The sequence below is a fragment of the Gopherus flavomarginatus genome, chromosome 1 (assembly GCF_025201925.1).
Source record: "Gopherus flavomarginatus isolate rGopFla2 chromosome 1, rGopFla2.mat.asm, whole genome shotgun sequence".
Classification (NCBI taxonomy): domain Eukaryota; kingdom Metazoa; phylum Chordata; order Testudines; family Testudinidae; genus Gopherus; species Gopherus flavomarginatus.
The window spans coordinates 335,991,741-336,128,156 of record NC_066617.1 but is presented as its reverse complement, the minus strand read 5'-3'; the positions used below and the strand labels follow the sequence as shown (position 1 = coordinate 336,128,156).

Genomic DNA, 136,416 nt, shown 5'->3' with positions numbered 1-136,416 from the left:
TTACAAAACTGGTTTATGTAAAATCGGAATAATCCCGTAATGTAGACATACCCTGAGTCATGGTTCCAGCCACCTGCTTTGCATCTCTGAATTCTGGTTCAGAAAGAATTAACAGGAGCACATTTCTCCTGCTTTGCTGTGTTATGCACACTCTTATTCATGATCTGATAATTCAGATGCATGATCAGTAGGTACTGCTGGGAGAAACAGGATAATTGGGATTTGTGCAGTATATAAACAGCTAGATTCTTGCAGAGGAGCAGCTGGTTGCTCTGGGTGTTTCTCTGTCATCTTTTGGATGAAGATGCCTTTTCATCCTCCTGTGGATAATTTGCCAACAGGATGACAGAGGTATTGTATAGTTTGTCCTAGGAGTGTCTATTTAAGATTGGCATTGGTCAGAAAATTTTGCATATTTGGCATAAAGTGTCTCAGTGTCTTCTTTGCAAACATATCAAGAACCTATTGGTAAAAAAGGACAGAAATTTTTCCACATGAATGAAAGCTATATAAAAAACTACTTAGGGTTACTAATGCCATATCGTACTCAACTCAGAACCACATATCCCAGGAGAAAGAGTTAAACCCTGAGGTACACATAGCCCCTTCTTGTGGAGTAACACCCACACCCATGAACACAGACGCCTCCTTCAGACACCAGATTCCTAATGATCACCCACAAACAGGCAAGTGCATATGTCCACCTACATTATTATTGACTAACACACAAAATCTCTCAAAATACTGGGGATTACAGCTGGCATCTAAAGATATTTTCCACAAAAAATGGCTTTTCAACCAAAACAATGTGTGTGTGTAAGTGTGTGTCTCTGTGTGTGTGTGTGTGTGTGAGAGAGAGAGAGAGAGAGAGAACTTCAATTTTGTCAAAATTTTCCAGTTTTACAAAAGCTGAACATGTTCTGGTTAAAAAACAGTTTTCAGTAAATATTTTTGGGTTTTGGTTCATTTTTCAGTAATTTTTTTTTTACCAAAATGGTATTCCACCCAAAAACATTCTGTTTTTCATTCTAGAAGTTAATTGAAAAACTGCAAACATTTCCTCCTTGTTTCCTGCTTGCTCTAGGGGTGGGAAGTAAATTGCTGTTGATGTGTCAGCAGAAAATTATGACACTTCTCACCCTGGCTCTGTTGCATTAGCAGGGGCCTTGGCAGGGGGCCTTGTCCATTCCCTGTCACACCCTGCCCACTTCAGAAGGGAATAAAGAAGCATGCAATGCCACTGATATCTGTGCTCTTGGCCCAATGGGTAGTCCCCGCCAGGGTGGAAAGGGATTCTATCTTCCCTGCCTGAGTGGGCACTCCAAGACATAATTCAGCCCAATGTGACCCCACTTTGCCTGCTGTCATTTTCAGACCCAAAGAGAAACACACAAGAAAGTAGCATATGTGCCAACCATTTTTGCCATCCGAAGTGAAATCCATTAACAGAAACAAGAAGAGACCTGAGACTTGCTTAGAACAACCCAAGAAGAACAGTGCTGAAGAGTATTATTATAAATGATGAAAAAGAGGCAAGTATCAGAGGGTAGCCGTGTTAATCTGGATCTGTAAAAGCAGCAAAGAATCCTGTGGCACCTTATAGACTAACAGACGTTCTGGAGCATGAGCATGAAAAAGAGGCAGATTGTTTCAGGAAAATGTTCGTACAGTAGTTAGGAGCTTTGACAAATGTTTGTTGACCTAATTTCAAAATGTGTTACAGCTGCCAGTCAGGATAGTAAAATTCTCCATAACAAATCGCTATAACATCAAAGGCTCTTATTCTTCAGGAAGATATCAAGGGAGCTCTGTGCTGCATGTCAAGTTGATTACGCTTTTGTGCTCTTCAATACTAGACTTTCATACTGAAGGTTTTTTTTTTTTAAATGATTTATTTAGGAAGTTTTAACAAGTTTACAAATCCTTGCTATATAAACACAAAACAATAATCATTACAACAGTGAACTTTTGTTTATAGAACCATTGTACAGGAATGTAGTCATCAGAGCTCTTTGTTTAATCAGGTGTTACCATATTGCAGTGTGAACATCCTTACACTATCCATGACACGCTATTTCTGATGATTTTATTAAATTGAGTATTTTACAAACCAGGCATATCTATCAAATGTTCATATTAAAAGAAGTGGGGGGGAAGTGTGCCAGTTTTTGTGCAGGTGAATGTACTTTGCCTGAGTATTGAATAAATGGTAACCAAATATCTAAGTATCTATTTCTCCTTGGTCTACTTTGCTGGGTATGTGACTAGTGCATTAATTTTTTTATAACAATCTCCCACATTTTTGAATAATTCCTCTGGAGTTGAAACTGTTTATTTTTTTTCCAGTGAGAGACTGTCAGTAGCCTATCAGCTATTAGCAGATGAGAGATTAAGTCTTGATTTCCTTTTGCGTGACCACTTCTGCTAGAAAGCCCTGGGAGAATTACCGAAGAATAATTTGGTAGTAAATATCCAATAATTTGTGATATTTGGTATGAATTGCATCCCAATACTCTCTAATGACTGGGAAAGTCCATCATATATGTATAAAATCCCCTCTTTCACCACATTTTCTCCAACACTTATCCGCATTCAATATATTTAAGCTGACTGGTGTGAGGTACATTGAAACACTGTTTTAAAGAAATATTCTTTTATTGTGCTACAGACTGAGGTTGCTGGTCCTCTTTTCCGGATCAAATCCCATTCCTCTGAATTCATTTGTCTATCCAGTTCCTTTTCCCAGCATGTCATACAGAGACATTTTTTGTTAGGGAAGTTGTCTGCAAAGATTGATACAAATTATTTATTTATTTTTTTCTTTCTGAATTGACACTATCACTTCTATTAAAGTTAGCTTTGTGTACAAAACAACTTTCCTAGAAAGTTGAGAAACATAATGCCTAACTTGAAAGTACTGGTGCCATGGAAGAGTGGGCCAGCTGAAGTTAGTTTTGATCTCTAAATAAATTAAAAAGTTTCTTTACTGAATAGCTGGACAACCATATGTATTCCCTGGTTCTCCCAGTTTGAAAGTTTTTCTAAAAAACAACTTAATTTTAAAACAAACAAACAAACAAACAAACAAACAAACAAACAAACAAAACACATTTAACTATTGCCTAAAACTAAGATTAGATGCGGAGAGAAACCCTAGCACTGCTTGATGGCTGGCCATACAGGGTGTTGGGCCCATTCCCAGCCCCTCCAACTTTTCTATCTGCCCACCTGCTGCAATGGGGGAGTAATAGGTGTGTAGCATTCACTTACCACTGTCCACCCAGATCTGGGGTCTAGGTGGCCCACACGGGGACTTACAGGAGGGTCTGACTCCCCATTACACCCCTCACAAGTGCACAAAAACCAACCCACAATCTAGCCCAACATACAAAATCAACCCCACTGCAGGGGGCACTGTGCGTGTTGTGGTATAATGGTCCCCTCTAGATGCTTGGTGGCACGCTCTGTGTGCCACAAGTTTGGCCACAAGTATTGGCAGTGCTCCAGAACACAAGGATCTTGCCCTCGGTGGGTTCCTCTAAACACATACACACTCTGAGTCTAGAGGATTCCTTGCCTAAGACTGCTAGAAACTAAAAGGGGCAAATTCCCTAGGCACAATTACTTCAAATTACTGTGACAATGAGGTTCAACCCAATGGTTTCAAACCCAACCCCTAGCCCAGTGGTTCTCAAACTTTTGTATTGGTGACCCCTTTCACATAGCAAACCTCTGAGTGTGACACCCCCCCCCAATAAATTAAAAACACTTGTGTATATATTTAACACATTACAAATGCTGGAGGCAAAGCAGGGTCTGGGGTGGAGGTGACAGCTTGTGATCCCCCTGTAAGAACCTCGTGACCTCTTGAGGAGTCCTGATCCCCCAGTTGAGAACCTCTGCCCTAGCCACACTCCTAGGCAGTTGCCTCCAGGCAGCTGCTTCTGTTCACACACAACCTCTAGCTTTCTCGCAAGCCTAGTCCTCAATGGTCTCAGGATAGTACTTCCTTTTCTTCTAATCTAGGGGTTATGGAATCCTCTACCGATTGGGAGCTGAACTGGGCACCACAGGACTTTCCGCTATCTGAAAGATCCTTTCTCTCCAACTCATCCGAGCTGGAGGAAGACATCCAGTAATCAGCTAGCAGGTTTATTACTTTATATTAATTCACTTCTTAGTAAGGTCAGTAGATGTTTACAGGATTAGTAAGGGAAAAGCAGTGGACGTGTTATTCCGTAACTTTAGCAAAGCTTTTGGTGGATAGAAAGCTTGCTAGATCATTGGGCTCAACGGGTAGTGATCAATGGCTCCATGTCTAGTTGGCAGCCGGTATCAAGTGGAGTGCGCCAAGGGTCGGTCCTGGGGCCGGTTTTGTTCAATATCTTCATTAATGATCTGGAGGATGGTGTGGATTGTGCCCTCAGCAAGTTTGCAGATGACACTAAACTGGGAGGAGAAGTAGATACGCTGGAGGGTAGGGACAGGATACAGAGGGACGTAGACAAATTAGAGGATTGGGCCAAGAGAAGTCTGATGAGGTTCAACAAGGACAAGTGCAGAGTCCTGCACTTAGGATGGAAGAATCACATGCACTGTTACAGACTAGGGACTGAGTGGCTAGGCAGCAATTCTGCAGAAAAGGACCTAGTGGTTACAGCGGACGAGAAGCTGGATATGAGTCAACAGTGTGCTCTTGTTGCCAAGAAGGCTAATGGTATTTTGGGCTGTATAAGTAGGAGCATTGCCAGCAGATCAAGAGATGTGATCGTTCCCCTCTATTTGGCATTGGTGAGGCCTCATTTGGAATACTGTGTCCAGTTTTGGGCCCCACACTACAAGAAGGATGTGGAAAAATTGGAAAGAGTCCAGCCGAGGGCAACAAAAATGATTAGGGGGCTGGAGCACACGACTTATGAGAGGCTGAGGGAACTGGGATTATTTAGTCTGCAGAAGAGAAGAATGAGGGGAGATTTGATAGCTGCTTTCAACTACCTGAAAGGGGGTTCCAAAGAGGATGGATCTAGACTGTTCTCAGTGGTAACAGATGACAGAATAAGGAGTAATGGTCTCAAGTTGCAGTGTGGGAGGTTTAGGTTGCATATTAGGAAAAACTTATTCACTAGGAGGGTGGTGAAACACTGGAATGAGTTACCTAGGGAGGTTGTGGAATCTCCTTCCTTAGAGGTTTTAAGGTCAGGCTTGACAAAGCCCTGGCTGGGATGATGTAGTTGGGTATTGGTCCTGCTTTGAGCAGGGGGTAGTACTAGATCACCTCCTGAGGTCTCTTCCAGTCCTGATATTCCATAATACTATGATTCTAATGATTTCCCTTCAAATCACTATTCTCAACATGAAAAGCTTGTCCAAGCAACTTATTTGGAAAACACTAGTGTTTTCTTAGGCAGACCAAAGACTGAAAATGATTCTCTCACCTTCAAAGGCCTGCTTGCACAGCACAGCTACTTTACATTCTCCTTTTGCTCATTATTCTACATGGAAGGTGAGACATGAAGTATTATTTTCAAAATAGCTGATTTTCAATAATATTATTCTCTTCTATCCCTGAAGTCAAATTCTTGCACTAACCTGACAAAACCCAGTTCTGTCACATACAATTAGGATTTGGTAGGCAGTCGGAAAGCTATGCAACCTTACCCAAAGATCCTCATTACTCTATTTGCTATGCAGGCATTCTGTTTTCCTCCATCTCTTTGCAAACCATAGCTTCCCAGAGTAATCCTTGAGGGTATTCACATATCATAAAAACAGTGATGGAACACCATGAATTTGTCCACTCCATCAACTGAAATAATACATTTTTTTAAAGATACAGCACTTGCAGTCCAGACCCTATCTGCAATCTCAATTTACGCAGAGGACAATATTGTTTACATGCACTGGAGAACTATATGATTTACATGTTAGTTTTTAGAGTCTTTTGGACTTCCTCCACCAGGCAAATTTCTCACTGAGTAGAATAAGGAGGTAGGAGAAATTTAGGCAAAGTCTTATAAAGATTGGGATCCAGTGGGGCCTATCCTTTCAATCCGCACTCACCAGCACTATATGAGTATCTCCATTGATTTGTTACTCATGAGATTTACTTATATTCTGTGGAGGAAGAACCAGGCCCCTGTATTATTATCCTGGCTCTTCAATTGGCCCACTTTTTAAGCTTGGCACATCAGTTAAGACAACATTTTCAGAAATGGACACTAATTTGAGATGCCCACCTTGAGATACCTAATTTAAGGTGCTGTGACCCTGCAGCCCCTTTTGACTTCAGCTGGAGTTGTGGGTGCTCAGCACCTCTAAAAATCAGAATGCAGGTGTTTCAAGTTGGATACCCAAAAACTGAGGCATCCAAAATTAGTAGGCTATTTTGAAATTGTGGTTCTTAGCTTCTCTATGATTCAGTTTACCAATGTGTATAATGAGTATAATAATATTTACAAAATTCATCAATGCTTGTGCAGTGCTTTGGGATCGTTGGATTAAATATAGTATATAAATACAAAGTGTGCATATTATTAATTATGGAAGAACAGTGAAAACAAGGATTCATACATATTTTAATTTCCTCTTCCTTCTTCCCATCATTCAGAATCTGACTCAAGGACCATTCTTTATTGTAAATACCTTTTTTTCATATGTAAATAAATATCGTAGACATATTTCTTCACAGATACACAAAGGTGGAGGATACAGGTATATTTTGATGGTAACTAGCATGTTGAAGTTGGTTCTATTTATAATCACCTTTGCTAAAAAAAAAACATTCATTCTTAGCAGAAGGAGTTCTGAATTCATATTCACATCCCTGGTCTTATCTATGGAGCTTTTTCTACTTGGAAAGAATGAATGGAACAATTCATTCCATTAAATAAATTAAACTTTTTACTTCATATGAAGAAATTATCCTTTCCAGCAGAATTACTGACATTAAGAGTCGAGTAAACTAAATCAGCATACTAGCCACTTCACTGAGCTGTCATCTGTCTGAAAGCTATGTGAGTAAGCTGGACACACGTTGTCTCTGATGTTGTCATCATTTACATGTTGTTGTTATTGACTCCACTGTTAAACTGTACAGCATCTTCAGTCAAACAAATATGAATGAAATAAAATGGGATGCCATAAATGAACCAAATGATAAGGAAAGAGGCTTAAGATCTGATAGTGAAAGGCCTTCTTCAGATAACTTTCGTTACCACAATATCAGTATCGTCAAGTCCCTTAGAATGCAGTCTTTTGCAGATACCTATGTGTGATTCTTGTTGTAAACTAGAAACCACAGCTGTTCCAATGTAGGGCAGTAAGGCACATCCATAGTCAAGAAATGATCACTTTTGTATCAATATGTTTTTAATTAGAGTAATCAGATATTTTAGTCAAACACAATCATAAAATTAGATAGAGAAAAGACGTATTATGTCATCTAGTTGATCTTTCTGCCTAAGCAAAATTGTTCCCTATAATACATTTTTCTAGTGTGTTCCCCAGTGTACCTTTATTTATCTGCTTGTGTTTTAAGCACATACAAACCAGTATAAGTTACATACACAACTGGCACATTATTATATACAGTGAAGAATACAGGATCTCCAGAATGTAGTGCTGTGTTAGACATAAAATGGAGGTGTAACCCAACCAAAAGTGAATGAAGATCCTTAGATGAAAGTCTCAATAGAAATGCAAACTATAATATACACAGCAATTTGTTGCAATAAAATTAGACTTTCATAGATCCATAAAAGAGCCTGATTCCACATCCTTTACTGATGTTTCTATTCGTAGGCACTGACTCATTGGGGTGCTGGAGCACCCATAGAAAAAAAATAGTGGATGCCCGTGCCCAGCAACCACTGGCAGCCCTACAGATCAGCTTCTTCCCCTTCCCCCTGCCTGATGGCAGGCCTCTCCAATCAGCTCCTCCCCCGTCCTTCCAGTGCCTCCCGCCTGCCACCATCAGCTGTTCAGCAGCATGAAGGAGGCGCTGAGGCGGGAGGGAGAAGGAGCAGGGGCAGGAAGAGGTGGGGGAGGGGCAGAACAGGGTGGGGCAAGGGCAGGAAGAGGCAGGGCAGGGGTGGAGGCTTGGGGCAAGGGGTGGAGTGAGAGAAGGGCCTAGGGCAGAATGGGGGTTGAGCACCCCTCCCCCTCCCCAGGAACTCAGGAATTCAGCGCCTCTGTTTCTATTTATTTATTTATTTAAATAGATAAACCAGGATGAATAAAATCAATTATTTAATAACCACAACAACAAACAGATTTAAAAATTGAAATAGGGTTTTTTTCATTTAAATTAAATTGGAAACTGACAACATATGTTGTCATAAGGCCTAAAGTTCTTATAAACTAAAAAATCATTTAAATTAAATAAAGAAGAACATGTTTGCTGTCAAGTTTTAAAAAAAGTCAGACCACTGAACTGCTGCAAGTCACTGGCTAAGCAGAGCTTGCTGAAGTGCTAAACGAGCCTGCAGGTGTAAAGAGAATATTTTCTTCAGTTCAATTCATCCTACTAGTTCATTTCAATGACTAGGTCATTCAAAGTTAAGAAATCAGTTTGGAGTTGAAAAAGCAAGAAAGCTTGATTTCCTTTTCCAATCTATGAATAAAAAGTAGATGTGAGAGGATGAGATCTACTGGTTGTAAAATCTTGAAGGACATGGTGACCAGAAACAATCCGTTCAATTAATTAATGACAGATAATGATTCTTTTGTTTAGCAAATCAGTTAGTTTTAATGTAAAACATCTTTTAATAAACTTTCTCTTATGTAATCAGCACTTTCAAGGTAGTTTTATTTAATAAAAAATGAAAATGTTGTTTTTGTGCATTTTAATTTAATATGAATTTCCATCTAAAGAAGATTTGATACAAATCACAAGGAAAAGATAAATCATACTCTAGTAAATAAGAAATGAAGCATTCACCATTTTCTAACATAATAAAATATGTAAAAGTAAGAATCTGAATAAATGTAAGTAAAGATATATATATATGCATAAATAAATGAGCACAGATATAATGTGTCCTCCTGGTTAGCAAAAAAAGAGCACCAAATGTAGTGGAAAAGTTATAGTTAGTTGCAAATAATGTTTTAATGGTTACTGATGAATGAGAATCCATCTTTTTCGTTAGGAAAATAACTAAAAAGTACAAATGCACAAGAAGATTAAAATTGATGATCAAATCAAGGTTTCCTGATTGCTGATATAAATTATTATTAAAATCAGAGATTTTAAATTGTTTTGATTTAAATCAATCTACCCTGGTATAAACTAAAGCTCTAGCTGCCTATGCAAATAGTAAAGAGCTTAATATAAAGGACTTGTTATGGGAGGATGTAGAAGTCTTTCACTGGTGGAGTGGGGTGAAGGGGCTGGTTATATTACAAGTACTAGTCACTAGCGTATATGGCCAAGCTTGGCAGCTGGGAGTTGAGTTGGCTGTGAACACGTTTCACTATAGAGCTTTGGATGGTTAGTGTCCTTAGTATGGGGTCCTGTTCATCCTGCCAGCCTCCTGGAGACCATACATTCTCCTGTGCAGTGACCCCTGTGTTCTTTCTTCCTCTTCAAACAATGAATTTATGGCCCAGTTGTGTCTGTGCAGAGGACTAGTGTCAAGTGAACTATTGTGCACACGCTGGTGTGAGATTCACTAAACCATGGTCTTTTACAATCTGGTGGGCACCTGGATTTGGGGTGCCTTAATTTCATCACACATCAGAGTTCCACTGTTGAGTAGAAGGTCCCATCATGCCAGGACCCAGCACAGTTGCACCTAGTTTATCCTGATGTGGGGTTTGGGTTGGGTGGCTGCAGGGAAAGAGGAGCTGTGCATTGGCAGATGGGCCGAGGTCATATGTCTGTTTAGATTGAAACTGGGACAAAACATGTTTCAATAGGCTGGGATACCAGGACAGCCTTGCTAAAGCAGCATATTCCCTGAATCTGGGAAGTCTGATCATCACCTTAATTTAATCTGTCTTTCACAGTTAGGGAACTGCTGCAATAATAAAGACACAAGCTGTTAGTTCAGCTGTATTTATTCCACGGCGGCTTCTCCACTATCAGCAGTTTTATTGTATGTGGCAGCACACTTCTATCAAATGTATGATAAAACTGGGCCCAGTTGCCTGTTGCATTAAAATCCATTAAGTCACTTATGACATAAAGCCAGTGGATCTGGTCAGTAGGGAATAAGGACTTCTGGACGGCAAACAGCTCTTGGCACAGGGAATGTGTCAGTGGAATGACTGAGGAAGTGGGTATGACCAGCTGTGTGCTGACTATTCTCATCTGACAAAATGCCCCCTTCAAGCCATAGACAGCTGAGAGTAAATTAAAGAAGCCCTGAAGCTGCTCAAATGTATACCAGTTGATGGGCAATTCCCTACCAGCCCCCAGAATAAGGGCAGGTGCAAAGGTGGTAGGGTTTGAATCAGGGCTATTGACTGCATTTAAAAAAAAACTAAAATAAGAAAATGTATCTCCAGAGGGACGTATGCTCCCTCCAGGAGGGAAAGCATTTACACTCATCTAGCATCACTCTTGTTTCCTTTTCCTTTTCTTCTATTGCAGTTCTTATGAGTACTTAAGTGTTGGGCAAAATATTTTCTTCTTATAGTATATCTGAAATAACAGATTATACAACTAAAATATTTCAAATACAAGCTGTATTTGTTACAAAATGTAAAATGCTACTTTATACTTGATAAAGAGGAAACAAAAGCTATATAAGCGTTGGCTTCCCATGAAAACTAATTGAATAGCAACTTCAAACAATGCTTTAATAGTGGCTGAGTGGCACTGGCAATGAGGAAGGAACATTGCTGGTAGGTGTTAAAATCATGATAAGTTCTTCTTAGGGGCATATTACACACAGTTTGCATCAACCTTGTCTCCATCAGTAAAATGTGCAACAACAAAAATTTCCCATCCAAAATAACAAGTAGCTTTGGCTTTTGATTTACATTAAGATCTGAATTAGTTGTGCTGGTATATGCTTTTGTTGCTGCTCCTGTCACCTTCTTTCCAATAATCAATTAAACTTGTGGGTGACCTTGCTGTTTCCTTATGACTCCCAGCAGGTTCCATGAGCCATTTCTGGGAGAGTGTGACATTACTCAACTACTAGGAGCTTGTACTTTTCTCCTGAATGTAGCAAAGAATCCTGTGGCACCTTATAGACTAACAGACGTTTTGGAGCAAGAGCTTTCGTGGGTGAATACCCACTTCTTCAGATGCACCCACGAAAGCTCCTGCTCCAAAACGTCTGTTAGTCTATAAGGTGCCACAGGATTCTTTGCTGCTTTTACAGATCCAGACTAACACGGCTACCCCTCTGATACTTGTCTCCTGAATGTGTTTATTTTTACAATTTTTACCATTTCTGAATGCCTGGGTGTAGGCAGACATGCCACAAATTTCCTGGGCACAAGATTTTATACAGGTGGCTGGGGTGTTCTGTTTCTTATTGGGAGTTTTATGAACATCCTAGTAGCCCTGTTTACCTATCAACATCTGCTATGTTAGGGACCAGATTTTTTAGGATGGCAAGTCTGCCTTGGGAGATTTTGGCTGTTCTTTGGGTTGGAAGGTGGTCGATGTGACAGACTGGACTTGATTCTCAGTTATTTTGGTCCATTAGTTGGAAGGGGGGCGTGTTGGGTTGTGCCTCAGGCTAAGGTTTTTCGTTTTAATTTCAGTTAAAACAAGGGAATGTTTATGAAATATTGTTAGGGGGAAATACTGTTAAATTGATTGGGTTAAACCTCTTCTAAACTATATTGACCTCCACCCCTCATTTATGATAGCTGAGCAATAGCTAGAAAGCCCCACCCAAAACAAGAGGGAGTGCAAGCCCATCCAATAATTTGGACTTTGAGGAGAGAGCTCCACAATCTTTGCATATGTGAGTGTGTCTGGGGGGGACAGAGAGAGACTATACAAGCAGAGGCAAACAGAAGCAAAACAGCAGAGAGAAAAAGCCAAGCAGATACAGCATGGAAACACAATGATGTAGCCTCGAGATAAAGCTCATAGAAAATGCTTTTTGGGCACAGATTGTTGACTGGAAAGGCAGGCTTGGAACCACAAACAAGGGAACTGTTTGTATCCTGCTACTTGATTCCTTATGAAGTCACAGAAAAAGGACTGTATGTTGCTTATAAAATACAAGATTGCATCAAAGAAAACACCAGACTTCATTGTAAATTTCTATTCCCAACTGGAACACTTACAACTGCCCAAATTTTTGGTTAGTCACTCAGATCAAAGAGGTAACACTACACTGTTTTGTCCATGTCAAAAAAAAAAAAAAAAACAGCCCAAAAACCTTACAACCATTTTCATGAGAAGCTCTAGCACATCCATGCTTTGGAACAAAGGCTTGACATTTCAGGAAGGGAATGGGAATGTTGCTCTGGTGTCAGGGATGTGCTTTTTGCTCTCTCTCTCTGTGAAGACACGTTCAAATTTGGCCAAGTTATAGGCCTCTGAAATATCCCAGTTTGTACATGGTCAGTAAAGAGTTGTTAGAGTTTGGCAGCTAAATTCCTCCAAGTGTTCATCTGTAATGATTATGCTCCAGAGTCCAGCCTAGGCCTGCACAAGGCAGAACAGGACTTTCCCTGCAATTGCTGCTGGGGATGAGGTATCAGAACTGAGAGCAGGACTCCTGTGGAAAAAACACAATATGTGATCAATTAATTAAAGATTGTGTCATAATGCATACGCACAAGGGAGCCGAATTAAAGTTGAACATGCAGCCTTAATTCTGGCATTTCCTAACTACTAAGTGCCTGATTTTGCAACCTCAACATTTTTTAGCAAAGATTTGTGGATGTAATATTTGATATAGAGAAAAAATAACTGGTAAAAAAGGAATTAAAAGAAATATAAGCCTTGTCTCTTTAACAGGCAGGCAGTGAGCTATTTTCAAGTTCACATCTTTGGTCAGGGATGGGAAACATTTGAAAAGAGGTTAATTAGCATCCCTAGGGATTTCCTCCAACACCAGACAACCAATTGGATAGTGGATGGATGCCAATGTGGTTTGAAAGTTTGCATACAGCTTCAGAGAAACATCTGGAGAAATCTATGTAACTGGAGGAAAAGCTGGAACCTAATCTGTTTACCCAATGGCAATTATCTTTAAAGCATTCTGTGGACATTTCATGACTGAAACAATTGTCATCTTCCCTTGAAGGGGATACCTATTCAAATATCTTTGATTGAATGCCTGGGATGATGTTGACATTTTGAAGATCAAAAGGATCACAGGCTACCATAGAGGTGGGATGAAGGGGAGGGATCCAGGACACTTGATATGTGCGATGTTGGGAGACAGGGGAAAGCAGAAGATGACAGTTTAGCTAGAGGGCAGGGGCATCTCACTGGCAGGTTAGCCAAGAAAGGGAACATAGAAGAAAGGGACAAGCTGGCTAGAATGTATTTGGTCTTTATAAATGCTTCTCTACTGTAATGACATGAATTGTACCCAGAGCAGTTTATTTTTTTGCCAGCTGTAGGACTAAATATGCTATGCAGCCTATTTCTTTTGCTTTAATCCTATTTTCCTCTATCCTCATTTCTACTTAGAGCAAATCGATCCTAACCAAGCAAACTGCTGCACCCACTTGAAGCCCATTTAAATCAATAGGGCTCTGCCTGGGAGCAGCAGAATGCTTTCATAGATCAGAATACAGAACTGTGACCTTAGATTGTTTTTAAGGTTCAGTCTCTGTGTTATGTCCTTAAAGAGCAGAGAACTTTCTGCCCCTTCCTGATAAGGGCACTTGGGCATACCTAGTACACTCTGCCAAGGAAACCCTCTAAGTGTATTCAGTAGGAGCACAGGGAAAAGGGAACCAAAAGGTTATATACAATACAAAGTACAGCAGCACATTTCTAGTGCCTGCATGCAGTAAGTATGACTAATGCAATTAAGACTGCTGTAAAAAGAACAGAAAGCTTATGCTGAAACAAACTTGTTAGGCTCTAAAGTGCCACAAGTACTCCTGTTCTTTTTGCGGATACAGACTAACATGGCTGCTATGCTAAGACTACTGTAGTCCACTATGCAAAGAATTTTGTATGTAGCATTTTTATCTCATCTTTGCTGAGCTTGCAGTTCAATGCCTACAATAAACTGTGCATGCAACACATTGCCAGTGAAAAAAGCATCAAGTGACAGCGGGCACAGAACAGTGAATGTAGTTTATCCCTGGTGCAAAGCCACACCCACAAAATCAGACCCTCACTCAGGCCTCAATCTTTCAAGGGGCTGAGCATCCTGCCCTCCATCTAGTAAAGCATCTGAGCACATGATTAACTTCAAGTAGGCCCATTAATTTCAGGGTTAAGCAGGTGCTTAAGTGATTTGCTGGATGAGGGCCAGCCCTGATCCCTTAATGCCTGTAGAGCGCTGGGGACATGTCAAGTGCTAATGTCAGCATGGCAAAAACTCTCCCTCAGGGATGTCAGTTTTACCTTTTCTCTTGCGGGGGGGGGGGGGTGCTATGGCAGCCATTCCCCATCACATGCAGGGACCCCGGGCAATGTCCCGCCTGCCCCAGGGCCCGCAGCCGCGCAGGCGCTTAACCCCCTTTCTCAGCCCTCGCCAGTAGGTGGCAGCCGCACCCTGTTCCCCGCCCGCGGCTCCTCGGCCCTCCCCGCCAGCGCGCGTGCGGCCCCGGCCCCTCCCCCGAGCCGGCAGCTCCTGACCCACATTCCAGCGGCGCCGCAGCGCAGCCTGTTCCCGGTGCAGCCGAACCAGCGGCTCATTGCGGCAGCTGCCGAGGGGGGAGAGGCTGGTGAGCGGCGGCTCTGCGGCGCTATGGGACCGTAGCACCCGCCGCGGGCAGGAGAGAGGTGAGGGAGCCGCACGGGCGCCTTGTAAACCCCCCTCCTTCTCCCTGCACGCGGCCGCGCTGCCCTAGACGGAGCCCGGCAGCAGGGTGCCCTGCCAGACAGACCGAGCAACAGTGTGTATCTCCCCCCCCGCGCGCATTTTGCATTTCTCCCCGGCTCTGGTTGTGCAGCCTCCCGGGCGTGGTGCATTGTGTAGCCTGGCAGCAGCCGCCTCCCGCTCTTCGCTCTCAGTGGCTGGACCTGGGCTCCGTGCAGGTCGCCTAGCGACGGAGTATCTGGTCCTGGAGAGGCGCGAGCTCCTGGGGCGCAGAGGGTGCGGGGTCTCGCCTGGCAGCACCCCGGTGCCATCCGCATCGCAGCCAGAAGGGCAGCGGCTTCCCTGCCCGCTCCGTGAGCCGGGAATGGGGGGATGCTGCGGTGATCGCTGTAGGCTTGTGGCAGGGCTGTAAACACTAGTGTGTGGAGCAGTTTCTTTGAGCTGATTATCTGATGACTCTGGTGACTGTGGTTGCAGCCTGCCTTCGTGCTCGGGCAGCCCATATCGCCTTTCCCAGGTCACTGTCAGGACAGGGAGTAGCCAGCGAAGGTAAGTGCTGGAGAAAAGAGGCTTTTATTTTTATCCTTGGCAGAATGCGTTACGTTTTTATAGTGACTGTGTGTAGCCCAGTGACACACATTTGTAATCCCCCAGAGCTGGCATGAAACGTCTCCTTTTCTTTTGGAATTTAGCTGAGTAACTGTCATTAAAATCATTGGAGTTAAAGTTTATCCCTTTACGTTTTGGATTTTTGGATTTCAGTGGGATTTTATGTGTTAGAGAAATTAGGTTGACTCTTGCACTTAAGCACACAAACAAAACATCCTAAAGCACTGAGAGGGAGGATAGGAAATTCTGGGCAGATATCCAGGTGTCTTGCTCTGCAGCGTTTGTGTCATGCAGATGGTTTGACAACCATCCTAATACAAGTGGAGTTGCCAATATGGTGGAAAGCAGAGAGAAACACCTGAGGCCAGATTTGATCTCAATTGCACCATTGTGAATAACTCCACTGAAGTCAATGGAAGCTGTGAGATCAGAATCAGGCCCCTTGGGGTGCTTATCTCATGCAAACCCCCATTCATTTTAAAGTTTGCTCTGAAATCACCATAACTGTAATCTTCAAGTTTATATCCCCCACCAACCTCTACCCTTTTCCTTGCCCCTTCCTGCCTTTTTAAAAAAAAGTATTAGAGGAAAGAGGCCACTGTGTATTCAATAATTGATGAGAAGTACTGTTACTGTGGAGTCCCAGCAGCTCAACGTTCAGATAACAAACAGTTCTGGTGACAAAGGCATTTGAAACAAAGGAGCCATTTTAGAAAATGCTTGAGATAAATTATTTATCTCCATGCTTTTGTGGTTGTAAACCAAGAGATCACTTTTAAACTGGGGGTACCTTTTTGGAGAATAGAAAACTGAAGTAACAGAGAAATAAAATAGAGGAAATAGTTAAATTTCCTTTCTGTACTACAGCATATATTTCCCAGATGCACTGCTACTGGCTTATTGTCATCTCCTGTTTCAAACATCTGGTTACACAGTGAAAGAACTATTTTGTGTACTTGTCCAGCCATGAATAGTTGAAATGGTTCAATGTACATGTGCTGCTCATCTTGCTTAATTGAGCACTGATGCCTACTTGTAGTAATTTCTGTGAGGATATATTGCATGCTTTTCATCCTGTTACATGGTGATAAATAAATTAGATTTTAGGAGCAGTGATGACAGTAGACAATAGCATCTTTCTGTGGTTACCTTTAAAATATATTTGGGATAGTCACATTTCTAAGCCAAGCATGGAGAATCCAGATGCAGTGCCACATATTTGAATTTAATGTCTTAGTTTTTAGAGTTGGTGAAAGCTGTTGCTAGAAATGTTAAGTGTGGTTGTCAGTTTCACTTTTGGAATAGATTATTTATTGCCTACCTAGATTCTTGCCTGAAACTGATAGGCATTGTTTTTCAGAGATGATGTATTTCACATTAAGACAAATAGCCATTTGTAGAAAAAACTTCAGGAAACCATTGAATATCAATGAATGCTACAGATTTCCCACAAAACACTGCTAATTTTCCTGCTAGCTTTGGTGCATTTCAGGGAATAGGCCTGTATATGAAGTTTATATAAAGGGGGAGGGATAGCTCAGTGGTTTCAGCATTGGCCTGCTAAACCCAGGATTGTGAGTTCAGTCCTTGAAGGGGCCACCTAAGGATCTAGGGCAAAATGAGTAGTTGGTCCTGCTAGTGAATGCAGGGGGCTGGACTCAGTGACCTTTCAGGGTCCCTTCCAGTTCTATGAGATAGGTATATCTCCATATATTATTATTTATTCGTTATCATGTCAGCAGTGTAAAAAGTGCCTCTTAACCCTTTGGGAGTTAGAGCCCACAGGACAGGTGTTGCACAAAGTTTTAGTAGGTAGATACTGTCCTTAGTTCTATGTAGCAAAGCATTTTGTTAAGTGACAAAAGATCTTTTTCTACTGACCTTGCCACAGAATCGTAAGCCAATGAGACTAGTACTGCTAACACAGCCAGAATGCTAAACCATACTTAAGCTATGGCACTTCAAGGCTGTGCTGCACTAGCTTTTCTTTTCTTTTAAAATTCCCATTGTTGCTAGCAGGTGTAGCTCAGTAGTGGGAGCACTAAGGTACACAAGGTTTCAGGTGGCTGCTGGCAAATTAAGTACCTTGTATTCTAATCCTGCTCAGAGTAGGTTTGTATTCAGAGCTGAACTGTGATCAGCACTGGCCCAGCTGCAATCATTATTAGCACTGATCCTGCTTTATTATATAGAGGAGGTATAAGATGCACAAAACCAGACCAAGGGGAGCTTTATTTGCTCCATGGGCCACTTGCAGCACTAGCAGAAAATTGCAAAGAGAAAAATCTGGGCTGGCTGGAGAACAAGGCCTACTGGTTCTAAATGCTGCTGGGTCTTTGGGAGAGTTAGTCTCTGTACCATTCATGAATGTCTGCTAAGCCTCATTGAGAAGAAGGTTTGTCTGATACTCCTCAGTAGTCTTTGTTGCTTGATGGTGTAGATCATCATAAGACCGCAAGCCCAGGGAGAGCAGAACATTTCTCAGGAGTTTATGGAAGGAAGGAGAGTCCTAATCTGGATGAGCTTGCTCGAGTGCTGGGAAAGAAACCAGGTGATTTGGGGAGATTCAAAATGAGGAGTGAATAAAATGAAGGTGGATGATTGGACTTAGTTGAAATAAGATGGAGAGTGGGGATCACTGATGCTGGTGAGGGTAACACTGAGAGTTGTAGGTTGATGAGGGTCTGAGAAGAAAGTTTGTGGTGTCAGGAGGTGAAGAGAAGGAGCTGAGAGGTTCAGAAGATGGTTTGCAGACTTGATGTATGACAAGAGGGAAATTGTGACTTGTTAGAGGTGGTTGGAGGATTGGGCCTGTCTTGGAGGGGGCCTAACAGGTACAGGGGTGCTGGAATCATGATTCTGCACCCAAAATGAATTGTACGTATAGTCTTATAGCTATGATCTCCCCCCTATGCCCCCAAGTGCTACAATACTTACGAAGTGCTTTATTGTTATTGGTTGATCCTCACAACAGCCCTGTGAGGTAGGTAATTGTAATTATTATCTGTCAGCTATATCTGGTGAGACTGTGGTGCAGAGATTAAATGACTTGCCCAAGGCTGCAGAACAAATCCGTGCAAGAGGCAGGATTAGAACTCTGGAACTCCTGGCTCATAACCCAGACCAAAATCCCTTGGATGATGCTGGCTCTTCATTAATTCGTTGTTCATTCACAATTAATGCTTTTATGGAGGCGATTGGGGAAGGAAAACATCAACTGGGGAAAACATAGCATGCCTGTGAAATTTAAAACCTAAAATAAATAGTGATACCATTTACCTCTTACATAATACATGTAAACAAGTCTCTAATTACAGCCAGTAGTATGTGTCTGTGTCTGAAGTCATTCAGTTTAGAGAAAAAAAAAGAACACATATAGGATCCAGGTCATTCTATGTTCATGATGCTGCTCTACTGTTGTATGAACCAGGAACAGGTTGCTTTATGGGCCATTTCCAAAATACAAAGACATTAATGGAAGTCTTTGCATTGACTTCAGTGGGCTTGGTATTGGTTACCATGCAAATATGATGGAAAAAGAAAAATTATGGGATCTGTGCTTCTTGCCCTCCTCTACAGTGTTTCAGGTCATGAGAGTACATCCATCTGTAGTGTGGCAACTTCTACGTCAACTATCCTTTATGATCAGTGTGCCAACAAGGAGGACTGGCACATGCTAAGAATGGAAACACTTTGGGTACAAACCAGTGCCTGTAGTTCTTGGAAGTTCTCCTCAGTTTCCATGACTCTGACGTGGCGATCATCATACTAAACAGGTCAGCTTTTCCCCCAAACGTACCTTGACAAAACTACAGCCCTATTGATAACTGACATTGTTCAGTTACCCTGTTTCCTGCAGGTATCGATAACATTGGTGAGCTGGATGTGTGCAATGAAACAGGTTCTGGTTCTTTGGAAGATAACTGAGAGCATTATTTCTTTGGGTAGATTTTTCCCCATTGTTAATTTCTTGGGATTTGATAGTCCCTGGCACAGGCAACAGTGAGAAAACATGAGGAGAGCTGGTGTGGGGGAGGCAATGAGGAGAACTCTCATCGCACCAGCCAAAGAGGAGAGGGGAGCACAGCTTGCCTAAGCCAGGGAGGAGAAGGGGAGCTCTCCCTTTGCTTCTAGCAGCAGATATGGAGTTATGCTCACCCTCATATCCTTTAAACCCTGGGCTTGAGCTAAAAAGGAAACAGTGACTTCACAACAAGCCTCCCACGCATCTACTGTGTATGGAAGCCATTCCGCAAGGGCACCCTGGTCAAAACTGCAGGGGGCCTTTGTGAGGTGGCCATGTTTCTTCTTCCACCTGTTGCCTGTCTTATCTGTGTAGATTCCGGGTTCTTGGGGGCAAGAACTATCACTGTTTTTGTACCGTGCCCGGCACTGGATAAAGATAAAATGAAAAACCTTATTCAGCTTTGTATTGTGCAGAAGGGGAAATGTAGCACTGAAACATTCATTGTGTTACATACAGATTGCATGGGCACAGCTATTGCTGCTTCCTATGAAAAAGAGAAGGAAAAAAAATCAAAGTAAGCAGAATGAAACTGAAACTTACAAACTAAGAGCGATCTGATCATTTCTGTGTGGGAAATCCAAATGAAAGAGAGGGGATTCCTGAGTTTCATCTTGCAGAGTTTCCTCACCACAAGAGCAACTGATGGAACATAGCTCATGTCACGTACATTATCACATACGCTATTGTAAAAGTATTGTAAAAGCCTCTTTCACAAGTGATGTTGGTGCTCATAAGAAATTCTCTACCCTCCTATTCTTGTGATGTCTGGAACTTCTACATTGGTGTTACTATGTTCTATGGAGAAATTATTTGGTTTGTATACACAGTCCAAGAGGACTCATTCCGTAGTATGACAAAGGTGCAGGATCACTGCATCGTTCGCTGCAATGCAACCGTAAGATCTTTCTCCTGCCAAGGTTATTGCTATCAGCTTCATCATGTAGATCACAATCTCTAAGATGGCATGGACTGTACATCCTTACTGAATTCTCATCATATTTCCTGTCATAAATTTTCGGGAAACTTGGGCTTCTGTGACTGCTCCCTTTTTTTCCTTTTCAATAAAAAAAAAAAAAGACAATGAAACTAATGTTGAAAATACAACTATGTAAAGTGATAAAAAGATGGAGCTAGAAAATTTTGCCCAGAACCTATCTACCTCATGGGCTGAAAATATCTTCACCTACGTATCCTTTGCAGTGTAATGGTTGTGTTTGTGTACAACTGGATTTTGAGTAATATAATGGTAATGCTTTCAATCAACTTTCTATTTAATGAACTTTTTTAAAAAAAAGTCATTTACTGCTTATTGTCTCTTGCTTTAATTATAGCTTCTTACTCTTCCTGACTTTACTCCACTTCTTCATTTCTTCAGTAGATCATGTTGTGTATCTTGTATTCCTTTTATCTTCCTTTAATCACTTACAGCATTCTCTTCCCCCTGCCATATTGTGTTCTTTGCCTCCTTCCTGACTCTATTTACACCAAAAATCTATTTGTCAACACTATACTTCCCCCCCCCACACACACACACACACACACACCAAGTCTTACAAGTAGCTTGGAAATTTTACCAGACACTTAACAGCATAAGAGGGGTGTGGGAGTGGGAATAGTCACTGCCCAGAGATAACACCCTGATGAGAAACAGCCCTTTCTTTCCACACACCCCTTTCCCGGTTGTTGGGAAAAAGGTCTGGTGTGTGATTTCCTATCAGGGTGCTGTTCCTGGACCCTGCTTGATTTTGTATTTCATATCAGTCTCTGCCTGTTAGTTGAGTGATAGATTGGAATCTCTTTCCTGGTTTCCAAAACCTTGTTTCTTTTGCAGTGGAGACCAAGCATTCTGTCTCTGCCCTTAGCCCCCTCAAGCCTCACTGAGGCCTCAGTTGCCTAGCTGCTGTTAGGATGGGCTGTTTCTGCTACTCTCTGTAAATGTTCCCAGTACCCATCTCAGGTCATAGCTTCCTTGTTCAGGTTTTCTTCTTCCATGACTAGCTTCAGTGCCTGCCCCTGGTGCTGCTCAGAGCGATCTCAAGCAGCAGAAGAGTGAAATTGACCTAATTCGCATCAGTTCTTGGTTAGTCAGAGAGTTGTGAATAGGGACATTGAAAACTGACAAGACTATGGTGATTGCTGTAGGTTGGGAGAAATGATCAGGAGCAGCAGAAGCACTGAGCCTGTTTGCAGCCTTGGGAAGTTGCCCCTGAATCAGTTTATAACAGGTTCACATTTGCCATGTTTGCTTTACAATCTACAAACTTCTCAAATAAAATTAAAGCTTACTGGCTGCAGAAGTTGAAAGCACTTGGTTGGGAAAACTTCCTACTCTCCATAGGCATCTAGAACTCTTTCAGACCCTGTTAAAACAGACAGAGCTTGCTCTACAATGTAATCCATAAAATGTGCTTTGCTGTGCATTGTGCACACAGTCAGGGCTCCCAGCAAGGTCACATACATACACACAGAATTGTTCTGGTTTCCTCAGCATGCAGAACAGTTCACTGAGCACCAAGCAGGAGCCAAATCAATAGGCCATAGAATTTCCGAAATAACTGTTTCTCATTTCTGAGTCAGCTCAACTGCAGACTCATCAGAAGTTCATTGGATTGCTCTTTAGCTGTGTCTGGGGTCCTGCAATCCTCAGAGGGACCGTGATAAATAGTTAACACTTACATAACACTTTCCATCAGAGGCTCTCGGTGCTTCACAAAAATAATGTTCCTCTGTGCCATCCTTCTGCTGAACTGTTGTATACTGGCTCACTTTCCTGGAGTAAGGTATATCCTGGGTCCTGTTGCAGTCATTTGGCTCCATGAAATGTTAACACAAGGATAGTTTTCTCTCACATACCCCTTTTCAGCTTGTCTGCCACTTGTAGCATCAGGGTAAAGTTGTCACTACCACAAAAGCTGTCTGGATGCAATGGTAGGAGAGCTTTTTACCATAGGAAGGATTTCTGCTCAATCAATATGGGTCATGTTGGAGTTTCCCTGAATTTCTAGATTGATGCTGCTGCATTATCTTCCTCTTGCCTCAAAGGGCCGTCCTGCGTTGTCCGGTTGCATCTCTTTTTGGTAAGACTTAGATGTTCATGTCAATTGTTACCCAAAATCAGTGTGAAGGCAATTAAAGTGCTTATTGACTGGCAACTTGTTCAGCATTGTGCTAATCGAATGGTTAATTTAATCCTGTTTGCTCCAAGCAAACCTCACAGAAGATACTAGTAAAAACTTGTCCTTTATATAATTCCACTGAATTCAACTAAGTTACACCAGGGGTGCATTTGGCCCTTTGACTCATTGTTAGCAGAAGGATGCCAATGTTTCGTTCCCATAAACTGTTGTGTAGTAGGAATTGTCAAAGCTCTCAGGCAGTCTTAGAATTCAGTTGCTTTTAGGAGTCAGTAATGGGAACAAAACTGGAGCAAAGGTACCATGACTTCAACTCTTGTAGACAGTAAGCAGAGGACCAAGAAAGCAAAATAAATTACTAAAAATTGGGCAGCAGCGTTTTGCAGTTTGAAACAGTTGTCCAAGTGGCTGTTTGGTGCTTGTGATGGTATTCCCGTTCTGCTGTGCTACATTTTTGCCAGGGCAATCTTTAACAGAGGACACAGTGAAGTTAGAATAAAAGAGGCAAAATTCATGGGGGAGTGTGTATGTGTGTATAATATAAAATATTTTTAAACAAGTCAAATCTCAGACATTGTATGCAAAATACAATTTAACATTCCCTTTGTAAAAGTACAAATGACAGGAATATTGCACATTGGATGATAATGGTTAATTTTTAAAAAACCTACTGTAGTGAACAAGCCATGAAAACCATGAACTTCTTTGAGTGCACCTTTGTGACTTTCATAAATGCAACCAGATATTTATAAAATGTCTTTATAAATTACTTGGCATGAGAAACAAGTTATGAAAGAAGAGTGTTGAAACTGTCGGGTTCTGAAATTTTTGCTGCTTTCCGAAGAATAAACTTTCATGTAGGCAAGTTTTGTCCTTTGCCATGAAAGAGTTTGACCTCACAATGTAAAACCTGGTCATTGTTACTCAGCTAACCAGTGTTGTCAGAAACAGTTCCAGCCAAATCATGCATCATCTGTTCTTCTGCCATGGAAAAATCTGCACAGGGCTAGGAAAGCTTGAGTTTAAATCTGGCATCATCTGTGACGTTGTATATACCACCCGACCAGGGGGTGCTCTGGAAATGCAGTGTTTGAACTTAAGCTGTGATGCTGCTGGATAAATTTGAAAAGCTCAGTATTCTACGGATTTGGGAAATAGAAGATTGAATGAGTCTAAATTTAAGCTTCGATTTCCTGTTTAACTGCCTGGCATTGCTACCCAAGATACTTAGATTATTTTCTTTGTTGCCTTGGTGGTAATATTGTATCCATTTTGGAGCAACTAATACAGTTTGTTTGCTCAGGGGCCAAGTTGAGGGAGGGAGAAATTGTGTAGTTTTAGCTCCAGCCGCAAACCATGTTGCTGCCAGCCACTTGAGATGCCAAAACACCATTGCCTGCAAATGATCTTCCTGATAAATCAGTTCCCTGTTATATCTTGCATGCAGTGATGTCAGCTGACCTCTTTTTTGCTATTTGTGAAATAGTGTATACGTCAACAACATTAACTAACACAGAGGTTCTCAAACTTCATTGCACTGTGACCCCTTTCTGACAACACAAATTACTACATGACCCCAGGAGGGAAGACTGAAGCCTGAGCCTGCCCGAGCCCCACTGCCCTGTGTGTGTGTGTGTGTTGTGGGGGGGGGGGCAAAGCCCAAGCCTCCGCCCCATTGCCCTGGATGTGGAGGACCAAAGCCCAAGACCTAAAGCTTCAGCCCCAGGCAGGGGGCCTGTAACCTGAGCCCCCTCACCCAGGGCTGAAGCCCTCAGGCTGTGACTGTGAGTAATTGGGCTTGGGCTTTGGCTCTGGCGACCCCATTAAGAACAGTTTAAAAACTGCTGCACTAACATCATTAGGTTTCAGTGATGTGCCTGTCTAAGGTGCTTGCATTGCCCAATTGCCATTGTATTTGAACACCTCACAATCTCTAACATACTTATCTTGCAACGCCATTTTACAGATGGGGAATGGAGGCTCAGAGAGATGGAAGTGACTTGCCCAGGGTGTCAAAGGATGTTTGTGGCAGAGCAGAAATTGAACACAGTCTCCCACAACCTAGGCTAGCGCTATAACCAATGGACAACCTTCCTCACAAACACTCTTGAGGTGAATGAGGAGCATCACACCTTTTACAGATATTGCTCCAGACTGTCTGCAGCCAGAGAGCTTGCCTGCACTTAAAATGCTACAACAGCAGAGCAGCATTTCAGTGCAGACACTACCTACACTAATGGGAGGAGGGGGAGTTCTCCCCTTGGCATAAGTAATTCACTTCCCCGAGAAGCAGTAGCTAGGTCCATGGAAGAATTTTTCCATTGACCTAGCACTGTCTGCGTGGGGACTTAGGTCAGTTTAACTATGCCATTCAGGGAGGTGTGGATTTTTCACACCCCTGACTGATGTCATTAAACTGACTAATTTGCTGATGTAGATCATGTCAGAGGCAGAGATCACTATGTTGGTTAAACGTAGTTCACGATGTGTCGGTTACTTTGCAACCATAAGGACTAGACTTAATACTTTTTTAATTGAAAAAGTTTAGGTTCTGGAGATTCTAAAATGGCTGACTCTCAAAACCAACACAAACAAAAACCTTGTACAATTCCCGTATTTTCTTTAGTGAGGCAGTTTCAACAACAAATGACATGATTTGTGCTGATTATCTACATCCCATTAAAAAAAGGGACCAGCAACAATTGCAAGTTTTCTAATGATGTGGAGTCATCTCTGTCTTCAATGTGGGTCACCTGTGTATTGTCAGGACACTGCATTTTCAGCACTGATGCTTTCTTATGACTCAAACATAAATCTTTGAAACTCTACAATAAGCATTAGTGAGTCAGATGAGTTTGCTAGTCAAATGCATGCTTAGGCCTCCGTGAAACAAACAAAACTGCCTTGCTTTTCAATCTTTTTCTTTGTGAAATTAAATTTTATTTGAATAGGGTGATTTTTCTTTCTTCAGTTGTGCCCAGGGGACCTCTTTTTTTTTCCTTAAACAAAACCACAACTTTAGAGTCAAGATGTGAAATCTAGCAGTTTACCTTTGATTTATCTCTGCCTCTAGCAAATCTTAACCTTTCAGATTGCTGTTGGTTTCCATCTAGCATGGCAAGATATAATCAACCATAAGAATCATTTAAGAGCTAAAAGTCAATATTTCCTCTAAACTATATTTTTTTCTTTAAAAAGTGTCTCATTGCTGCTAATCCAAGATGTGCTGTAAACCTTTATTTATAGCATTTTCTTCTCTCTGAATCTTCCAACAAATCTGGTAGTATGTGCTGCCCTTGTACCATACCACCCATGGAGGTGTTTTGTTCTTGTTTTTTGCACAGAAAGACAGAAATGTAAGCATTCCTGACTTACAGGCAACCAATTTAAAGAGAAATTATCAATTTCCTTCTGATATCTCTTTGATCAGAAAACGAGACCACAAGCTGAGTCTCTTTCACTATCGCAGGACAGTTTTCCAAACATAGAATTAGGTTTAGATGAAATGTTTCAAGCTAATTGAATCACATTGTTCATAAGTAGCATACTTTAGTTAAAATTATGGTGTGTGACTTTTTAAAAAATCATTGACAAGTTAGTTTTGCTGGAAGCAGCTGATATACTGTTGAGTTGTTACATTTTTGTGGAAATGCATTATAAAGATTCTAGGCGAAGATAAATTGTAAAGGAATAGTTCTGGCTATTCTAATTTGTTGTAATTTCATAAATAGTCTAGTATGTATCCAGTCCAGACCAGGTACATCTTCCTGCAGTGTAAGAAACCACTCTCTAGAAGTGAATACTGCTGGGCTCCTCAATAAGAACAGCATTTAAGGTGGTGATACAGATAAGAGGAAAACTACTTTGTAATTCTACTTCTCTGAAGATGCCATTTTACAGAAGTCTCGGCCCCAGACCTAGTTTCCCAGCATGTCTTAGTGTCCTGGGGGTCAGTTAACTTGCTTGAGGGCAGCAAAAGCAAAGTCTGGGTCCCTGACTGGCCACCCATGCTGAGCATGGATACTACCCACCAATCACAGTAAGTTTCTACACCTACATGGGAGTTGGGACTCAGGACCAAGAGACCCCTGTACCAGCTCTGCTCTCTTTGGCCATTTGGGTGAAGTCTGGCTGCCTGCCTGTAGCCAAGAGGAGCAATAGATGTGCATTCTTGAGGCAGTAATCTTTGCTGTCATCTCATTCACACCAAAGGCTTCCCATACTTGGTGTTGGGCCAGATCTATGCATTTGGGGACTAGCTTTTTAAAGTTCCTAGGGTGAAATCTTGAACGCAGTGAAGTCAGTGAGAGTTTGCCATTGATGTCAATGGGGGTAGAATTTCAGTCCTAACCTTTGTCCTCTTTTTTTCTAGAACTTGTTTAAAAAGAAAAAAGCTAGTTTTGTGAGTAATTTCAAAGCCATTTAAGTTTCAAATTATTTGAAATGGACCGATTTTTAAAAAATTTTTAAAATTTTTTTTAGACATTTTTATCTAAAGTAACAGTTCTGAAACTTTAGCAACCCAAGGACCCCCATTTTGATTTAAAAAAAAATTGGGGCTCCCCAAGCCCCCCTGCTCAGTTCTGGCCCCGCCTCTTCTCTGAGGCCCCACCTCCGCTTGCTCACTCTCTCTCACTTTCACCAGGCTTCAGCAGGGGGTTGGGTGGTGAGGCCAGGTGGTATCTGCTCACTGCCCCTAGCCACAGGCACCATCCCTGCAGCTCCCATTGGCCATAGTTCCTGGCCAGTGGGATCTGCAGAGTTGGTGCTTGGGGTGGGGGCAGCACACAGAGACCCCCTGCCCACCCCACCCCCAGGGACCACAGGGATGTGCCAGCCACTTCCGGGAATGGTGCAGAGCCAGGGTAGGTAGGAAGCCTGCCTTAGCCCCACTGCACTGCCAGACTTTTAGTGTGCAGAAGGCTCTGTGAGGGAGGGAGAGAAGTTGATCAGTGGGACCCATGGACCCCCAGGAACCCACAAGGGTCTGCAGACCCCAGTTTGAGAAACACTGATCTAAAGCATTATCAATAGTGCCCTACCAAATTTACAGTCATGAAAAATGTGTCATGGATTGTAAAATCTGGTGGTCTTGTGTGCTTTTTGTACTATACTACACAGATTTCATAGGGGAGACCAACGTTTCTCAAATTGGGCATCCTGTCCAAAAGGAAGTTGCAGGGAGGTCACAAGGTTATTTTAGGGTGGTCGCGGTATTGCCACCCTTACTTCTGCTTTGCCTTCAAAGCTCAGCGGCCAGAGAGTGGCGATGTTGGCTAGGCGCCCAGCTCTGAAGGCAGTGCCCTGCCAGCAGCAGTGTAGAAGTAAGGGTGGCGATACCTTACCATGCCATGGTTGCCACCCTTACTTCTGCTGCTGGCAGTGGCTCTATCGTCAGAACAAGGCTCTCGGCCAGCAGCCACTGCTCTCCAGCTGCCCAGGTCTGAAGGCAGCACCGCTGCCAACAGTAGCACAGAAGTAAGAGTAGCAATACTGTGACACCCCCCTTCCCATACACAGTAACCTTGTGACCCTCCCCAACTCCTTTTTGGGTCAGGACCCCTACAGTTACAACACCATGACATTTCATATTTAAATAATTTCATGATTTCATCTAACTATTTTTAAAATCCTATAAACATGAATTTTGACCAAAATGTACCCTGAATTTGGTAATGCCCTAATTATCAACATTTTTTTCATTTGCCAAAACAGTTTTTTTTCATAAACACATGTTGTTGAGGTATTTGCTTTTAAAATAGTAACTTTGATATGAAAAAAGGAAGAAAAACACCAAACTAGTATTGACCTTTTTAAAACCACTTTTTGAAACAGGCCAATTTTTAATTATAAACTTTTCAAAAACTTCAGACCAGCTCTACTTTTTCCACAGAATCTGACCTTGACGCCCATGAAGACAGAAGGTTTCACAAACCCGTAATACTAAGGATTCCTAGCACTGCAGCTCTGAATTTTTGGGTGCAGAACCATAAGTGCATTTGGTCTCCCTTCTGGAGCTCTGGTAACAGAGAAGCAGTCTCCAACAGGAAGCTCCTTCACTGACCAAGTTCAAGAAGGAACTGACTGGGGATGCTCAGAGAGCAATGTATATGCTTAGCATGGGGTGATGTATGACAGCCGATAGAGGGCCTAGATTATGTCCTGTTCCTGCTCCTACTGTCATTATGAGTCGGAATATTTTAAGACTAAAGGCTGTTTCATTTATCTCATGCTAAGACCCAGCAATGAGAGTGCTGTACAGATTATATCTTTAGACGTAAAACTGTGGGGGGAGGGCAGTTTACGTCTCCTCCAGTCTTGGCCCTTCTTTCCCATTTCACCTGCACTTGATATTGTCTAAGGAACATGAAAAGCTTCCCTAGGGAGCTTTAGAAGCCTGCCTGAACCAGAGTTTGTTGTTAGCCTCTGTCCACCCTTTCAAGCAGGTGTCACAGCAGGCAGTAGCAATTACAGCTGTATTCGGGGGACAGCAGCATGATTCAGCCAGTCAAAAACAATCTAAATGGACTGAAGCTTTCACAGTTTAGGGATCATATATTTTTAGCGAACAGCATGATGTGATCCAACCGGATAGCTATGTTTTTATAAATGGAGCACTTGATCTTTTCTTAGCAGCAGGTGACAGTATAATATTCAGAGATGTCAGAAAGAGGAAAGGAAAATGCTCACTAGGTGGAAGAAGGCGAGTGGGGGAGAAGTTTGCATCAGATTAGCAGTATCATTTGGTCCTGCAAAAGTACATGGAGTCAGACTTTCCAGGGGTCAGCTTCCCTTTGAGCCCCCCCAAAAAGCTGCAAGATTTTCAAAAGGATGCTGAACTCTTCAAAATATTGGGTGCCCAATTGTGTGAAAATCTGGCCTTTAATCAGAAGCCTAAATTTGAACTGAGTTCTTTTGAAAATCTGGCATGTAGATAATTAGATTTTTTTAGACATTTTTGCTTCCTCTGCCTTTTAAAAACTGTGGTGTAGTTTATTACTGGCACAGAATGTGCCACCCTGTTGGCGGTTCCCTTTCCGTAATGGACGAATGGTCCCATATTTGAAGTCTGTAAAGTGCTTTTGGATCCTTCTGGATGAAAGGTGGCAAATAAAAGATGTGTTGTTGATCCTTTTGAGTATTTTGCTGTGTAAAATTAATAGTTGAATTCTACATCTTACTGCAAGTATTATTTCAGGGTGAAAACAATGCTACATTTTAGAAGCTTATGGAGAAAAGAGGTTGCTGGGGAGAGTCCCAGAAATCTGTAGTGTACAGGCTTGCTTCCCAGAAACAGACTTCTTATCTGAATTCCACCCACTGCTTTCAGCTAACTGGTAATCACAATGGAACTTAACTAGGCTTGCCTGTCTTAGAAGAGTCTAGTGGAGATGCTGAGTAAAATGTGAGGAAGTAAATTGCAAGACAGCAAACATATCACCTCAAGGATCTTGGTGCCTGGAAGGGTAGTTACTGTCTTGTCTCCCATGTATGTCTCAGATCAGGATCCAGTCATAATACTTTGCACTTATTTAGTGCTTTTCATCCGAGGATCTTCAAATACTGCTACAGATGCTCAAGAAGGGAGGCTTACAATGCCCTTGTGAGGTTAGGTGCATGTTTTTTTGCAGTTACAAATGGGGACGATGTTGCAACTTCACAAGTTCCAAGGAAGTCTATGGAAGAGTTTTTGTTGGGAGGCATTCTTGCTCTTAGTCCTGGGCTTTATCTAAGAAAATCTGTAATCTGAAAAAGAAAGGCATAGAGCAAAGTAGTATAGGTAAGATTTCAGGCTGAGGACTTGAACATAAACTTACTATTTTTGTTGGAATTAGAATTCTTAAAATAATTGCAGGAAGTATGTAGAAAAAATACATTAACAACTGAGAGTGTTGAAACACTGTTAGACCTATTTAGTAACAGAGATATAATTTTTTTCTACAGCATCAGTTATTTCTTCAAGAACAACTTTATCTGTGATTGGTTGAGGAGGATTGTATGTCTGGAACATCAAAGCCACCACAATGAAGCACTTCCTGAGGTAACCCTTCTCCAAAACTATGTCTAATGATAACTCATTTCCTTGTAGAACAATTTTGCCCTATTTTGGCCCTTATCTTCTATGTTACTTGTGGAACATAGCTTATTATTGGTTGCTTTTCAGCCACTTTGCCACTACCATTTAATTAAAACTGTCAAAATGCTAGATTGTATTAGAACTTCATTTTCAGTTGTACAGAATATAGGGACTGGCCTATTGAATCGGATCAGTGATCCATCTAATCCAGTGGCATGTCACCAGTACCTGATGTTTCAGAGGAAAGTTGAAGAAACTCACAAATGGACAACTAAAGAATGATCCGTTAATGGCAGAGAATCCCTTTGGTACTGCAGATTTCAGTATTGTTACTTAAGGTTGAGCATCCGTAATGGTCTGGTACCTAAGCCAATTTCACTGCCCTCACTCTTTTGTTTAAATGAGTTTCTGTCACTATTTCTCTCAGCAGTGATGTAGTGTTAAATTTTATAGTGTAGGAGCCTTGAGAAGTGATCTCAAGTTAGTAATTCTGTCACGTGCGATAGGGTTTGAATATGGGTGCTTTGTCTTACAGTGACACAAGGTAGTTTAGATTTTGGAGGCTAATGTTTTACCAAGAAATTTTATCTAATTGAAAATCTGCACAACAGCAATTGCGAGCCTTCATGCATTTGTAATAAATACACGCACATCTCAACATGAAACACACATAACTCAGATTTTATTTTCCAAACTTTAAGCTAGGTAGCAAAGCATGGTCAAAGCACACACATCCTTAGTCAAAGAGTCCATTGGCAGCACATGTAAAATACTGTCTTTACAACATTCATATTCTCTGCAAATTTCATATGAGGGCAAGATTCACTGGTTTGCTCCAGCTACTTTTGAGCTGCTCCATATAAACCTGATTTGACTGGCTAATCAGACTAGGGTGACAATAGTTTTCCACCAGCCCACTTACCCTGACAGCCTGCTGACACATCCCAGCAGCCATAACATACATCTTATTCACTGCAGCCCCCCTGCCCTCCAGTCCCTCATACCACAGGCCCTCAGCACTCCTCATTCACTCCTTAGCCCATCAACAACTCTCCCCTCTGCTGCTTACCCACTACCCCTGGGACTTTCCTGGCCATTCACCAGCACATCCCTGGCTCAGCACTCTGCTTCTGTCCCAGGTTAGGGGGATTCCTCTCAACTGCAACCACCCGGAAGCTTCGTTAGCTTCTATCACCAAGCTAACACACACAGCATAGGCCAAATTTGAGTGGTGAGTGGCATTGCAGTCTTGCACATGGGGTCACAGTGCCAGTCCAGTTTGGTGGAGGCAGAGGGGTGGCCAGGGGTGATGAAAGAACAGCTAGGCCAAACCTGAGTGAAACTGCAACCCTGCATGCCAGGTCGCAATGACACTTGCTCAAATTTGACCAGGCTGTTCCCTGTCCTGACGGAAGGGTGGCCGGGTCAAAAGGGAATGGCGTTACAACCCCATGCACCAGGTGGAATCCCAGTGGGCTGCTCTGTCCTGGATTTCAGGTGCCGGAGGAACACTGTGGACTACTCCAGCAGCACTACACCCTGTCTGTCACTGACTGTATATAAGCCCCCTAGGGAACGAGGCTGATGATTTAGAATTGTACGCACGCAGCTAGCTCTCTGTTTTTAATGTGCTATTAATAAAGCTCCTGTTTTAGTCCAGTCCAAATCAGATAGACAATGCCTTCATTTTGACTCATATAACCACTTCCCCATTGTTCCTTATTCTCTTCCTGTTAGTGACTAATTAGGGAGGGTTAGCATTGCCCATTGTGAGCATGGTGATGGACACACTTGAAATTAAAATAAATTCCTGTGGATGGCCAGAAGGAAACTGCCATCTCTCTACTTCATTTTATGATACTCCTAAAGGCAGTGAATGGAGAGAGTGAGTCTTGGGAGGCACTCAGATGCTGTACCAGTCAGAGCCAAATAAGTATCTGTTTGGGAAACAGTTTTTCCCTTTCATGGGGAAGTCTAACATTTTGAAATTACTTTCCATTCTGATTTGGATTGAAAAGTCAAAATAGCTAAAAGTTTCTGCAAAATGAAAAATTCTGAAAAGTTTCAGTTTGGAAATGTTGAAGTGGAAAAAGTGGACAGTTTTGAAGTATGTTTCAAAATGAAATATTTCATTTTTGAATTGATATTTCAAAATGAAACATCTCATTTTGAAGCTCCCCCATCATAAAATCAAAAACATTAATCTAAATTGACATTTTTCTTGGAATTTTTTTATCAAAATAATTTTCCAGTATTAGCATGTTTTTTAGTTGAAAAATTTCAATTAGCTTCGTTAAAGAGACTTAGGGTGATAGCGAGCAGCAAACTAGATACCAGCATGTAGTGTGATATCATTGCAAAACTGCAATGAAATTTGGAGCTGCAGATGCATCCTCCTCCAGGCCAGGGAGGTGATAATATCTCGGTTTAAATAACACTAGTGAGACAACACCTAGAAACTGTGCACAATGCTAGACATCTGTGATAGAATTAAGCGTGGCAGAACAGGAGCTTTCTAAAGTTGATATCTGCTGTTTGCCAAGGTGAAAGAACTGCCTCCTAGTGCAATCATTTTTCCAGTTAGGCTCTAGGGTAGTGCTTCTCAGACTATTTACCATTGTGGGCCACACATGCAGCTCTCTCTGTTATGGGGGCTGCATCCACACAATATATATATTACCTGTATGGCCCTAAGGATGTCACATGGGCCGCAGCTGTGTGCTGATTGGGCCACAGATTGAGAACCACTGCTTTAGTGTAAGGAGACTGGGTAGAAATTAAGGGTGATAAAGGTATTTTGAAGCTGCCTCTTACTGAGGGAGTTCATTTGAAGCAAAATGGAAACTACTCCATCCCTATGGACTTCCCAGAGTGGCAGCCATTGTAAAGAAGACTTGGGGAGAGAGCTGGAGAACAAGAATAGGCTCTAGAAAGAGCAGATGGTATGTGTGGCAGAGCTCTGACCTTGCTCCCATGGGTCCTGCGCTTCTGGGCGGTTTATGCTAGTCTCAGTGGTTCACTGTGACCCTCCACGTAGCCCTTCTCTCTCTAGGGCCAGGGTTACAGTCTACTGAGCCCTTTTCATCATAGGCTTGCAAGGAGGTTGGTGAGAGAACTCCCACAGTCTCTGTTCAGCCTCCTGTCCTGATGGGGGCCTGACTTCTCCTCCCAGGAGATGTTCCTGTAGTGGTGGGTTGGGGGGAACCCAGGCCCACTCTCTACTCTGGGTTCCGGCCCAGGGACCCTAATGGTAGCAGCTGTTGGCGGCCAACCTTTCACTGCCAGAGTTGCTACATTTCCCTGGGCCACTTCCCCACAGCTCTCCTGCTTCTCCCTTCCCTTAGGGCTCCCTTAATGATGGTTTGAGGGTGTCTTCATTAACCAACCCTTCAGCCATACTTCCTCTCCTCTGGCTTTCTGGCTCTCTCCTGTCTGACTGGAGTGAGCCCTTTTTATAGTATCAGCAGGGCCTTAATTAGAATCAGGTGGTCACATTAACTGAGTGGCCTCACCTGACTCTTTGCAGGTTAATTAGAGTCAGGTGTTCTCATTAGCCTGGAGTAGCCCCTGCTCTGCTCAGTCAGGGAACAGAAAACTGTTAATCCAGTGGCCAGATATCTGCCTTCTGCTATTCTGCTGTACCCAACTGGCCTGGGTCTCTCACATATGATAAAACATGTCTGTGTAAGTGCAGAGTCTGTGGCATGAGAGATTCTCTCCATTAATTACTGAGGTAGGTTCAGAGTGTGTATTAGAAGTATAGCATTAGAGTGGGCTTGTGGAAAGGAAGGATGGCCTTGTGGTTAACACACTGGACTGGGACTCAGGAGCTCTAGTCCATTCTGGCTCTGCCCCAGACTTCTTTGTGACACCATGGACAAATCACATAATTGCTCGATGTCTCTTCTCAGTCTGTAAAATGAGAAGTACGATACTTGCTTTCTCCACCTTTGTCTGTCTTGTCTCCTCAGACTGTGAGGCCCTCAGGATAGGGGCTGTCTCTGATTGTGCTAGATGCTGTACATATATAGGACAGAACCTCTAGGTGCTACAGGAGCTCAAGACACTAATTCATGTCCTGATGAGGCTAAACAAGACAAATATTAAGGGTTGTTATAGGACAAGTTTTCAGATAAGGATGAAGTTGTTGTAATTTGCATATTGGATTCTATGTGGTTTTTAATCTGTTCCTTTTCTGCTGATGTATTTTTGGGGGTTATTTTTATAATCTGTTTAAAATCCTGACCCATTCCTTTGATGATGTGGTTTTTGTATATATGGTTTGTTTTAATTAAATATCAAAATTTTCAGGGCATGCTATTTAAAGCGTATTCTATCAAAATAGGTTTTACAAAATTGATCACTTTAAAAAAGCTCAAGTAGAAAATATCCTTTAAAAGCGCTTCTTACACACAACTCAGAAATGGCTGAACTCAAAAATTACCTTTCCTCACTGTGAAGCAATCTGTCTTCCACCTGGAGGAGGAATGGTGGGTTAGCCTTGGAAAAGTTTTCAAAAACTTGGCATTGCATGTGAATGATAGTAACTCTGGCTGACATTGAGACTAAGTTATTATATGTAGGGCTAAGCTAGAAAGATTCCTATGAAGAAATTAGTTATGATGCTGCGCAGTGACACTTCATTTAATAAACTGAAGTCTTGCAGTGCTTGAGAGATTAAAAAGCACAATCAATCTTTCTCTGTATATATATTTGATTTTAAACCCTTCCTTCAGATATTCCTTGTCCACTTAATCAACTCATCTGTTCAGTCCCTTCCCATGATTCTGCCAATGAGAGAAAATGGACTTTGTGGCGTGTTTGGAAAGGCAATTTGCCTCTGGCGACCCAAAGGGGTAGCAAATGCCAGAGCCAAAGGTTTCTCATGGAGAATGCCCTGCCAGCAGTCCATCCTACTTAAAGCAAGGGGACTCCATCTTAAATGTCTCTGCTGATCACAGTTTTTGTAGGTCTGCACCTTGGGTTCTAAGGTAAGAGGCTCCAACCCATTTAATGACCATTTAGCAATGCTGAAACTCTGGCAGATTTTGGGGGGTGAGGGGTAGAAAGTACCCTCTGCTTGTGAAAGTGTGAGACTATTCCACATTCCAACCGTGGTCCAGCCAGCTAAAGACAATATATATTCATTGTATATAAGGGATCTGCTTGGATCTGCAACTTTCCACATTCTGCCTTTTAACTGCCCTTTTGCTTTGGGAAGGCTTCTCTGAGGATTTAAAAACTGGACAGACGCTGTTACTGAATTGAGACTGTCCATATGGTCAGATTTATGTGTGCACCTGACCCTTCACTCTTATTGTGCAGCACCAACAGAGGACTTATAAATATTGCAAAGAGCATTCTCATGGAGGGATTAATATAACCTTTCCAGAGCTTTCTTTGTTTTCATTAGTTCCTCCCCTTCTTTTGCTGGACAAACTCATGTGAAAAGCTCATTTGATCTGGGCACTCAGTTATCAGATAATTTAGTGGTAAGTGTGAATTTGATAAGCCAGCCAGAAGGAAGAGTTGTTTCTTGCTCTCGCTTTCTGATTCTTATTACACATGCATACTCTTGGGTTCTGTTTGCTTCAGTTTCATTTCCTGGTTCAACACGAGCAAGAACATTTTGAAGAATTTCCTAAAATTTGACATTTTTGGCAAAAATGGGAAAAGGATTTTCATAGAAAACATCTCCACTTTTCAACCAGCTCTGCTCACAACTTGGTCTTGGTGAGGCTGCCAAGATGTCACTCCCTTTTATTGTTGTTATTTCAGATACTAAAATATAATTACATACTTACTCTACTTAACACCTGCTGGAGTTGGCTGGAGTGCAGTTTTTCTCAGTAAATCTCTTTGTCACCCTCCCTTGGTCTACTGGTAAACAGCCTCCAAGCACTAGCAGATTTTTACAATATGTTATATGTCTTGCCCTGATCCCATCAAGTAAATTAAAAATCACAGAGGCAGTTGAAAGTAAGGAATGCGAAGGTGCAGCTCCCAGTATAGAATGCTTTTGAATGACTCTGTCTTGATGTGTTCCTTGGTTGCTATAGTGATTTTCCTCCACGTATAAGCGGTTGGGCAAATTGGAGTTCAGTCTTCCTTATGTCTGAAAAACTGTCTGATATGTCATACAATTGTTTAAAAAAAAAAAAAAAAGGAGCGATCAGGTTTGTGTGGGGCAGACAGATAATTCTCCTTGTAACTATGGCCAACAGAGAACCTTAACTGGTGATCCTTGTTTACAGCTGCAAGTTACACAAATAAAACGAGGACCAGTCAAATTGTACTTTTATGAACAATTCAGTGTAATATTTTTAAAGGGTTTTTCTTACTTGGAAAAGCTGCTGTTCTGTGGATGGAATATAGAAGTCTTTTGTTTCCAAGCTAAAATCGGAGTGCAGCTACTCAGTAACGGTACAGTGAGCAACTCTTAGCATATTGCACCAGCATCCAGCAGACAAAATGAATAAACATCATCCATTTTCTGATGTGACAGAAATAACAACTTTTCCACTGATTTGTGCCTCTCTGCAGGGAACAAAATAGTTGCATAGGTGTCTCGTGTATCTGCAGTAGGTAAAACTAGGCATGAAGGGAAGACAGTAAGGGTGGCAAACTGTGGATCTGTGGGATGGATTTTTAAACTAGAAAGTTTTTTTTAATTTACACCAAACTTAGTCATCAGCACTGGGCATCTAATTAAAAAGCATTCAGTTTACCAAGGACTCAGGCAATTGAATTTGTTTAATACTGATCTGTTCTTGGCTTTGAAAATACTAATCTTCCTGTGGCTCTGAAAAAATCATTTGAGACAAGAAGAACTGGGCTTGTTCCATTCATTAATTTAAGGTGGGATTTTCAAAAGCTCTCCTCACTGACCTGACTCACTGCTATTGAAATCAATGAAATGCTGAGCACTTTTGAAAATCCCACCTTTAAACTCTTGGGGGGATTACTTCATGCAGGATAGGATTTTTCTCAGATGTATTAGGGAATTTGGAAATCTTTGACTGAAAAGAGGGTTTGATCATGGATAAAACAAGTACTGTTGTCTGCAGTAAAAGAACTCAGTCATGATTAACTTGCATTTTTCATGCCTTTCGTAGTATCTGAAAGTGCTGAACAGGCCGTTAAGTCACCAGTCATTGACATGCAGCCATGTTTTGGATGGGACATAATATTTGTTTAACAGGGCATGGGAATACAGTAGAACCTCAGAGTTACAAACACCAGAATTACGAACTGACCAATCAACCACACACCTCTTTTGAAACTAGAAATACACAGTCAGGCAGCAGCAAAGATGAAGGAGGAGGAAAAAAAAAAGCAAATAATGTACTGTTAAACATAAGCTACTAAAAAATAAAGGAAAAGCAGCATTTTTCTTCTCCATAGTAGAATTTCAAAACTGTATTAAGTCAATGTTCAGTTGTGAACTTTGAAAGAACCACCATAATGTTTTGTTTACAACTGCGAACATTTTAGAGTTATGAACAACCTCCATTCCTGAGGTGTTCGTAAATCTGAAGTTCTGCTGTATTGCACAATGGTTTAGGACCAGACGGGAAGACCAAAGAAACTTTGGATAGATTATTAATCAAGTTGACCACACAGTGTTGAGATATGGCTTCAGTATTAACTTTGGTTGAGTCTTTTCTCAGGCTTTCAGTCTGTGTTTGACAATGGATGACAAACATGGGTCCCCATGTTTTGCTATGATGGAGAAGATCAGCTGAGTTCCACTACCCTTTATGTAAAAGTCTGACTGAGCTGATCAGAAACCACCACATCAAATATGCTTTTCTATGACTATTTTGAACTAAGAGGACACTATCCAGTCCATTAGGATAATGATGTTTAACACCAGTTGAAAGGACCCTGGGGCTAACTGAGAGCAAATATGTGACACCTTTTACAAGATCAGCTGGAAATGCTCATGTGGACAGCTTTAGAGTGAAGAACATAATCTACCAAGTTATCACCACGCTCTGCTGCATGTAGGCTTCCTGAGAGCGTTCCTGTTCCACTACTCTCCAAGACCAACTCAGCTTAGTTTGAGATCATAGTAGTGTAAGGGGTTAGCTATGTGGGTAATGCACACAAGTTAAAGCACATTAAACCCCCATTTGGAAGCTCTAATTCAGAAGTTGTGTCCTTAGTTTGCTGTAACCCAATCTAAGGAAGAACAAGTTACAGTGTACTAAGGCCACTTTACTTCTGAATGAGAACATCCACATGAGGGTTTAATGTGCTTTCACTTGCCTACATTAGCCACGTGCAGGTTACAGTTTATCAAACTAGTTTTTGACACAGAATGGGAGGCTTGATACTGGTGCCTCCCTTTGAACACTGGCTGATCTTGAAGAATTCTAACCCTTCAAGCTATAAAGTGTTTGCGGGAGGCATGTTGGAACTGCTGTGCCAGGAGGAAGGAGTGGGTGTAGCAGGAAGACAATGGACCAGGGCAACATTCATGAGTAAAGGGGGAGGTGGTGTGAGAGGCAGCAGCGGGGGATGAAGAGAGGGAGAGAGTTCTGAGCCATTCACTCTGCCCCACCAAAGCTCCTCTTGGAGCCCGAAATAGAGAGAAACGCTTCCTTAGGGTCAGAGTAACTTTTTCTAAGCCATGTTATCCCAGTTACGTTGAGCTTCATTAGTATATTACTCTGCATGTAACAAATCACTTTGAATACTCAAAATGTTTGGGCTAAGGGATGGAGTTCGTGTGTGTCTGTGCACGCGCATTCCACGAGAGAGAGAGATTTATGCCAGGTAATGTGTGCTTGTGTGTGTGCATGTGCACATGTGTACTAGTATTAAATGCATCATTAATTTTCAGTGCTTAATGCCTGAACCTTAAGATATTTACAGTTACTAGTTTACTTCTGTTAACAGGTCCACGTGCATGTTGTACAGTATTTTCTTTTTGCGTTTTTCCTGATTAAATGGTACCCCACTAACTTATGGGCGAGGCCCTTCATTTTAGCTTTTTAGTTTGTTTACAGTTTCCTAGGAATTTATCAGTTCTTACTACAGAATTTTTAAAAAGGTTTAAAATCAGAGCAAAATCAGAGCAACTTAATAGTTTTCTGAGCAAATAGGGTAAATATTGGGGACAGAAGGACTGAAAAAAGCAATAAATAGAGATGGTGTCTTGGTACTGAGTGGCCCAGATTGCCAAGCCACCATCTCCCCATCCAGACTCAATCACCAATGTATGCATATGACATGCATGAATGTGTTTGTCTTCCATTACATTGCCTTAGTTTAACAGACTGCCTCGCATTTACACTTAGACTAATTTATTATTAACATAAAATTTTCTACCTAATGGAACATATTGGATTTTCATAATAAAATCAGTATTTTCATGGACTTTGGTAGTCCAAAATAAGAGTGAAAATTGGTTTAAAAAAAAAGGGCAAATAGCTTTTGTAAAACTAGGAATTTTTGGTTAAAAAGACGGAAGGCTTTCCTTCTGTGTAAAGTATGCATAATGCAGACTGTACGTATGTGTGCTATATATAATGTGCATGTCTGCAGTGTTGGGGAGCTCATGCTGTGGAGGAACAAACCCTACCTTTTAGAAATGTCCTGACTTTTGCATACTTGGTTTTCTGAACCTTAATGTTGAATTAATACTCACTTGAGTGAAGAAGTTTGATTTAGTATCATTTTGGACCCACTTTGAGCAGGTGTAAATGACTACACAAGCCAGTGGTGAATCAGGCTCTACATTTTCTGTGCAAAGAAAACATGTGCCAGACCCAGAGCAAGCTTGGGAGATGGGAGGAAGGAGAATCTATTTCCATGAGAATTCGGAAGGTATGGCATATGTTGCCAGAGGCAGTCACTTGTGTATCATCCAACCTAATTCAGTGATCATGCTGGAATGCCGCACTAGATTTTTATTTTTTTTTTAAGTGCTCAATCTTTGTTTCACATGGGTGTTAGGAATTTGTCAGTTCACTTTAAAATAAAAATCTAGCCCATTTCATCAGCAGTGTGCTTTCATTACAGGATTTCTGCAAGCAAGAATTCATTTTTATTAAAAAAATAATTGAAAACAAATTTCAGTAACTGTTCATACCATTCTCGTTGTAAAGAAGACTTCCACTATCAAAAGGTTAAGATGGACGAGTAGTGTAACGTTACAGGTATCTACCAAACAAAGATTTTCTTTTTTAATTTTAGGTTCATAATTATAATTAATGCTGTCTGCTTTATTAAAAACAGCCTCTGTCAAATGTGTTATGGTAAGTCACATATGCAGTATATTTGTCATTCTGTAGCAGTGTGATCCATTTTTAATAGCTGTACTTCGGTTGTTAATAATAAAAATAACCTAGGATTTATGTAGCTCTTTTCATCCGTAGATCTCAAAATGCTGTACAAAGGAGGTCAGTATCATTATCCACATTTTATAGACGGGAATAGCCATGTGCAGTACAAGCCATACACAAAGTTATAATGATGAACATAAATTGGAACAGGGGAAAAACAGCTCTGAGTCCAAACTCCTTGTTAATGATAAGCACGTTTCATCATTGAACCTAAAGGCAGTGACCAAATAACATGTCACGAATAGCAAGTTTTTGACACTTTATCCATTTCCAAGAATATTTGTTTTCCATGAAACCAGATTTTTACCAGTAATGAAAGATGGATTGTAATGTTTAAGCTCCAAGGGAATGAGTTAACTACAATCATACAGTTATTATAAAGGAGCTATGCTCTTTGTATGAGTGATTCTATACGTTGGAAATAAACATTTTGATTGAGCAGCTTGCTTGAAGTTAAATGGATCTTCTTTATGCAAAGAAGAGACGACCACTGTGGCCTACAGACATTACTGAAATAGGAGTATATTATAATCACGGAATTCACTGCACACCAATAGTAAGTGATTTTAATTTACAGCACAGATCACTGATCAAAAAGCACATTTTTTGTCTTACTCCATTTGGGTCCCATCCATCAGTGCTCTCGGATAAAACTTCAATTTACTCTGTAGGGAGTTCTGCCTTAGTAGGAATGAAGCAGAGCACTTTAGTGTTACTTCAGCTTCATCATGTATCTGTTGCTAAGTTATGCTTGTTTTCTTGTTTGAAGATAGTAACCTAATCCAGGATAGCAACAACCACAATGACTCATGGGGCATATGTGACTGCAGGAATACTGAAATGTCCAGCTTTAGAGGCTATTTTTGCAGGAGCAGAATTGAAGATTATGGATGAAGACATTGGCTGCCTTTGCGTGACACATTTTATTCTCTCCTTTCGCCTGATTTATACTTCTGACTGCTGCAGACTTTAACAATGTCTATGCATCTGCTTAATGATGGGATTTTTTTTTCCTGATTGCTGTTTTGTGTGCTCTCTTAATACTAAGAGCAAATCCTCACTACTTTTTTTAATGTGCAAGAACATTTTAGTGCTAGCAACTGGGGTATTCTCCATATCTGTGTATATTTGATTCAGATACCAGAGGGGACACATTTAGGCTATGTTTACACTACAGCTTATGCCTGCATAGTTTGTTGCTCAGGGGTGTGAATAAACCACTCACCCAAGGGACATAAATTACACCACCATAAGCGCTGGTGTGGACAGCGCTATGTCGACGGGAGAGATTTTGCCATTACATAGAGCATGTTCACCATATGTGGCACAGTTGCATCGGTGTATGTATAGACAAGCCCTTAGAAGTCTTCAGGCTTTGTGACTGAATCCAAAATACAGACTTCCTGTGGCATAAACACTAAGGGGGCACCTAGGCAAGTTAAGACAAATTAACTAATGATGTAAAGTCAAAGCACATTAGTTCAGGTGCCTTTAACCCTCATGTGGATACTCCTATTCAGATGTAAAGTAGCCTTCCTTTGTTTTAGCTTAATCCTCCTTCAAAGAGGATTAAATTAAACTAAAACAAGCGAAGCACCTACACAGGGGTTTAATGCACTTTTTATCTTCACACCTTTAGTTATTGTGGCTTAATTTTCCTTAGGGTATGTCTACACTTAAAATGCTACAGCAGCACAGCTATAGCCCTTCAGTGTAGACACTACATACACTGACATCGGCATAGATAAACCACCTCCCCCAGAGGAAACTGGGATTAGATCTACTTAACTAGGCTACTTTGAGGTGTGGATTTTTCACACCCCGAGTGACCTTGTTATGCCAATCTAATTTTCTGTTGTAGAGCAGACCTTAGCGTCTCCATGTAAATGTGCCCGTAGGGACTGATCTTTACCTCTTGTGAATTGATGCTGCTCTATAAATGCTGAGCCAGTTTCCACTGGTTGAGTATCTTACACAGTGGCCAGGTCTACATTACAAAGTTTTGTTGGCTTAGCTATGTTGGTCTGGAGTGTGTTTAAAAAACAAAAACCCTGGCTGACATAGCTATGCCTGCAAACCCCGAGTGCAAATGCAGCTATGCTGAGAGAATAGTGCTTCTGTTGGAATAGCTGTTGTCATGTGCGGACATGGTGTTACTGTGTCAACAGAAAACTCTTTCTAGCAGCGTAAGTCACATCTACATTAGGGGACTCTGCTTGTATAGCTATACTGCCAAAGCATATGAAGTGTAAACAAGGCTTTAGTATTTCAGTATAACTAATTTCAAGAACTTGATATATAAGCTTAACTTCGGGGTCTGTTGCCAAATGTGTAGGTTTTTTATAATCTGTTTTCCAAATATTCTTGGCACTTACGTAGCATTCATCCCATTACTTCCTTTATATAAAATTATAGTAGAATGAGAGACGTGGAACTTAACGGGTTGCTCTTCTTGAGCCCTTCTAACATAATACAATTGAAAACTAATGAGTCACTCTCCCAATTATCAGGACTATTTTTGTAATTAGACTGTTGCTTCCAAAATTAGGGCCTGATTCTCTGGAGTGCTGAGTGCTTCCTGCACTTCCCTCCACTCCTAGTGAAGTGAATGGGAGTTAAGAGCTCCACTCCTCAGGATCTGGCCCTTCAGATCCACAGCAATAAAAGGGCTACATGGATAATTTGCTCAGAGAATGTATTTCTTGGGTCTGAAGGTTTTTCTGCACATAATAGTCACAGTTCTGTGTCAATTGTTTTTAACTGCAGGCATGTTATTGTGTCTTTACTTATCCCCTCCTAACTAAACACAGCTAATAATAGTAATTGTGGAACACTTGCTGCCTTCACATAGTTCACTCTGTGTGTTGTATCCCTTTTTCCCCCAAACCTTTCTCTGTCTTACCTATTTAGACTGTAAGCTCTTTGGGGGCAGGGGCCATTTATTACCCTGTGTTTGTATAGTCCCCATCCTTGGTTGATCCTTAAGCAGCACCATAATAAATGCAATAACATACATTTTAGTAACAAAATTTTAACATGAATAAAATAGAATCCTCTTCAGAACTGCAGCGTTTCCAGACTTCTGTGACTTGTGGTTATTATAAACACTGCTGTATGGCTGCTCCCCATCTTCAAAGGGCTGAACAAACATTGGCCCTTCTTCAGGAATCATCCCTGTTCAGGACAGCCACTTAAAGGCCTGGTTAAAGGAAAATTCAGTGCTTTCCCTAATTAGGGCCATTCATTCTCATGCACCCCTGGGAATTAGGTATCAGCATTGTATTAATCAGTATTAATAGTCCTTTAACTTCCAGTCAAGATGAGAGGTTGAGTGACTGGCCGAAGGGGATAGAGTTTGTATTGGAGCGGGATATAGAATTAAGGAGTTGTGGCTCACTAGACTTTACAGTACTATAATCATTCTGAGGTCTGTACATCTCTTATTATATGGGCATAATTCCTGTTGACATTAGTAAGACTTATGCACACAGACTCATATATTAAGGGGAAAAAAACTTCATAGAAGTAAAATTCTTTTGAGGATTCTTTTCTGAGCTGATTCATGGTTTGGCTCTTTTTAGCTAGGTAAAACTGAAGGGCCTGATTCTGCAAACCTTACATGTATAAGTAATCTATTGCGGAATAGGACTCCATATGTATAAAAGGTTTGTCCTTCAGATATACAGTTAAGTGTCTTAATCATCTGTTTTGTTTTAGACAAATTCAGTTTCAAATTCTCACATTAAGGTTTCCTTTGACAGAATGTTTGTCCAGGTGTGCCTGTACTTCTACTGTAAATGTTTGTGGCGTTGTCTGAAATTTGTGGTGAGGAAATTAACGGGACGATGTGAATTACAAAGGATCTGTTACAATATCAAGCCTGGGGCTAGCAGAACTATGAAGATAGGTAAGTGTAAAATACCTGGTATTCCTCACATTCCTGTTCTTTGTCCATAAGTGTGCCCACGACACACGCACAGTGTATGTTGTTTGGCTTGAAAATGGACTGAGATAATTACATTTTTAAATAATTGTTTTCTTAACAGAGACATCACTGAGGGGTTCAAAAAATAAGGTGAGTGAACTTCTTTCTCCCATATACTTTTCCACTCAGCATTTCACAGCATGCCTCTTTCCAATTTGTAAAATGAAATTTAACAGTAGAGGAAAACATGTTTGTCACAGGGTACAACCCTCATCACCAGACTGGCGCTGCTGCCTCCTAGTCTTGCTGCAGATTAGCTCAAGGCCAATGCCCATGTCCGTGGTCTGCACACCAGCATTCTCTCTGCTGCTCCCTGCTGCACCCCCTCAGCTCCCAAAACTGCAGCATCCTCTTTGTGACTCAGCTCTCAGGCTATGCCATAATCTGTGTTTCCACCTTCCGAGGGATGGGAGGGGGTAACTGTCCAACAATCCAGCCATTTCCTTAGTGGGGAGGTGGGGATCCGGGCCCGCCTACTTCTCTGGGCCCCAGCCCAGGGACTCTAAATAGCAGCCTCCTGCTATACTCCTCTGTAACCTCTGTCAATGCTGCTGTGTTTCCGTGGGCCCCTTCCCCATAGCCCTAGCACCTTCTTCACCCTTACCTCAGGGCACTGCTCAGTACCAGCAGCCAGCCAGGAGTCCCTCGCCCTCCCTCAGTCCCTTCTGGGAGCTGCTCTGTCCAAGATGCTTAGTTCTCTCAGCCCTCCAGGGACACAGTCCTTACTCCCTGAGCTGCCAGCAGCAACTGACCCTGCAGCTCCCTTTTATCCCAGCCCCCTGGGCCCAGATTGGGTGCTCTTTGCAACTACTCTGACTGGTTGTGCTTCACACAGCCTCTCTGGGCTGCTCGGAGGACTCACGTCCCTTGCTCCTTCCGGGGCAGGGCATAATTAACCCCTTCTATGCCTGTGTGGGCTAGGCACCCCATCACAGTGTTCACTTGTCAAAATTAGCACACTAGTTTTCCCACCTCACAAAACCTATATAAAGACTGACACACTAGCATAAATAGCAGGCTCTCCTCATGAGAAGTCTGTGGCTAGAGTAGCAGGTGATTTTGCAAGATAAGGTTGAGTTGTTCAACAAAATTATATTGGGAAACTGTGTTTATACAATGCTTAGTACATTGTAGGCAGTAATGGAGACAAATAAGAAAAGAGAGAAAGGATGATCTTTGTGGTTAAGGCACTGGACTAAGACTTAAGAGTCCTTGGTTCAGTTCCTGATTTTGCCAAAGACTTCTTGTGTGACCAGGGGCAATTCATTGAATCACCCTGTGCCTCAGTTTTTCTATCTGTAAAAATGGGGTTATTACTTTTGTACCTTATGGTGATTGGGGGACAAGTAGAAGTACCTGGGCAGTGTGTTTTTTGTCCCTCACTTTCATGAATGTTCATAAAAATATTAAAAACAGCCTCTCAGTCTTTTCTCCTCAAACTGTAAAATTAGAATTCTATTATCTTAAATACATTGCACAAGTTAAAACGAAGAGCAGGAGAACATAAAAACTATATTTTTAAACTATACACTTCTGTCTGGGAAGGGAAAACCAGTGTCATTGGAAAGCATGTTATTTATATCTGCATTTTAAAAAATTTTTGCAAAATAAGCTAAATGGCATCTACTTTATACATATTACAGTGCCACTAATGGAAATGGATAGAATGGCTCTACATTTAGAAAATATGACCTATGAGGAAAGCTTGAAAGAATTAGGCATGTTCAGTCCAGAGAAGAGAAGACTGAGGGGGATATAATAAGTCTTCAGATATGTGAAAGGTTGTTATAAAGAAGACCAGTGATAAAATTTTCTCCAAATCCACCAGTGGTAGGACAGGAAATAATGGTCTTAGCCTGAAGCAAGGGAGACTTAGGTTAGGTGTTAGGAAAAACTTTCTAACTATAAGGATAGTTTTAAGCACAGAAAGAGGTTACCTAGGGAGACTGTGGAATGCCCATCCTTGGAGGATTTTAAGAACATCTTGGATGCTATCAGGGCTGGACTAGATGACCTCTTGAGGTTCCTTCCAGACCTATGTTTCTGTGATTCTGTTCTGCATACTGAATACCTGCATACGTGCAAGTGACAAATGAGGTTGCCAGAGCAAATTCTCAAAAGATTCAATCCATTTTGAACTTCTCTGAGTGCTTGCTAGATTTTGATCATTTGATGGTTCAGAGGTCCTTTCCTGTTAATTCACTCTAGAGATTGTGCATCTCTAATCTTTGTAGTGGGATCACTTGGAATACATGAAAAAAAAATTCTTGCTCAGTTGCTATATGCCCAGAATGTGTCAATTTACCTTACACAACACTCCAATATACTATGTACTTTGGTACTTTTATACCAAATGGAGGCCAGAAATGCAGATATATTTTTCTGAATTAGTGGTTTCAGTTTAGTTCCTATTAGACAAAAGTCCACAATACAAAACATCTTCACAGTTGGCAGCCGCCATAGAGATGTACAGGATTGAGTGAGCCTAGGAAAGCAACCTGGCCTCTCACTAGGAGGGAGGGTGATCAGAATCAAGGTGAGGTATTAAACACATTGGAAGGGCTGCTCAGAGTGTGTTCTGTGTGCAGATAGAAAGGTTGAGTTTCCCTGGCTGTCAATCTAGAAGTTCTCATGTGCATCATATTCCACCACAATGAGTATCCACTAAATGTCATCATACAGTAGTTAATTTATGTTAAAACATATTTCCAGCTGCTGCAAACTTCAGTAAGTGTTCATCCAGATGCCATTGAAAAAACTATAGATGACATCATGGAACTGAAAAAGATTAATCCAGATATAAATCCACAGTAAGTTTTTATTTCTTTATCAGAAAATTTGGAACTGTTGCTGTCTTTCCTGTGAATCAGGCGTTCATGCTTAGTTTTATTTCTCAGTGTGAATCTGCTCTGTGCTTCTTGTTCAAATAATGCTACTGAAAAATAAGTAATCTTTTATGGTGCCTATAATTTGCAACAGTCCTGTGCCTCTTTACTTGATTGTTTTCTGAATCTTGCTGTCTTTTTTTATAAACTGATATACAAACTATATAGTGGTCTCTCCCCCTGGGATGAAATGCAGCTGTAGTTGGTGTTCATGGCAATAAAAATGATGGCTTTTTAGCAATGCATAGCAACATTACAGAGCAGTTTAGTGCAGGGAAGAAAGAAGCATACCTTAAGCAATTCAAACAATATTCTTGTTTCTAACCAAAATTCTCCTTTAACTTACCCAAGTTGGAATTTTGACCGGGGCAACGTGATTAACTCTTTTTTAATTTAAATGCCACAAGATGTCATTCACCAAAAGTGTTCAGGACTTTGGTTTTATTTCTCATGCAAAAGATGGTATTTCAAAAAAGGAGTAACGATTTTCGGGTTACCTCGATGTTCTGGGTGTCCAACTTATGACACCCTACAGGGGCTTGATTTTGAAGAAAGTGACAAGAACCTCCTGAAAATTCTTTTCTTTAAGCCAAATATTGGATGCTTCCTGGAAGAGATACTGTAGTTAACCACACGTGGATGGACTCGATTCAGGAATCCCTGGGTGAAATCATGTGGTCTGTTATGCAGGTCATCTGTATAACTCAGATATAGCCTGCAGGTTATGCAGACTGGAGCATAACAATGGTCCTTTCTGAGTTGTAGATTACAGCTCTTGCAGTGACAGCGCAGCGATTTCAGCAGGTATTTACTTTACACCTTAGGCCTGGTCTACACTACGCGTTTAAACCGATTTTAGCAGCGTTAAACCGATTTAACGCTGCATCCGTCCACACAACGAGGCCCTTTATATCGATATAAAGGGCTCTTTAAACCGGTTTCTGTACTCCTCCCCGACGAGAGGAGTAGAGCTGAAATCGGTATTGCCGTGTCAGATTAGGTTTAGTGTGGCCGCAAATCGACGGTATTGGCCTCCGGGCGGTATCCCACAGTGCACCATTGTGACCATTCTGGACAGCAATCTGAACTCGGATGCAGTGGCCAGGTAGACAGGAAAAGCCCCACGAACTTTTGAATTTCATTTCCTGTTTGCCCAGCGTGGAGCTCTGATCAGCATGGGTGGCGATGCAGTCCCAAATCCAGAAAGAGCTCCAGCATGGACCGTGCGGGAGATACTGGATCTGACCGCTGTATGGGGAGACAAATCTGTTCCATCAGAGCTCCGTTCCAGAAGACGAAATGCCAAAGCATTTGAAAAAAATCTCCAGGCTATGATACAGAGTCCACAGCACAGTGCTGCGTGACAAGCGTAACGGAAAGCCAAAGGATCAAATGCACGCTCATGGAGGGAGGGAGGGGGTACTGAGGACTCCAGCTATCCCACAGTCCCCAGCAGTCTCCAAAAAGTATTTGCATTCTTGGCTGAGCTCCCAGTGCCTGTAGGGTCAAACATATTGTCTGGGGTGGTTCAAGGTATAGCTCGTTAATTTACCCCCACACACACAGCCGTGAAAGAAAAGGGAAAAAACGCGTTTCTTTACTTTTTTGAATGTCACCCTATGTCTGCTGCATGCTGCTGGTAGACGCGATGCTGCGGCAGTGAACAGCAGTATCCTCTCCCCTCCCCTCCCTGGTGGCAGGCGATACAATATGACTGCTATCCATCATCGTCATCAGCCCGTGAGTGCTCCTGGCTGACCTCAGGTGAGGTCAGCCGGGGGCGCCTGGGTAAAAATAGGAATGACTCCCGGTCATTCTCAGTAGATGGTACAGAACGGCTGGTAACCGTCTTCATCATAGCAACTTGGGCCTGAGCTCCATCAGCCCCCTCCCTTTCATGTGTAAAGAAAAGATTCTGTACTGCCTGGACTATCATAGCAGTGGGATGCTGGGCTCCTCTCCCCTGCACCGTTTAATGTCTTGCCTGGACTATCACAGCAGCTGGAGGCTGCCTTCCCCTCATTTTATCTCACTAACAAGTCAGTGTTTCTTATTCCTGCATTCTTTATTACTTCATCACACAAATGGGGGGACACTGCAACGGTAGCCCAGGAAGGTTGAGGGAACAGGGAAGCAACGGGTGGAGTTGTTGCAGGGGCACCCCCTACAATGGTATGTAGCTCATCATTTCTGCGGGATCTAACACGGAGTGGCTGTGCTCTCTGTTTCTCTGGTACACTGGTTCTCTAGTTCACTTGCACCATATTCTAGGCAGGACTGACTCTATTTTTCGATACCATAAAGGAGGGATTGACTCGGGGAGTCATTCCCATTTTTGTCTTTGTGTCCCCGGCCGACCTCAGCCAGGGGCACCCATGACAGCAGCAGACGGTACAGAACAACTGATAACCGTCATCTCATCGCCAATTTACAATGGCCTAGCAGATGGTACAGAACAACTGATAACCGTCTCTGCTATCTTGCAAAGGCAAATGAATGCTGCTGTGTAGCGCTACAGTACCGCATCTGTTAGCAACATCCAGTAGACATACGGTGACAGTTAAAAAAAGCTGAACAGGCTCCATGGTTGCCATGCTGTGGTGTCTGCCAGGGCAATCCAGGGAAAAAGGGCTCGAAATGATTGTCTGTCTGCCGTTGCTTTCCAGGAGGAAGGAATGAGTGATGACATTTACCCAGAATCACCCGTGACACTGTTTTTGCACCATCATGCATTGGGGTCTCAACCCAGAATTCCAGTGGGCAGGGGAGACTGCGGGAACTATGGGATAGCTACGGGATAGCTATCCACAGTGCAGCGCTCCAGAAATCGACGCTAGCCTCGGACCATGGGTGCACACCACCGAATTAATGTGCTTAGTGTGGCCGCGTGCACTCGACTTTATACAATCTGTTTTACGAAACCGGTTTATGTAAAATCAGAATAATCCCATAGTGTAGACATACCCTTAGGGTTCACTTGTTTGTGTTGTATGAAATCAGGATCTTTCTCTTTCTTCCTGTCAGCAGTTCAGTGTCTTGTTATCTCCCCCACTGAGTAAGTGTTTTACCCTCTGTGTGTACCCTCCATGCTTCTCAGCCCTGCCAGTTATAGCCATCACACTGTTTGAGACAGGCAGGTGTGAGCTTGCATTAATATATTATCTGCGGAGTCCTAGCTTGTATCTCTGTAGTCACCCCAGTGTTTGCACAGATGTAGTGTGTTGGTCAGTGCTTTAATCTGTTCTCAAAATGGCTCAGCATGTTCCAGTTTTGCTCAGTGCTATATGTACGTCTGCTTCCCAGAGTAAACAGGTACTTGTATGCCTTTCGAGTGTTCCCATATCCATTTTGAAAGCTCCTTTCTACTGTACAGTTACCTGCCTTTCTCCCCACCTCTCCCCTTCTTTCACTCTCTCTCACACACGGCCATACTGGGTCAGACCAAAGGTCCATTTAGCCCAGTATTCTGTCTTCGACAGTGGCCAATACCAGGTGCCCCAGAGGGAATGAACAGAACAGGGCAATCATGAAGTGATCCATCCCCTGTTGCCCATTCCCAGCTTCTGGCGAACATAGGCTAGAGACACCATCTCTGCCCATCCTGGCTGATAGCCATTGATGGACCTATCCTCCAGGAACTTATCTAGTTCTTTTTGAACCCTGTTATAGTCTTGGCCTTCACAACATCCCCTGGCAAAAAAGTTCCACATACTAACTCAGCGTTGTGTTAAAAAATCCTTCCTTTTGTTTAAACCTGCTGCTTATTAATTTCATTTGTTGACCCCTAGTTCTTGTGTTATGAAAAGGAGTAAATAAGACTTATTTACTTTCTCCTCACCAGTCATGATTTTATAAACCTCTATCATATCCTCCCTTAGTTATCTTTGTCAAGCTGAAAAGTCCCAGTCTTGTTAATCTCTCCTCATATGGAAGCTGTTCCATACCCCTAATCATTTTTGTTGCCCTTTTCTGAACCTTTTTTAATTCCAATACATCTTTTTTTGCGATAGGGTGACCACACCTGCATGCAGTATTCAAGATGTGCACGTACCATGGATTTATATAAAGGCCATATGATATTTTCTGTCTTATCTGTCCCTTTCCTAATGAGTGCTGACATTCTGTTAGCTTTTTTGACTGCTGCTGCACATTGAGTGGGTGTTTTCAGAGAACTATCCACAATGACTCCAAGATCCCCATCATTTTATCTGTATGGTTGAGATTGTTTTCTTCTCCTCTGCTTGGGTTGTTTATTAATAAGTAGACATCCCTTCATGTCCCAGACTGATTTGTGACTCTCCAACCAAATTAACGTTCTCTTTCCCCTGTCCCCATAGGGTACCTCTGAAGCCCCTAGCATAATTGTTAGGAAATAGGTCAGCCTCTGCATCAAAGCCTTAAAATCCTCAGTTCAGTAACTTCATCTATAGCAAAAATGATGTGTTGATGGATGCTATCTCATTTGCCACACCTTCTGTCTGTACCTGGTGAGAGCACATCTCAGGTATTGTGCAGTGCTCAGAACACATCAAGATCTTTCAGAGATACTGAGATGTTGGAGCAAAATGGTAAAGGGTCAGACAAGACTGCGTAAATACTACAAGAAAGAAAGGTTTGTCTTGATTAACTGCTGATACGATAGCCAAGCCAATTCAGGTAAATCACTTTTCTCACAGGTTTACTTTGATGGGATGGCTCAGTTGGAAATGGTGTTTGGTGGCAAAGACGCAACATGGTGTTGTAGGCTCTATGCTACTAGAGATGCCATCTTTCAGAAGAGATATAAAGTCAAGGTCCAGATGAACAGTGGTCAATCAAACCAGAGCTTCAGGGCTCCATCCTACAAAGCACTGAGCACTTCGATCCTGTCATAAACAGATAGTTAAGGGTTAATAGAACAGGAGTACTTCATGTCTCTTTTGACTGTAAAGGGTTAACAAGTTCAGTGAGCCTGGCTGTCACCTGACCAGAGGACCAATCAGGGGACAGGATACTTTCAAATCTTGAGGGAGGGAAGTCTGTGTGTGTGCTGTTAGTTTTTGGTGGTGGTTCTCTCTGGGCTCAGAGGGACCAGACGTGCAACCAGGTTTCTCTCCAATCTCTCCGATACAGGTTCTTATAAGTTCAGAATAGTGAGTACTAGGTAAATAAGTCGAGTTAGACTTACGTTTGTTTTCTTTATTTGCAAATGTGTATTTGACTGGGAGTTCAAATGTGTATTTGGCTGAAAGGATTTTAATTTTTACTTGTATACTTAGGCTGGGAGGGTATTCCCAGTGTCTATAGCTGAAAGACCCTGTAACATATTCCATCTTAAACTTACAAAGATAATTTGTACTGTTTTTTCTTTCTTTAATTAAAAGCTTTTCTTGTTTAAGAACCTGATTGTTTTTTTCTTCTGGTGAGACCCCAGGGGACTGGGTCTGGATCCACCAGGGAATTGGTGGGGACAAAGGAGGGAAGGAGGGGAGAGAGGTTATTTTCTCTCTGTGTTAGGATTACTGCCTCTCTCAGGGAGAGTCTGGGAGGGGGAGAGAGAAGGAGGGGGGAAGGTGGATTTTCCTCTGTTTCAAGATTCAAGGAGTTTGAATCACAGTGATCTTCCAGGGTAACCCAGGGAGGGGAAGCCTGGGAGAGGCAACAGTGAGGGAAAGGGTTTACTCTCCTTGTGTTAAGATCCAGAGGGTCTGGGTCTTGGGGTTCCCCGGGCAAGGTTTTGGGGGGACCAGAGTGTACCAGGTACTGGAATTCCTGGTTGGTGGCAGCGCTACAAGTACTAACCTGGTAATTGAGCTTAGAGGAATTCATGCTGGTACCCCATCTTTTGGACGCTAAGATTCAGAGTGGGGAATTATACCATGACAGGTCCCTATCTAGAAAAGCATTTAAGCACATTTTTAACTTTGCCCAGGGCTACTCACGTGCTTAACTTGAAGCATAGGCTAAAGTGATTTCCTGGATTTGGCAAAAATAACGAGGAGTCCTTGTAGCACCTTAGAGACTAACAAATTTATGTGAGTATAAGCTTTTGTGGGCTAAAACCCACTTCATCAGATGCATGGAGTGGAAAATACAGTAGGGAGGTATAAATACACAGCATATGAAAAGATAGGAGTTGCCTTACCAAGTGGGGGGGTCAGTGCTAACGAGCCAATTCAGTTAAGGTGGAAGCAGCCTATTCTCAACAGTTGACGAGGGGGTGAATAGCAAGGGAAGGAAAATCACTTGTGTAGTGCTAATGAGGCCAGTGCAATCAAAGTGGCCCCTTTCAAACAGTTGACAAGAAGGTGTGAGTATCAGCAGATGCAAATTAGTTTTTGTAGTGACTCATCCACTCCCAGTCTTTATTCAGGCCTAATTTGGTGGTGTCCAGTTTGCAAATTAATTCCAATTCTGCAGTTTCTCGTTGAAGTCTATTTTTGAAGTTTTTTTTGTTGAAGAATGGCCACTTTTAAGTCTGTTGAGTGTCCAGGGAGACTGAAGTTCTCCTACAGGTTTTTGCAGGGCTTTGGAGCAGATCCCGGAGCTGGAGTGTGGAGCAGGGGAGCTGCAGGTTTTTGCCTGGAGCTGGAGTGGAGCCAGAACACAGCTCCAAAGCCTTGGGGTTTTGAATGTTATAAGTCTGATTTGTGTCCATTTATTCTTTTGCGTAGAGACTGTCAGGTTGGCCAAGGTACATGGCAGAGGGGCATTGCTGGCACATGATGGCATATAGAACATTGGTAGATGTGCAGATGAACAAGCCCCTGATGGTGTGGCTGATGTGGTTAGGTCCTATGATGGTGTCCCTTGAATAGATATGGGGACGAAGTTGGCACTAGGGTTTGTTGCAGGGATTGGTTCCTGGGTTAGTGTTTTTGTTGTGTGATGTGTAGTTGCTGGTGAGTATTTGATTCAGGTTGGGGCTGTCTGTAAGCGAGGACTGGTCTGTCTCCCCAAGTCTGTGAGAGTTAGGGATCATCCTTCAGAATAGGTTGTAGATCCTTGATGATGCACTGGTGATGTTCTGTTACTTTTTTTGTTGGGCCTGGGTACTCTTCTGGCTCTGTCAATCTGTTTCTTCACTTCAGCAGGTAGGTATTGTAGTTTTAAGAACACTTGATAAAGATCCTCTAGGTGTTAGGCTCCAATCCCTCAGACAGAGACAGTCTTAGAGCTTGGCTGTAGACAATGGATTGTGTGATGTGGTCTGGATGAAAGCTGAGTATGCTCCACACTCTGCAGGTCTGAGCCCTTAGTGAACACAATTTTTCTAACTCTTGATTAAATATCTCCAACAGCAGGCATATTTTATAGAGGAGTGTATGAGTACGTATGTACTGTGTGTGTGTTAGGTAGTAAGGACTATAGTTAAGGTTGCCAAACGCTTTCTGTTATAAGACCTTGTTTTTAGTTTCTTATAAATTTGTCAAATTTTGACCATTTGGGCTGAAAATTTACATGCCAGCTATATACCTCGGGTTGAATTTTTTGGGGAAATTTCAGGAAAAATTGTTCAGCCATTTCTCCAAATGAGATGAGGAAAAATATTGTTCTGTCCATGTTTAAAAAAAAAAAAATCTAAAAACTGCATCACTGAGAAGCTCTAGTGTCCCAATGCTTTGGAGCAAGGACTTGTCCTAGCACTTGAGATATACGCCTTTTACCATCTCTGTAAAAATTTGTTCAAATTTGGCCAAGTTTGCACATCTGAAAATCTGTTTCTACATTTACTCAGTAGAGACTTGTTAGAATTTGGTGGCAAAGTTTTCCAAAGATTCCATCTCTGCTGTGTATACTCAGGGCCGGAGCTACCATTTAGGCAACCTAGGCAATCGCCTAGGGCGCCAGAATAAATGGTGGACACCATTTTGCCAGAGGGGGCTGCAGGCGGCTCCAGTGGAGCTGCCACAGTGGTGCCTGCGGAGGGTCCGGTGCTCCGCGGCTCCGGTGGAGCTGCCGCAGTTGTGCCTGCGGATGGTCGGCTGCTCGCGCAGCTCCGGTGGACCTCCCGCAGGCACGACTGCGGCAGCTCCACCGGAGCCGCGGAGCACCGGACCCTGCACAGGCACCACTGCGACAGCTCCACCGGAGCCGCGGACCAGCGCGCGGGGCGGTGAAATTCCCGTCCGCCTAGGGCGCTCAAACCCCTAGCGCCGGTCCTGTGTGTACTCCATCCCAGGGCTGCAGAGGTGAATGGGACTTTTCCTGCAATTGCTGTTCCTGCTAGCTAGGGGTTACTGGTGCCAAGAAAAGGAATTTAAGAGAAGAAAGATTCCTGGTCCTTTGCCCTCAGTGCTCCCTCAGCTTTTACCCTATCAGCAAGGATGAGAAAGAGGAAAGAGCCTGATTGGAATGCAGAGGTGTGAGGAGCGAGTCCTGGGGCGGAGGTGGTGGTGTGTGTGTATCAGGGAATGGAAAGATGAGGGGGAAGACTGGAAAAAGGGGCTGAGGGGATGGAGAGGAGATTTTGTATATATAGTGGTGGATTCTCATCACTGACAATTTTTAAATCAAGATTGGCATTTTTTTTAAAGGTATGCTCTAGTTCAAACACAAATTATTTTGGAGCAGTTCTATGGCCTGTGTTATACCAGAGTTCAGACTAGATAACCATTATGGTCCCTTCTGACCTTGGAATCTATCCATACATCTATGTATAGATAGATATAGTGTGTGTATACTACAGGCAAATTTAAAAAGTATGTGTCCATATGATTGTATAAATATAATTTAAAAAAAAAGTAATTCTAATTTGAATAATTACTCGGTTTCAGTTGCCAGTGGTGGTATTCTTTCCCTGCTCTAAACTGTGATGTATCATTGCTGTAGTTAAGCCCCGTTATGGCAGCATTTTAGAATGAGGTGAAAGCATTTATATATAGTTTACTAAAGCACATTTTCATTCTTTGGATTGGAAGGTACTATAAAAATGAAGCATATAAACACCAAAGAAGGAGGAGACTTGTTTAGGGTAGACCAAGAGTGTATAACTAGGAGTCATAGTATGAAACTGAGGCAAGGAAAAATATCCTAATGAATAACAGTTCCACTCAGTGGAATAGTCTTCAAAGATAAGAAGTGGAAGTTTTTATGTTCAAGTCATTTAATACTACAATAGATTAAACGAAGTACTGAACAGGACAGTCTTGCATTTTTAGAGAAATGGACCTAATAGATCTTATCATCTCTGATATCTTTGATTTAGTGACATGCAAACGGCACTGAAATTAAGGGGATTGTGCTTTCCTTACTCATGTTAGGGATTGTACTAATTTGAGATTTTATGGAAATGTCTTTTAAATATTCATAGCGTGTTTCCATATGCAATACGAAAGGTATTGGTATTCAATAACATTAGTATATAATTGCATTTAATAATATGCTGTAGACTGTCCAACCTAACACTTGAATAAATTGCTGCAATTTAAAGCAGTAGAAGCCTAGTGACTTTTAAATGGTGCATAAAAATCCTAAAATGTTTTAACTTACAGTAGAGTGAAAACAGAACCATTATAGCAGTTCTCAGCATGTGAGGCAAAAAATGACGACCTAAGGGCAGATCCCATAAAGGCTGCATAAGACGCATTAGTTCAGGCTTTTTGCTCTATTGTGTGGGCTTTTGTGACATGGAAACAAAACATAGTTTTAATGATTAATTCAATGTGAATTTTTTAGTTCATTGCTGTCTCAGAGCTTTTTTTGAGAAGCTGTGGTTTGCGTGAAGGGAAAGATCTGATGCAGTCCTTTTTAGCAGGCATCCACACAGCTGCTGTATACAGTCAGAATGGGATGTTAACAAATGTGAGAGATTTCACTGCTGTTCTTGGGGGAGAGGGGGCGTGATATTAACTTACAAAGAAAGTCCAAATACTAAAGAGAGCTAGTAAATGGCAAAATTGTGCCATGTACAAGATCTCTTTAAATAGGGTGACCATCCGTCCCGTTTTTAAAGGGACATTTCCGTTTTTGAGGACTTATTCTTATATAGGTGCCTATTACCCCTCATCCCCTGTCCTGTTTTTTCACAGTTGCTATGTGGTAACCCTATCTTTAAATGTAGTTTTTCTAGTAAGAAGAATTGACCCCATTAAAATTCTTCCTCCATAATTAAACTTATTAAACCTTTTGATTCATTGAGGATATTCATATAATTTAAGGTTTCAGTGGTAGCCATGTTAAATGGTAGTCTGTATCAGCAAAAAAATGAGGCGTCCTTGTGGCACCTTAGAGACTAACAAATTTATTAGGGCATAAGCGGGTTCTAGCCCATGAAAGCTTATGCCCAAATATATAAATTAAGTGTCTGTGTACAGTATAGTACCCTACCTCATTGTTTGACTTCTGTTTGCTTAGGTTAGGAGTATCTCTTCAGGCCTGTCTCCTACAGATTGTAGGGTACAGAAATCTGGTTGCAGAGGTTGAAAAGCTGCGCAGAGAGCCATATGATTCAGAGAATCCCCAACATGAAGAGATGCTTCTAAAGGTGAGTGCTGAAATCACTTTGACATAGAACACTTGCTTCCTGGTGATTCCACATGCCCTATTTGTAGAAGTGTCATACACAGTTTCCACAGGTACTTCTTAACTTCCTCCATGGTCTCTTAAAATGGCATGTTTCAGCAGTGTTCATCAACACAGGTTGTAAGCTGCTAGACATGCAGCTACCCTGCACTTATTTATGAACACTATCATGGATTTACAGGCTCTGTGCTATGCCCCAGCCTTTAAACAGTCAGACCTTCAGGGGCTCACACTTTTCCAGAAGGGCTGGCCACTTGCCCTCAACTCCTCTGTGACTGGCCTTTGGGATCCAACAATCCCTGTTTCTTGGCATGAGCTCATAACTGTGAATCCAATTGAGGTAGACTCCTGTTCAGAGATTTTCTACGCCCTTTGGGGATCAGTGCCCATCAGTAAGTAGAACCAGCAGCAACAGGAAATCTTTTCCAAAGCCGAGTAGGTTTTAATAGTCAGCTGGAATACAATGTTGGGAAGTCCTTAGGTTAGCAGAGAGAACGAAAGGTTAAGACAGGATTCATATTGGCTAAAGTCAGGGCTCCATTAGGCCAGCTTGTTCTGGAATCCATTTTAGCACTCTCACACTGTCCCTTTGTCTCTCAGTCCCAAGTGAAAGCGCCTGTATGTCCGAGAACCCTGTACTTGTCACAGGCCCCTGACACCTTCACCAACAAATCATCAAGTATAAACTCCTGGGGCACTATAACAACCTTAACATGGAGTCACAGACTGTCATCTTGTGTACTCCAATCTGTCTTGCCACCCAGGTAGGCTTCCCTTTGTGACAGAGATGGTACCTTACATCATGACTCACAGCAATATTCAGGCTACTTCCAGTCCCAAAGGACCAGCCACTTTTTCCCCAGGTCAAATGCACCTTAGATATCACACCAGAGACAACGCTTGTAGTCAGTCCTACAATAAACTATGTACAGATTTAATGAAAAGAAAAGGAAATTAGAGAGTTACTTGCAAGGTTAAAGTTGATAAACATACAATGACAAATGAGTTCCAATCGTAAGTTTCAAAAAAAGTAATAGAAACTTCTATAATAAGCAGCAAAGAGTCCTGTGGCACCTTATAGACTAACAGATGTATTGGAGCATGAGCTTTCTCTATAATAAGCAAGTTCTATATGTCCTTTAGGGATAATCCAGGGTAAGCACTAGGGATCTTTTGCTTATGCCTAATAATCCTTGCTCCCTAGAGTCCTAGCAGCATAAACACACAGTTCCTCCTTGTTAGAGGTTTTTATTCCTTTTCCCTCCTTCTGCTCTGAGCGGCAAACTTGGCTGATGGGAGGAATCCACTTGCAAGACTCATCTTCATGAGGGAGAGAGAGTAAACAACGAAGTCTTTTGTCCTCTTTAATGTTCCACTGTAACCCTTCTGGTGTCAATGGACCTTCCTCCTTGGGAAGGACATAACATCGTCTGTTGGAGACCAGCATTTCACACTGCAGTAGAACCTCAGAGTTATGAACACTTCAGGGATGGAGGTTGTTTGTAACTCTGGATTATTTGTAATTCTGAACAAAATGTTATGGTGGTTCTTTCAAAAGTCCATAACTGAACGTTGACTTAATATAGCTTTGAAACTTTTCTTTGCTGAAATAAAATGCTTCTTTTAACCGTCTTAATTTAAATGAAACAAGCACCGAAACAGTTTCCTTACATGGTCGCATTTTTTTCAACTTTTCCTTTTTTATTTTTTGGTAGTTTAACACAGTACTGTGCTATTCCGTGTTTGCTTTTTATTGTGTACTTCTGCTTCCAGATGAGGTGTGTAGTTCACCAGTCAGTTCATAACTCTGAGCTTCTACTGTAGTTAATGTCTCTCTCCTGTCTGGTGATCTACACAGTTAGAGGCTGACAGTGCAAACACTTACAATGTGGGATACAGATGTTATAAGTGAGATTAGTGCATGCAGCAACTCACAAGCATTCAGTAAAGTCTGAACACATACTTGTAATTCTCACACCTATTTTAACAGTACTAACACCCAGGTGAGCCAGACTGATTTCAGCTGTGTGTTTGTCAGTACTCAGTGGAGGCCAAGGGACCTTGGCATGGCCTGGCACCAGGTCTGTCAGTGTCAGACCTTTGTTCTAGGAGAAGCATTTTAACTCCTCTGCTCCCAGAGGGTAAGAATGCAAAGTTTGATGGGAGAGACGCATGTTCACAAAAATCATGCCAAAAATTCCTACTTTTGTCACCAACACAAAGCCTAGAAATATGTTCTGCCATTTGGACGCGCCCACAGATGTCTGTCGCTTACCTGACTGACTGTCCCACGCTCTTGCTGCCTTTGGCAATAGAACTGAGCTGTCATTTTTGTAGTGAAGGAATGTCTGAACGTTTCCTTCAAGCAAAGAACCAAGTTTGTTTTTCTCCAACATTAGGCAAAGTAAATTCTCTTGTTTCTGAATGTGTTGACTTCTTACACCAGAAGCAGACCTCCAGCTATGATTATTTCAAAATCAGGTGTGTGGGGGTTGAATATATATTAAAAACTCATATATAATAATACACAATTAAAGTAATATTGCAGTCAGTCAACTCTGGTTTCCAGGTTATATAGAGCCAAAACTGACTAGTCTAGTGAGTTTTCAGTGTTGCTCTTCAGAATCATTGTTGACAGCAGTGAAACTGATAGGAATCAGATCAGAATCACTATGCAATTCTTTGGGGACAGCCCTGTGCTTAAGTAGAAGCAGGCACTCGCCTTATTCACTAAAGAACAGGGCTCAAAAACAGAAGCTGTGGGATGGGATAGGGTAGCAGAGACACCTTCCTTGTAGCAGCCAGAGCTGAAGGAGTAGAGTAATGGGGAAAGTATCTGTTGCCATAATGATTCAGCCCAATGCTTCATGTAGTCCAGTATCCTGTCTCTGAAAATGGCCAGGACCAGATGCTTCAGAGAAGGTACAAGAAGCTCTGCAATTTTACTGGCGAGGGGATAACCTGCCCCCAAGGAAAAATTTCCTCCTAACACACCTATTTCACCCAGCAAATTCCTGAAATAGAGCTCTTCTCATCATGAATAAACTTGAACAGTCTTTGAAAAACAAACATTTGATTGTTTTATTAAAAGTTATAATTGGTATCTCTGAATAGCACCATCATCATCTGCAACATCATTTGTAACTTTGCAGAATAATAGCCTAGGGAGAGTCATTTCAAGGAGTCACTTGGGAGTCATTGAAATCCATGGGAGGTAAGTGCCTAAGTGCTTTAGAAAATCCCATTAAGCACTTAACTGCATCTTTAAGTCCCTAAACAATTTTAAAAACCTGGCCTCCCCCAAGTGCCTGAATCTCTTTGGCTCCTAAATCATATAGATGCTTTTGAAAATTTTTTCTCCTAAATTAGAACTAAAGCCAGATGGAAACTGATTGTAATAAGAAAAATATTTGTGCAAATTTCATTTTAAACAGTAAAGTTCTTCCTGTTTTTAAAATAAGGACATTGATGTCCAGTCTCCACTATTTGCCTCCCATACCATTTATCAAGCATCAGTTTGCAGCATGCTTTCAACATAAGAGTTAGTGAATACCAAATAGCGGTCTGTCTGGGGCTTCGATTTGTTTTCAGTTCACATCAGGGAAGATTAGGTTGATTCCTCCTCATTGTTTCTAGACATTCTGATTAAATGATCTCTCCAGTGGGAAATTCTCCTAGTTCTTAATGGTTATTATTTATTCATGTTACCAGAAGGACATTTTGTGAGATAAGGTAAAGATCTATCCAATGTGATTGAACTAGCGAAGAATAATATTGATGCAGTGAATACAGTTGCTGGCTGTATAAGCAAGAATTAGGAAATGTGCTTAAAATATTACATGCTGTTGCATACCATGATAAAACAGGAAATGTTAATAAAGATAAAGCTTATTTTTTTTAAAAGTTGAACAAATGGTTTTATAAAGTTTTAAAAATTAAACTGCATTTTGAATTCTAGAATGTGAAGTTTCTGTAATATTATAAATTATGAGTTCTGGAGTTTCATTTCCCCTCCTAGTATTTAATGATTTTTTGCACTTCAAGAATGCTTTTTCATACGAGTGCTCCTTGAGACATTGGTCAAGAATATCTGAGTGAGCTGATGATACAGTGATAGTAGATTTTAGATTAACAACAATTGTCTTATTCACATCAGAATGAGAAAATGTATTGTTTTACACCATGGTACATAAATATGTACATTGTGTGCCTCTTATTTGAATAATCCTGCCAATTTAAGCATATTATTGGGTGTCCATCATTGTGGCATCTAGGCATGGTATTCACTGTGGATGTAGTTTCATAAACGGCTTTAAAATGGCGATTGTAAAAAGATATGTAGGAGCAAAGGCATCTAAAATGCCTATGAAAATGACACATCTCTCTGACTATCTATTCCCACAACTAGATACTGTGGACCAATGAAACTTGGTTGATTTACACCAGTTTGTTCAATCATGGTAACTTTTTTCTTTTGTTGTTTTTATGTGAGCTCAGTGAAGGCCTCGTCCCTGAATTAAGTATGAAGGTGAACTATGCCATTCCTGTTTAGGTTTTTCTCTCTTATAGTTTCAGTGCAGTGTTAGCCAAGTCACCACTCTAAATTCCTGATAATTCTAGACTATTGCAAAAGATGTATCAGAAAAGATTGCTGCAGAGCCTCATGGAACTGAGAAGGTTGATTGCCTGCTGGCATGTCAGTTATTTACAACAAAATGCTAACGTATTTCTGATTCTGCTTATGGAGGCAGTTTCTATTTCGATGCCTAAAGTATAAAGAAACGAGTGCTTGTGAGGGTTTGTACAACTCTTGTATAATGTCAGAGGGGGTTTCCTAGGGTAGTATTTGAATTGTTTGCAGTATTAAAGAAAAATTTTTAGAGGCTGGTACCTGGCCACAGGCTCTTGTTGCTGAATGCTATGCATAGTGATGCACTTAGGTTGCATGGAGAATTTCATAAAAATAAAGACCTACTATATACATGGAAAAGTTAATCGTTAACTTCTCTGTAATATTCCTAGTTATGGAAATGTTTGAAGCCTGATTGCCCATTGGAAGCTCGGATTTCGAAGCAGTGGTGTGAAATTGGTTTCCAAGGAGATGATCCTAAAACAGATTTTAGAGGGATGGGCCTCCTGGGATTATATAACCTGTTGTAAGTAGATATACAGATACTTGAGTTTGAAGATGTAATGCTACTTCTACTAATATAACACAAATGTTGATATTGTTAACAGTTTATAGGCATAATTCCTGAAACACTAAAGACTCATCTCAGAAAACTGTGCCAAATAAAACAATTTTATCTTGAGATAGAAATATTTCTTAAAAACCTTAAGCCACGAATCTTGAAATTTAGACAATGCACATGGTTTACTGTGGTATTTCTGTTTATGTTGAGTTTGTACTCATTTGTGAAACATTAAACAAACATGAGAACAGAAACATTTCCATTAAGCATATAGCATTTATTTTATTTTATAGTATTTTTGTGTGTGTAGAGATATACTCTGTAAGAAATATAAAAATCTTGTTTGTTTGCCTATATATGTTTGCTCCTTTGAGGAGTTTTGTTCTGACTTATTGGTTTGAACTGAAAAAATGCCATCACTGTTAGTTATTGTCTGTAGTTAGATCACATTCAATCTTATAATTAGACCCTGAAAAAAAAATCTGATTGCTGTGGTGAATTTTAAATAGCCTTTTATTTTTTCGTTATTTGCTACCATAATATCTGTCCGTTTGATTTTTGACATCTGTCAGTATTAAATAACACAAAAATCCTGTGCTGCTTTTGTCCCTCGATCTAAAGATATCTAAGTATTTTACAATTGTTTAATAAACTACTCCTCACAACATCCCTGTGAGGTCAGGATGTTTTTCATGGTGCAGATTGGGAATCAGAAAGGTTCAGTGACTCAGCCAATGTCGGTCTGTGGCACAACTTGTCTTAGAATTCCAGCTCCTGGTTCCAACTTCTACGCTTTGATCGCAAAAGAAATCATTCCCATTGTACTTGGCATTGTGGTATTGTGACGGCCAGTCTTAGCGGACAATTTGGGAATTGAACTGAGGCTCTCCAGAGCTAAAAGCAGGAGCTGTTACAGTTTGAGCTCAAGTGCCACGGCTCTGTAGCTGGGGCTATAACAGACTCCTATCCTGTGCGTATCAGAGACAGAGGTGGGACATGTAACATGCACTCCTTAATATGTACATAAAGATATCTGGATACTTTATATATACACACTGATCATTTTAAAAATATATTATCAATATATTAAAGCATTTTATATACCATCGTATCTATGCAGAACTGCCCTTGGCAATATTTGAAAGTATTGGGACTATTGTATGAGCATAGCTTGCCAGCATTAAGAATTTCCTGACTTTGTTCACAAATTGCATTAAGTATTTTAATGTGTGCACCTACAGATATTTTGCTGAACGGGATGCTGCAGTAGCTCAGCAAGTTCTCTCCGATTCCCTTCAGCCGAAATACAGGTAATGCTTGAGGCTAACAGTAAATTGACTTCAAATAAATTTTTGTTAGACTTGTGTGCTCAGGTATTGCCATATGCTGTCTCTGGGGCTGTCTATGTGGAGAGTTAATGCACAGCACAGTGGGGTGTAAATCTACAGCACCCTAGCCTGCTGTGCACTAACTGGCCGTACAGACCCTGCTGTCATGTACTAAAAGTTCCCTAGTGCGCTTTGACCTACTGCTGTTTGAAATGCTAACTGTCCTTATAGGCAAGCCTTGTCTCTAAATTAAAATAGCTAGCTACTGTAAATTAATCAGATTGAGAGGACAAACTCATGTATTTCATGTACTGAATCAGACATAGTTTATTTTATTGCTAAATATTTTCATTTTATTCCATATTCTTTTAATTTTAAGCTACTTATCTTTTTATGTGCTTTTCTTTAATTCTCTCTTGTCTTTCACCATGAAGGGACATCACTAAAGAGGAGCTGAGGTATTGTTTTCTCTCCTTTCAGTTTTGTAAGCTTTTACATGTAAATAAAGATCAAACCATATTTGGAGTAAACCCAACATTTATCCAAGTATTCCCCAAGAGTGTACTTGATGTATTCCCTTCTTTAGCTCAATGCTGCAGTGGTCACCAAATCTTACTGGCTGCACAAGGATATGTGCAATTAAACATGCTGATGTGTATAAGATCAAATGTCAGCCTTGCTTCATCATATTTAAAGCAGATTCTGCGTATTGTAGCTACAACTGGACAAATTATTTGTTGCAAATAAAATGTGTGACAAATTTAGCTCTTTAATTAAAATTCTCAGGTCATGCAAACAGTTCCAGACTTCTGTAACCCTGACTTACTAGTCAGAAGTATTTGCCGAATAGTTTGGGCTAACAGTTTTAAGCTTACAAGTTGTTCATATCAACTGTCTGCTATTCCTTAATCGTGATCACCTGGCTACATTAGCATTGCCATACCAGTGGCCAGTGTCAGATACGTTAGAAGAAGGTGCAAGAAGCTAATCTAATGGGTAATAATGGAAAAGCCTATCTGTAGGGAAAGTGTCTGCCCCTCTTCCCCAAAAGCTCAGGCAGGCAGTTGCCCAAAAGAACAAAAATGTTTATTCCTTGTGTTCTCATTATCCATATAAAGAATCCATGTTTTAGTCCTGCTAAGCTCTTGGCCTCTGTAATACCTTGTGACAATGAGTTCCACGTGCATTGCATAAAATATCACTTCGTGTTATCATTTTTAAATGTTTTTGTGTCAATGGACATCTCCTTGCTCTTGTAGTAAGAGAATATGAAAATTGGAGCAATTAATTAACTTCTCTATGGAGTTCCTTAATTTATATACACCTATCGTGTGTCCCCTTTAATTCATCTCATTGCTAAATGTTTGTGTAGTATACAATGCAAGCACAAAGTATTATTAAGGCCTGTCAGAACCAGCAATAGGAATAGGATTTGAGACTACCTGACTCCTAGATCAGTAGTCTTTTTATATCTTTTTATTTAAGCAATGAGTAGGGGCGAGGGAGTCCATACAGAAGTTATAGCTTTCAGAGTGGTAGCAGTATTAGTGTGTATCAGCAAAAACAATGAGGAGTCCTTGTGACACCTTAGAGACTAACAAATTTATTTGGGCATAAGCTTTTGTGGGCTAAAACCCACTTCATCAGATGCAGGGAGTGGAACATACAGGAGCAGGTATAAATACATGAAAGAATGGGAGTTGCCTTACCAAGTGTGAGGTCAGTCTAATAAGACAATTCACTTAACAACAGGATACCAAGACAGGAAAGATAACTTTTGAAGTGGTAATGAGTAGTCCATTTCAGACAGTTGACAAGAAGGTGTGAGTAACAGTAGGGGGAAATTAGTATTGGGGAAAATAGATTCAGATTTTGTAATGACCCAACCACTCCCAGTCTTTATTCAGGCCTAATCTGATGGTATCTAATTTGCAAATTAATTCCAGTTCTGCAGTTTCACGTTGGAGTCTATTTCTGAAGTTTTTTTTATTGAAGAATTGCCACTTTAGGTTTGTTATTGAATGACCAGAAAGACTGAAGTGTTCTCCTACTGATTTTTCAATGTTATGATTCCTGATGTCAGATTTGTGTCCATTTATTCTTTTGCATAGAGACTGTCTGGTTTGGCCAATGTAAATGGCAGAGGGGCATTGCTGGCACATGATGGCATATATTGCATTCGTAGTTGTGAAGGTGAAAGAGCCCCTGATGGTGTGGCTGATGTGATTAGGTCCTATGATGGTGTCCCTTGAATAGATATGTGGACAGAGTTGCCACTGGGGTCTGTTGCAGGGTCGCTTACAGACAGCCCCCCCCAACCTGAAGTAAATACTATACACCACACAGCAGAAACGCCAAACTAGGAATCACACAGCAGAAACACCAAACTAGGAACCAAACCCTGCAACAGACTCCAGTGCCAACTCTGTCTGCGTATCTATTCAAGGGACACCATCATAGGACCTTATCACATCGGCCACATCTTCAGGGTCAGCCATAATCACCATCAGCGATAACCACCAAGAAGTGTTAAATAAAATCATAAATAGATAATAAATAATCTCAGCCTGTCAGCTGCATTAACCAGTCAGAAGTGGTAACAAATGCTCTCAGCCAGCCATTAAATCAAACCAGTAGGAAAGCTCCTTTCCAGACTCTCTACTTTTGGTAGCCCCACTTCTTAGTGCTCTTCATACTAAACAAGTGTGAATTTTATCACAAACATGCCTTTTTGAGTGCTGCAGTGCAAATAATTTTCAGTTCTCAGAAAAATTGCAGTAAGCAATCCTAGCTAAAACCAGCTGTTAGTGTTGTAAGGCACAGACAATAATTTGCGCACATTTAGATGGAATGCAGTGTCTGTCCCACAGCACAGCTGTGTAGGGCTGGAAGTGAAGACAGCAGAGGAGGTATTTAGATAGCCGAAGTGTAACTGCTTCAATGAGAATTTGGTTAGGATATAATTTTATATTTCACCTGAACCATGGCTTTTCTTTCCGCTCATGGGTTTGGTATTGATTCATTGTGTGTGTTGCTATTGAATTGCCAAAACCACTTCCTCCAGCACTTTCCTTAAAAGTCTTCCATCTAAAGACTACCCTGGCCTGACTCACCTTAGTTTGTGAAAGCTTGGTTTTGTTTAATTTCTATAAATTATGAATAACTTCTATAAAGAAAAAGCTACTTCCTAATTTACAATATTGTAAACGTAGAACCAATTATTATACCCAAGGGAAATAATATTGTACACCTAACGTGAGCTTTCTCTTGGAAATGTTTCTATTGCATAGTAGTCAGTAGTAATATTTAATGTTAGATAAAATTGATTCAAAATGACCACACTATATCGTTGCCAAAGACATTTATATCTTAGCAAAATCTGAAAAGAGCAGTTCTCTACAGACATTAGCTTTGTATCTTTCAGTTATTATTGTACACAGCTTCTTTTTAATCTCTTTATTAAGTTTAGTTTGTTTTATTTTTAGCAGAGTTTGCTTCATTTCCAGTTGGTTTTACCTAATCTTTATATTGCTCACCCTATGGATGGGGGGACAGTGTTTTGTTTGTTTGTTAATCATTACCATCTTCATGAAAGGAAATTTGTCTTTGCTAATAAACAGGGTGTGTTTATGTTAATTTTTAAATGGTTTTGTCCTTCAATGTAAAAAAAAATAAAGATCTTAATTAAAATTTTCATAGTTTACATGGCAAATTAAATTTGGATTATGAGCCTTTCTGGGCTAGGGAATTTTGCACCAACGTAGCTACGCAAGCACTGTGTTTATTCCAGTGGCCCATTTGTGAGACAGGGAATAAGAATTCCATTAGTATTCTTCATTTACATGTTATGTTACTTAGAAACCTTTTGGAGCGCTGTATGTGAGCATGCGCGCTCCATCCTTGAAAGAGCATCCACAGAGGGTAAAATGCTTCTAGTGATGCTCTTTGTGTTTGCTGATGTGTTTGTTTAGTGGTTGTGCTGGTGTTCATGTGATGATGATGAACGTTGCTTCTGTTTTTATTAAATTGTATTATTGCTGTATCTTCTCATTTAGCAATTCGTTACCTTCCTTTGAAGACACCACTGAGCCTGTTCCACCTTCCACTATGATGATATGACACTAAATGTGGACACTTTTAAACGTGGTGTCTCCTTCATTGGGCCAATAATAAACCCCCTTCAGCCTTTCACCAAATTGCAGGAGATGAAAACAAAGTTTTGGCGATTGGGAAGATAAGCAGATCAGCATTCTGATGAATGTGTGCACGAATCCTTGTTCTGCTAATAATATCTTCAATATCTGTTGGAGGACTAAATGTGGATATTTCTAATTGTGCAAAAATTATTCTAAATGATATACACAGAAGTATGTGCTGTACAATATAGTCTGAGTTCTCACAATTCCGGTGCAATCTAAACATGACGTGGCTGTATTTTTGCATTCAAGTATATTTCCCTATAGTGGGTCCAAATTCTGAAAATTCTCCTTAGTGCTTATTCAGGCAAAACTCCCATTGATGTCATTGGGATTTGGCATATACAGTTCAGCTATGCCAGTGAAACCTCAGTTAATTGACACTTGTAAACGGTATCAAATTACCTTTTCTAGAAGTCTTTCCATTGTCATACCCTAGTTTGTATTATCTTACCTCCTGAAAGATAAAGAAGTTCCTTTGTTAATTGTCTGTTGTGAGTGATGTGTAAGCATCTATAAACTGCTCTAGACTTCCTTGTAATTAGGCATTAAATATGGCTGCTTTTTAATGTTGCTTAAACTGTAGCCGCTAATTTACTCAGATTAATAAAAAAACATATTCTTTAAGATAACATTTCCCCTATCCATTTGCTACTGGAGAAGTACTATTTTTCATATTTGTTTCAAGTGGTTCATGTCATATATATCTTGGAGAACACCAAAGGCTAAAGTCATCCTTGATCAAAGTTAAAAGAAATGTAGAGTTTTCAACACTTGTTCAAGTTTAACTGAGGTGGACCATCTTTTTGAAGAGGAGACAGAATAAATTGATTTTGACTGGGAGAATAGCATAGCCACAGCCGCCTTTCAGATTGCACTGACGAGAACCATACATGGATGACGCTATAAATCGAGGAAGCTAATCTCACTTCAAACCTATTATACCAGTTTGATCAAACTACGGCAAAATCATAGAAGGAAAGTAAAATACTACTAGGCAGCTCAACTGCACTTAAAATCCCCAGCCTGTGTTAGATAACATTACAGTATAAAACAAATTGGAAAGCCGTGTATGGTAACATCTGAATTCATTTTTTCAGCCAATTCAGCAAAGCTGAATGGGAGAAGAAAAGGTTTGATAAGGCAATTGGGTAAGTACAAGATCTTTAAAAATAAGTTGACATAAATACAATTATGCTGATTGATGTTGTGCATGTAAAAATCAGTTCTCTTAATTTTTTTTAATTCAATTTTTAATGAAATTTCAGTATTAACAACACCATTTACTATTTTATGCTTACCTTAGCCATACGTTGATTATAGCTAATGTACTACTTTTCTAATTGCTTCCGAGTAACCGGAAGAACCTCTTAAAATTATAAGCATTTACTTGTAACTGTGCATAACTGCACATATCAAGGGTTGAATAAACCTCACGAGGTGGGGTCTCACTTTTGACTGTGGCATAGACAAGTTGTGATTTATGAACAGGCCACTTGCCAGCAACTGTAATAACAGGATGAGTGGCCTGGGATAAGTGATGTGGGATTTCTTAGCCATGATTTTGGCATGACTGTATCACTTCCTTTGTTTAATGAGAAACACAAATCAAGGGATAATGTCCTTTTTCTTAACACAAGGACCATATTGACTGCCCACTAAAATTCATCTTCCTTGATCATTCACTTTCATGACTGTGTAGGATGTTGCCCCATTATGCAGATAATTCATTTCCTTTTCAAACAGGTCTTTGATCTACAGTGAGGTAACTGAATCATTATACTAGAGATTTATTTACATGTCTTGGCTTTTCCCAACAGCGACGTAAACCTATGGGCATTCAAAGAATATTTTATCCCTTTTTATCATTTCCAGCATCTGCTGGGACGAGCAGGGAGCCTATGCATATATTTCAACTGGCTCTTTTTATATGTTGATAGAGACTGTGTAATACCCTCCTCGGCAGCATTTTGTTAATCTCATACTGATCCAAATCTGATCATTCTTAACTGTTGGGGTAACTATGTACATACGATACAGGTGGTAGTTTAAAGTGTAGCAGGTCAGTAATAATAACAAATTACTTGTCATAATGAAAACTGTGTCATATGTAGCACTCCCTCTCTACAATAAGTTCAAGAACACTGAGACTTTAATAAGCAAGTCTTATTCCTCTTCCACAGAAATATTTCCATGGTGCTTCTGTGGGAATGATTAGCAAGATGATGAAACTATTATTTTCAGTATAGTACAGGCAGATATCTTAGGTGTAACACTGCCTTTAAAATGTACAGAAAAAAGGATAAATATCTTCTTTTGTTTTCATTTACTTTGTTCTAAGAACCTTGTCAGATAAGAGGAAAATTAACCAAAGTCAAGCATTATTCTTAAAAACAAAATCTGTGCTACATTTACTTCCCCTAGCCTTTTAGTTTCATCAGCATTTCCTATAAATCCTACTCTTTACTTTTCTTCCAGCTACTCTTTTGCTATTGTTGGCATTAACATAACTGACCTTGCATACAACCTGCTTGTGAGTGGTGCGCTGAAGACTCATTTCTACAATGTTGCTCCAGAGGCTCCAACGTTATCCCATTTCCAACAGACTTTCTGTAAGTTTTTTTGTTTTTGTTTGCATTACCAGTAACACCTTTCTTAAAATCACTCAGGACTGGTGAATTTCATGGAACAACATTAGTGCAGCATGGATGGGCATCATCCTAACCTTATTATTTTATCTTTGTGATGTTTGGACCCCGGAGCATACTGTGTATGATGTTGTGCAAAACAGACAGGTGAATAAGTTCAGGAAAAAGAAGAAAAAATGTGTTTTGACAGAGCCATACAAAAGAAATTCTCCCATCTATTCAAGCTTACCTGCAGAACATCTGTGATAGGGATGCACTGCAGAGCAGGGACTCAGCACTGTAAACAGAAGTGGTGAACTGACACATTGGACCTTTTTCAGAAGTATAGTGTTCAGAAGCGAATGTTCCCAGTTCTTATGGCACCCACATGGTATAGGTTATACTGTTCTCTTCAGACAGCCTTCCACTACCGCAGCACACTGGTGATTAGGATCTGAATTTTAGCTTTTAAAAGAAAAATTCAAAATTGAACTTGCAAAAATGGGCTTTTCAGGATGAGAAATTCTGTAAATGGTTTGGAGGTCCTGGTGATGGTACGGGGAATCACAGAAGCGTAGGGTTCGAAGGGACTTCAGGAGGTCATCTAGTCCAACCCCCTGCTCAAAGTAGGATCTAATCCCCATATAAATCATCCCAGCCAGGGCTTTGTCAAGCCTGACCTTAAAAACCTCTAAGGAAGGAGATTCCACCACCTCCCTAGGTAACCCATTCCAGTGCTTCACCACCCTCCTACTGAAAAAGTTTTTCCTAATATCCAACTTATACCTCCCCCACTGCAGCTTGAGACCATTACTCCTTGTTCTATCATCTGGTACCACTGAGAACAGTCTAGATCCATCCTCTTTGGAACCCCCTTTCAGGTAGTTGAAAGCAGCTATCAAGTCCCCCCTCATTCTTCTCTTCTGCAGACTAAACAATCCCAGTTCCCTCAGTCTCTCCTCATATGTCATGTACTTCAGCCCCCTAATCACTTTTGTTGCCCTCTGCTGGACTCTTTCCAATTTTTCCACATCCTCCTTATAGTGTGGGGCCCAAAACTGGACACAGTACTCCAGATGAGGCCTCACCAATGCTTGGATCACTACCCCTTCCTGCTTCTCCACCTGGGCACTAATGATACTGCCAAGAATGACCTTGAGTGGATCACTGCACACTACATGGCTCTGGGAAGAAGAGTAAAGGAATTTGAGGCACAAGTGGTGGTCTTGTCCATCCTCCCTGTGGAAGTCTAAGGCCCGAGTAGAGCCTGTCGAATTGTGGAAGTCAACGAATGGCTACACAAGTGGTGTCAGAGAGAAGGCTTTGGATCCTTTCACTATAGGATGGTGTTCCAAGAAGGATTGCTAGGCAGAGACAGGCTCCATCTATTGAAGAGAGGGAAGAGCATCTTTGCAAGCAAGCTGGCTAACCTAACGAGGAGGGCTTTAAACTAGGTGGAAGGAGGGACGAAAACCAAAGCCCTGAGGTAAGTGGGATACCAGAAGGAAGCACGAGCAGGAGAGCACAAGAGCGGAGGACTCATGCCTCATACTGAGAGCGCAGGATGGCCAGCGAGTTATCTTAAGTGCCTATACACAAATGCAAGAAGCCTGGGAAACGAGCAGGGAGAACTGGAAGTCCTGGCACAGTCAAGGAATTATGGTGTGATTGGAATAACAGAGACTTGGTGGGATAACTCACATGACTGGAGTACTGTTACAGATGGATATAACCTGTTCAGGAAGGACAGGCGGGGCAGAAAAGGTGAGGGAGTTGCACGTCTTAAGAGAGCAGTATGACTGCTCAGAGCTCCAGTATGAAACTGCAGAAAAACCTGAAAGTCTCTGGATTAAGTTTAGAACTGTGAGCAACAAGGGTGATGTCGTGGTGGGAATCTGCTATAGGTCACCAGACCAGGAGGATGAAGTAGATGAGGCTTTCTTCAGGCAACTAACAGAAGTTACTAGATCACAGGCCCTGGTTCTCATGGAGGACTTGAATCACTCCAATATCTGCTGGGAGAGCAATACAGCAGTGCACAGACAATCTAGGAAGTTTTTGGAAAGTGTAGGGGACAATTTCTTAGTGCAAGTGCTGGAGGAACCAACTAGGGGCAGAGCTCTTCTTGACCTGCTGCTCACAAACAGGGAAGAATTAGTAGGAAAGCAAAAGTGGATGGGAACCTGGGAGGTGTTGTCAGAAGAGTGTTGTTGTCAGAGGTGTTGTCATATGCTACCGGTGTGGTGCTCTGCTCTCTCTGTTGGTATCACTCGGCTGCGTGCATGAGCTCACCCTGTGTGCTGCCCCAGCTCTGCAGATAGCTGATACAGCAGACCCGACGAGAACCCCCAATGACCACAGACTCTAGTAAGGTGCAAAGTCACGTCTGCTAGGTTTATTGCGATCTTGGACACAATGGCAGTTCCCTGTAGGTTTCTTAGCCTAACTCAGGGCATACTACGAGAAAGTGCCTCTTGGCAATGGACCCAGCTCAGTCAGTGGCGGGACTTTCCACTGCCCCCTTGGCCGGACAAAGACATCACCCCAGGGATACATTTTTTATACACAGATACAAACAAGTTACACATGACTCCTGACGTATTGAGGTGCAACCCCTCTACGGAGTAAAGTGCCGCCTCTCACCTTGTACATGTTGGTTCAATCAAAACAACTCTATCCATCATATTACCCTTTTGCCCCTGTCATTGGGATGGGTCAATCTGTTCCTTGTTATCTGTGTGGAATGTGCAAGTATGTGAATGTTCTGTTCTCTAGTGTTCAGTACCTTTTAGGTACGTATCTTCTTGCAGCATCAGCCCTTTCCTTGCCAGCTTCTGTAAGCAGGGCCTGCCTCTGGTTCACAGCTTCACTTTGCTTTATGTTAGCAAAGTCTTGGCCATTATTTTAGTTCAGGCCTCAGGCCTCATATTGGGCCTTTATCAGGGCCTTCACTTACTACAGGAGGCAGTGACCATGAGATGGTCGAGTTCAGGAGCCTGATACTAGGAAGAAAAGAGAGCAGCAGAATACTGACCCTGGACTTCAGAAAAGCAGACTTTGACTCCCTCAGGGAACTGATGAGCAGGATCCCTTGGGAGAATAACATGAGGGGAAAGGAGTCCAGGAGAGCTGGCTGTATTTTAAAGAATCCTTATTGAGATTGCAGGAACAAACCATCTCGATGTGTAGCAAGAACAGTAAATATGGCAGGCAACCAGCTTGGCTTAACAGTGAAATCCTTGCTGATCTTAAACGCAAAAAAGAAGCTTAGAAGATGTGGAAGATTGGGCAAATGACCAGGGAGGAGTATAAAAATATTGCTCAGGCATGCAGGAGTGAAATCAGGAAGGCCAAATCACACTTGGAGTTGCAGCTAGGAAGGGATGTTAAGAGTAACAAGAAGAGTTTCTTCAGTTATGTTAGCAACAAGAAGACTTTCAGGGAAAAAGTGGGCCCCTTACTGAATGAGGGAGGCAACCTAGTGACGGAGGATGTGGAAAAGGCTAATATACTCAATGCTTTTTTTTTTGCCTCTGTCTTCACGAAAAAGGTCAGCTCCCAGACTACTGCTCTGAGCAGCACAGCATGGGGAGGAGGTGACCAGCCCTCTGTGGAGAAAGAAGTGGTTCAGGACTATTTAGAAAGGCTGGACAAACACAGGTTCATGGGGCTAGATGTGCTGCATCTGAGGGTGCTAAAGGAATTAGTAGATGTGATTGCAGAACCATTGGCCATTATCTTTGAAAACTCATGATGATTGATTGAGGTCTCTGATTACTGGAAAAAGGCTAATGTAGTGCCCATCTTTAAAAAAGGGAAGGAGGAGGATCCGGGGAACTACAGGCCAGTCAGCCTCACCTCAGTCCCTGGAAAAATCATGGAGCAGGTCCTCACGGAATTCATTCTGAAGCACTTAGAGGAGAGGAAAGTGATCAGGAACAGTCAGCATGGATTCACCAAGGGCAAGTCATGCCTGACTAACCAGATTGTCTTCTATGACCAGGTAACTGGCTCTGTGGATGAGGGGAAAGCAGTGGATGTGTTATTCCTTGACTTTAGCAAAGTTTTTGATAGGGTCTCCCACAGTATTCTTGCCAGGAAGTTAAAGAGGTATGGGCTGGATGAATGGACTATAAGGTGGATAGAAGGCTGGCTAGATGGTTGGGCTCAACAGGTAGTGATCAATGGCTCCATGTCTAGCTGGCAGCCAGTATCAAGCGGAGTGCCCCCAAGTGTCAGTCCTGGGGCTGTTTTTGTTCAATATCTTTATTAATGATCTGGAGGATGGTGTGGACTGCACCCTCAGCAAGTTTGCCGATGACACTAAACTTGGAGAAGTGGTATATACGCTGGAGGGTAGGGAGAGGATATAGAGAGACCTAAACAAATTAGAGGATTGGGACAAAAGAAATCTGGTGAGGTTCAGCAAGGACAAGTGCAGAGTCCTGCACTTAGGAAGAAAGAATCCTGTGCACTGCTACAGACTAGGGACTGAATGGCTAGGCAGCAGTTCTGCAGAAAAGGACCTAGAGGTTACAGTGGACGAGAAACTGGATGTGAGTCGACAGTGTGCCCTTGTCAAGAAGGCTAACAGCATTTTGGGCTGTATAAGTAGGAGCATTGTCAGCAGATCGAGGGATGTGATCATTCCCCTCTATTTGGGAAAGGAGGTCCAGAAGTAACTAGAGAAGGGTCTGCCTGAACTATGAAGAGTAAGATCTAGAATTAACTAGTAGGCAGCAGTCGGTAGCTGCTGATGGGTGAGGGTAGGGAAGGGAGTGAATTAATGGATGAATATGGGGGAGTGGTTAGGGGGAAACGGGTTAGAATGAGAAGTAGCTGAAAATAAAATGGAAAATATATAAGCAAGCATTTGGTAAGAAGAGGAAGTTGATAAATTTTTTTTCTCAAGTAGGATCATCAGAGACAAAAGGAATGGAAATAGTGTCAATAACTGTATTGCTTGTTCCCCCTTTCTGATGTTGTTTGGTTAGATGACAGTAAGATCTTTGGCACTGAGTCCTGTCTTATTTTATGTCTGTGAAGTGCCTAACATGCTGGCTGTTAGATACAATAAATGCCTCTTAAAGCACTTCAGATATTCACTAACTCTCTTCGAAAATGTGCTACTGTATAAGACAAGTCATTACCCTGTGGGCAACCTCCATACATCAGCAGGGATCAGCCCGTATGGTTTTGTGATGGATTCTGGGCTGTCACAGCTGACTGGAGCTGGCTGGCACAAATTCAGGGAAGCTAACACTTTTACTGTGTGGCATGTGACATTCAGCTACAAAGATTCCATTATAATCTCTGCAGACTACAGCTGAATGTTTATGTTTAAGGTAAGTTTACAATGAGTTGTTTGCCAAACAAAGAGGAACAAATTCTTCAACATTTCAAAGGCCCTTTCTCAGAAGACGCTGAGAGTCTTTCTCGTTGACACTGTCTAGTCATCAGTTTCTGCAAATCCCTTCTTGGCCAGTGTGCCTTAGTTTTTGAATGAGTGAGTGGATCTTTTGGATAGGCTTATGTTGTTTTCACATTGTCTGTTATCTCCAGTGTTGCTGCATCCTCAAAGTCTTGTGAAATCCACAAAATTTTAAGTAATTTTTACACTTTAGAAATGGCTTTCTGGAGGTGACTGCTTGTTTTCTTTCAGAGTAGCAGCCGTGTTAGTCTGTATCTGCAAAAAGAACGGAAGTACTTGTGGCACCTTAGAGACTAACAAATTTATCTGAGCATAAACTTTCGTGGGCTACAGCCCACTTCTTCGGATGCGTAGAATGCTTGTTTTCTGTGTGCCAGTGCTCAGATCCAGCCACCAGGTGTCACTGTTTTGCTTGTTGATCCCATCGCAGATGCTTTCTGCTCCCATCTTTATTGCTACCCTACAATTCCATCTTATTTCACTGCCTACTCTGTGTACCTACAAAAAAAGGGGAGCTCCCTGGAGAGACATGGAGATAGTTTGGGAGTAGGCCCAGTAGGGCTAAGAAATTACATTTACCACTCTCTCTCCTGGCTTAATGCTGCAGTGGGATAAAAACCACAAGACTAAGAATTCCAGGGTGGAGTAGACTTTTCATGCTGGTGGGGGAGGTGGTGGAGCTGCTGGCTATGTGGGATGGCTGGAGTAGTCCCAGCATGGTGGGATTGTGTGTGGGAAGAAAGTCAGGATATATTTGGAGAAGGAATGCTGCTTTCTTTATGATGAAATATCTGACAGACTGACCACGCCAAACATACGTTGTTGTAATGCCTGTCTCATTGTTTGGGAAGTGGGAGGCCTTATTGTTTTTTTCACTCACTCACACAGTTCTGTATTCTTTCCCACTACACTGACACTTTTCCCCCATGGCCTTAGTCATCCTAGGTTTCAACTAATTGAATTCAGCTGAGAAAAATTGAAACACAATTAGGCTGCAGTAAATGCCTGCAGGCTGCATGTGTGAATCTGAAAGTCAAAATTACAATGCACAGCAAGCACTATTTCTAGGTGAAAGAATACAATAGCTGTACTGATTTGACCTCTCAAACACCGGGCCAAATTCTGTTCTTGTCTACACCCATCCAGTTCTTCTGGACTTTGGTGGGCTTGCCTGGGTGTAGCTGAGTGCAGAATTTGACTGACTATTCCCAGGGCAGTACTGAAATCTCTTGATACTACAAGCAATGCACTCAATTCTATATCATTAATTAATATGAAATTCCTTTTGATGGAATAAAAATGACCCTACACGCTGAACACCAAGCCACTTCTCATGCTGTATAAATAATAATACTTTTGAAACACCTGGCTCTGTCTGTGAGAATCCCAACCATAATATATTTACCTTTAATAATAATTTTTAAAGGTATTTTGCTGAGCTAGGTTTTTCCTTCAAAGAAAAACCTTCCAGCTTTAGGAGTATCATCTGTCTGCCCAAGTACATGAAAATGGTTTAGTTTATAAATTAACCATGGAATCCACTGTGTAGCTTGTAAAGTCTAGCAATAAGGTACCATTTTGGAAGTGAATAGACTGAATGAGATGTTTATCAAACCAAAGATGGAATAAAGTACATAATAAAAGTGTCCTGGAATAAGTCCTGATTGAGCAAAGCCCATGGCATATGCTTAAGTCCGTCCCTATTCAGGAAAGCACATAAGGTTGTGTGTAAGGCCTGTTGGCTTCAAGCACATGTTTAAGTGCTTTGCTGAACTGGACTACACAACCCATAGTATTTCTTGACACAGCTGTTTGTTGACAATGCTCTACCTCCAGACCACTGCTGGGAAGGTGATGCAGAAATCACAGATGGTCACAGAGGGGGCAAAGAATAAAAACAAAAAAGACTTTAAAAAGAAAAAAAACCTTTATCAGGACAGCTATCATATGGTATAGGTTTCTCATGCCTTTTCCTTACACAAGGGGAGTTTGCCAACGCCAATTATTTCTTGCCCTTGGCATTTGTCTAGCCATGATTATGTGCAAACCCAATATGATGGAATCCTTTATTCATGTTTAGAAAGACAAGTGTAAAACTGAACGTTCCTGGCAAAGATCCAGTAACTAGTTGTTTTCAGACTATAAGTTATGTTAACTCGCAATTCATAAATTAAATGGTTTTTAAGTGTAGGGCTTGTTCAGTAAATATTTTATAATAGACACTTCCCTAGAGGCTGTTTATAATGTAGAGTAAGTGTTGTTTCATAGATATTTGAGCATGAGAATAATTTGAATATAAACAAAAGATGCTTATTAAAGACTGATTCTGATTAATAATGTCATCTCTTAATGCTTGTAGCCTGCAGTTTAATATTAAAATATATTTGTATTTCACTTGGTTTATCCAGGCACAAGTTAACAATTCTGTAACTGCATATCAAGAGAGGAGAGATCTGGTAATTTGATAGATTCATTTTAGTTAGTTATTGGTAAAATTAGGCCATTTCATTCATATAAGTAGCAATAAAAATTTTGTTTAAAGTTTGCATTAGGCAATTGAGTAATCTTTCAAAAGTGCTTCTCTAAATTAGGCCTTAATTCAAGACAACATCGCAATTTGGGAAAACTTTAAAACACATGAGTAAGTGTCCTCCTGATTGGGGGCTCTTGGTGTTATAAAATTAGTGTATTTTCTTATGTTAAGAAGTAAATTATAGTAATTCCATTACTATTGCTAGCAGAGCTATGTAAGTTATTTTGTTTTAATTATTTGAAGATGCCTCTTAGAGGCTTGTTTTAATATTGTATGCTGTAGTGCTTCATTTCTTAGTAAGACTAACACAACTTCATTAAATACTGTAATACATCACACTTCAATAGTACTAGCTTCACTTACCCCACAATGTGCATTATGATTTCTGATTGCAGTGCTTGCTATTCTGTAGACTAAAGGAAACAACTTTACCTGTGTTCTAATTCTTTATATATTGAATTCTTTTATTAGGCTATTTGATGCATGAATTCCATAAATTCTGGATTGAAGAAGATCCACTGGACATAATGGAGTTTAACCGTGTGCGAGAGAAATTTCACAAGCGAATTTTAAAACAGCTCCAGAATCCAGACATGGCTCTGTGCCCTCACTTTGCTGCCTCAGAAAGCTTAATCAACATGTAGTCATTCACTTGATTTGATTTGAGAACACTGCCTCACTCTTCCCTTAGGTCACACTTTAGATCATCACTAACATATTGAATGACCATGGCGATTGTATGCATGCCTTTTGGTGCAGTATTCATCTCTTTTTGTCATAAACATTAGATCCCCTTACACTTCTTTCCAGGGGATTTCTCATTAAATGGGTGCTCATATTGCGGCATTATGCAGTGTTACGTTCTGAATTGATGTCCAGGTATCAAGAGTTTTCTATTTTTTTAGACTTTTTTTCCCATAATTCGACATTGAAGAACTGTATTTCTCTAGCTGTGTTTTGTATATGTGGAATAATTATCTGAATCTTGTATTGTGAAAGCCTTTAAACTTATTGATATGTTTTGTGATAACTACTGACATTTCAAGCAAAGTACATGTTTGGACTTCATCTAGAAGATAATGTATGTAACTTTAATCTAATGCAGAAAAACACATTAAAGACTAATTTTTTTCCATGCATTCATTCATGCTTCATGAAAAATTAATGAAAATTTGAGACAAACTTCAGTGGGAACAATATATTTAAAATATGCAGAATTGCCATGAGACTCCACAGCTACTTGAATACAAAATGAGCTGAAGACTGCTGCATTTATAGTGAAGAGCAAATATATTCATAATGACTGAACACCTCAGGTGCCATCTTTACAAAAAGTTGCATAGGGTTAGAGCCACCCAGCATCCACTAGTGCAGGGGTTCTCAAACTGGGAGTTGGGACCCCTCAGGGGGTTGCAAGGTTATTACATGGGGGGTAGTGAGCCGTCAGCCTCTACCCCAAACCCCGCTTTGCCTCCTGCTTTTATAATGGTGTTAAATATATTTTAAAGTGTTTTTAATTTATAAGGGAGGCCGCACTCAGAGGCTTGCTTTGTGAAAGGGGTCACCACTACAAAAGTTTGAGAACCACTGCACTAGCACATCTAAATTCCTGTGCACAAGGGGTTAATATTTCACATGTCTGACTGCAGCATGATTTGATCATGTTTTGCTTGGAAAGTTCAGTTGAGCAAAAAAAGTCTTTTTTGGTGCAGTTTTTTGGAAGTATTGAAAAATTTGCTTTGTGTTGTCAAATCAATTCCCAGGAACTGTGAGAAATAATTGATTAGAAGGTTTAGAGGAAAATCACACAAGTTTCCCAGATCACTTTAAAAAAGGTGTCTGTCACTATGATTGACCAGTGGCATTTCATACCCTGGGTATTTTTTTACCTTCTGAACAATCAGTTTTATTGTTAATCAAAGTTTGTTTTACCACTTGCGTATTGTGATAGACCCAGGCCAGTTTGGAACAGCAGAGTAGTAGAAGGGAGATATACTGGCCACAGGATAAGCAGTTTTCTGTTCCCTGAGTGACCAGAGCAGGGGCTGCTCCAGACTAAGAGAACACCTGACTCCAATTAACCTGCTAAGAGTCTGGTGAGGCTGTTAAGCACCTGACTAATTAAGGCCCCCCTGATGCTATAAAAGGGCTCACTTCAGTCAGGCCAGGGGAAGCCAGAGGAGAGGAAGTGCGTTTGAGGAACTGGGAGCAAGAGGTGTGCAAGAAGCCGAGAGTGAGTAGGCATACGGCTGGAGGACTGAGAAGTACAAGTGTTATTAGACATCAGGAGGAAGGTTCGGTGGTGAGGACAAAGAAGATGTTGGGAGAAGGCCATGGGGAAGCAGCCCAGGGAGTTGAAGCTGTCGCGCAACTGTACCAGGAGGCACTCTAGACAGCTGCGGTCCACAGGGCCCTTGGCTGGAACCCGGGGTAGAAGGTGGGCCCAGGTTCCTCCCAACTCCTGATCAAACACAGGAGGAGTTGACCTGGACTGTGGCTTCTACCAGAGGGGAAGGTCTCTGGGCTTTTTCCCGACCCACAGGGTGAATCTGTGAGGCAAGCAAATCCACCAATAAGTGCAAGACCCACCAAGATAGAGGAGGAACTTTGTCACAGTATTGAGATTAAATTTGACTATTGCCCAACTATGTGAATTATATGAATACATTATCTGTCATTCTCAATAGGGAAGCAGCATGGGATTTTATTTCTAAGGTACATACATGTAAATTAAAATGAATGTTCCTGTGCTTTCAGGGATGTCATTGAGTGAAAGGGAACATAACCATCTCAGCAGCGCTTCTCTCTGGCCAATGTGAAAAGCAATATGGGCCTGATCCAAAGCCCATTGGATCCTGTGGGAGTCTTTTCACAGGTTCTGTTCCAAAGCACATTAGTCTATTTGTGTTGTAAAAGTAGCTATTGCTCCTTATAGTTTGGACCAGACACTTAGAAAACAAGGAGAGGATTAGCCTTTTCTAGGAAACTATCTAGATTTTGGTCCTGTCAATCGTGTGCTTCACAAAGATTATACAAATGTGGATCACGTCTCCCACATAGGGCTAGACACCCACATCCTGCTCTGTTTTCATAGGCAAATCTCCAGTTGACTTTGAGGACCGCAATTTTTACCCAATGACTTTAGAAACTAGAGAAACTCAGAATACCCACTGTTGCACACAGGGCTGCCCAGAGGCGGAGGCAAGTGGGGCAGTGTGCCCTTGGCCCCACAGGGGCCCCCCACAAGAGTTTTTCAGCAGGTCCAGTGCCGCCAAGCACACCCAGAGCGAGTGACGGACCTGCTGCCAAAGACCTGGAGCTTTTTCCGCTCCGTGCGGAAATTCGGTGGCGAGGGCTCCTTCTGCTCCAGGTCTTTCGGCAGCAGTTCAGCAGCTAGGGCTTCTTCCACTCCGGGTCTTTGGCAGCGAGTACTTCACTCGCTCTGGGACCTGCTGCTGAAGTGCCCCAAAGACCTGCAGCAGAAGGACCCCCGCCGCCAAAGACCCCAGGCCCCTTGAATCCTCTGGGTGGTTCATGAAAATGGGAGTAATAAGATATTTGTTCAATTATTTTGGTACTTGGTTAGCACTGATTTGGAGAGAGATTACTTACAGTATTGGTGAGAACAATGCACGTAATGCCAGCAACGTTATATTTAAATGATTTTTTTTCTGTCTCAAACTTGGAAAAAGCATCTAAAACAGTCTGGATTATAACTTTTGATGCTTTACAATTCTCTCCCCCCCCCTCACATTTAATTGAGCAAAACAATCCAATTCAGGCTGCAATGTTTTGCACATAGTTGCAGCCTGCTGAGATCTTAAAGGAAGACACAGCATTGGATCCTCTTCATCTGAATTTGCAAGAGAAAATCCAGGTCAGTGTTTCCTTTCTAGGGCTGGTCTTCACTACGGTGAGATGGATGCTGCTGCAATTGATGCAGCAGGTCTAGTGAAGGCCTGCTAAGTCGATGGCAGAGCGGTCTCCACCCGACCTCAGTACTCCACCTTTCCGAGAAGAGTAAGGGAAGTCGACCAGAGAGCATCTCCCGTCAACACAGTGCAGTAAAGACACCAGAGTAAGTCAATCTAAGCTACGTCAACTCCAGCTACATTATTCACATAGCTAGAGTAGCGTAACTTCGGTTGATGTACCCCAGTAGAGAAGACAAGCCCTAATAGTGTGACCTTAACAACTATGGTATGGCATGGCTTTTCTCCAGGTGCCTGCTGCCTATACATTCAGAAAATAACATGTAGTTATGTGTCAGTGTAATGATAACCCAGTTGCTTTTGTGGTATTTCTGCTATCTTACAGGGAGTGGTATGCAGTGTTTTTGTAGCTGTGTCAGTCCCAGGATATTAGTGTGACAAAGTGGGTGAGATAACGTCTTTTATTGGACCAACAATGGTCAATGAGAGAGACAAACTTTTGAGCTTACTCAGAGCTCTTCTTCATGTCTGGGTTAGTTTCCCGGACCTGAAGAAGAGCTCTGTGTAAGCTTAAAAGTTGGTATCTGTCACCAACAGAAGTTGGTCCAATAAGAAAGTGAGTAGTGTGCAGAGAGATGGATTTAATGGTGCTAAACATGTAATTTCCCTTTCCCTTGGAGACCCTTCATATCTCCATTGCCACCCAGGAAGCCTCACTATTTTTGTTTTGTGTATTTTATTTTACTTAGTTACGTATTTTTGCAGACCACGTTTTCCTAGGTCTTGATGGGCAGTACCCTTGGTCTTCTCGTTCTTGTCCTATCTGCAGCACAGAGTGGCTCCATCAAGATGGTTGTGAGCTATTAGGAGAGGGTGGCTCAGGGAATCTGTGTGTTTTCTTCTAATGACTTCAGATCCTGCCACACAAGAAAATGAGTTCAGTCTTGCTCCTCTCCATCCATCCCCGGAAAATGGTTCAGCAGCTGTCTTTGCATTGAGCTTGCTGAGAAGAGGTCATTTATTTTGTTTTGCACAGCTCTGTGCACAAATGGTCCCAACATAATTGTGCCTTTTTAGGTGCTACCACAATATAAATGATAAATATTGAGATCTTAAAGCCACCATCTTTCTAACCAGGAAGCATCTTCCATCACAGTCTGTCACCAACGTTCCAGAGAGGTGTTTGTATTAGACTTAAATTAATTCATGTTTTTATTTTTCTGACCTCTTTGGTGCTTCGTTTCTGGGGCTGAAAGTTTGTTGTTCTGTGCACTCCCCTATTGAGTTCTAGTCTGTTGTGTTTAACCTTCTTTACAGGAGACATTTGACCAGATGCTAGCTTCTTGTAAGTAGGGAGAGAAAACAGAGAATGTAAGCAACTAAAGAGTTTGTCTCATCTTTTGCTGCTGCCTTCCATGGACAGAACTGGGCCCATTTTGCTATGCTGAAAATATCTCACATACTCCTGGAGCAGAGAAAAGTCTTAGCTGTGAAATGCTAATTTCACTTACTATTGTCTGATGTCTTAGATCCTATCTTTCTCGGCATCTATGGCTTTTGTGCCTTCAATTTGAATAAAAGATTTTAAGGGACTGTTGTGATCATCTGGTCTGCCCTCCTGTATACCTCAGGCTACAGAATTTAACCTAGTGCAACCTGTAACTTCTGGCTGAACTGAGGATCTCACTTTAAAAGCTACCCAAGCTTAGATGCCATAGTTTAACACAAGTGCTAAATAAGTCCTATGTATTTTTATATTCAGACACTAGTGCTGGAGTAAAGAGGATGCTGAGAGAGATCCCAGAAACTGTTGTTGCCAAGTGCTCTACAGCAGCACCCCAGTGCTGTGAAAGGAGTCTCTGCCCAGAGGGCTGCTTTCTCTGTCTCTGCACTGGCAGATAATTACAGACTGCTTTGTGCTACATAACACCAATCTTTTTTGGGTGTGGATATGGGAAAACTGCCCTGGCATTGAAAGATTTACTGTGGTGTGATGCAGAAATGGAAGCATGGAGCAAGCTACTGATGGAAGGAAATAAGTGACATCACATTAAATTAAGTCTATGTGAAATAGCATGAGGATTTCCCGTCTTTCTGACCATGCCAAGATTCATTCAGCTGCCACAACATAAAGCCCTTGACTTAAATGGCTTTTGTGGTGCTGTCAGGACTCCTATAGCATTGCAGGACATTGACTACTACAGGACTATGACAGTGTGAGGCCCTTGTTTTTCTTATAGCCCTACATAGATGGTGCGTGTGAGTGGGAGGTATTGCTGTTAGGTATCAGCCTTTCATTTGGAGTTCTAGCTTTCTTCGGGTTCTAGTAAGTTGTTACTATTTTGTCCAATAGCTCAGAGGAGTTATTCTCACATTTATTTGATTGCTTTTCTTTTCCAAGGAAATGCAGTTTTTACTCATTTGCTGGCACCAGTCTACTTTTGTGTATACATAAATAAGAGACTTGTCTCCAGACTTGCCTTAGCTCTTGGAACATGCTGTCCCTTGGATTCTTCCTGCACCAGGGCTGCGCTGGAGAGTTGCCCAGGGTGGAGGGAGGGAGGTGCAGGATGTTGTTCTACCATAGGTTTGAGCATTCAGCTGATTTAAAGAGCCCCTGTGATTGGTGTACATGAGAGATGCTGTGCCATCTGCCCCAAGACACCTTGCAGGGGAGATGGTGGAATGGAAACACTGGCTAGTAAGGAATTTTCAGCACATTGTAAATTGAGATTGCTGCGGTGTTTGGAGTATGGAGTGTGTGTATAAACTGTGGTGAATTGGGTGGCTGTGATCTGGGATCAGCAAATCTAGATCTTGCATCACTGTTGTTGCTGCACCTGAGAGCTCACCAAAATTGTGATTTCCCCTTTCCCTTCCCCCATGCCCTCTTATTTGATTATACAATGGGCAATGGATTTTATGAGGCACTGTCAGTTGTTCTCCATTCTGGCCCAAGGTGGGCATTTTTAACATGCTTCAAAATGTAATTTTGTTTTGATCTTTTGGCTTTATCTATGCATCTCTCTCTAAGGATGACAACCCTGCTGTCATGCTGACCCACAGGTGGCTGTCCCAGCAGGCTGTGTATCTCTAGGTGTGAGCTGAAGAGTAAATACCAACTTGCATCCACATCTATCTCCCACTCTGACTGGAGTACTGTGCATCAGACTGTGGGGAGGCAGTTATATCAGAAATCATTCTTTTTTTCAGGGAGAGGTAATGCTGTCCCCCAAACCCCTGGCCCCCCATTTGGCTCTATATCAGATGAAATAAGACTTCTCCTGGCCCTTTTGGAAAACTCTTTATTGGCTGCTTGTCCCAAGCTATGGTTTAATGCTGCTGCACAGAACTGTCCCAGTTTTCACAGGTTTACATCTGCCTAAATGTCTTGAGATTTGTAGCTTAAATTGGATTTTGGCCAAATATAAGCTGAATTTTGTGCTAATGAAACCTCTGGGCTATGGTGAGAACAGTACAGAATGTTTATGTTCAGTCTGACTGTCTTAGCCACTCAGTGCAGCTAAAAATCAGATAAATTATTTAAACAGAGGTAAAAAACAACCCTAAAACATATGGGTTAAGAACATGAATGTCTTATTTTCCTTCCTTTGCAATGGTCCAAGGTTGATGCAAGACTTGAAAAATATAAGGGAGGAGTTTTTCTAACAATAGGTGTTGTAGAAAGATACCAGGGCTGGTCGTGTGCATTCTCCCGCTGGCTACATGCAATATCAATCACATGATTACTTATTCAACTAGAGAAAATATTCTTAATGTATAACTGTCATTAGCAAATACGAATTTGGCCAAAAAAGCCCAAGAGCAAGACACACAGAAATTAGCTTAGACCAGACCACTCCCCTTAACAATTAGTTTTTCTTATTAGTAGTATGACCGTAGCACGTAGGGTCCCGTGTCATGGACCAGAAACCCATTGTGCTCTAGGTGCTGTAAAAAGACAGCTCCTGCCCCAAGTGATCTTATGATCTAAGTATAAGACAACAGCTGAAGGATGCAAGGAAACACCAAGACAGTACTGGTCAACATGACAGGCTGTGGTCTCTGCACACAGTGGTCAAACCCTTGTCAAGTTTTTTGTAGGCATCACAGCAAAGGAGAGTTTAAGCAGGGTTTTGAAGGAGGATACTGAGGTAGCTTGGTGGGTGTTTACGGGGAGCTCCTCCCAAGTGTGAGGGGCACCAGCAGAGAAAGCAGGAAGGGGATGAGGAGGATCCTCTGAAGGAGCTATTAGAGAGATAGGAAGAGACCAAGGAGAGAGAAGAATAAAAAAAGCCCCACAAGGACAAGATTTCACGAAGAACGTGTTCAATGGTGTGAAAGGTCAAGGAAGATGAGGATGGAGATCTGGTTTTGAGCTTTTAATAATAGGAGAATCCTTCAAGCAGTGGAGAAGAATATAAATAGCTCGTTTCGAATCTTATCCAACTTATTTATAGCAATGGAGTGACTGCCGTTGAATTGAATCTGGTCTCTAGTGCATTGTTGCTGTAACAGTGAACATGTAGAGAAATGTATTTCATCTCCAAAGGGCAGCACACACACCAAATAAGTAGGGTTGAAATCTATTCCAAATTGTAAAGCCTGAGTAATGGTGATGGTGGGTGAAAGAGCTGAAATCCCTCTTGTGAACTCAAAGCCAATGAGTCTTCTTTACCCATTAACCCTCTTCACTCCTGCCCTTCCCCCCACTCTCTGGCACCTGCTATTCAGTGGGCTAGAAGAGCAGCTGCAACCCCTGTGTGCTGACTGCTTGTCCTGGATTTGCAGTGGGTTGCATGCAAGAAGACTTAGATGACTGCAGCAGCAAAGAGCATGACTGTGAGGGAGGGATCCAGGCCTAAGCAACTGCTGGGAAACAAAGGAAGCAAGAGACTAAAAGGTCATTGATATCTGTGGTCTTTTGTGAAATGAAGGAGGCGTTCCTGAGGGACCACATGGCCAGGGGGAAGGTTGGGTGGGGGAGCTGATGGTGTAAAGGCAGGGATGGAGAGCTGGAGTTGTAGTAGATGTCACCAGTGACAAAGGTGGAGAGGAGAGGAAGAAAGATGCAGAGATGGGATGAGGGCAGGAGAATAGAGATGGGAAGGAAATGAGGAGGTGGAGCTGGTGGGAGCAGTGCAGGGCGGAATGTAATGGGAAGGGGCAGCTGGGAGGGAAGAGACAAGGGAGCACAGAAGAGATGACATGAGTGTGGAGTGAAATAATGTCAGGACATAAACAATGGGTAGGTGGAAATGTGGGAGCCCAGTGAGTGATGGGCTGGCTGCGTTTTTAATAAGTGCTCAATAACCTGATTAAACATTCAGTGAAACAATGCAGCATAGGGCCTCGAGCTATGGGGATAGTTGCTGTGAATCACTGCAATGCACTGATGCAAGAAAAGGGGGGGATGATGTTACTTACCTAATCCTCGTGAAAGCAGCTTCAAAACCTCCTCTCTCCATTCCTGTTTCACCATAGCTGAAGCAATAGTACGCACACAGAGCAATCAGAATAAATCTTTACATCAAATACAGTAACTCAGTGCTGTCTCAAGGGCCCGAGTCATCTACACTTTACAAAGTAAGGGACCAATTCAGCGCAACAGGTTCTTAACTTGACTCACGTGGGTAGTCGCACTGAAGCAAATGGGATTGCTCACTGGCTTGGAAGTAGGCGCCTGTTTCAATGCTTTGCTGGATCAAGGCCTTAGAGCCCAGTTCTGAAGGTTATTGAACTCCCCTCAATTGCAGTGAAAGTTAGTGGAAGTTAAATGTGCCCTGTACCTCACAGGACTCCAAAACTGAGTCACTCTGTCCACTAGAGATCAAGCTTCACCTGCATTGCTGATAGCGGGGAGGGAGGAAACAGAAAGGAATGTAGGCAAAAGAGGCCATAGCTCAGTGGTCAGCAGCCCCTACTGGCTGGCGTGTCCCACTGCACTGGTTAGCTGCTGGTGCCCCGCCACATTCCCTAGTGCAGTTGTTACTACCCCTCACTTGCCTTCCCATTTTCTCTCTCCTATTGTCCCCCATTTCTTAAGAATAAACAAGGAAGCAATATCTATTCTGGCTTTCCAGGCTTCCTCGCCCTCCTCTGTGAAGCTTTCCTGGGTTGTCTTTTTCACACCCAACCTCTGCAAAGAGAGCCATTCTGGAGGAGGAGCACCTGGGTATTCATGAGGGAGCAGAAAGGAGGAGTTCTACATGAAAGGGTGTCTGGGCAGCATCCCCTCTTGTGTTGCTCCCACAACGACCAGTTGCTTTAAAGCAGATGGGTCAGCTACTGAGCAGGAGCTGTCAGATGCTTTCCCCTCCCACTCTGTATCAGCCCCACCTGCGGGTCACAGTTGCAGTGTGGGCAGAAGAGCTGCTGCAGCTCAACTGTCTTGGTCTCTCTGTTCTCTTACTTCCTCTCAGGGCTGGTGCATCCTATTGCTCTGCCTACTTCACAAAGGCTAGTGGCAGCTTTAGGAGTTCAGAGATTCCGTGTGGGAGAGGGTGGATGCCATCACTGACTGGTGGTCACACATGGCTTGGTACTGCTCTGCCCCTCCCCAAGCATCCTCCTGCCCTAAGTAATGAGGTATCAGCCCTTTTCAGCAGCTGAAGAGGGGACTCATTCTTCCAGTCCATGAGCCAACTCCTCTGCTAGTGTAAATCTTCACTGACTGCAATGGAGCACTACCATTTCACACCACATGCAGATCTGGCCTTTTATCAGCAGATACAGGTGACGGCAAGGTAATCGTCACTTAGCTCATAACTGGAGTTGCAGCTCCATGAGCTCAGGAATATGTTTAAGGAGCAGCATTCAAAACACAGCACTCTCGTTCCCTCAGGCAGGTGAAAAGTTACATCCCCAGGCAATGATAGAAATGTCAAATATCGGCTCACTAGAGCAGAAGAGGTTCCCCTCCCCATCCTATGATTAGAAAATGAGTGCCTTTGAGCTGCAGTATGAGAGTTAAGTATCTCATGAATACTTGATTCCCCCTTGAAAAGCCATTCAGTGATTTAGGTATCCTGTAGGAATTCTAGTGCTGTATGAATGCGGAACTCCTTTCAGATTCCATAAACAACCAAGCATTACCTTGAGACTTGGCAGTGCAGTTGGAAAACTACAGCACTCGCATGGCTGAACTGCAGAATTGTGCAGAGACTAAATCTTTATCACCTACTCTGCTACCTCTTCTACATTACATGCAGATGAAACACCATTATATAGCAGAAGCACTGTACATAGTTACCTTAAATGTAGTATGGCTGCCTATAATGATTATCTTGTGTATTCTGTTAAGTATGTTCTGTTCCATGTGTTCTATTTCATCATTCTACAGATGGTGACTGTGCTTGGATACTAAAACAACAGGTGTTATAGAAAAAAAGTCAAAATAGACTGGCAGTAAGTGTGTAGGGCACTGTGAAGAAATGCAGCCTATTCTACTTTGGGGAATATAGTTTGATACTACTAAAAATGTAACCACCTATATAAAATTGACATCTAGCAGAGGCATGCTGTGACATTTTTAGTCAGGCATGCAACTGTACCCTTGCATGCAAAATGGCATTCTCCATGCAGCCTGACCTTACATGTGCAGTGTGTGCAAAGTCAAACTGTGCAAAGGATGCCATTTTGCAGAATTTTGTTCTTCAAAATGGCATCCTCCATGTACATTCAGAGGCCATATGGATTCATCCTGCAGGCACAGAAAGTCCTGGGCCATGCAATGCATACCTTGCATACATAAGGGTATGCCATTGGTATCTGATGTCCATCTGGTTCAGATCAGAAGTTTGGTAAATGTTTATCAGAGTGTGTATCTCTTTAAAAGAAGGTCTGAATTATCCATAGGCAAATTGAAATGGCAGATGATGTATTATCTGCATGCTTGAATATGACAGTTGCAATTCTATGCCTGCCTTGAACTGCCAGGAATTAATTCCAGGACACTTCAACCCACTGCTTTTTAGAATCAAAACAGATTGTGGAAAATTATCTTCCTTCTTATTAAATTACCTGCAGCAAGCCCTGCAGCAGAAAAACATGCATGGGACCTCTGGCAATAAAAAAAAGTAGGATTTTGAAGTAACCTGGCTAATATGTTACTGAACAGACTTAACAGAAGTTAAAAGGTACAGTGACTAAAGTGAAATCCCTGCAAGCTGCATGGGCACTCTTTAAAGACACCATAAAAGGGCCCAACTTCAATGTATACCCCAAATTAAGAAACACAGTAAAAGAACTAAAAAAGAGCCACCGTGGCTTAACAACCCTGAAAAAGAAGTAGTGAGAGAGAAGACGACTTCCTTTAAAAAGTGGAAGTCAAATCCTAGTGAGGCAAATAGAAAGGAGCATAAACCCTGCCAAATTAAGTGCAAGAGCATAATAACAAAAGCCAAAGAGGAGTTTGAAGAACGGCTAGCCAAAACCTCCAAAGGTAATAACAAAATGTTTTTAAGTACATCAGAAGCAGGAAGCCTGCTAAACAACCAGTGGGGCTGTCATAGTATAATTCCCAAATCTGGACCTTAGCGTCCAAAATATGGGTACTAGCATGAATTCCCCTAAGCTTAATTACCAGCTTAGATCTGATAGGCTGCCACCAATCAGGACTTAAGTAGAGCGCCTGATAGACTCTGGTGTCCCCAAACCCTTCCCTGGGGACCCCCAAGACCCAGATTCCTTGAGTCTCACAACAAAGGGAAATAAACCATTCCCTCCCCCCTCTTTACCTCCTCCCAGATCTTTCCCGCCCTGGGTACACTAGGAGATCACGTAATTCAACAAAGAGGAAATTTACCTTTCCCTCCCTTAGGGCAATACAGATTCAAGCTCCTTGAATGTGACACAAAGAGGAAACTTATCCTTCCCTCCCCGCTCTCTTTCCCTTCTCCCCACCAATTCCCTGGTGTACACAGACTCAAGTCCTTTGAGCCTTAACTAGGAGAAAACTCAAACAGGTCTTAAAGCAAAGCTTTTAATAAAAAAAGAAAGAAAAAAGTAAAAGGTTTATCTCTGCAATTTAGATGGTAAACAGTACAGGGTCTTTTAGCTTATAGAAAATGGATAAACAGCCTTATCCAGAAAAAATACAATTTAAACTATTTCCAGCAGACTACACATTTGCAAATACAGAAAAACAATGTAGAAGCCTATATTGTCTTTCTACCGCTGTACTTACAATGGGAAACAGAAGATTAAAGAGCCTGGAGATTCGGGTGGTCACTCTCAGAGCCCAGAAAGAGAACAGACCAAGAACAAAGAACTCACACCCAAAACTCCCTCCACCCCGATTTGAAAGTATCTTGTCTCCTGATTGGTCCTCTGGTCAGATGTTGCAGGTCACTGTTTGTTAACCCTTTACAGGTAAAAGAGACCTTAACCCTTAGCTATCTGTTTAGGACCCTTGATGATCGAGATACAAAAGGAGCACTTAAAGATGATAAAGTCAGTGTGGAGAAACTAAATGGATTCTTTGCTTCAGTCTTCACGGCTGAGGATGTTAGGGAGATTCCCAAACCTGAGCTGGCTTTTGTAGGTGACAAATCTGAGGAACTGTCACAGATTGAAGTGTCACTAGAGGAGGTTTTGGAATTAATTGATAAACTCAACATTAACAAGTCACTGGGACCAGATGGCATTCACCCAAGAGTTCTGAAAGAACTCAAATGTGACGTTGTGGAACTATTAACTAAGGTTTGTAACCTGTCCTTTAAATTGGCTTCGATACCCAATGACTGGAAGTTAGCTAATGTAACGCCAATATTTAAAGAGGGCTCTAGAGGTGATCCCGGCAATTACAGACCGGTAAGTCTAACGTCGGTACCAGGCAAATTAGTCAAAACAATAGTTAAGAATAAAGTTGTCAGACACATAGAAAAACATAAACTGTTGAGCAATAGTCAACATGGTTTCTGTACAAGGAAATCGTGTTTTACTAATCTATTAGAGTTCTTTGAAGGAGTCAACAAACATGTGGACAAGGGGGATCCAGTGGACATAGTGTACTTAGATTTCCAGAAAGCCTTTGACAAGGTCCCTCACCAAAGGCTGTTACGTAAATTAAGTTGTCATGGGATTAAAGGGAAGGTCCTTTCATGGATTGAGAACTGGTTAAAAGACAGGGAACAAAGGTGTCCCAGCCTGCAGGTATATGGGATCTTGGGGAGCAATTACCACACAGGTGGGGTGCCAATTAATTTCTTTATTAAAGGAAAAAGGAAGTGGTGGGAATTTAACAATAAAATACGATGGGATGGGGTGTATAGGGTGTTTACAATAGACAATGATGGGGGCGGTTCTTGTTGAACAAAGTAGGGAGTTCTAACAGTGGGGCACAGTAAGTGGGGTTCAGCACAATGGGATACAGTACAGTCAATAAGCGTATCAAAAGAAATGCAAAATAAAATGGTAGCTTCTATATAAAATGGTCAACAATCTTAGATAGAATGTATTAAGTGGTTAGTGGCCTTATACACAATGTAACACAATGGTATCAATGCAAATACAAAGTATATCAGAAAAGTGGAAGTAACCAATGGGGTGTTAGAATTACAAGTAAAATGTGAATATAAGTGAATTTATGCAATGTAACAGTATAAAAGAAAAGTAATGACTTAATTTGTGAGGCTAGGATAGCAGATAATCTGTCGAGGAACAGGAGGGGGGAGGGGAGTGAATTAGTGGCAACTGATGAGAGGAGAGTGCGGCTGGAAGCAGCGAGAGACTCTGAAGCCCTGCAGGGTAAGGACAATGGAGCAGCGTGACGGTGATCTTCGGTAGGGGAGGGGCAGCGGAGAAGTGCAAAGAAGGTCTGGAGAGAGGTTTAAGCAACAAGCGGACACCAAAAACAAAGGAAAGAAAGCGGCAAAGGGTTTGGGAAGTTTCACAGGGGGAGAAGCAGCAAGGGGTTTGGGGAGTTCGGAGGGTGATGCAGACGCGGGGGGGAAGCAGCAAGGAGTTGGGAAGTTCGGAGAGAGTGCAGATGTGGGGAAAAAAGCAGCAAAGGGTTTGGGAAGTTATACAGGGGGAGAAGCAGCAAGGGGTTTGGGAAGTTCGGAGGGTGTGCAGATGCGGGGGAAAAAACAGCAAAGGGTTATAACGGAGACATGGAGAAGCACACAGAAGGGGAGATTGAAGCGGGGGAAAAACAGACACGGGAAAGTTCAGGGAGAGATCGGGACAGCGGGAGGACGAATTTAAGCAGCAAAAACCTTATCTATCTTAACCAACGACTAGGCAAAACAACAAATATCACAATTCTAAGCAAAACTGTAACAAGCAACTATACCGAGCAACAAAACAGCAAACTATAACAAGGCAGGTGAACTTACAAGCTCTACAATCTTAACAAACTATGACTTATTAAACTAAAAAAAACAAAACCTATGGTGCACCTTATGCTATGGGGAAGTCACAGAGGGCAGAGTGGTATGTGCCCAGGATACAGCTCCCAAGGAAGCCAAGGGATGGTGGCTGAAGCCAAGGGATACAGCTGAAAGCAGGGAGCCCCGAGGCAAAGCCCACAGGAGCAGAGCTCAGCAGCGGCACAAACTTATTTTTAGCAGCAAAGCGTCATGGAGTTTAAGAGAGGTTTTAAGACACAGACCAAGGTTTAGCTTGAGTCTGTGTGCTGGGGAAACAGAGCCAGCAGCTAAAATAATAAAATAAAAGTAGGGAAAGTTTCACAGAGGGATTCTTACCAGTCCCTAAGGCAGCAGCAAAGGCAGAAGCAGCAAGAACATCAGAAGGCTCGGTATGGTCTTGATAATCAGGAGATCTCTCAGGCAGCAATTCGTTCTTTGTGGGGGGTTCAAAAAACGGGGGTACGCTCAAAAAATAAAACGAGAGCGGAGAAGGGACCCCCCAGAACCCCTGGCTGATCAGACCAGGCAGCAATGCAGGAACCTTTCTGATGTTTGTTTCAAAAATGTCTGGTTTTAAAGGCAAAATTAGGCAGTTTCCCGCCAGTGATTCTGATAGGTTCCCTCTGTCACAGGGGAGGAGGCACAGGGAAAAGACTGCAGGTGAGCACAGAAACATGTCTGTGCAGAGTCCTGTGCAATAGGTGACTCAAAAGCACATGAGGCCTATGACTCATGCCCAGGATCTTAAAAACACAATAGGTCTTGCAGCTCTGGACATTGCCTGCCTTACACCGAGCCCAGGTTCAACGAGGTGATAACAGGACTAACCCTTTGAACAGGGCAGTGGTCCCAGTTAGCACGCAGCACAAGTGGCCATCCCTTTGAGAAGGGCAATGGCTCTTGTTAAACAACTCAAGGGGCCCTCCCTTTGAGAAGGGCAGTGGCCCTGGTAAACAACTTAACAGCCAGGGAAGGGCGGCCACAGGAGGAGAACAAAAACAAAATGGAGTATGGGGACAGCTGTAAGAAACAAAATGGAATAGGGGGATAGCTGTAACAGACAAAAGGGTAGGAATTAATAGTAAATTCTCAGAATGGAGAGGGGTAACTAGTGGTATTCCCCAAGGGTCAGTCCTAGGACCAATGCTATTCAATTTATTCAGAAATCATCTGGAGAAAGGGGTAAACAGTGAGGTGACAAAGCTTGCAGATGATACTAAACTGCTCAAGATCGTTAAGACCAAAGCAGACTGTGAAGAATTTCAAAAAGATCTCACAAAACTAAGTGATTGGGCAACAAAATGGCAACTGAAATTTAATGTGGATAAATGTAAAGTAATGCACACTGGAAAAAATAACCCCAACTATACATACAATATGATGGGGGCTAATTTAGCTACAATGAGTCAGGAAAAAGATCTTGGAGTCATCGTGGACAGTTCTCTGAAGACGTCCATGCAGTGTGCAGTGGCAGACAAAAAAGCAAACAGGATGTTAGGAATCATTAAAAAGGGGATAGAGAATAAGACTGAGAATATATTATTGCCCTTATATAAATCCATGGTACGCCCACATCTCATATACTGTGTACAGATGTGGTCTCCTCACCTCAAAAAAGACATTCTGGCACTAGAAAAGGTTCAGAAAAGGGCAACTAAAATGATTAGGGGTTTGGAGAGGGTCCCATATGAGGAAAGATTAAAGAGGCTAGGACTTTTCAGCTTGGAAAAGAGGAGACTAAGGGGGGATATGATACAGGTATATAAAATCACGAGTGATGTGGAGAATGTGGATAAGGAAAAGTTATTTACTTATTCCCATAATACAAGAACTAGGGGTCATCAAATGAAATTAACAGGCAGCAGGTTTAAAACAAATAAAAGGAAGTTCTTCTTCACGCAGGGCACAGTCAACTTGTGGAACTCCTTACCTGAGGAGGTTGTGAAGGCTAGGACTATAACAGCGTTTAAAAGAGAACTGGATCAATTCATAGTGGTTAAGTCCATAAATGGCTATTAGCCAGGATGGGTAAGGAATGGTGTCCCTAGCCTCTGTTTGTCAGAGGATGGAGATGGATGGCAGGAGAGTGATCACTTGATCATTGCCTGTTAGGTTCACTCCCTCTGGGGCACCTGGCATTGGCCACTGTCGGTAGACAGATACTGGGCTAGATGGACCTTTGGTCTGAGCCGGTATGGCTGTTCTTATGTTCTTAATATAAATAAACACAAATGTGCCCATTAATTTATAAAGAATAATACTGGGCACTTACATGGCATCTTTCAACCAAGGACCTCACCTTGCTTTACAGCTGGTAATTAATTCAGTGAGTACCATCTTCATTTTACTGAGTGGGAAGTTAGAAGTCAGAGAGAAAAGTGGCCTACAGTCTATGGGTTAATTTGGCCATAACATTGTATAGGAAGTCCCTGGTAGAATCAGGACTAAAGCCCAGGATTCCTGGCTGCTTTGCCATGAGAAAGCCTTTGCAGGAGAGGAAGAGTGGTTAGAACTCTCTTCAAGGGCCAACAGTGCCACTTTATGATCATCTGGAAAAATCATTGGTAAGACAGGTAGAACTCTTATCATCTCCTATCTTGCTTACTGTAACCACCTCAGCTCTGGATTCCCCAAAGCTCATGTTACCCCTGCCAGTCTATACAAGATACAAATGATAATTTTTCTTGACAGTCATTCTGGCCATGTCCTCTTCCCCCCCTCACTTCCCCCCAAAAAAATCAACAACAATCTTGAATCCCTCCCTTGAGTAACATCTAAAATTTAGATTATAAGATCCTTCAGGCAGGGACCATGTTTTTCTATGATTTCTGTCCATCATATTTTTGGAGTGCTAATAAATAATAAACTAATTATCCCTTTGTCTCTTTCTTCCACTCTTGTTGCCACATCTTTTCCCTGTGTAGTCTGTATGCCTGGAACTTGTTGCCTGAACTGATCCACCCTCTTCTCCTTCAAGGATCAGAGAATATAGGCCAATCTTACATGATAGGGGACTCTATCCTGGGAAACAGTGAATCTGAAAAAGAGTTGATAGTCATGGTTGATAGCTGAACATGAGCTCCCAGTGTGATACTATGGCTAAAAGGGCTAATGTGATCCTGGGATGCATATAGAAGAATCTCAAGTAGCAGTAGAGAGGTTTTTACCTCTGTTTTTGGCACTGGCATTACCACTGCTGGAATACATGTCCACTTCTGGTGCTCATAATTCAAGAAGGATGTTGCTAAATTGGAGACGGTTCAGAGATGAGCCACAAGAAGGATTAAAGGATTAGAAAACCTGCCTTATAGTGATAGACTCAAAGAGCTCAATCTATTTAGCTGCACAAAGAGAAGTTAAGTGGTGATTTGATTACAGTCTATAAGTATCTACAAGAAGAAAAAATATATGATAATGGTCTCTTCAAGCTGACAGAGAAAGGTATAACATGATCCAGACCAGGAGTGTGCACAAGAGGGGACAAGAAGGGGCACTCCACCACCACCCCCAATAATCGTTGAGGGCACAGAACTCCTCTGGCCCCAGGACTTGGGGGGAGGGAAGAGCGAGCTCCTCCGGGGGGGGGGTAGAGCGGGAGGGAAGAGCAAGCTCCTGCCAGGGTGGGGGCAGAGTACGTTCCTCCTGGGGCAGGAGTGCTGCCCTAGATTTGAGGAGTGTGTATATCCCAGAATGTGATCAAGCTAATTGCAACCATACAATGTGCATTCAGCCACTTTGAATGAATGAAATAGAACACCACATAGTTAAGGGTTAATTTGAAGACAGGCTTTCAGAATCAAGCTCAAAATTAGCTACAGTTTCTGCTAATCAGAATGGGAGGAGGGGACAGACAAGTAAACAACTAAGATGGAAAACTTTGGTGGTTGGAAAACTTTGAGTCTAGACACCTCTGGTATTAAAAGTTTATTGAAAGTTAGAAAACTGATGATTCAGTAGGGGGTCATTATGTGGTTTGTAGACATTAGTTATAAAAGATTAGCTAATAAAATGTACTTTGGCGCAGTCCTCTGAAGCCATCTTGAGAGATGTTTTTCCTGACACCTTTTCTCTCCGGTGGATGAGCAACTGACCACTGTGAACCTGCTGTTAATTATTCAATAGTGTTCCAGATGTTAGGTAAATATCTGGGATGTTCTAAACCTATTGCTTATGTTTGTGTGTGCTTAAATCTAATAAACTGCAGTGTTAGACAAGAGCATGCTTACTTTCGTTTAATCCTTTGATCAGACAGAATTGCTGAGTTGCTGTTGATTTATTGCCTGACATTGCCTGGCGTGAAATAGTTACGTTACCACTGTTAGGGGTTCTGAAAACCCTGGATAAGGGGCAGCCACAGAATGTTCCCCTTCAAAAGGAGGTCAAAATTTAAATTCCTGTCTATGTCCCTGAATTAGACAAATTCAGACTGGAAATGAGGCATAAATTTATGACAGTGAGGGTAATTTACCAAGGGTCATGGTGGATTCTCCTTCGCTGACCATTTTTTTAAAATAATGTTTTCCTAAAATATATGAGCTAGGAATTATTTTGGTGAAGTTCATACAGCAGGTCAGCCCAGATGATGGCAAAGATCCCTTATGGCCTCGGAGTCTACGAATCTATAAGTCTCTTCTTAAAACACATTTTCCTCTCATAAGATTCCAAAACCTATTCTTTCACTTTTAGCACGTGTTTAGGTGCATACATTTGAGAAGGTGTTGGAAAGTATTTTGCAGAGGTGTTGTAGCAGTGTTGGTCCCAGGCTATTAGCTGGGTGAGGCAATAGTTTTTATTGGGCCAACTTCTGTTGATGAAAGCAACAACTTTTAAGCTCTTCTTCAGGTGTAAGCTCAAAAGCTTGTGTCTTTCACCAACAGAAGTTGGTCCAATAAAAGATATTTTTTGTATGGAAAATAATGTAAAACACCACCTCTACAGTGCATGCATCAATATTTTTATCATCCGCATTATCTTGGCCCTTGTCCTCTTTTTCCCTTCTATGGCTAATGCTTGTCTGTACGATTACATATCTTGTAATCGCACTGAGATATATATTTTGTTCTCTTGTCAGAAAAAATGTCATACTTATTTGTGGCACTACAGAAGTAGTCATAACAAGGGTAGCCATTGTACTCTTTGGTTCAGTACCATGGCCAGCTCTCTGCCTTATTGCTGCAAATGGGAGCAGCAGCACCATCTCTAACGGGTAGGAAATCTGTGTGCAGGTGGAACCAGGGCCGGTGCAAGGAAGTTACACGCCCTAGGTGAAACTTCCACCTTGCACCCCCCCCCCAGCTAACCCCCCTCCACGGCAGCTAACTCAGCATCCGACTCAGGGAGCCCCCCCCCACAGCAGCTACCCCCCCACCTCGACAGCTAACCCCTCTCTCCCCCCCCCCCCCGTCTTCCCACGGCAACTAACCCCACCCAGGGAGACTCCCCCCCCCACCCGCCATGGCAGCTAACCCCGCCTGGGGAGACTTCCCCTCTCTCCTCCCCCGGCCACGGCAGCTAACCCTGCCTGGGTAGCCCGCCCCAGCTCACCTCGGCTCCGCCTCCTCCACTGAGCACGCTGGCGCTGCTCTAATTGTGTGCTCGGTGGAGCAGGCAGAGTGGAGGTGAGCTGGGGCAGGGAGCTGTTCCCCTGTGTGCCCCCCGTTACTGCAGGAAGCCCTCCCCGTGCGCCCCCGCACCCAGCTCACCTCCACTCCACCTCCTCGCCTGAGGGGACTTTTAGGAGCCCCCAATCACTAGGCGCCCTAGGCAGCCGCCTAGTTTGCCTAAATGGTTGCACCGGCCCTGGGTGGAACAATCACATTTCTAAAGATTATTTTCCCTATCATAGCAAAAAGAAATATTTTGTAGCTAAATATTATGTTCAGATTTATTATAGCTAATTTGTCTGCCTTAGATTGGTTGCTTTTTGGATTGAAGTCAGCCATGTCAAATTAGATTATTTTCTGATGTTGCAGAGAATGCCTGTCAATCAGCTAAATGCTTGTCCAAGCGATCAAGAAAACTACAGTCCTTGATAATCCTGTTAGAGTATACAGTGGTCTGATTTAACCCACTCAGTGCTGCTTTCCTTTCATATACTTCCCTAGCCTCAAATATTCCCATCTCTTGCTCTCTTGCTATCTGAGTTGAAGGGATCTGGGACCTTTTAAGAAGCTGAGAGGGTTACCCTTGCTATTTGCTGCAGTGGCACCTGCAGGCTGATCCAGAATAGCATCCTTTGTATGTGAGAGTAAAGCAAACTGCTCTCATCCTTTCCAAGCTGTCTAGAAGGGATCATCAAAAACACCTCTTTTTATGCTTACTACCTACTTCTGAACACAGTGAATACTGTAATCGCTGTAATCAGCTTACACTGGGGTGATCTGGCAATATTTATAGGGAGAGTTTTCTCCAAGAATAATGTGTCCCTTTCCCACCCCTCGTACATAAGAATGGCCATATCTGGTCAGACCAATGGGCAATCTAGCCCAGTGTCCTGTCTTCCCTCAGTGGCCAAGGCCAACTGCTTTAGAGGGAATGACCAGAACAGGCAGTCATCCAGTGATCCATCCACTATTGTCTACTTCCAGCTTCTGGCAGTAAGAGGCTAGGAACATCCAGACCATAGGGTTGCATCCCTGACCATCTTGTCTAACAGCCATGAACTTATCTAATTCTTTTTTGAACCCTGTTATAGCTTTGGCCTTCACACAGCATCCCCTGGCAAAGAGTTCCACAGAGTGACTGTGTGTTGTGTGAAGGAGTACTTCCTTTTCTTTGTTTTAAACCTGCCTTCTATTAATTTCATTGGGTGGTTCCTGGTTCTTGTGTTATGTGAAGGAATAAATAAAACTTCTTTATTCACTTTCTATACATTCATTGTTTTATAGATGTCTATCATATCCCCCCACCCTTAGTCATCTCTTTTCTAAGATGAAAAGTCCCAGTCTTTTTTATCTCTCCTCATAAAAGGAGATATTAAAGGGGTCTTTGAATCAAGGGGGCTTTGAATTTCCAGATATATTTCCTAATGTCCTTATGATGTTGGCTTCTCTGAAGCATTTAGTGCTGGTAGAAAAAGAAACCCATAAAACAGTTTCCATCCACACCACCATTCAATGTGCAGTCAGAACTGTTCATCACAATTTCATCATGGTTAATCATAGTAACCATCTGCCTAGAAGAAAATATTTTTTCACCAGCATACTACTTGCTGTGGTTGGTTTGTCCCTGGGAACTATCTTATTCCTACACAATGCTTCCCTAAATTATCTTTTCTTTGTTCAATGCAAGAAGAAAATACTAGGAAATCAATCTATCTAGTAGTTTTCCAACTCTACAATGCTACCTATAATGTCAATGGGCCATTTAATAACAGCAACTACAATGCTATTTTAAGTTCTTACCATGGCAAGAAATGTACTGGAACTGGTATCCAAGAGTTATTTGTGATTAATTTTTTTAATATGGATTCTTAGTAATGAAGGTAGAACTGCAAAGTATCTTATAATATATAATTAAGTGCATAATATATTAGAAAACAAGTGAGATTTTTTTAAAATGAAGATAATTAACCTTTGGAACAATTTATCTTGGACTATGGTGGATTCCCCATCACTTGAAGTCTTTCACTCAAGACTGGATATCTTTCTAAGAGATATGCTGTAGCTCAACCAGAAGTTGTAGACATGATGCAAGAATGACTGGGTGAAAGTGTGTGGAATGTGTTATATAAAAGATCAAACTAGATTATCATAATGGTCCTCTCTGGCCTTAAAAGTTCTGAATCTGCTCCCACTATAAATAGTGACACACCTTCCACCAGAGGCCACTGCAGACTCTTAAGTTGAACACATTTTATTCAGCATCTAAACATGTACCAAACAATCCAAACTGAATGAGAAATTGCTGCCATGACATAAGCCAAGATCTGAAATTCAAGAAGGATTCAGGGCAGCAGGAGTAGGTCCATTCATTTAGTTTAATGAACACAGGGTATAAGTGCTCCTATTGTTAAATCCTGTCCACTCAACACTGCATTAAAGCAACAAATCTGATCCTACATTCTAGCTCAAACTACCTCCTTCATTTGATACATGCATAGACTTCCACTGAAAATAAAGCAATACCACAAAAAGACAAATGCAGAGATCCACAGCCGGTGTACAATAGAGTACCTCCGCTGAAGTCAGCTCAGGATCTGGCCCATAGTTCATAGAAATGAAGCTTTCCCATCACTCTTGAAAGCCTTAGATTATTCATACTGAGTTATGCAGCCATCAGCAAAACTACAAGTCAGATATTAAAAAAGGTCACCATTCTGAAAGCAGTAAATAAGGACAAGAAACTTAATTTAAATTGTATAAATACTTCATCAGAGAGTAATCCATCCTAAATATTTATTTCTCAGTCTGTTTCTATAACTTAGGTTGACAAGTTGGGTCATTCCTGCTGAGTAGTTAGAATTGTTTGCCTAGGCCGGTTTGTCATAGTAAAGTGAAATGCCAGAGTCACATAGTGTGTCTGAAGGAATGTGCAGATTCCAACAGGCATCCAATGGGAAGCACTCCAGGCGTACATAGCTCTAGGCACAACTTTGTAGACTAGTAAACCCCTTTTAAGGAAGTGAGAAAGTTCCTGACTATCTGGGTCAATGGTGAGTGCTATGACACAGCTGAACTTCAAGCTATATGCCATCTGGGCTGCACTCCTTCCTTACCTCATTATAAGTTGGCAGGGCTAGCAGTACAGTGATGTGAATGGGACATGGTACTTCAAAGAGGTGGATCACATACTTCTCTTGGCCGATGTGCTGATTTTCTCCTCTCAAGGCAGAAATTGACAGAGCTGTTGTTTGCTTTCCAAAGGCGAGGGATATACCAGAAAACGAAAATAGGCATTTTGGACCAAGATTACAGTTCTTCTCAGGCTCATGCTGAGCCCATAGTCAGCCTATGTATGTGGAGAATATATACAAAGTTAAATGATCTTTGCTCCTGAGTTTCTTGTATACAAAGCCCAGACAGCAAAAGTACTAACTGCAGTAAGAGAAAAGATAATGGCAACCACAGCTAAAATTTCTATCAGCACTAAACTATTAGCTTCTTCTTCATCCTAATCCTTAAAATGAAGAAGAACTATTGAAAACCGATTCTATATGAAGGGGCAGCTGATGTAAAGTTGATGTATCCTCCATTCATTTCCAAGTCATGCTGATTTACACCAGCCAAAGATCTGACTTATTATGAGTAGAAAGGAGAGTTTTGTAGCAAGTTACTGGCCACACAAAACTATTCTTGCTTTAAAAATAGAAGCTGAGCCTTTAAACTGTGAAGTCAGAGTTGATTGGCTTGCACATCTGTATTTTATGGCTTTGGGAAGAATGCCAAATGGTTTTCCAGTCCAGACTATTAAGATGCTAACCTGTGAGCAAGCCTTGTGCACAGGGGACAAACCATTTCAGGTGTATGAGTGAAGAAAAATTTAATGCCGCTTGCAATATAATCCAAGAGAATCAGCATTTGTCAGACTTCTGATCTTACTTAACTTCTGACCCCAGTAAAAACAAACAATCGATTACTATGCAAGGTTCGTTGCTGATTTGAAAGAATGTTTCAATGCCTTTAAGGCATTTGCAAACAGACCTGTATAAATAGAACCATGCTTGCATTGTTTTGTGCCACAGTAGTTTAAATGGTACAGAGCCTGAAAGGTATTTAGGTACCTAGCTCCCATTGGCTTTAATGGACATTAGATGTCTAGATCTTTTTGAGGAGCTGGACCAAAATACATTTCTTGGTTTGGTCCAGAAAGAAACAATATACCTAAACTGTAGTGCTATCTTGATATGTCCAGTGGAAGTGGTCAGAAAGTTGGGGCTGAGAGGGGGTTCCATGTGAAATATTTTGCCAAATCACACAGACACAAAATAATTTTCTAAGTTTTCCATGGTAAAATTTAATGAAACTTTGAAAATTAAAAAATTTTGGCCAAAAAGCCAAAGGTGTCTATACTGCCTCATGGGAGCTGAAGATCACATGTTTCATGGCCTATTTCATCTCTATAGACTAGGCTCCCTGGTTGGACTACATTTCCCATGATGCATCATGGTTTCCTTCTCTTGGAGCAGGGAAGCAGTTCATCATAGGAGTCATTGACTATGGTGCCTCACAGGAGATGTACTCTGGCTGGGGGGTTTCAGCTCACAGAAGAGAATGGGGATATGAGGCAACTGAACTACAACTCCCATGAAGCACTGTGGCAGCATATTCAAAGCTGAATATTTCAGCTTTCAGCCATTGAGTGTTTCAAAGAAAAAGTGAAATTTGTCACAGAAAGCAGACACTTTTTGCAAAAAGAATTAATTTAGTCAAAAACCAATTTTTCATTGTAAACTAAAATTTTCAAATATGGATGCCTAAAGTTTGGCCATATTTAGGTGCCCAAATCAGTCGCTTGATTTTTCAAAATCACTGAACACCCTGTGCTCCAGTGTGCTTCAGCTGAAGTTATAAGTGTGCAACACTTCTTAAAATTGGGTCCTGAGACCAAAACTTTGAAACCTGGATGTTTACAATTAGACACCTAAAGAAAAGTGGCCTGATTTTCCAGAGTAAATTCCCATTGACCTTGGCAGCTGCAGATGTCCTGCATCTCTCAGAAAAATCTAGCCACATCAATTTAGGTGCCTAAATTTGGGTGCCCAGTTTGAAAATTTTGGGCTAGATAAATTTGAAGGATCACACAACTGATGAGCAGTCACATGAACATGTCTCAGTTTGTGATTTCAGACTCAAATAAATGGCCTTATCTTTATTTGAATGTTTTCAAATTCATATAGGATGGAAAACACAAATACACTATATAAATGCATGCAGTGCACTCAGTATGTAATGCTTCCAATATCTGCATGAACAGCATCTTTATCTTCAAATGGCTTAACTGTGTTTGTAAGCAAATTTCTTCCTGAAAGTGTTTTTCCATATCAGGTCAGAAGTTTTAGAAATAATCCATTGGGAAATGAAGAGCAGACAGCTTAAGTGACTTGGCAGAACTGATTCTAGATCTGAATCCTAGTGTCAGCCACTAGAACATCCTGCTTTAACTCTGGAAAGTTGAGAATATTCCATTTGGTCTTTCCTGAACTATTGGATTTTGAAAAAATGACAATTTTCAAAGACAATTCACCTCTGCCATGAGAATATGCATGAGGAATTTCATCCAAATTCTTCCAGAAAGTCAGAAATCCCTGAAAAGCGAAGCACTTATAACATATCTATTTACTCAAATAGGCTGATGTCCAAAGGTGCTGCACACCTAACACTGCCATAGACTTCAAGGAGAGTTGGATTGCTCTGCAATTCTGAAACTCTGGCCAAAATAGTTAGCAGCTTCTTCAACAGTGAAGTATCAGAGGGATAGCCGTGTTAGTCTGGATCTGTAAAAAGCAACAAAGAGTCCTGTGGCACCTTATAGACTAACAGACTTATTGGAGCATTGCGTCTGATGAAGTGGGTATTCACCCACAAAAACTTATGCTCCAATACGTCTGTTAGTCTATAAGTTGCCACAGGACCCTTTGTTGCTTTCAACAGTGAAGTATCAGTAATTTTTTATCACTGTGTGTTGTGACAAGACCAAATGTGTAAGATGGCTCAGTATCTTATGCCACTCAAAGTGTTGCTATGCAGTATACGAATCAACAGGAAAGATTCTTCCAACCCAGGTGGTACACAGTATGTTTCTCACCCCTGAAGTGGCGAGAGTTGGGTGTACAGCTGCAATGTTCTAAGGCCTAAGCTGTGATGCACAAGAGAATCTGAAAATCTATTTTTAAGCCACAGTGTAGATCTGATAATACCGGATGAGAGAGGCCCAGCCGGGATAGAAAGGCACAGTATGTGAAAGATGAGAATCATATTGAATTATCAGGTATTCACTATATTTAAAAATAGATTTTCCATGTCCTTCCCTAGACTTCGCTGCCTTCAGATGTGCCCTTGGAATGCAAACAAACTGTGTAAATTAGTGGAATCGTGGCAGCTCCTGGTGTTAGATGACTCAAAACCCAAGGTTGTGGCTTTTGTTGACACAGGCTAATTTAATGCCATCTCAGCTTTCTCACAAGAAATTTCACATCCCTGAGGCCATGTCTACACTAGCACTTTTGTCGGTAAAACTTATATCACTCAGGGGTGTGAAAAAATCCACCCCTGACTGACATAAGCTACACTGAAAGAAGCACTGGTGTGGATAACACTATGTTGGCGGGAGATGCTCTCCGGATGACATAGCTACTGCTACTCATTGAGGGTGGTTTAATTATGCCTATGGGAGAGTTCTCTCCCATACAGCGGCTACACAGGAGACCTGCAGTGGTACAGCTGTGCTGCTGTAAGGTCTCTAGAGTAGACATCGCCTGAAGATGCTGAATGGAAAAGAGTTCAGTCATAGCCAAGAACAAACAAGACTTACATTTTAACAAGCTTTTGAGCTACAGAGAGCTCTTTGTCAGGTCTGAGAAAGATACTCCCAGCATCACATCAAAATGCAAAATGATCAACACTGCCCCAACCACACCCTTTTAAAGATCCATGGATCCTACTAATGCCTATCACAACACATGGTGTACCTCACCCAGAGCACTAGATGCCTCAATAACAACCATGTGGGTGAAACCAGACAATCTCTATGCTCTTAAATGAACTCACACAGGAAAATGATAAAAGACAAAAACACTCTGTCACCTGTGGATGAACACTTTAGACAAAGCGCTCACTCTATATCTGACCGATCAACTCTCATCCTCAAAGGAAACATGCACAGCACTTTTGAAAGATGAGTCTGGGTGCTTAAATTCATAACTTTGCTAGCTACTAAAAATCATGGCTTGAACAGAGACACTAGATTTATAGCTTATTACAACAATCTGTAACCCACTAACTCCCTCCTTTTGTCCTAAGATTACAGAGGGGTTAACGGGCCACTCTCCCCTGAATGGTCCCTTAGGAATATATGATAGCTATGCTAAGCTATGTGATAGCTAATGCTAAACAATCTGTTCCACCTGTCATTTTGCTGTGACACACCGAGTACCTTTCCTAGGTCTGAAGAAGAGCTCTGTGGAGCGTGAAAGATTGTCTATCTCACCAACAGAAGCTGGTTCAATAAAAGATATTACCTCACCCACCCTGTCTCACTAATATCCTCGGACCAACATATCTACAACTATACTGCATAGTTTTATAAGTATCCTGCTAAAGAGAGGATTTATTAACAGGAGAGGAGATAGTCTATTAACTGCAGAAACTACTTTGCAATCATCTTTGAGAAAACAGAGGAGGAGGAAAATTATAGAGGAGAGCGGAAAGTACAGACTAAACAGAAAAATGAAACTTACTTAATATCAACTTTTAAACAGATAACTGTAGCAGATGGAATAAAGCCATGCAGCCTGAGATTTTCAGTATTGTCCTTTAAAGCACTAACCTGATTCCCAAAACATGCCTATCATTATGCTTCTAAATAAAAGTAAAACAAATCATCCTTGGGTAATCTCCTGACCTTTACTCATTCCTTTAAGTGTCCTAGCCAGGAAGTGAGCCAATGTAAGTACAGTGAGATGTATTTAAATGATCCAGACTTCCTAATGCAAGCCTCATTTTATCTAAAAGGTTGCATCTTTTGAAGCCATTAGGATGGCATGTTTGAATTCTTAGGAAGACTTTAGCTGCTGATTGACAGATGAGAGGGGTCGAAGGGACTGTCTGGGTCCAAACCTAAGCACTGTTGTATAACAGTCCCAAAGTTGGCTAAAGTAGATAACTGATGAGTCCTCTATTGCTGGAAGACACCAAGCAGCATAAAACCAGCCTATTTGCTCTAGAGCACTCCCTTGCAGCCCTTTGCATAGGAAAGCTGGTGAGGGCAAGGAGATACAACTGGAGTGCCTCTGTGCTCTGGTGATCTCTGGCTGCTGCAGTGGAACCTTTTAGCTTCTTGAAGTTAGAGCAGCCTTGGGGCTGCTGTAATAACTGGTACCAACCCATGCCTCTGCTCCCTCCACCTCATGTGCCAATCACAGTTTGGTGAAACTGTGGGATTGGGGACTAGACTAGATGCCCCCTGCACAGTCTTCTAACCCTATGATTCTATGATTCTATGAAATCCAAGCATTAGACCCTAAAGGTGACATCTGAAATCCATCTCTAGAAGATGCAATTATATGGCACTGTCAGCAGTAAGGCAAAGGTTCTCTTTAAAGTGTGTGTTCACAGAACTGGTAGCATAAATAATGGTCTAGCCATGAAAATTCTCAGGCTATTTTACTGTACTAACTATTGTGATGAACTCATTTGGTGTTCATGTGACTCAGTATGAGTTCCACTGGGACTCAGTAGCAATTAAGTGGACCTTTATTTGTACTTTTTAACTAAAGGCAATCAAGCCACCAAACTTCCCTGGCTGTTGGTCTGTATTTCTCAAGTAAACACACCATATCTTTCACTGAAAAGTAATCAGCTCAAGGAAAGGATAAAAATAACTACAAAACATGTCTTACATGTTCTTCTTTATTCGGGAGAGTACAATGGTGAGCAAATGAAAAGGTTCCACATCTCTTTCAGTTCTTCAGTAGGTTTGTGCTTCTTTTGTCTCAGTTTATGGAGACAGTAACTGTTGGAGGGACAATCATGTGTAGCAACTACTGAGGAGCTTGCCTTGTACATTTTACAGCTGGATTGCCAAAGAATAAAATAATTACATCATCATAGACCCATGAAAAACATACATATTATCTCAGGCAACAGGTGTTTTAGAGTAAAAAAGATTACATTCTAGAGCTACATGAAGCTTATCACACAGGTGTACAGATGTCATATACTGCTGCAGACACAAACTTAAACTCATTCATGGCATATGGCACAGTCTTTTACTCCTGATAAGATTTCACCAGAATCCACATGAGGAGCACAGTTATGAGGACAATCATGAAGTTGAGGAAAAGCTCTTGTGTGGATCGTTCCATTTTCAGGAATGATCAGGGGAAGCACAGAGGCTAACAGCTGAAGCAAAGGGAAACCCTCAAGGAATCCTCCACGAGAGTCCTTGAGATCAGCCTCCAGGTCAGAGTCTCGCCTGAAAAAAACACACCAACAGAACAGACATATGAAGCTAGGAAGCCTAACAGCTATATGTATTACTATAAGTAAATGTTATTTCTATTGCTAAAAGTTAGTGTGTGCTGCAGAAGTTAAAAAGCAAAGAGTATCTCTACCAGCTTATCACCTTCTTTGATTTCCACCATTTGAGAAAACATGTTCTCAGTGTCACCCCAAAATACATCTCACATAACAAGCAATCTTTGGACGTCAGCTTTGACTTGCACATTTCTTTTTAAAAAACTTCTGCCATATTCTTTGAAGTGATACTTACTGCAAACATATTACTATTAAAAATTACTAGCATTCAATTTTTTCTCTGATATTCAAATCTTAAACTTTATAATATTTACATCTCTCTCTCTTCATTCCCTAATAGTAGGTTTACTTTAATACTGCAAGTATAACTTGTAAGAATCACTAAATTCAGTCTTTCTTTGCAGTTATTGGAAGAGAAAACAACTTGAAGGATTTTTGTTATCACTAAAAAGAGAGAGGCAGAGTTATACAGTTTTGTTTCTGAAAAACATCAAAATTCATGGGCTAATGCTAGTCGATTAAATAGGATTTTCTCTAAACTCTTCTGACTCTCCTGCATTTTCAGGTGGCTACAGTTCTCTTAAGTAGTAATGCCTTTTGAGATATATTCCAAAACTTTTAATCAGCTATTGTTTTTGTGTGATTCACTTTAATCACAGAAAGTCCAGATTTGTGTATGTTTCTCAGGGCATACATGGAGAAGTGATAACATTTGTGACCAGTACCCTGCTGCCTAATCCTATTTGTATGCTGTGTAATAAAAATGAAAACTTTTTAAAAAAATAAAGAGAGAAATAAGCTCTGGGCAAAAAAAAGAAATGCAGCCATGCAAACAAACTCTTAAAGGAGAAGCTAGATTCGAAAGTAACATCTATGATGGAAACAAGAGCAAGTTCAGTATCATACCATAATAAAGACAGAAGGCTTTAACTGGACATTGTCTTAGTTTACTAAAGAAATATTAAAAGCTCAATATGTGGTAATGCAGTTATACAAATTCCCATGCCCTCATGTTTCTCTGTCAGCTTCATATTTTATTTGTACAAAGGAAAAGTAGATCTAAAAAGTAGCCCATGATTTACCTGAAGAGGATAAATGACACGGTATTACAGCTTCTGGAACCCTAAGTCAATCAGATATTATTTCTTCCTCAGCTTCTGCCTATCTCCCAGTGCAGTCTGGATTCCCAGTTTCTGTGTTGGAACTAAAGTAGTCAGAGGGAGGAGAGCAACAAGTGTATTGGCAACAAAAGTGATGACATCACCAACTAAATATTTTAAAAAGGCTATGCTGGGCCTCAGGATTCAGTTAGGGCTATTTATGCATTTGAGCATATGGATGGATTTACATATGACCATTTCATTTCTTCCTCTGATTAGTTGCTTTAATGTTAAAGACATGCACAAAACCATTGGAACCAACTGGATTTTACAAACATTTCTTTTGTGCTTCAAATTCACCAGTTAAGATCTTCATCCGTAACGTAAAAACCGGTGTTTGAAATTTTCCATATTCATTTTCCGGATCTGTATACGACGCTTTCCAGTCTTTAGAAACTGAACAAAGTCCAGACTACATCGTTTACTTTACAAGCACAGGCACCTGTTGCTGCCTTACATAGTTATTATAGTCTCAACAACTTCTCATGTTCTTATTCATTTAGTCTCAGAGAGACAGCTAGAGCAAAATATTTTTGCACTTGGATATGCAGTACTTAAATAAAATAATAGTTACTGGACATAAGGATTTGGAAATAAATTAAAGTATCTGAAAATCATGGTCAGTTGCATTAGCCATGCCCCATTAACTGCCTCTCCTGCACTCTGCCTATTAGCCCATTTCCCTGGGAACTTCTCTAACATTCTAACCCCCTGAGCTACTTGAAAGAGTTGCTAGTAAAAAAATTGCAATAAAATATTTTCTCACCAAATGTGGAATTTGTCCCCCTAAATTACACTGCTCTGAAGTCCAACCAATTTATATTGCCCACCTTACCTTAGCTTTGCTCCTTGGCAGTCATAAAAATGGACACACGTCACCAAAAATATTATTAAAATACAGAAAAGCATTTTCATCAAATAAATACATTTGAAAGAGACTATAGCAGTGTGACATAATACAGAATTGGGGCAAGATTCTACCATCCTCACTCCACTGGACCAAATTCGGACACCTCAATTACACTGCATACCTTACTCCACAAATATTTCTATGAAGTCAATGCAGCCACTATTGAATAAGGAGCTACCCAACATGAGTCAGGGTATCAGCATCTGGTTCAAGTTAGGAAGGATATCCAAATCGGTCCCTTACAATTATTTCCAAAAACTGCATACTGTGGATTACACAAATTATTTATAATTTCCTATGACTGTTGTGCATTTAAAGTCATAACCATAATATTTCACTAACTTTTTGCATTTAATAGCTACTGACTCCAGTTTGTACTCCCTAATTTACTGACATTATTTCAGAACAAGTAATACAGTTCCATCCAAGTCACACAACTAACCACCAGCCCAGCCCATAGGAGAGGATGGGGGAATTTGAGATACCCAAACTGCAGTTCCCACATGGCACCAGAGAGAAATGTAGAACTGACTCATAACAAAACATTTCAGGTCACTTCAACACACTGAAATATTTTGATTAGCATCACACCAGCCCAAAAGAAAATATTTCTTTTTTGGTTTTTCCCAAAGGGAAAAACTGAAATTGAAAAATGTTGGTGAAATTGAAATTTTCCCATGGAAAAATTTTATTTGCCAGAAACTACATTTTCCATCAAAAATCATTATGATGGTAAAAGCAACTCTAGCCACCACTCTCATGTCCACATCTTCTTCTATGCGGCTCGCTATGCCTGAAATTTCTTTCCTCATTTGGCCTTCCATCCTTTCTGCTTTAAACCACAGTTCCTTTAAGATCTCTATAAAACCTAGCCCTCTCTTCCTTCAGGTGTTATTGAAACACACAATATTATAAATGTGGAACTAACCAGTCACATGCTAAACATCACCACTTCTTTTGCATCCCTTCCTTTATTTCTATAGTGTCTAAATAGGACCGGATCCTTCACTCTTACTTGTGTGGTGTAGGACCTTACTCAGTGAGCTTTCGCTGGGACTGCTTATGGAATAAACTACTAGTCAATGCAGATAAGGTTGACAGAATCTGATTTTAAGGTCCAATCCTGCAATCAGAGGCACACAAGTCAAGGCTTATGCCTGCATGGAGTCCTGCTAGCAAGATTGGAGCTTTACATTGTAAACTTTCCAGAGCAGGGAACTTGCCCGTATATATGACTGTCTAGAACATATCAGGCATGCTTTTTGGCACTATACAAAATATAATTCAGTAACACTCTAATTAGGGCTTTCTGCTTTATATGTTCATCAAGACAGAAGTAATTTATTTTTCCTCTTGCAATGGACAACGTTGAGACAACTCACTTGACAGAACTTTTTATATCACCACAAGACACAGCTGGCAAAGGAAGAACATTTTTGAGTGGCAGATACAGTCCATAGTAATTTTAGAAGAGACAAACTACTGTATTACATTTAGATTTTGTGCCATCTGGCAGGATACCTACAAGGCTTGCAAAAAGACCTTAAGCTTAATTGGCGCCATGTTAGATATTATTAAGATGAGGAACATTCGTTGACTTGAACTGTGAAAGAAAAAAATCATGCAATGTTTGGCACTTTTTCTGACTTATGTATGCCACAGCTTAGAGTCTACAATCTAAAATCGCCATAGGGTCAACCGCTGAGCCATTTCTCTAAGCTATATCCTTGCTCTTTATGAAGTGTGAAAGACCTTAAAGGCAGTAGGAAAAGAGGATGCTTTATTTAATCTAGTGAAAGCAGCATGCATCCTACGAAGTGGGTATTCACCCACGAAAGCTCATGCTCCAATACGTCTGTTAGTCTATAATGTGCTACAGGACTCTTTGCTGCTTTTACGGATCCAGACTAACACGGCTACCCCTCTGATACTTAATCTAGTGAGTTAACCTCATCTAATGACTAAGGAAAAGAGAATGGAAGGCAAAGGATGAGATAAATGATTATATTTTAAATATAAAGCTGGGTTTTGGTGATGTACTAAATAGTTCTTTTGTTGGCCAGTTGATTTTCTTTTGACAGATTTGGTTGTTCTAACATTTCACATACACCCTGCCAAAGTTCCCTACCCATGCCTTACATATTCAAACTTAAGGCTCCGGTCTATATTTAAAGTTGCTGTGTCTGTCTCAAATTCTTTCTAGACTACACATCAAGTACCATGCAATCTTTCCAAGTAATTCTTATATAACAAGGCTGCATTCATTGTTGCAGTGGAGACTGTCTTAAGACGTCTTAATAAAATCTCATTAATAGTTTTTTTTAAGTGTCAGTGTCTGGGCAATGGTGGCCTTGGACTCTCTGTTCTTAGTGTAACAGAAGTGTATTGCCAAAAGATCCACTTGATAAAATGACCTCTTTCTATATACACAAAGGTAAACATGAAACAGCTGTAAGGTACATAAATCTCTGGTGTGTGTATGTTGCATATAGTTACCATGTCTGGGTATAAGTGCATAAAAATACCCACCAAGTTAGATTACTCAGCATAGTAACAATTGGCAAGAGGTCTCTGAACTTGCTTTGACAATTAAAATACATTCTAAGCTGACAGCACCTCATTACTGAAAAGCCACTGTGTCAATAAGATAAAATAAAGTATATGTACTTCATCATTTATTGACTTATCCATTTGATTCCATTATGTATTAATAAACAAAGATATACCTATCTCCTAGAACAGGAAGAGACCTTGAAAGCTCATCAAGTCCAGTCCCCTGCCTTCACTAGCAGGATCAAGTACTGATTTTTGCCCCAGGTCCCCAAGCGGCCCCCCTCAAGGATTGAACTCACAACCCTAGGTTTAGCAGGCCAATGCTCAAACCACTGAGCTATCCCTCCCCCTCATAAATGTAGCCTCAAACCTGTAAGCCTCACAATTAGGGCCGAACCCTGCTCCCACAGAAGTCAATAACATAACTTCCATAAACTCCAAAAGAAACACGAGCAGGCCCTTAGTGTTTGCCACTCACCCTCTCTCTCCTTCAGGAAGCTACTCAAAAATCCTCTCGGTGCATGAGGCATTACAGTTTCAAAGACCACTGCCCACTTGATGATGTCCCTTCTCTTCTGTTCTGTTCTTTAGCTGTTTGGTTCTGACCTGTGCTACCAGGGCCAGGCCCTGTCCCTGTGGAATTTAGGAGTAAGTGGCAAGGTGATGTGGTCAGAGTGGTGGGAGGGGAAGCAGCAGCAGTAATTTTAATAGACTGGATTTGTGAGGACCCACCCAGTGGGGTGTACTCCACTGGTTGAGGGAGAAATAGCAAATTCCAACATTCACTAAGAGCAAAGGCAGGAGAGGAAAGGAGTTGTCTTTCTCCTTCTACGATTGCATGGGTCCTTGGCACCAGCCCTGCTCTGGCTACCACCAAGAGCTAGTCATAAAACCAACATTTTTCTCATGAGAAACTTCAGGTGAAAAATCTAGGTTCAAAATTTTTTGGGTTTCCTTCAGGAAGTTCTGAACCAATTTGTAAAGAAAGTGTTTGTTTAGAATCAACATTATTAAACAGAACAACAATTTCCATTTCATTTAAACTCAGAATGTCATTTCATTTTTCAGTTTTAAGAAGAAATAACTTTTTATGTCAAAATAACTTAATTGAGTAAGAGGCCAGAAGGGACCACTATATCATCTAGTTTGACCATTAATTTTCACCCCGACACCCTCATATTGAGCCTAGAGATTTTAGTTAGATCAAAACATTTCAGTCCTCACGAGACTAAACCGTGTGCCACAAGCAAAGAGTGGGAGAGAGCAAAGCACCACCAAAGAAACGAAAATTGTCATTTCCAATTAACACTTCCTCATAACGTTGTTTTGCCTCATTTTTTAAAACTGAAAAGCCAAAAGGAATCAACATTTTAAGTCAAAATGAAAAATTGTTGCATTTAGAAAGGCCAGTTCCAAATGAAACTTTTAGTTTGAGATTTTCCATGAGAAAAATAATTTTTTAAATCACATTTGACATTTTCCTGTGAAAAATGTTGGTTTCAACTTTCTGCACAAAATTATTTGACCAGCTCTGGTGACATGCAAGCCTGAGGCTGCTCCTCTGCCTCTCAATCCCCACTCTCACGATCCTCCCCTCGGGGAGGGGAAGCAGTGCTGCTGCCTCTGGGCAGAGTACTCAGAGGATGGTGAGGAGTGGGAAGGAAGAGAAGTACTTGCAGCACAACCCACCCCCACCTCACTCCAGCAGCCAAGGCCATAGGCACCAATTCTGTGGGAGCTCTGGGGATCAAGCACTCACGGAAAAAAGATAGTAGGTGCTCAGAAGCCACCGGCCACAGCTGTTCAGTGGGGCCGCCAAGCAGCTGTTTGGCTGCTGGAAGGAGGCGCTCAGGGGAGGGAGGAGAGCAGCAATCTGCAAGTGGGATGGGGTCTCAGCAAAGGGGGTGGAGCAGGACGGGAAGAGGCAGAATGAGAGTGGGGTCTCGGGGGAGGGGACAGAGCAGGAGCAGGAAGAGGTGAAGCAAGGGTGAGGCTTCAGAGAAAGGGGCAGAGTGGGGGTGGAGCACCCACAGGAAAAATGAAAATCAGCGCCTGTGGCCATAGCACCCCTCCATCACCATTGCAATAGCATCTCCATTCCCCAGTGATACTATAGGACAGATCTCTCCACCAGCATTCTGACCCAAGTTCTATCATTCCCCAGCATTAGCTATCCCCTCCTGAGGACCTTCTATTGTCTTTCAGCACCATTTCACCCCCCACCACCACCACCACCACCTATGGTTTCTTATCATGATCCATAAGCTTTTACAACTGCAAAGGATTGTGGGATATAATTGATCATAAGATTTTTTTTAAATCACTGTTTAAATCAGATTAAACAGGGTCGAAAACCATTGATAGCATATTTTAGAAGTCAAATATACAAAATACTGGTCTTTAAAATTCTATAGACAGCCTGTTTCATTCTCCTACTATATACTAGTTGGAATCTAAATATTATGTACCAAGTCTTGTAGTCCTTAGTTTTCATGGACATTTTTATTGAATAAAGACTACAAGATTTGCCCCAGAAGTTGTAATAGTTCACAGATTCATAGATTCCAAGGCAAGAAGGGACACTGTGATCATCTAGTCTGACCTCCTATATAAGAGATGCATCTGACGAAGTGGGTATTTACCCACAAAAGCTCATGCTCCAAATCGTCTGTTAGTCTATAAGGTGCCACAGGATTCTTTGCTGCTTTTATATAAGAGAAGAAGAGGCAAAGAGACATATTTTAAAAATTGGAAGTTAAATCCAACTGAGGAAAATAGAAAGAAGCATAAACTCTAGTAAGTCAAGTGTAAAGGTGCAATTAGGCAGGCCAAAAAGGAATTCGAAGAACAACTAGCAAAAGACCCAAAGCTAGAAGCAACAATTTTTAAAGTACATCAGAAACAGGAAGCTGGCTAAACAACCAGTGGGGTGACTGGACAATCGAGATGCTAAAGGAGCACTCCAGGAAAATAAGATCATTACAGAGAAACTAAATGAATTCTTTGCATCGATCTTTATGGCTGAGGATGTGAGGGAGATTCCCACACGTGAGCCATTCTTTTTAAGTGACAAATCTGAGGAACTGTCCCACACTGAGGTATCAATAAAGGAGGTTTGGGAACAATTTGATAAATTAAACAGTAATAAGTCAGCAGGGCCAGATGTTATTCACCCAAGAGTTTTAAAGGAACTCAAATATGAAGTAAAAATCTTAAGCAAATCCACATGTTCCATAGAATCTCTATGGATAGAAATTTCATGCTCTAATAAAAATATAACATTAGGGATCTATTATCAACCACCTGACCAGAACAGTAATAGTGATGATTAAATGCTAAGGGAAATTAGAGAGGCTATTAAAATTAAGAACCCAATAATAGTAGGGGATTTCAACTATCCCCATATTGACTGGGAACATTTCACTTCAGGACGAAATGCAGAAATAAAATTTCTTGATACTTTAAATGACTGTTTCATAGAGCAGCTGGTACGGGAACCCACAAGTGGAGAGGAAACTCTAGATTTAATCCTGAGTGGAGCACAGGAGCTGGTCCAAGGGGTAACTATAGCAGCACCGCTTGGAAATAGTGACCATAATACAATAGCATTCAACATCTCTGTGGTGGGAAGAACATCTCAACAGCCCAACACTGTGGCATTTAATTTCAAAAGGGGGAACTATGCAAAAATGAGAGGGTTAGTTAAACAGAAGTGAAAAGGTACAGTGACTAAAGTGAAAGCCCTGCAAGCTGCATGGGTGCTTTTTAAAGACACGATAAAAGAAGCCCAACTTCAAAGTATACCCCAAATTAAGAAACACAGTAAAAGAACTAAAAAAGAGCCACCATGGCTTAACAACCATGTAAAAGAAGCAGTGAGAGACAAAAAGACTTCCTTTAAAAAGTGGAAGTCAAATCCTAGTGAGGCAAATAGAAAGGAGCATAAACACTGCCAAATTAAGTGCAAGAGTATAATAAGAAAAGCCAAAGACAAGTTTGAAGAACGGCTAGCCAAAATCTCCAAAGGTAATAACAAAATGTTTTTTAAGTGTAAGCAGAGTCAGGATAAGCTCTACCCTGACATCTGGTGGAAAGAATGTGAGAGAGTGTATTTGCATAGGCACGCCCACCCTATCCCAGACTGCCAAGCTGTAAGACTGCTTGGTGACAAATTGCTCACCCTCAGTTGGGTGGTACTGGCTAGACATGGGACATGGGTTCCAAAACCCAGAGAATTGAGAGAGGCTGGGGACAGGTATCTGTGCCTGGTGGTGCAGCTGCCTTGTGGAGCCAGAAGCACCAGTTGCACCTCCTCCTCTCTCCACTGTGAATGTCAGAGTTGATTTTTATTATTCCCTCAAGAATCTAAATACAGGTTACTGAGCTGAACTCACTTTGGGCTAATGGTGCACTAGCACTGGGGCTCCCCCACTAAGAGCTGAGATCACTAAAGAGTTGAAATCACAAAAAAGCTGGAATGACTGAGCTGAGAGCACTGAGCATTGTGCTAACTAGTGGGGGAGCCTGAAGATATGCTGTGGAACAGAGCAGCTGGCGGAGCGGAGCAGTTGCGGGGACGGCTGGAGCGGATCACGGGACAGCTGGTGGCAGCAGAGCGGCTGGCAGAGCGGAGTAGCTGTGGGACGGGTGGAGCAGCCGACAGAGTGAGCAGAGCCGAGCAGTTTTGCAGAGCAGCTCATGGAGCAGAGCAGCTGGTGGAGCGGAGCAGTTTCTGAGGACGGCTGGAGGAGCAGCGTGGAGCGGCTGGTAAAGCGGAGCAGTTCGTGGAGAAGGCGGAAGCAGAACCCACGGAGAGGCAGGGCAGTTGGCCCTGGACCACGTAAGGTGCCCCTTTCTACCCAGGGCTGGGGGGAGGGACCCTCTACAGATAGACTCTCGAACTCTGGGTGGCATTGACCAGAGACTTTGGGTTGTTGGACTTTGGGGTGATTGGACCTTAAAACCCTAAGCGGAAAAAGGACAGTGCCAAACGTACTTGGAGGTGGGTTTTTGTTTATGGTTTGTGTTATAACCCTGTTTGTGGTGTTTCTCCAGTGGATGCCGCATTGATTCCTTTCCTTATTAAAAAAGATTTTGCTACACTCAGACTCCGTGCTTGCGAGAGGGGAAGTATTGCCTCCTAGAGGCGCCCAGGGGGGTGTGGTATGTGAGTGTCCCAGGTCACTGGGTGGGGGCTCGAGCCGGTTATGCATTGTGTTACTGAAATGGAACCCCTGGATACTGAACCCGGCCCTTGTTGCTGCCAACTAGAGGGGCAGAAGGGTTACATTTTTGGGGGCTCGTCCGGGATCCCTGGGTCAGTACCCCTCGCAAGCACTTGTTGAGTGTTCCACTGTATTGGGAAATAATTATGTTTATATTTTGAGGAAACTACTGTTTGTATAATGGCTAATATGTCGGGTTTGTTGGGCCCCAGTCCTGCAGCCTCTAGCTCAGGGGCGGCAGACTCAGCCTATGATTGGGCAAAAGCACTGGGGCATATATTGGAAAAGATTGTGTTGGCCTATGCTACGTCGAACTCTTGTCGTAAGTTAAGGTTATTTGATGGGGAAGAGGAGTTTGAACTCTGGTCGGAGCATACTACTGAAATGCTGCGGGAGTGGGCCGTACCCGATGTAGAAAAGCGACGATGTCTAATAGAGAGCCTTAGTGGCCCAGCATTAGATGTAATTCGCACCCTGAAGCTCACTGACCCTGAGGTCAGTGTGAAGGACTGCCTAGAGGCCCTTGATAATACCTTTGGGAGTGTAGAGGGCCCTGAGGACTGTTACTGTAAATTCATTAATTCCCGACAGCAAAGGGGTGAGAAAATTTCAGCCTATATACAGAGGCTGGAGAGACTACTTCAGAGAGCTGTTATGAGGGGAGCAGTGACTGCTGAGCAGATGGATCAGACCAGACTGGCTCAAGTTGTAAGAGGGACTCAGTATCGGAACCCAATCCTACTTCATCTCCGACTAAGAGAACGGCAGGAACATCCCCCAAGTTACTCCCAGCTGATAAAGGAGGTCAGGGAAGAAGAAGAAAGGCAGGCAGCCAGCGAGTGTTGGGAAGCCCAAACATTGGAACCAGCCAGTACGACGCCACCGCCAATGGCCAGTGTACTGATGGTGAGCACCACAGAGGAACTTGCCCAACAAATGCAGGTCCTGACAGAACGGATAGCTGAGCTGCAAAGCATCATTGACCGAGCTAAGACTTCCAGGAATAAGGAGCCTCAGACTGTGATGATAGAGAAGTCAGTATCTAGAGTCACCGTCCCACCTCGCCGAATGGAGAAAGGACACTTCTTTTGCTACCGGTGTGGTCAGGATGGGCACAGTGCTGCTAACTGCCATAAGGAAGAGAACCCCTCCTTAGTGTATGAAAAGCTGAGGATCAGTTGGGAGAGATCCAGTAGCTGCCAGAAGGTCCGGGGACGGAGACCACCTAGGCCTAGAGGATTTGAAGATTCCCCCAGAAGAGACCAACCAGCTGGGATCCCTGCAGGACTGATAGGGCCTCGAGCAGAGGTCATGGTGAGGATTGAAGGGGCGGAGTGTAAAGCCGTGCTTGACACTGGATCTCAAGTGACTATTATATTTCAGTCATTCTACCAACAGATGCTTAGGCACCTGCCCATACAGCCACTGACTGGCATTGGTCTGTGTGGCCTCAGCATGGATGAATACCCTTATCAGGGCTATGTCATAGTACACCTGGAATTCCCAGAAGAGATTGCTGGGGTAAGACAGGAGGTGGACACTGCTGCTTTAATATGCCCTGACCCCAAAGGAGCCTCTGATGTGTCTGTGCTAATAGGGACCAACTCCAGCCTCTTTAGGATACTGGCCGATTACTGCAGACAGCAAGCAGGAGACCAATATCTGAATACCTTGGTGATACACACACACTGTGCCGAGGCTTACAGAAAAATTGAGGACACGAGAAAAGTGATGCCTGATTTGCCAGTCGGAGCACTGAGGTATGCAGGCCCGGTCCCTTTAGTGGTGCCTGCCATGTCAGAAAAGGAGGTGATTGTCAGGAGTACCTGCCTAAAAGGCAGTAAGGGAACATTAGCTGTGGTAGAGCAGCCAACCAAGGGAGGGCTCCCAGAAGGAGTGCTGGTTCTCAGTGGAGTCATAACCCTACCTGCTGAAGCCCAGGAGGAGGTGACGATACTGGTTGCTAATGAAACACGCCGTGATGTGTTTGTAAAACCAGGGCAGAAGATTGCAGACATTTTTGAGCCTGAAAGCGTTGTGAGACCCCAGTGTGAAGCTGAAGTTCCAATGATAGATCCTGCGAAGTTTGACTTCGGGGACTCACCGCTGTCTGAGGAGTGGAAGGATCGCCTGAGGAAGAAGCTTTGCGAGAGATCCAAGGTGTTCTCACTACATGAGTGGGACGTGGGATGTGCAAAGGGAGTTGGAACACCATATCAGGCTACAAGATCCCCGACCCTTCAGGGAGAGGTCTAGGAGGATTGCCCTCTCTGAGATGGAAGACGTGCGCCATCATCTTCAAGAGCTGATCGCGAATGGTATCATCACAGAGTCACGAAGCCCCTATGCCTCACCCATTGTGGTCGTTCGTAAGAAGAGTGGAAAAATCCGGATGTGTATTGACTACCGCACCCTAAACAGGCGCACTACAGTTGATCAGTACACCATGCCTCGAGTACAAGATGCCTTGGACTGTTTGCTGGGTAGTCAGTGGTTCTCTGTGTTGGATCTTCGGAGTGGATACTACCAGATCCCCTCTGGGTGAAGAAGATAAGGAGAAGACAGCCTTCATCTGCCCATTAGGGTTTTATCAGTTCGAACGCATGCCCCAAGGGATTTCTGGAGCACCTGCCACATTTCAACGTCTTATGGAAAAAGTCGTGGGAGACATGAATTTACTGCAGGTGTTAGTTTACTTGGATGACCTGATTGTGTTTGGAAGAACCCTGGAGGAACATGAAGAAAGACTTCTTAAAGTGCTCGACAGGTTGGAGGCATACGGTTTGAAGCTTTCAATTGATAAATGCCAGTTCTGCCAAACCTCAGTGAAGTATGTAGGTCACATCGTGTCCCAAGAGGGTGTGAGTACTGACCCCGATAAAATAGAAGCACTCACTACCTGGCCACGTCCCATTAACTACAGAGAACTCAAGACATTTCTTGGATTTAGTGGCTACTACCGCAGATTTGTGAAGAACTATGCTACGATTGTAAAACCTCTGAATGATCTTACCAGGGGATACCAGTCCAACAAGAACAAATCTAAGACCCAGAATAAGCGGAGGCCTCCAAAGCCGCCTTTGCAGAGACACTATGGCCCCTTCGAACCATTTGGGCCGCGGTGGGATGAAAGATGTGAGAGAACTTTTCGGGAAATCATTACTCGCTTAACTCATGCTCCCGTCCTAGTCTTTGCTGACCCAAGCAAACCGTTTATCCTGCATACTGATGCCAGTTTGGAGGGTCTGGGAGCAGTACTGTATCAGGAAGTGGAAGGCAAACGCAAACCGGTAGCCTTTGCCAGCCGAGGACTGTCTGACAGTGAAACTCGCTACCCCATCCACAAGCTGGAGTTCTTGGCCTTGAAATGGGCCATCACTGAGAAATTCCGAGACTACTTGTACGGTGCTCAGTTCCAGGTGTGGACAGACAACAACCCACTGACCTATGTGTTAACAAGTGCTAAATTGGATGCTACAGGCCAGAGATGGGTGGCTGCCTTGGCTAGCTATGAGTTCAGCATTCAATACCGATCAGGGAGGAGCAATGTAGATGCAGATGCCTTGTCCAGACGTCCGCAGGCACCTGATGTTGCTGTGATACCCACGGATGGCGTGAGAGCTATTTGCAGTGTGAGTCGCCGAGAGCCGGAGGCCCCTGAGAGCCTTCATGGATGTGTTGCTGAAGCTTTGGGCCTACCCCCTGAAGGCGTGCCTTCTACTTCAGTGAACTATATTGCTTTGGACCAATCTCCCTTGCCCATGCTCAATACGGCTGACTGGCAAGAGGCCCAACTACAAGATGCTGACATTCGTGATACACTACTTGCCAAAAGAGAGGGGCGAGGCCCCGCTGAGGTTGTCCCACCTACCCCAGAGGGCAAACTACTATTGAGAGAATGGACCAAACTAAAACTGATTCAGGGAGTGCTACACCGCACGACCACAGACCCTCTACAAAAGCAACGGAATCAACTAGTGCTGCCAAAAGATTACAGAGCCCTGGCCATGAGGGCCCTGCATGATGACTTTGGACATTTAGGGATGGAGAGGACCCTGGAACTTATCCGCGGTAGATTCTATTGGCCACGGATGGCTGAAGATGTTCGCCGGAAATGTGAGACCTGCGCGCGATGTGTGCAAAGGAAAACTCTGCCCACGAGGGCTGCATATCTGAAAAACATCACCAGCAACAAACCTCTGGAGCTGGTTTGCATTGATTTCTTGTCTTTAGAAGTGGACAAGAGGAATATTGGGAACATCCTAGTAGTGACCGACCATTACACGCGATATGCGCAGGCATATCCCACACGTGATCAGAAGGCCACTACCGTCGCTCGAGTACTGTGGGAAAAATATTTCTCAGTTTATGGATTCCCAGCCCGGATACACTCGGATCAGGGACGAGACTTTGAGAGTCACCTTCTGAAGGAGGTGCTGAGGATAGCAGGAATTAAAAAGTCAAGGACAACGCCTTATCACCCACAGGGTGACCCTCAGCCAGAGAGGTTCAACCGAACCCTGTTAGATATGTTAGGGACTTTGCGGCCAGAGCAGAAGGCAACCTGGAGCCAACATGTCGCATTTCTAGTGCACGCCTACAACGCCACAAAGAACGACGCTACGGGAGTCACCCCATATCTCTTAATGTTTGGGCGAGAACCAAGATTACCCATAGACCTGTGCTTTGGTGTATCCGAGGATGGAGATAGCTATGAAACTCACCAGCAATATCTATCCCGTCTACGAGAAAAGCTGCGGGATGCTTATCACTTAGCTACATCTGCAGCTCAGAAGAATGCAGGCCGCAACAAACATCGATATGATGCTAGGGTACGTCTGCAAGAGCTCCAGCCAGGGGACAAAGTCCTGCTGCGAAATTTGGGTATTGCTGGCAAACACAAGATAGCTGACAGATGGAAGGCAATACCTTACTTAGTGATGGAAAAGCTAGGAGACCTGCCGGTCTACAAGATAAAACCTGAAGAGGGTCCAGGGCAGACCAAAACCGTGCATAGAAACCTTTTGCTCCCTGTGGGAGAATTGGTAGGCAGCCCTTATGAGATGGGCCACAACAGGGCAACTGGGCAGAACGAAGGTGCTGTACCAAAGCCGCCTTCCAATGTGGACAGCCGGCCTCCTGCAGCTAACCTACCCCTATTTGGCACATCTGACAGTGAGTCTGAGGAGGAAGACACAACCATGGTGTATCCTGGGATGAAGACAAGATTTCAGTCTCGATCCGCTGAATCAGAAGAGAGCACATCCTCTTCCGCCCTAAACCCTATGGCAGAAGTATTTAGGCCCATTCCTGACATCCCTGAGCCACTGGTGGGACCCCCGTGTAATGACTTACACAGACTATTGGACAGTGGTGACATACAGATGGAGGATGTCCAGAGCACCTGCGACCCTCCACTGTTAGAACTAGAAATGCAGGGGCCTATGCCAGTACCCGAGGGGAACTCACAGGAAACCTCCCCATCCATCACTCAAGAGGATGTCCCCTCTACCATAGCAACAGAGATTCTCAATAGGCGAGACAGGGTAATAAGACCAGTGAAACGGTTAACTTACGATGCACCTGGGGTGATTAGTGAGGAGCCTATACATTTAGCACACAGGTTTGTGAAAGCTAAAGTGGGCTATCTAATGCCTTTTGGAGGGGACCAATAAGTTGGTATAGTAGGAAATGTGATTTGTCGGGACGACAAATTCTTGGCTGGGGGGAGGATGTAAGCAGAGTCAGGATAAGCTCTACCCTGACATCTGGTGGAAAGAATGTGAGAGAGTGTATTTGCATAGGCACGCCCACCCTATCCCAGACTGCCAAGCTGTAAGACTGCTTGGTGACAAATTGCTCACCCTCAGTTGGGTGGTACTGGCTAGACATGGGACATGGGTTCCAAAACCCAGAGAATTGAGAGAGGCTGGGGACAGGTATCTGTGCCTGGTGGTGCAGCTGCCTTGTGGAGCCAGAAGCACCAGTTGCACCTCCTCCTCTCTCCACTGTGGAATGTCAGAGTTGATTTTTATTATTCCCTCAAGAATCTAAATACAGGTTACTGAGCTGAACTCACTTTGGGCTAATGGTGCACTAGCACTGGGGCTCCCCCACTAAGAGCTGAGATCACTAAAGAGTTGAAATCACAAAAAAGCTGGAATGACTGAGCTGAGAGCACTGAGCATTGTGCTAACTAGTGGGGGAGCCTGAAGATATGCTGTGGAACAGAGCAGCTGGCGGAGCGGAGCAGTTGCGGGGACAGCTGGAGCGGATCACGGGACAGCTGGTGGCAGCAGAGCGGCTGGCAGAGCGGAGTAGCTGTGGGACGGGTGGAGCAGCCCACAGAGTGAGCAGAGCCGAGCAGTTTTGCAGAGCAGCTCATGGAGCAGAGCAGCTGGTGGAGGGGAGCAGTTTCTGAGGACGGCTGGAGGAGCAGCGTGGAGCGGCTGGTAAAGCGGAGCAGTTCGTGGAGAAGGCGGAAGCAGAACCCACGGAGAGGCAGGGCAGTTGGCCCTGGACCACGTAAGGTGCCCCTTTCTACCCAGGCTGGGGAGAGGGACCTCTACAGATAGACTCTCGAACTCTGGGGTGGCATTGACCAGAGACTTTTGGGTTGTTGGACTTTGGGGTGATTGGACTTAAAACCCTAAGCGGAAAAAAGGACAGTGCCAAACGTACTTGGAGGTGGGTTTTTGTTTATGGTTTGTGTTATAACCCTGTTTGTGGTGTTTCTCCAATGGGATGCCGCATTGATTCCTTCCTTTATTAAAAAAGATTTTGCTACACTCAGACTCCGTGCTTGCGAGAGGGGAAGTATTGCCTCCTAGAGGCGCCCAGGGGGGTGTGGTATGTGAGTGTCCCAGGTCACTGGGTGGGGGCTCGAGCCGGTTATGCATTGTGTTACTGAAACGGAACCCCTGGATACTGAACCCGGCCCTTGTTGCTGCCAACTAGAGGGGCAGAAGGGTTACATAAGTACATCAGAAGCAGGAAGCCTGCTAAACAACCAGTGGGGCCCTTGATGATCGAGATACAAAAGGAGCACTTAAAGATGATATAATCATTGTGGAGAAACTAAATGGATTCTTTGCTTCAGTCTTCACAGCTGAGGATGTTAGGGAGATTCCCAAACCTGAGCTGGCTTTTGTAGGTGACAAATCTGAGGAACCATCACAGATTAAAGTGTCACTAGAGAAGGTTTTGGAATTAATTGATAAACTCAACATTAACAAGTCACCGGGACCAGATGGCTTTCACACAAGAGTTCTGAAAGAACTCAAATGTGAAGTTGCGGAACTATTAACTAAGGTTTGTAACCTGTCCTTTAAATCAGCTTCGGAACCCAGTGACTGCAAGATAGCAAATGTAATGCCAATATTTAAAAAGGGCTCTACAGGTGATACCAGCAATTACAGACTGGTAAGTCTAATGCCGGTACCAGGCAAATTAGTCGAAACAATAGTTAAGAAAAAAATTGTCAGACACATAGAAAAACATAATCTGTTGAGCAATAGTAAACATGGTTTCTGTGAAGGGAAATCATATCTTACTAATCTATTACAGTTCTTTAAAGGGGTCAACAAACATGTGGACAAGGGGGATCCAGTGGACATAGTGTACTTAGATTTTCAGAAAGCCTTTGACAAGGTCCCTCACCGAAGGCTGTTACATAAATTAAGCTGTCATGGGGTAAAAGGGAAGGTCCTTTCATGGACTGAGAACTGGTTAAAAGATAGGGAACAAAGGGTAGGAATTAATGGTAAATTCTCAGAATGGAGAGGGGTAACTAGTGGTGTTCCCCAAGGGTCAGTCCTAGGACCAATCTTATTCAATTTATTCATAAATGATCTAAAGAAAGGGGTAAACAGTGAGGTGGCAAAGTTTGCAGATGACACTAAACTGCTCAAGATAGTTAAGACCAAAGCAGACTGTGAAGAACTTCAAAAAGATCTTACAAAACTAAGTGATTGGGCAACAAAATGGCAACTGAAATTTAATGTGGATAAATGTAAAGTAATGCACATTGGAAAAAATAACCCCAACTATACATACAGTATGATGGGGGCTAATTTAGCTACAATGAGTCAGGAAAAAGATCTTGGAGTCATCATGGACAGTTCTCTGAAGATGTCCATGCAGTGTGCAGAGGCAGTCAAAAAAGCAAACAGGATGTTAGGAATCATTAAAAAGGAGATAGAGAATAAGACAGAGAATATATTATTGCCCTTATATAAATCCATAGTATGCTCACATCTTGAATATTGCGTATAGTTGTGGTCTCCTCACCTCAAAAAAGATATACTGGCACTAGAAAAGGTTCAGAAAAGGGCAACTAAAATGATTAGGGGTTTGGAGAGGGTCCCATATGAGGAAAGATTAAAGAGGCTAGGACTTTTCAGCTTGGAAAAGAGGAGACTAAGGGGGGATATGATACAGGTATATAAAATCATGAGTGGTGCAGAGAAAGTGGATTAGGAAAAGTTATTTACTTATTCTCATAATACAAGAACTAGGGGTCATCAAATGAAATTAATAGGCAGCAGGTTTAAAACAAATAAAAGGAAGTCCTTCATGCAGCCCACAGTCAACTTGTGGAACTTCTTACCTGAGGAGGTTGTGAAGGCTAGGACTATAACAGCGTTTAAAAGAGAACTGGATCAATTCATGGTGGTTAAGTCCATAAATGGCTATTAGCCAGGATGGGTAAGGAATGGTGTCCCTAGCCTCTGTTTGTCAGAGGATGGAGATCGATGGCAGGAAAGTGATCACTTGATCATTGCCTGTTAGGTTCACTCCCTCTGGGGCACCTGGCATTGGACACTGTCGGTAGACAGATACTGGGCTAGATGGACTTTTGGTCTGACCCGGTACAGCTGTTCCTATGTTCTAATGTATATGAAATTGCAGATTTAAATCAGTTTCTATACCAAATGACTGGAGGATAGCTAATGTGATGTCAATTTTTTTAAAAGGCTCCAGAGGCAGTCCTGGCAATTACAGGCCAGTAAGCTTGACTTCAATACCAAGCAAATTGGTTGAAACTAAAGTAAAGGACAGAGTTATCAAACACGTAGATGAATGTGATATGTTGGGGAAGAGTCAATACGGCTTTTGTAAAGGGAAATCATGCCTCACCAATCTACTAGAAATCTTTGAGGGGGTCAACAAACATATGGACAAAGGTAATCCAATGGATATAGCATACTTAGAATTTCAGACAGTCTTCGACAAGGTCCCTCACCAAAGGCTCTTAAGCAAAGTAAGCATTCCTGGGCTCAGAGGGAAGGTCCTCTCATGGATCAATAACTGGTTAAAAGATAGGAAACAAAGGGTAGGAATAAATGGTCAGTTTTCATAGTGGAGAGAGGTAAATAGTGTGTCCCCTAAGGGTCTCTACTGGGACCAGTGCTGTTCATAAATGATCTGGAAAAAAAGGGTAAACAGTGAGGTGGCAAAATCTGCAGATAATACAAAATTGCTCAAGATAGTTAAATGCAAAGCTGATTGTGAAGAGTTACAAAGAGATTTCACAAAACTGGGTGACTGGGCAACAAAATGGCAGAAAAATTCATTGTTGATAAATGCAAAGTAAAGCATGCTGGAAAACATAATCCAAGCTTATATACAAAATAATGGGGTCTAGATCAGTGGTTCTCAAACTTGGGCCACCACTTGTTCAGGGAAAGTCCCTACTGGACTGGGCCCATTTGTTTACCTGCCGCGTCCGCAGGTTCAGCCGATCGTGGCTCCCACTGGCTGTGGTTCACTGGTCCAGGCCAATAGGGGCTGCAGGAAGTGGAACAGACCGAGGGATGGGCTGGCCGCCCTTTCTGAAGCCCCCATTGGCCTGGAGCGGTGAACTGCAGCCAGTGGGAGCCGCGATTGGCCAAACCTGCGGACACAACAAATAAACAAACTGGCCCGGCCTGCCAGGGGCTTTCCTTGAACAAGCAGAGTTTGGGAACCACTGGTCTAGATTAAACGTTATCACTAAAGAAAGAAATCTTCAAGTCATTGTGGTTAGTTCTCTGAAAACATCCACTCAATGTGCAACGGCAGTGAAAAAAGCAAAGAGAATGTTAGAAACCATCGGAAAGGGATAGATAACAAGACAGAAAATATTATAATACCACTACATACATCTATGGTATGCCCACACCTTAAATACTGCGTTCAGTTCTGGTCGCCTCATCTCAAAAAGATGTATTAGAATTGGAAAAAGTACAAAAAAGAGCAACAAAAAGGACTAAGGAACAGGTTCCACTTGAGTAGAGATTAAAAAGACTGGGAATGTTCAGTTTAGAACAGTGGTTCTCAAACTTGGGGGTCAGAGAGGGAGAAATAGATGGGGCTCTCCAGAGAGATTGTTGGAGTGGCCAGAGACAGCGTCACAATGGCCAGCTATAGAGTAGTCATGGCAGAAGACACCATTGAAAAAGACAGGGGGATGGAGCGGAACTCTAGAGACAATACAGAGCCAGAATGCTCGGTTGCAGCACATACAGCCTTTAGGGCAGCAGGCAATGCCGTGCTGTAAACCAGGACCCAGCCATATTCTGCAGCCCTAGACCAGTGGCTCTCAAGCTTTCCAGACTATGATGCCCTTTTCAGGAGCCTGATTTGTCTGTGGACCTCCAAGTTTCACCTTACTTAAAAACAATATGCTAATAAAATCAAACATAAGAATACAAAAGTGTCACATCCACACTATTACTGAAAAATTGCTTACTTTCTCATTTTGACCATATAATCATAAACCAACTGGAATATAAATATGGTACTTACATCTCAGTTCATGATACATAGAGAAGTACAAACAAGTCTTTGTATGAAATTTTAGTTTGTACTGAGTTCGCAAGTCCTTTTTATGTAGCTTGTTGTAAAACTAGGCAAGTATTTAGAGGAGTTGATGTAGGCCCTGGAAGATCTGTGTACAGCTGGTTGAAAACCACTGCCCTAGACAATACAGGGGACTAGGAACACCAACTCCGTCCTGCTATATGGCTACAGCAGTGCTCCCAGAAGCCATTCTCTTCACAGACAAGTTCAGAACAGTGAGATCAGCTACACCTGGGAGCCCAACTCTTTTGTGCCATCTAAGGCCCCTAATAGCTTGCCACTCATCGTCAGAAGGGCCAAGAACAAGACGAGGCCGAGGCACAGGCTGGCATATACTCACCAGTGACCTGAATTCCCCATCCCCTTTTTGTGCTCTGCCTTCCACTGCACGATGTCACTTTCAATCTTGAGTTCTTTCTTTTTCTTTTTTGCACTTGGAATTTTTGTTTCTCTGTTGTTCTCCTTTTTTTTTTTTTTTGGTTTGCTATATAATGCAGTGTTTAATAACAAAAACTCTTGAAAATTCATTTACAGAGTCAATGCATTTTACATAGAAAAATCCATAGATTCTAAATAATTCATAGAGCTTTACAAAAGTATCTAGGCACAGACACAAGGTAAAGGCTGCCACAGTGTTCAACTTCTACTGCCCATAAACAACACTGCATTGCTCACAATCCATCCCAATGCCCCTGCACAGGTTAATGGCTGAATGTATAGCTGCACATCTTCAGCCCTGAGACTCACAGTAGGAGCACGAAGCATGCCCAATAGGATTGCCCCAGCTGTTTCCATTTCCTTTTGGATGCCCTGCTGGCTGCTTAAACTGCTGAGCATGTCTCTGCTCCTCAGCCTCCCACTCATCGCTATGGCTTTCTCCCTTACTCCCACAATCAGTGCAAAAAAACAAGATGCTGCTCTGATCTTTGGCACGGTTTCTTCTCTTGCTTCCAACCTATTCCACAAACAGGGCCATCTTCCTTTCAAAAGGCCAAATGCCCACTCCACTACCATGCTGGAACTACTGAGGCAGTGGTAAAACAGCTCCTTCCTTCTGTCCAAGCAGCCTGTGAATGGCTTCACTCACCAGGCAAGCAGGGGATAAGCTGGATCTCCCAGGATAACTGGAGCAATGTCCACACCGATAACTGGAGCAGTATCCAGGCCATTAATGTACATGGGGGCAAAGAATCCTTTCTCCATTAAGGTAAATAGACTTGAGTTCAGAAACATCCTAGCACTGTGCCCCTTTGCAAACAATCCTGCATTTATGTCTGTAAACCTGCTGGGTAGCCAGCCAGCCCGCCCTTGGAGCACCATGGAGGAATAGGCCTTTTCTTTATAAATTCTGCACTCTGGTTGAAGGGGTGACAAATAAGAGGTACCTGGGTCCTGTTAATTGCCCTAATACAGTTTGAGAACCCCATGCGTACAAAGCCACCAATGATCTCCTGTGCATTACCAAGCTTTGTAACCCAGTGCAAGAGTGCCTTTTTGTGGCACCATACACCTGCGTGGCAATGGCCCCAGTCAGAGGCCACTCAAGACAATATATGTGCCCTACAAAATTAGCTAATTGAAGCAATTTCATGTTACTAAGTAACCATATTTTACTCATCCAGATTAAGTCAGAGGATGTCCCAAGTGTAATCCAAACTAAAACTAAACAGAAAAATTTAGATAAACCAAATTCCCAAAACAGTTGCAAAAGAAAAAAAATCAAAATAAAACAAAACCCCAAGGATCCTGATAAGGCAGTATCAATAACATATGACCTGCTCACACAGTAAACCTCTTTCCTAAAACCAAATAGAATAAATGAACAATGTTTTTCTTAAGCTGCTCATTTTAAAAACACCATTTTATCAGCAGATCAAGTTGAGCAACTTCATGAATTTATTAGAGGAGGCTTACAGTCCAAGGGCTTAATCTCAAACCCATTCAAGTCACTAGACAGACTCTCTTTGACTTCAATGGGCTTTGGACCAGGACCAAGGCCCATAGTACTAAATCTTCAGAGAAACTCATCTTATTTAGCTAACCTCCTCTCCCAAACAACCCCCCTTGATCATTTCCACTACCAGTCTTACCCATTTTGCTGAATCAAAGGTGCCCTTCCAATTGTGCTCAGTGAATCTCCTAGAGGATCTTCTTTCTGTAGTCTGGCCTGGGAACCTTCTCTCCTCTCATTCTTCCTAACTTCCAGCATTGCATCAGCTATGACAACCTCTTCAACCACTTGCTACAGTTTGCTTGAGTCTTAGACACCTTGCCCTTCTTATTCTACTCCTGTCTGTCCAAATGCTTTCCTTTATTGCTAGCCCACTGCAGCCCACACTAACATCCCCTAAAGTTCAGTCCCTGGCCTTTTCCAGGGTTGCTTTCTTCTTGTTTGTTTGCTTGTTTTATCTCAACCCATTTGACTTCCTCCTATTTGAATTCTCCCCTGGGTATCACTTGAGACTGAAGCAGAGGAAGATTGTCCATCTGCTAAAACCTTGAGAGGGAATTCTAGCAATCTAATTAAATGTGTCCTGTCTTTCCATGGATATTACACAAGAACACCCTCTTCTTATTTCCCTCCTTTTCCACCAACCCTTATCCTTCCTCTTTCAATGTGCCACTAGTGCAGGTAATGCACTGCTGGAATGGTTACTCATTAAGCAGCTGATCCTCAGAAGCTGTCAGTGCAACTCTTTACACTGGAAGAATTTGGTGGCTCTTGAGTATGACATCACACCCATTACTTAACAGAATTTACCAGGGGCAAAAAGAGGAGTGTGATCATCCTTGTAATTTTCTAGATTTTTTCCTTATAATTGTTAGCCATATATTGCATAACATTAAGGCAATAGTTTGTTCCGGAGATGTAGAACTGCAAGGGTTGCCATCACATTATACACTTTGGAGACAGAGTAGTTGTCACTGTGTATAATACATTCTGCTGTACTATCAAAAAGGTGATTTCATACTACAAACAGGATGCTAGGAACAGATTTGGTTCCCTTACAGGACAAAAGGTTGGTGTGTAACAGACAACATTTTGGCACCGCATAGAAATACAATTTTTATCCTCATGAGCAGCTGTATCAGCACTACTGCTATATGAGAGGTTTTCAGCTCTAACTCATACAGCTGTCATGCAAGCGTCTTAAATCTCCAGAGTCATTTACAAGGCAGCCTGTAAATACTTGCTGCATGGAGAGGTTTGCACAGGGTTACTATGTACTGTAACCTTATCTATAGTTATGGAGTACTTTAACCAATTACCCACCCCAAGATGTTCTAAGTGTTCAGCCCCCAAGATTGACTATAGAAGAGAGGTTATCAATAGAAAGGGGAACCCCATGGTGCACAACAGAGAATACATAGTGCTCCTTCTATAATAATGACTTTTATCAATCAAACCAAACAAACAATACACACACTTTCAGTTTGGTAAAGGAGAGAGAGAGACCAATACAGAATGCATAATATTTGCATTATTCACACTATGCTTTGTGGAAAAACCGACAAGGGTTGATGAGGATGTTAGTCCTCATCCTCATGATCATCACCAGTGAGCCAGCCTTGTATCTCCCCCCACCACGGCATGCAGGCCAGGAAACAGCTTTTATAATGTGTTATGCTGACACCCACTGGAGTCCATACGTATTTATGAAGGTTTTAACCCCTTTTCCTTATTTGAACTTCCACACCCCACTACTTTTGGGATGACCCATATTTCATAGACTAACTCATTAGTTCCTCTGATACTCATTAACGTGTATGTGACCATATCACCCTAGTACCAATGGGTTCCCTTAAGGAAGTCTCTAACATTTATCCCTGGCTACCAATAGTCCTCTTGTGGTGTCTACTGGTCTCTCGTAGACATTATTATCCAAACTCAGTAGTTAATTTCAAAACATCAGCTTACCACAACATAGCCATAAGCCTAATAGCTTTTGTTATTAACTTACTTATGCTAACTTAGCCTAAGCTCTAAGGCCTAATTTTGCTAAGCTAAATATTTCACAGGCCTGAGGCCTGTAGGTCCTGTGTTACAACATTAGTTAATCCTTATATTTCACCTCTGTATCCTAAATATACTTGATACCTTTTATCCTGGCTACAGTAGCCACCAACTGCTGTGCCAATGCAGCGTGATACACTCAGCCTGTACTGTAAGGGCTATTATGTGGGTGGATAAGCCTCAGCCATGTTGCAAGGATGACTTCAGAGGAGCATTGAACCACTGACAGTGTCCACAGGCCTTCTGACTGTGAGGACACAGGCAGATAGAATGTCTCAAGGGTGCTACAAGGACCATGCTTAGAAATGGGACCTACAGTTATGGAGGCGTAATGTCTGCACCACTCTGGCTTGCCAGCCAATGTGGATGTGGTGAGGGCTATGGCCCCACACTCTATCACCTCTTTGGAGTGCCTATCATCATTGACATTACTATAACCCCCCTCCTGCTTCTACTCAGGAAGTATAAATACTGGGCTTCTGACTTAAACCCCTTAGAGCAGGGGTGGGCAAACTTTTTGGCCCAAGAGCCACATCTGGGTATGGAAATTGTATGGCGGGCCATGAATGCTCACAGAATTGGGGGTTGGAGTGCAGGGGGGTGAAGGCTTCTGGGGTGAGGCTGGGGATGAGGGGTTGGGGGTACAGGAAGGTGCTCTGGGCTGGGACTGAGGGGTTTGGAGAGTGGGAAGGGAGATCAGGGCTGGGGCAGGGGCACGGGAGAGAGTCGGGGTGCAGGCTCTAGGGGATGCTTATCTCAAGCCGCTCCCAGAAGCAGTGGCATGTCCCTCCTCCAGCTCCTACAGGAAGGAGCTGCCAGGCCGCTGTGGTTCCCAGCCAATGGGAGCCGCAAGGGCGGCACTTGTGGCGGGGCAGTGTGCACAGTCCCCTAGCTGCCCCTATGCATAGGAGTCGGCGGGAGGACATGCCACTGCTTCTGGGAGCCGTGCTGAGAGGGTCAAGCCCCCGACCATGCTCCCTGGTGGGAACTCGAGGGCCGGATTAAAATGTCTGGAGGGCCAAATGTGGTCCCCAGGCCATAGTTTTCCCACCCCTATGTTAGAGGGTGGGGAAAGAGCTGACTGCACACTTTCAGCTACACAGGGCAGAACCAGAGTCTGGAACAGAGACAAAGAACTGTATAGTAGAATGGCTAATGGTACCTATATTGTTGTAATGAACCAGCTAGCTCATTCCCTCTCTTCATGGCTGAGCATATATCACAGCCTGCAAACAGGAGGCATGGGGGCAAATGCTTATGCCCAGCAGGAGGACAGTGCAGAGGTGAATGCAAATATTTTGATATCTTTATACCCCAGTACTGCACAGCCCTAAGGACAGGTTTAGGAGCTGTTGGGTTGATCTTTATTGTTACAGTAATTGAAGTAATTGTGCCTAGGGAAATCGCACTTTT

The 136,416-nt window shown here is 42.2% G+C and overlaps 2 protein-coding genes across 6 annotated transcripts; one reads left to right on the top strand and one right to left on the bottom strand.

Annotated features, from left to right (window-relative positions):
• Positions 1 to 14,729: 14,729 nt before the first annotated feature.
• Positions 14,730 to 80,927, top strand: ELMOD1 (ELMO domain containing 1). 5 transcript variants are annotated; one of them, XM_050928228.1, is made up of 12 exons: positions 14,730 to 14,884; positions 30,636 to 30,732; positions 44,882 to 45,027; positions 45,167 to 45,195; positions 47,818 to 47,915; positions 58,326 to 58,455; positions 63,516 to 63,649; positions 64,927 to 64,995; positions 65,448 to 65,471; positions 70,310 to 70,360; positions 71,688 to 71,821; positions 80,272 to 80,927. In XM_050928228.1, exons 2-12 carry the CDS (start codon positions 30,716 to 30,718, stop codon positions 80,442 to 80,444), a joined length of 1,005 nt encoding a protein of 334 aa, XP_050784185.1. In that variant the 5' UTR covers positions 14,730 to 14,884; positions 30,636 to 30,715; the 3' UTR covers positions 80,445 to 80,927. The 5 variants fall into 5 exon arrangements, with proteins under 5 accessions (XP_050784185.1, XP_050784190.1, XP_050784169.1 ...); XM_050928233.1 differs by lacking the exon at positions 14,730 to 14,884 and adding an exon at positions 15,072 to 15,470; XM_050928212.1 differs by lacking the exon at positions 14,730 to 14,884 and adding an exon at positions 35,505 to 35,759 and having other exon boundaries at positions 30,644 to 30,732.
• A 28,726-nt stretch (positions 80,928 to 109,653) lies between these two features.
• On the bottom strand, positions 109,654 to 111,494 carry SLN (sarcolipin). Its single transcript, XM_050928569.1, has 2 exons — positions 111,381 to 111,494; positions 109,654 to 110,236 (listed from the first exon to the last, which is right to left on the bottom strand). The coding sequence occupies exon 2, from the start codon at positions 110,124 to 110,126 to the stop codon at positions 110,031 to 110,033; it is 96 nt and encodes a 31-aa protein (XP_050784526.1). The 5' UTR covers positions 110,127 to 110,236; positions 111,381 to 111,494; the 3' UTR covers positions 109,654 to 110,030.
• Positions 111,495 to 136,416: the final 24,922 nt, after the last annotated feature.

Coding starts and splice junctions, on each gene's coding strand:
- ELMOD1 (XM_050928212.1), top strand. CDS start 35,632: ATGCCAGAGCCAAAGGTTTCTCATGGAGAATGCCCTGCCAGCAGTCCA. Junction 63,650..64,926: donor CTGGGATTATATAACCTGTT/GTAAGTAGATAT, acceptor GTGCACCTACAG/ATATTTTGCTGAACGGGATG. Junction 70,361..71,687: donor AGGTTTGATAAGGCAATTGG/GTAAGTACAAGA, acceptor CTTTTCTTCCAG/CTACTCTTTTGCTATTGTTG.
- SLN (XM_050928569.1), bottom strand. CDS start 110,126: ATGGAACGATCCACACAAGAGCTTTTCCTCAACTTCATGATTGTCCTC.